This window comes from Ictidomys tridecemlineatus, chromosome 3, assembly GCF_052094955.1.
Source record: "Ictidomys tridecemlineatus isolate mIctTri1 chromosome 3, mIctTri1.hap1, whole genome shotgun sequence".
In the NCBI taxonomy this organism is placed as follows: domain Eukaryota; kingdom Metazoa; phylum Chordata; class Mammalia; order Rodentia; family Sciuridae; genus Ictidomys; species Ictidomys tridecemlineatus.
The window spans coordinates 25,166,416-25,290,023 of NC_135479.1; the positions used below are offsets into that span (position 1 = coordinate 25,166,416).

The following is a 123,608-nucleotide window of genomic DNA, read 5'->3' on the forward strand; positions in this document are numbered from 1 at the left end:
GTTCTCACACCCCATTGCGCCAGACACAGCCCCAGACAGCCCCACCGCCGCAGGCCTGCCAATAACCGGGGCAGGAGGACAAAGAGGGGATGTCTCAAACAGGTTCCACTCCCTGAGCCAAAGCACCCGTGGTCAGAGGCCTGAGCAAGCCGCTGGGAGGGGTGCTTAGCCCCTCCTCTCCCAGCATGTTTCCTCCCCACTCTGTCCCTATGAATTCATCGCTGCCATCCCCCTGTCCCCAGCCCTCAACCACCTCTGCAGCCTCCTCTGTCTAGACAGAGTCCTCCCTTGCTTCTGGTTCACATATTCATTTGGTTTACAAAAACAAGACACAGGTTTTGCCCTCAAAGGTGCCAGGATCTGGAAGTTCTTTTTATTGTCTGACCTTGCGCCTATCTATTCTGACTCCGGCACTGTAGTCCATCTCTATGGCAGATACTGACTGCCACCCTCTGGCCAGTGGTCCTCACCTCAGATCTCCAATTGCCCTCAGCCTCCCAGCAGAGAAACAGGAAGTGGGTCCAGGAGGAGTAGGAGCAGGATAAATGGCCTGGCAAGGCCTGGAGGCAGCAGGGTGCAGTGGCGAAGCCTGGGCGACCAGCATAGTTCCCCACCCACGAGTCACACGAGTCACAGGAGTCACAGTTACCCTGGACGGGTAACTGAGTTACTGCCTCCTGTTTGAAAGGTTCAGTGGGCGCAGACGCTACAGCATGCGATACCGGGAGGGGGAGGAAGGGAAGACCTGCTCTACCAGGGCTGCTGGTGACAGTAATAGGTGCCATCATGCTCCGGGTAGTGACGTCAGCGCCATCGTGAACTCACGCTGCAGTTGGCGAGGCAGGAGTTGGACACACAAGCACATCAGCAGACAAAACTGTCCCTGATGTGACAAGTGACAGAGGAAGTCAAGAGGAGGCTGGGGGAGGAGGCAGCGCTGGTGGCTCCAGTGTCCAGAGAGCAGCCGCTGTTTAGTGAGCTCTGCGCCTGCGTCCTGGGGCACGTTGGGAGGCAGATTTAAAGGTGAATGGAAAGACACCAAGAGAGGCGAAGAACCCAAAGCCACAGGAGCACAGCAGGAGTCCTGCAGCCCCCAGTGGGTGACGGAGAGGAAGGACAGGGCTGTTGAGAGAAGGTTCCAGGGTGGCTCTGGGCGGCCAGATGAGAAAGGCCCAAGAATGCCAAGCGAGGGGCAGTGGGGAGCCATGGGAGACTTGGGGCCACGTGAGGGGGCAGTTCCCATGTGGGTTGGGGAGCTTGGCTTTGGCTTCTGTAAGAAGGGAATGGAATGGCTGGGTCTCCAGGGGCAGGGAGCCCAGGGAAGGTCAAGTTCATGTTTAAGAGGAAAATCAGTAGCTTCTGGGGCCTGATGGGACCTGCAGCGGGGAAAAACACTGGCTTCTCCCTGGCAGCTGGCCTGTGGCTCCCTGTCCATGCTGCGCATTTCAGTGCCCAGCCAGCCCAGGCCAGGCCTTGAGCTGGGTTCAGACAGTGGGGACCAGAGAAGCGGTCTTGCAGAGATCCTAGCCCCCCGGGACAGGCAGACAGTAAACTCACCGCAATGGGAGGGCTATGAATTATTAAAGGAGAGGGGGCCAGGGGCTGCCTGCTTTCAACCTGGAGCCCCGAGGGCAGGGGCCCTGCCTCCTCCTTCGCATTGGGCTGCCTGAGGTCAGACAGAGTACCAGGCTCTCGAGGACAGAGGACTCCCCAGAGAGGTCTGTTTCCTGCCAGTGCGGGGACTGTGGTCTGGCGGCCAGACTTTGCCCATTCCCCAACCTCCTGAGGGGCCAGGACCAAAGGGAGGGGGTCATGTCATCCTGAAACACTCACCAGACGCCCTCCATTTCCTGAACCCAGCTCACTGCTCTGGGGCAGCAGGTCGCCACTTTATCTCGGAAGCTTCTCTCCGGGGTGTGAGCAGGTCAGGCAGGAGGTCCAGGGGGTCCCCACCAGGGCTCAGCCCTCGCCCCACGGCCCTCCCCAGCCCCAGCTGTGGCTGCTTGTGGGGTACACGGTCCCAGCCCTAAGCTCACCCCGCTGCCAATGCCAGGGAGACTGCTGAGGGGCTCAAGAGGCACTGGACAGAGGCCTGAAGTTCACTCTCACCTTTAGGAGGGGTCCTGGGGCAGAGACTGGGGAATGCTGCAGAACGTGCCCAGGAACAAGCAAGGGCTGGGGGGCCTCTGCCCTCGATTCCTGTGGGCTTTTTCTGTCCATTCAGCTGGCCTGAATTTACCCATGAGGTGATGACCCTGGAATGGTCATGGAGACCTCTCCAGGCCCTCACATTGTTCGACGGGGACAATACACTTTGGAAAAACTAAGGGTTGGGAGTTACCCCAGATAAGAGTCTCCTGAAACCACAGAGAAGAAATGCCACAACACAGGAGATTTAAGGATGACACTCAGAAGGACTTCCTGGGAGAAAGGGATATGAACCTGTGAACAGGCCCTGTGTTGGGGAATTCCAGGGCTCATCTGGCTGGACGGCAGGAAGGACTGTGGCCATGGCAGCACAGCAGGGTTTTATCCTGGGCAGGCTGGCTCTCCAGAGATTCAGATGGGGTTTTCCTTCCTGGTCCTCATGAGGTTTGACCCTTGACCTTCTATTAAGCATGAAGCAAGGCCGTTTATCTGTCCATTCACCCCAGACCATTGGCACTGTGCCGATCCCGGCCTTGATGGGGCCACGGCAGACACACCCACCTGCAGGAGAGCCGGAGAATGGGGCTCTTAGCTGGAGGGGAACACAGTTCCTGCCTTCAGGGCTCTTAGCTGAAGGGAGGAGTCACAGCCTCTGCATCAGGGAAAGTGGATCGCGAGCTGTGGGGAGCAGAGACGGCTCAAGCACAGTGTGTTCGGGGAGCCCACGGAGGCCGGGAAGCCATGCACCCCTGGCCAGCCTGTGGGGAGACATGTGCCTGGGAGTAAAGGAAGAAAGGCCCCCTGAGGCCTGAGCTCTTGGAGGGAGGTATTCCAGGAGCTGCGCTGGGGGCGCCAGGGTCGGGTCCTGGGTGCTGGTGCTCTGTGCGCTTGGCCTGCGGGGTGTGAGGCACAGGCGTGGTATGCACTGCGCATGCGGCACATATGCAGCAGGCACCCTGCCTGGCAGAGGGACAAGCCTAGAGTTGGGAGCCTAGGCATAGTCCTGGTCCTGTGACTCCACGCTGGGCCACCTAGAGTCCCCTGCAGGCAGGGAGGAGGTCAAGGGATACCAGCTTCTCCGCTTCTGTGACTTGGGCGCCAGTGAATCCCAGGAGGCCCTGCATGCCCATCCCCAGGCCTTCCGTCTGCCCTTGATCCCTCCTCACCCTGGCGCCCCAGCAACTGGGCTTGGCTGGTGAATGAAGGCCGGGCCAGCTGTCACTGTGACATCCATTCTCCGTGGTGGGGTCTGGGAGCTCCCACCCAGCTCCTGCCCCTCCTCCTCTACCCCTACCACAGCTGGGAACTAGGCTCGGTGGCAGCTGAAAGTCTCCCATGGGGTCTCATGGTAGCTGTGGAGTCTTGTGAGGTTTTGAGCCTTAATCCACAAGCTGGAAGGAACCAAGGTGACGGGGAGCTCCAGTCCCCACTTTCCACTCCCCCTTCCCCCCAGGGCTCCAGGAGGATTCCTGGGCCCCAGCACAGGCCAGGAAAGAGAAATCTGCTCATTTGCATATTGCTTTTATCTGATTTGCATCCGCTTCCTGGTTGGCCATTTCTAAGCAACCACGGAATTCCAGTTTCACAGAGTGCCCAAGCTTTTCCGACACCTTTTTCTGGGGGCTTGCTTCTCTCCATAGCCCCTTGACCAAGATGCCTAGTAAGAATCAGTACTCCCACCCTCCCTCTCTCTCTCTCTCTCTCTCTCTCTCTCTCTCTCTCTCTCTCTCTCACTCACTCACACACACACACACACACACACAGATGCTTAGAGTCCTGTTCCTACATACACCTATATTTACTGAGTTCATGTACAAGAGTATATACACAGCTCTGTGCATATGCAAAAAGGAACCCCAGACCCCATGGTGACAGACACTGATGCACATATGTATATACATATATGTGGCTGCACAGACGCCCATAGTTATCTATTTTCACGCACATGCTCAAAATTCACACTCCTTTGTCCACACTCGTATCCACACACTCCCAGAGCCTCTAGTGCATTTTACACGATGCACAAGCACCTACAACTCAGCCTCACACAGAGCCTGGGGTCTGTACGTGACCCATGTGCTTGGCCTGCCTGCCAGTGAGGTGCTCCAAGTGGCAGATCCCTCCCAGACCCCGACCTGGGCAGGTCCGGCAGTAGCTGTCCTGTGTGAGTGACTGATCAAGTAGCTACTTCAGAGATTTTACCACCAGTGGGTCCCTGGAATTCCAGTCAGAGTGGCAGTTCTCTGGTCAGAGCTCTGTCTCTAGCCTGCTGTTCCCATCTCATCTCCACTGTTATTCCTCTTCCTCAAGTTTCCTGCTCTCACTCCCTAAATGCAGCTTCCTTGGGTGATATATAAGCTTTTTTTTTTCCTTCCCCAGTACTGGGGATCGAATCAAAGGGTTTTCTACCACTAAGCTACACCCCCAGCCATTTTATTTTTTTTTTTTATTTTGAGATAAGTCCTTGCTAAGTTGTTCAGATTGATCTCAAACTTGTGATCCTCCTGTCTCAACCTCCCAAGTTGCTGGGATTACAGGTGTGTGCCATTGAGCCCGCTCTTAGTTGTATTTTGTTGCTATAACATAATGCCTGAGACAGCTTAACTCAAAAAGAAAAGAGGTTTATTTGGCTTAGTTTTGTAGGTTCAAGGGTATGACACACACCTCAGCTCACTTCTGGTGAGGACCCTCTCAGCTATTACATCAAGTGGGGAAAGCAATGCTAGGAAGGTTTAGGGTCTTTCTTGCCAAGGGCTAGAGTAAGCAAGTATTAGAATCCAGATTTGAACCTGGCAAGATCTTAACCACTTTGCCTTCCTGTCAGCCAAACATGGGGACAGCTCTGGGCATGGGCAAATGTCCATTCAAATATTTTCTGATATGGCCTCTTTGTACATATCCACGATTTTCACTGTGTCTCCGTAGCAGACAGGCCTGTGCTCTACCTGGAATCAGCAACTGATGGGAGTGAGGGTCATCCTGAGAAGCAGCTTCCATAGGCCCAGTTCCCATGACCAACAGGGGTTCACAGTATCACCCTGAGAACAGGACTGCACAAGGGGAGGGCCAGCCGGGCCAAGGTGGCGGGAGGCAGAACTCTTGTCCACACTGGTCCAGGGTGCTGGTCGCTCAGCCCCCTCCAGCACATCCATTCAGCATCTCAGGCCAGAGGGTCCTGCTATAGATACTTTCCACTCCACAAGCCACACTGAGTGCCAGGCATCCCTCCCAGGAGGCTGGCCTGGAGTGTGCTTCTCAGCAGCCCAGTGGCCCAAGTTCACTCCCACCAAGAACTTGGACCACATTGGGCCAAAAACCTAATGTGGTCCCTCCATCCTACTAAGGAGAGCCGTGGGGGAAGTGAGGGTCTAGAGCCCTTACTCCAAGGACACGTGGATTTCCCCTTGGAATCTGGACAATGAAGCCAGTTTGTGGCTCCTCCAACTCACAGTCGGGGCCATGTCAGAGGGAGTTTCCTTTCCCTGATCCTCCAGGGGGCTTGGCCATCAGGTGGCTAGCGTCCCAGAATGTTCTATGAGGACCTAGTCCCATGCTGTGCGCCTAGTCCACTCCAAGGAGGGTAGCCCAGATGACCAGAATTCCAAGAAGGACAAACTGGGTGACTAAGAGGCTGTGGAGCTTCCTCTGTTCTTTGGACATCCCAGAGCCTGCCAGGCCTGGGATGGCACAGTCAGTAAAGCATGAGACTGAGAAGGAGGAAGCAAGAGACAAGACTGAGAGGCTTGCAGGTTGGAGCTGATCCTGCCCCGGGATGTCCCCACTGGAGCCCAGCCAGCCCTGGAAGGAGTTGGAGTGGGTGACTTGGGACAGGGAGACTTGGGAAAGCCTTGCTAGGGGACGCTGTTGCACAAGGAAGGCTGTCCAGGGATGGTCTAGCCTTGGGCAGAGGAGGTGAGTCCTGAGCATGCACCAGGAAGCTGGCCACCCTCTTAGGCTTGGGCAGGGGAAGCCTCCAGGATGCTGAGGACAGAGGCTGACCGCACTCCCACCACCCCCCACACCCCCTCTGGGGACTTCAACATCAACTTCCCTATCTCTGAAAACAGCCCTTGAGGTTTTCAGCTGTCATGAGAGAGAGTCGGGGCATCAGAAGTGCAGACATGCCCTGTGAGAAGAGCAGTCCCACACTCTTCCGCAGCAGGGACTTCCCTGAGAAACCTCCTGGAGGCAGGGGCATGGAAGGAATGACTTCTGGCTCCCGATCCAGCCTTATGTCTTCGACCCAGGCTTGGAGAACCCGACACCCGAGTCCTGTGGACACTCGCGCGGCCAGGGCGGTACCGAGAGGGACCCCCATGAAGCCCGGAGGCAGTGGAAACTTGGGGCGCAGTTCGTGCTTTAGCAGCCTCAACCAACCAGCCTGAACCACGCTGACCTCCCGGCGGCGGCGCCACAGCGCCCTCTGTTGGTCAGAGGCGGAAGCCTCCTGTTCGGGGCCTCTGTAAGGGGCTGCGGGAAACCTGGCTTCTGCAGGATCCTGGCGTTCCCAGGGACCCCAGGAACCAGCTTCCACTGAAGTGGATAGCAGAGCTGGGGAATATTGGGGACTCCTGTGTTAACCCCTATATTATTACGGGGAAAACTGATGCTAAGATGGGAAATGCTGGGGCCAGGGACTAGACTGGGCTGTCCAAATTTCAGCGAGGGTCAGCGGATCTTAGCCACCCCTACCAGCCATGCTCCCTACCACCACCCCAGAAAAACCCACATGGAGCCGGCTGCACAAATACAGCTTCTAGGTCCCCCAGTCCCCACCTGTGCCTCCCGCCCTGCTGCTTCTACTACAGTCTCTTAACTATTCTGGGACCTCAAGTCTCCCCACTGATCCCTTAAGGTCTCCACCATCTCCACCTCCAATCCCCAGCCTCAGAGACCACCTGCCTCCCTGGCACACCAACCAAATTCTCTCTTGAAGCCTTCTGCGTCCCTCTTATTCTTGTCCTGGGGAAATGAAAACTTTAATTTCTTTCTTTCTTTTTTTTTTTATTAACTTTATTGGATTTTCTTTTTAATTATAAACCGTAGTACTACATGTTCTTTGTAACCCATTAAACAAACCAGAGGTATCCAAAGACAAAATTGATAATCTCCTCTCTCCCTTCCCAGCCCCCTCTCCCCATTCCCCGGGGCCAGGAGCACTGAGAAGCACTTTTCTGCCTCTCCTGGGGCCACTGCTCAACAGCAAACAAGTCAACAGCAAGGTGGCCACCGCCCTGCCCTCATGGGCTTAGAATCTGGGGCGAGGCGAGGGGGGGGTACATTAAACAGAGATGAATTCTCTGGGGGAAACCAGATGGGTGGCAGTGATGTGGCCTGAGGGAGGGACCAGGCTGCTTTAGGTAAGGTTACCTGGGGAGGGCTCTCCGCACAGCGACACTGAGTGGAGCCTCGATAGAGGGCGCTGTGAGCCATCATAAGGATTCTCAAGGTTAGTCTAAGGACACAGGAAAGCCATATGGGCAAGGAGGGGATCTCTAATGCATGTGTTGCCTAAGGACATTCAGGTGTCCACTGGGTAGAGAACGGATAGAGAATGGAGCAGTAGCAGCTGCCAGGAGACCAATTAGATAGTTGGATGGATAGATAAATAGGTAGATTCCTTCTTTTTAAATAAAAATGGGCTTAGACAGCACAAATTGCTCTGCTTTTGTTCTTTGTTCTTCCAGAACTTTCAGGTCAGAACATGCAGCTCCAACCCCAACGTGGCAGCTGTTTACCCTCTGGGCTGCAGCCCTGCTTTGGAATAGATCTTTTCCTTTTTCCAATCTGAAGGGTAAAAAACACCTCATAACGAGGTAAACACCAAAAACGAAGTAACTTTGGGTTATAGAACCCGAAGTGGAATATAAATATCCATGAGTTCATGCTGATATGCCTACATAATTGAATAAATTAATAGGTGAGGGAGAAGAGATGAATCTGTGCAGAATTCCAAATATATAGATACTTTACTGTAAAGAAGGGGGACATAACTCCACGCTCCTTAACAGTGGGCCGCTCAATAATGACTTCCTTCTAGAGAGTATCCTGTGGAAAAGGAGGGTACTGTGCTAAAGCAGAGGAATCTGACAAAGTTCAAAGTCAACATCAAGAATTGTAAGTCACTCTAACAGCATGGACCCTTGATATAACGCTTGACAGTGGCACTCTACCTATCCCCAAAATCCATAGCCCCAGCCTATGAGGAAAATATCACACAAATTTCAATAGAGCAGCATCCTACAATATGCTTGACCAATACTCTTCCAACTGTCAAGGTCGTCAAAAACAATGAAGTCTGAGAAAGGGTCACACACAAGGGGGAGACTCAGGAAGAATGATGACTATATGTCATGGGGTATCCTGTAATGGATCTTAGAACAGGAAAAGGACACTAGGTAAAAATTAAAAAAATTTGAAAAACTATGAACTTTAATTAATCATAATATATCAATATTGACTCATTAATTGTGGCAAATGTTCCACACTGATATATGTTGTTAATAACAGGGGAAGCTGGGGGTGGGTGGTGGATGGGAACTCTCTGTACTATCTACTCAGATTTTTTTTTTCTGTAATTGTAGAACTGCTCTCGAAAATAACGTCCATTAATTTTTTAAAATACACAACTCATTGTTGTTTTAAATTGCATTTCCCTGACTCCCAGTGAGGCAGAATCTCTTTTCACATATATCTTCTGTAACCACTTGTTTATGCCATAACCTATTTGTTATTTTTTTGTCTTATTGGTTCATAGTTTATTTTTTATAGAAGGGATAGTAATTCTTTGTTACATATTGCAAATATTTTTTCAGTCTACTGTTTATTTTTTATTTTATTTATGGAACCTGTTGTCACACAAATAATTTTTCATAACCAAATCCATCTCTCTTTTATGACTTCTCAGTTCCCTGTCTTAAGAAAAGTTTCCTCATCCCCATGTTAAAGAGTTAGTCTTCTAAATTATCTTCTAATATTTTTAGTTTCTGTTAATATAATTAAGTTGGTTTTTTTTTTAATCCATCTGGGATCTATTTTGTAGGTGGTGTCAGAAGCCAGGGGAGGATTTACCTTTATTTTCTTCCAGATGGATCACTGATAAAACAGCATCATTTACTAAGTAAATTGACACTTCCCCTTGGACAGATGATTCCCTCAAAGATCTCTGACTGTTTCCAGGTGACCATCATCCCTGGTTCTCTATGCTACCTCAACATCCAGTTCAAAAGCCCACATCTACCTTCTCAAAAGCTGTCGCCATCTGTCTCCTGTCCACCCATCTGGAACCAACCTTTCCCTCACCTGGCTTCTCACTGAACTTATTAATTGCACATGTAAATATTGAGCCCCTCCTGGGCGTCAGGTGCTGAATCAAAGCAGACAATCCTAGACTTCCCAGAGTTCACAGTCTGGGTGAACTCCTAGAAGTGGTGAGAGGAGAGAGGAGAACAAAGTATGATATAGTTTAGGGAGCCAGGTGGGGGTGCACACCTGTGATCCCAACAACTTGGGAGGCCAAGTTTGAGGCCAGCCTGATCAACTTAGCAAGACCTGTCTCAAAAATAAAAGAAAATAAAAAAGTACAAGGGCTGGGAGTGTAGCTCAGTGGTAGAGCACCCTAGATTCAATCACTAGTACCCCCCCAAAAAAAATTGTGTGTGTATGTGTGTGTGTGTATAAGCTTAAGGGCAGGTGACTTGAGGTACAATGGTGGGAGGGTTTTCCATTCCATTTTAGAAAAACCTCGGGAGGAAGTGATGCCTGAGCTGGGTTAAGCCTCCAATGGTGAGAAAACCAAGAGGCAGGAAGAGGAGTTCGGGCCGAGGGAACAGCATGTCCAAAGGCACAGAAGGCCGGAGGGGGCTGCAAATGACTCAGAGGCCAAATAGGGGGTGAGGAAAGAAAACGAGAGGGCCTTAGGGTGAGCAGGGCCAGAGCACCTATAAATGTGCTAGAGTTTAGTGTCTCGTGAGAAGCAGCACACTGCCATCAACAGGCCACCACCCCACTCCCACATGCACACCCCACCGTGCCATCAGGTACTTAGTACTTTTCTTTCAATTACTATTGCCCCCAAATAAATTTACTTTAAAGGGACACTTCGTGTCATAAATGGAAAATCAGCATCCCTTGCCATAAATAAAATAGAAGAAAAGTCTTAAAAAGAAACATGTTTCTATTAAAATTTAAAATTTCCATCTGTATTATTTAAAAAGGACTCTTCTAGCCAAGTCACACATACCTCACTTCAGGAAACACAGGCTTGGCAGATCCAGGGCTCTAGGGACCCGGCTGCCTGGGTTCCAGTCCCGGCTCTGGGGAGTTCTAGCTGTGAGTCCTTGGGAATGTCTCTTATCTTTCTAAGCCTCAGTTCTCTTCTGTAAATGTGGCAATAATAGAACCAGCCTCATTGGGCTGTGCAGTTAAATGACAGAATTTGAGCACTGTTTAGTGAACCTGCTCTGGCAACCTTGGGGCTGCAGAAAGACTTAAAAGCAACTGAATCAGGGGAGAGACACCATCTAGTTTGCATTCGAGAACCCCATCTCCTGCTGGCTCTCAGGGTGGATCTTAAAGGGCCCAGAGAGACTAATCCAAATACTGCTGTGGTCCCCATAAGCAATACAGAATCCTGCAGCTTGCCCTGGGGAGGAGAGGGTGCAGTTGATATTGGGGAGGAGGTGGGGTGAGAACAGAGACAAAGCTGGAGAGGAGATTCTCATGAGGGGCAGGTGGGGCCCTCCCTGGGGTGGAACACAGGGGTCTACAGATTTGTAAGAATGAATATGACAAGTATAACTTGGCTTATCTTGAGTTAGGACTGTGTCTGGAGGCTGCAGACTTCAGACCTGGCTTTCAGGAATGAAAAGTTTGTACCCTGGCTGAAGTCAGGCCTCCCATGAGCCTGTAAGTCCCTGAAGCAGGCAAGGCTGAGTTTGCATGAGTAGGTGTGGGCAGCCACACTCCCACAGTGGCCCAGGGTGAGCCAGAGGCAGAAAAGCATTATCCAAGTGGCATCCTTCCTGCTGCCTCTCCCTCTTCTAGGCTCTTTGTGGCAGCTGACCGCACCAAGGAGCAGCCCAGGCTAGGGCTGATTTCAGGCTGCGGCCACACCCAGAATCCTTCCCCTCTCCCCCATTTAAGAACTCTGGGGATTGGGGCACCAAAGAGGATCAATCAGGACCTCAAATAATTCAGAGGGAGAAAACAGGAGAGCCTTCCCTCTGAACCCCCTGTTGTTCTACCACCGCAGCCCTGTCTCTTCCTCAAAGCTCCTAGATTCTATCCCGTCTCTGATGGCATTTTAAGTTCCTGGATTCCATTTCCCCGCTAGAAGCCCAGGTCAGTGCTGCTATGGGGAGTCCTTCTACGCCCACCGTGCTTGATGGGGTTCCTGGTAAGCAGGAAGCCTGTGGAGCGCAGGTCGCTGTTCTCCTGTGGGCCGCCAGGCGTCACTACTAGCCTGGAAATAGGGAGCGCCGCGAGGCTCGTCCGGACGCCCCGGGGACAGTCTGCCCTGCGAGCAGCTGCAGAGCCTGGGTAGGCCTGGTAGGTGGCCCCAGACGCTCTGGAGACAGCTGCCAGTTGGCGTTATGGGCTCAATGTCTATCGGGAAAAGAAGGACAAGTGCGACCTGAATTCGGGCTAGTGTGGCTGCCCCTCTTGAGGCAAAGCCGGTGGCCACCGGTCAGGAGAGCGTGCGAACACCAGGGGCGCCCTTCCTCTCGGCCCACCTTGCGCCCCCTTTGGGTGTCTTCCGTGCACCGGAAACGGGAACTTCTGGCTGAAGATGGTTGTCGTGACCTTTTTCACAAATGAACAACCGGAGGCTCAGGGAGCCAAGTTGCATGAACCCCTGTCCCCCTCCCGCCAAACCTGTTTCCACTGACAGCTGCCTCCCTAGGTGTGCCAGGGCAGGAAGGCGACACTAGGAAATCTGAATTAGTACATGAATATAACAATAGCCAACGCAGCGGTTACCATTATTACCAACATGGGGGCACACAGAAGTTAAGTGATTTTGCCTACGACACCCTGGCAAATCTACGACGGGGAGGAGGTAATCTGGCTCCAGAGCTCAAGTGCACAACAAGGCCTCCGAGTCTCTGAGTAGGACGCATCTTTTTTTTTTTTTTTTTTTTAATTTTTAGATCGGGTCTTGCTAAGTTGTTTTGAGCCTCCCCAATTTGCTGAGATCCCCTTGCCTCAGCTCCCGGAGTCGCTAGGCTTACAGACGTGCGCCACCGCGCCCGGATACACCCTTCACTCTTGAAGAATACTTGTGAAGCCCCACTGTGCGCCCGGCAAGGGCAAGCAGGAAGGGCTTGAGCCCCACCACGCTCCTCCGCCGGGTAAAGGAGCGCGCAGCCTCGCCTTCTCTCTCAGGTGCCCGGCAGGTGGCGCACTGACCCCATTTCCCTCCGCCCACCACACCCGCACCGTCTCTCCGTCGCCCCTGCACAGCTGCTGTTGACCACAGCGACTTGGATCCAGCCGACAGGTGGCCAAGGGGGCAGCCACTGACCTGGTGCCAGGTGTTGGCTCCCTGCCAGGTGCCCTGTTGTCTAGCGACTTCGCTCAGGCCCTGTTTTCTCCCTCGTGTGCTTCTCATCTCCCAAGATGCTGAAATGTAACAGGAAGGAACGGGCATGACTCCTTTTGTTCCGAGCTTTGCTGTTTACAAATCGCTTTCCACCAGTTACATCCAGACAAAAGTCCAGGGAGTGGGGTGTGCCCAGGAGAGTGCCGACTCTCTTACCTTTCCCACATCCTCACCCCCATGAAATGGGCAGGATGATCCCCCTTTGCAGATGGAGAAGCTGAGGCCCAAGAAGAGGAGAGACTGCCCCAAATCACTGGAGTGGATCTCAGAGCCAGACCCCTAATGCAGGGCTGCAGGACTCCACTTCTAGGAGAAGGTCCCCCCTCTGGCTGGTGAGGTCCTGTGCAGACAGGAGGATAGAAAAATGACCTCTCAGGACTGAGGTGTGTGCAATTTGGGATGTTAACAGCTTCCCTTCGGGCCTTCCAAGCCAGGAATTCCCTGCTGCCCCTCTGGTTCCCTTGTCCCCCACTGGGGTGTCTCCCCTCCCCTTCCCTCTGGTGGCTCTGGTGGCCTACTGCACACTCCCTGCTGGGCTGGCTTTTGCTTGCTCTTCCCACTTCACCCTGCAGGACTCTCCAGGCTTCCACACTGGCCAGTCTTGTCCCTCCAGGCTGAACTCCACTCTGCACCTGCTATTCACTGCACCTGAGCACCCTGAGCACCTTACAGGCCACCTGTTCAGGATGGGGCTACACATTCTCCCCCACACCTGTGTTCCCTGGGCCAGAGAGCTGGGGGCCAGCTTTGACCCTTCAACTCTCATGTCCTGTGTTTCCACCCGGTAGACATCTTTCAGGGCCATCCTTTCCTGTCTCCTCTGCTCCCTGCCACCCCTGCTGTCTCTGTCCTAATTCAGACTGCCATCAACCTCCCAGCCTCCAGTTTCACCTCTCAGCTTCACCCTTTCCACTGTTGCCAGAACCATCTTTCTGGTGATCCCTCTATAAAGGAAACATCTGATCCTGTTTGCAACTCACAATCACAACCAAAACAGATGCCTTTAATCACAGAATGAAACCCCAAACCCATACCCCCACCCATAAAGCCCTGGGTTCTCAAGCCCCTGCCACCCCCTCCCCCCCGCCCCGTGGCCTTATGTCCTCTCTCTGTCTTCACCATGCTCACCTTCTTTCAGCTCCTCCAAAGTACTAAGCACTCCCTGGGGTCAGGGTCTCCACCAGGTCGTTCCCTCTGCTGCAAGGCGCCACTCTGCTCTCTGGCTGACTCAGGCCTCCTCATCCTTTAGGCCTGAGTCAGTGAGGACCCCTCTTCCTTTCTCTCCTGGAACTTGCCTTTCTTCTTCCTTTGTACCACTTGCCCATCTCAGAGCTCATGTTTTCATGTGCTTTGCTATTTCATCTCTGTCTCCTTCACAGCCCAAAGTCTCCATGCAAATAAGGACTGCAGAACAGTAGAGACCGTTGGCAGCTGCACCCCACACCCAGCCCAGGACCGGACATAAAAGTAGACACTTGATAACTATTTGTGGAACAAATGAGTCTTTCATCCCATCCACCTCAGAACCCCACTCCCAGGCTTGCTTTTATCTCTGGCCTTTGCATGAGCTGCTTCCTCTGCCTGGAAGGTTCTTTCCTTCCCCTCCCACCTGAGCTGATCCATACATCATTTCAGACTAATCTCTCTGGGATCTGAGCTTGGCCTTTCATTTGAATTAGGGTTTCCCTCTAGGCCTCCCTAATACCTATACACAGCGCTCTATCCTAACACTTTAAAATTGCAAATTGCCAGCTAAACATGAGAGATTATCAACAATAATGATCTCCTTTCACCCGCCCCTCTCCCCAGACCTCTCCTCTCCGGCTGGCTCAATGGCATCTACTCTCTGCCTTTCAAACCATCGGGAACCCCATTTCCCATTCATTGGCTAAGCACTGAACAGGTGCCCACTGTGTTGTGTTCATTTCAGGAGCACTGGGGAGGCAGGGAGGAGGGAAGCCATATAGGCAGGATTCTTCCAGCCATGAGAGAAGCAGGGGAAGGCATCAGAGATGCTAAGCAAATGCCCCAGCCAACCCTAGTGGATACAGGGTGAGACTGGTGCATTCATTCCTCCCTCTTTAGATGAGCTCCTACTATGTGAACTGCATGGTGGGGGAGGGGCTTGGGGGACAGAGGATCGTGAGCCTGAAAGGCAGGCACACCCTGGGTATCACCGGCAGAGCTGTGTGATCCTGCTTGGTACACAGCGCACTGTGTCTGCAGTCTTTCTACCTGCCCTGGGAGCAGCTGGAGGGACCAAGGTTGGGTTGAAGTGGCTGAAGGAATCTCAACTACACCCGGTGGGTGGTCACTTTTCTGTCTCTCCCTTGCTGGGTCTCTCTGCTCCTTTGTGCCAAGGCTCACTCCTGACACTCCCTACACTGGGGTTTTACCACAATGAGGTAAGGTCCAGAGGCCACTTCCATCCATATCCCACATCCCCTGGGTGGGGCAGGGGCTATAAAAACACAAAGTCCTAGGTCCCCACCTCCATGGAGGTGGCACCTTAGATTTTGCATGGCATTCACCCTGCACTGTGCCTGCTCTGCTGGGCACACTCATGCCAGCCTGAGACCCTCCTGGAGTTCCTGGATCGACCCCACCTGCCTTCCTTGCCCCTGGACACCCACTTCTCCTGGGATCCTTTGGTGGTTCTCTTCCTCTGCCCATCTCTTAAATGCCAGCACACCCAGGGCACCTCCATCCAGGCCTGCTGCTCCTCTGGCATCTTCCATACTCCAGGCTCAGCTTTCTCCTGCCCTTGAATGGCCCAAAGCACCCAGAATTGGCATGATCAAAGCTGACTCCTTCACCCCCTCCCCAGGTCCCACCCTCCTCCTTCCCCTGTGGTGCCCCCTCATTGATCATCCAGCCTGTCACCCAAGCCACAGAAGTGGGCAGCAGGCTTCACTCCCTCTCTCCCCTCCCCCACCTCAGCATCAACCCAGTCTGATCTCTTTGCCTCCAAAAGATGTCTTCCACCTCCCCACCTGCCCCAGACCAGTGCATGCATCTCCTGATTGAGTCTCTCCCCTTCTCTCTTTCTCTAGCCTCTCCTCTTTCTAATGAACACTCAAAAAAAAAAAAAAAACCTTTCTAAAATGCGAATCTGGTATCATCACCAGCCTACTTAAACATTTTCAAAGGTGCCCCATGGACCAGGGTCCCAACCCCTTGACCTGACACGTAAGCTCCTCATCATCTGACCTGCCTCCCCTCCTCCCTCGGGGCTCTAGGAACAGCAAGCAGGCTGCTTCCAGGTCTCGCCTCCAGACCTGTGATCACTCAGTGCCCCCTGCCAGGGATAGCCCTTGCCTGGCCAAGAAACCTCCCCACAATCTCATGACACCTTCTCCAGAAAGTTGCCCCTGACCTTCCTGCCCCATCCCTCCCTTCCTTAGGGATCCGTATAATGCCCTGTGCGAGGATCTGGTATTCCATTCACCACAGTGGGTTATACCTATTAATTTTCATGTCTCTATTCCACACCAGTCAATGAGATCCTTGAGGGCAGGGATGGTGTCCCATTCATCTCTGTATCCCAGCCCCTGGCCTGGTGCCTGGCACTGAGGACAGGCTGCGCCGGTGGTTGATGGATGAATGCAGAGCAGAAACTTGAAGGAAGTGAGAGCCAGAAATGACCAAGAGGGGAGCGAGGGCAAGCCTAGCAGGAGAAGCAGCCCAAGCACATGTGTGGGAAGTAGAAAAGCGAGAACTTCCATTTATTGCACTCCTACGACTACCCGCCAGCCAACGCGCCTGCACTTTGTTTGCACATTTCATCTCATTTTGTTCTTGCAACAACAGATCAGGAAACTGGCATCAGAGAACCAAAGTAACCTACCCAAGGTCACACAGCAGGTCCTGGTCTGGAGTGGAATTTAGAACTGTCTGGCCTGAAAACGGAGCTCTTTCTGCTCAGCCACACTGCTCTCCTGGGGGGACAGGACCTTCTGAACTGGACAAGGAGTGGGCTCAGCTATGCCTCTGCCTAGCTGAGCACCGGAACTAGCTGCCCACGCTCAGCCTGACAGCTTCTTCCTTTCAGCCGGACTAGAGGCTGAGAGGCCAGACATGGATTTACCTGTTCCCTCCTCCCCTGGCTTTGGGGGTCTTTGGCTAGATGTACACAGGCCCCCAACACCGCCAGGAAGAGCTGCTGCCTAAGAACCTAGGGTGCCTGGAAACACAGGGGGCTCTGTGATGCTGTCTTGGTTCTGCAGAGTCTGTCTCCCTCTTCAAACTTGGCCCAGGCTGGTATTAAGATTCATCTGCATTCCCCGTGCACCCGTCTGGCAGATGGTGGGGGAGGAGGCTGGGTGTGTGCTGGGGGCTGCAGCCAGGGACCAAGCTGGACCTCAGAGGACCACAGGGAAGAGTGCATGCCCCCAAAACCCAGCCCAGGCTGGAACCACTCCAAATGCTGGGTACCTCCTCACCCTCACAGCCTCCAAGAGGTACCAGGGCTTGACCTTTTATTTTTTTAAAGACTAAAGAAGCCCTAAATGTCAAGCAGTGGGGTGATGGAGGATAGGCCCCTGCCTTTGGGAATCTAATATGAGGGTCTTGTTCTTCCTTCTTATCCTTCTGCAAACCTTTGCAGAGACCAGAGATCCAACTAGAGCCTCGGGAATCCCTCTCAACTTGGTGACCCTTCTGTGTCACAGAGAGGGTAAGTAGTGAACAACAGAGGGACAGCCTCCCGGGAGGCCTTGCCCACCTCATTCCCCTCCTTCTCAGGAGGCCTTGCCCCCTGTCCCAGAATCCAACCTAGTGCCTAGTGATTAGGACCCCAGACAAACGCTCCTCAGTTATTACTACGGTCTAGTGATACTCCCAGGTCCTCTAAGAAGAAACGGAATGCACCGTGATAACAAAAGGAGTGAAGGCTAGACACTTAAAAGACTACAATAGGAAGATGTCCTCTTAGAATGGGTTTGGAAAAAATTATCTTTCCAAATTCCAGGACTCAGGGTTGGGGGTAGGGCAGCAGATTTCTGATGCCTGCTTCGGGAAAACAGGATCCTGACAGAGGGGTTGAAAAGGTAGCGCCCTTATGCCTTGCTATCACCCTCTCTGTTCCTTTCCCAATTACTCCGCCCCACATCCTGCCCCCTTCGCTGGAGAGCCAGCGTCCTCAGTCCCCGAGCTGTGGGCCGGCAGGGGAGGAGTTAACTCCGGAGGTACCGACTGGGCTCACCGTACCTGCCGCCGCCGCCGCCGCCAGTGGGAGGGACGAGGAAGCCGGAGCCGCCTGGGCGCCAGGAGCGCTCCAGTCTGGCGGGGCGCAGCGCGGAGAGCGGGCGGCCGAGGCTCAGCGCAGCCCGGGGCGTCCGCCAGGGGGCGCGCTGCGACGGGGCGGGAGGGGCCGTCTGGTCTGGGGAATTAGCAACGGGGACGGGCGCGCGCGCTGGTCCCCAGCACATCTGGGCGAGAGCCGAGCCGCTGGAACCGAGAGGGGCGCGGAGCGCATATTTAGAGCCGCGGAGCCGCTGGAGCCCTTCGAGGCGCTCGGGGCACACATCTGGGACCTCGAGCGGGGACGCGCCGGGCACAGCTGGACTCGGTGTGGGGGGGCGGCGGCTGTACAGCTGGACCGAAGGGGGCGGGGTCGGTCCTGGGAGACTGGCTGAGGGGAGGGCCGCCAGCCGCCAAGGACTGGAGCATGGGACGGCGCGCCTAAAGGAGCAGGAAGGGGAGAAAGGGGCCTGGGACCCCGAAAGGAAAAAGAGAGGAAGGCGGACAAGAGCAGAAGAGGACGATGCAACTGACTCGCTGCTGCTTCGTGTTCCTAGTGCAGGGCAGCCTCTATCTGGTGAGTGGTCCGCGGGGAGCTGTGCGGAGGGGCGGGGGCCGGAGGATCGGGGGAGAGCGCGGGAAGCTTCTGAGCCCTGAAAGTTTCTCCCTTCCCCCGGTATCCCAGGGATGGAGGGGAAGACTGGAGGCTGGGGGAGAGGGCGGGTCCGAGGCCGGAGACTGGATAGATAGGGTTAATAGGGGCGGGGAGAGGGTGCTTGACTGGCCCACCCACTCCGCGGCTGGTGGCCGGAGGTGCGACTAGCACTAGGGAAAAGGCCTGGAGCCGGGTCGCCAAGGGTTATCCGACCCCTTCCCGGCACCCTGAGACGCGCGGAACGAGGATGGAGGGGTAGGTGTGGAGCCCGTGACCTGCCAGGTCAGGGGACACGGGTTTCTCCCCTGACCTCTGGGACCTAGAGAGCCCTGGGCTCTGGGTGCTCCAGCGCGCGGAGACGGTCCAGGCAGGGGGCGGCCCCCGCGTCCCTCCCTGCCGCCTTCCCTCCCGCTCCCTCCCTCCTCGCCTGTTGTTTTCCTCTCCTCTCCTGGCTGCGCGCAGCCGGAGCCCCACAGGACCTGGGCAGGCGGCTCCCGCCCCGGGCGCTCGCGGTAGATGAGTGGAGCGCCCTGAACCCGCTCCCCGGGCGCTGTCTCGCGGCTTCCCGGCGGCCCAGGACGCAGAGAACCCCACCCCCGACCCCAACCCAGGGCTTAACTCCCCTGCTACTCCTAGCCCGACGCCCCCCGCCCCACCCCGCCCCAAATCCATCCTGGAGAAGCCTCAGCTGCACATCTGGATCTGCCTCTTCTCTCAAAACAATAATCCCCTCTGCCCAGCACCCTCGTTCCACTGTTGGAAGAGCCCTTCCCTGCTTAGTCCTTACCTGCGGCCCTTTCAGCTGTGACCCCCAGGGATGAGTACATACAGGTGAGCAGCCCTGAACCAAGCCCCTGGAGTCTCCCTTCCCGGATGTTCCTGAACCCCACCAGGGGGCCTTCCAGGCAGGCCAGCCTTGGCCTTGGGGCAGAGATGGGCTTGGCCACAGCACAGTGGCAGGCCCTTCCAAGGCCAGAACAAGGGGTTCGAAACCCCCAAACTCCTTTGGCTATCCACATCCAGCAGCCCCATCCCATTATCACCATCAGACCCACACACTGCCGGCTGAATTGGTGTCCCTGGGGCTGGTGGCAGGCAAATGGGTGAGAACTCTCAAAAACTAAACAAATACACAAGCAGGCCACTGCCCTCAGGAAATCTTCTAACCTCCCTGAGTGAGGCCCTGCAGAGCTGCCAAGGACCTGGGTCAGGCCCGCTCTGCTGGCTCTCATCACTCCTCCAGGAAGCCTCCCTGGGTGCTGCCTGACACCTAACTGAGCCCGCAGAGGCAATTCCAGGCCTGGCAGAGTTTTACAGGACATTTGGGCTGGGAATGGAGCTTGGATAAAATTCTTTTTTAAAAGACATCTGGTCTGTGAGGCTGGGAATACATGGCGTAATCGGAAGGCTGACCCTATGTGACCTTAGCCTTGTTTGCTCTGATGTAACCTCTGAGCCCTGATGTCCTCTGTGAAATGGGAATAATCAGAACTCCTACTCATAATGCAAGTAACATCTTGGCATGTCATCATCAATGTTCCCCAGAGAAGTGTTTGGCTTTCCATACCCTAGGCCATCCTGGGTGTGGCACTCCCTTCCCGTCTCCCCCTAGTCCTCCTGCCAAAACCTACGCTGCATTTATTTGTACTTGACAGAGAATTTCACTGGATTCTGTGATCTTATTTCACTGACTGTTGGCTCTTTTTGCATTGAAGAGTAGCAGTTATCCTAGGTTAGGGACGGTGTCTTACCCAACAGGCTAGGAAAGTCCCCAAAGGCAGGAACTGTTCTCCTGTCTACTAGAAGACCCTAGGTTAGTAAGGGGCTCCCCTAGCCGACTCGGGGCTCTTTGAGGGCAGAGAATGTGCCTCTGGGACCAGCCTGGGTGTTTCACAGAGGCCGGCAGGCATTGTACCTCTTCCATCAGACTAGGGGATTTCGCCATCAGATGGGACTTTTCCAAGATCAGCAGCTGAGTCTCCCCCATCAAAGTGGGACTGCCTAGGACAGGGCCTTGGGTCTCTGGTGCCATAATCCACTAGAAAGAATTTCTGACAATCCTTCCAGATTTGAAGGCAGGACAGTGGGGAGAGGTTGTGGGAATGATTTAAGTGTCCAAACAAGAGAGGGGACCATCCTTCAAGCCACAGTCATGCTGACCCCAGCATAAGTGGGCACCTTGCAGGAGCCCCTCAGCCTGAGTCAGAGTCGAAGGAAAAGACAGGGACAGAGATGACACTGCGGTGGGGAGTGGCAGACCAGAACTCCTGGGTCCTTCGGGTACAGAGCTCTCACTCTCTTTCCAACTCCCTTCCATAGGTCATCTGTGGCCAGGATGATGGTCCCCCTGGCTCAGAGGACTCTGAGCATGATGACCATGAGGGCCAGCCCCGGCCCCGGGTGCCTCGGAAGCGGGGCCACATCTCACCTAAGTCCCGCCCCATGGCCAACTCCACTCTCCTAGGGCTGCTGGTTCCACCTGGGGAGGCTTGGGGGGTCCTTGGGCAGCACCCCAACCGCCCAAACCACACGCCACCACCCTCAGCCAAGGTGAAGAAAATATTTGGCTGGGGTGACTTCTATTCCAACATCAAGACAGTGGCCCTGAACCTGCTCGTCACGGGGAAGATAGTGGACCACGGCAACGGGACCTTCAGCGTCCACTTCCGCCACAATGCCACGGGTCAGGGCAACATCTCCATCAGCCTTGTGCCCCCCAGCAAAGCTGTGGAGTTCCACCAGGAACAGCAAATCTTCATCGAAGCCAAGGCATCCAAAATCTTCAACTGCCGGATGGAGTGGGAGAAGGTAGAGCGGGGCCGCCGGACCTCCCTCTGCACCCACGACCCAGCCAAAACCTGTTCCCGAGACCACGCGCAGAGCTCAGCCACCTGGAGCTGCTCCCAGCCCTTCAAAGTCGTCTGCGTCTACATTGCCTTCTACAGCACAGACTACCGACTGGTCCAGAAGGTGTGCCCTGATTACAACTACCACAGCGACACCCCCTACTACCCCTCTGGGTGACCCTGGGCAGGCCACAGAGGCCAGGCCAGGGCTGGAAGGACAGGCCTGCCGGTGCAGGAGGCCATCTGTCTGGACGCTGGGCAGGGAAAGGGATGGGCCTCAAGGCAGGGAGGGGGGTGGAGAGAAGGAGATGCCAGGTGGGGCCAGGACCAAGTCTCTAGTGGAGGGGAAGGGTCCCCAGTGCTGGCCCCAACCCGAGGTTGTGGAGCTGCTGGAACCCAGGAGCGCTGGAGGAGGAGTGGGCTCTGGGCACCCTACAGGGCTTCCCATTGAGCCAAGGCAGATGCCAGGCCCTGAGTAGGCAGACCAGGATGGCCCCAGATCAAGTCACGAAGAAGACCCTGGCTCCCTCCTGGCCATCCTGAGAGAAGACAGCATCAGGCAGGGGGGTTTCATCAGTGGATGCACCAAGTAATAGCTCGGGCTGGCTGGCTGAGGCAAGGCTTCCTTGGAGCCCATGGTAGGCAGCTCTAGCCCCTTTCCTGCACAGAGAACAGCGGGAGACTCAAGTGGTCACCTGGAGGGCTTTGAGGTTTGGACAAATAGACCATCGGCCTCCAGCCAGCCACCCCTTTCCACAGTGCCCTCTCCTGCCAGCACTCTGCTCTCTCACCCACCCTCTTGCTGATAGTACACCATTCTCAAACTGAGACAGGACAGTGGTGGTCCTCCTAGCACTAAGGCCATGGGTGGAAGACCACCTGTGTGTTGTGTCCCTCCTGCACTGCACCCCCTTCTGAGAGTGGTCCCTCAATAGTCAGCCCCACCTGTCAGACTGCACCTCTTCTGATAGGGACGAGCCTGGGGTAGGACGGAGGGCATGCTGGGTCTGTTCCCTAGTGTCTGTCTGTGGGCGGGGGGGAGGGGTGGGAAGTCTCGTGAAATCACCTGATTGTCAACTTCCGTGTGCAGAGTCTTGTTCTTGGAACAGGGAATAAAGCTTTCCCCCAGGACACTGCATTCTGAGTTGTCCAGGGAGGGGTCCCCGAGAGTCCCTGGTCTGGTCAGCATTTCTCAAGGGCAGGACACTGCTGGGCAGCAGAGCCGCGAGGCTCCATCAGCTGCTGGAGCTGGTGTTCGCTGAGGCTCCAGGGCTGCCCTCTCCAGGCCCCTTTCCAGGCCATCAGATCCAGCACCGGAACCAGAGTGACTACCCCATGCTTGGTGCTCCTGGGGCTGGGGGTGGCCTCTGCAAGAGCAGCTCAAGGAGGAAGAGCTGGCGGGTGGGATGGGCCAAATCAGGTACACCTTGTCCTCCCTGAATTGCCACCCAGGCCAGCCCTAGTGTCAGAGGACCAGTAGGTCCTAGCCCTGTCATTACTTTTCTGTGTGGCCTTGTTCATTGTCCTCTCTGGTCTCTTTCAGTTTTAACAGGAGAGGTCTGCCCAGGCCAGGGGTTCTTAAATGTGAGTGGGCATCCGGATTACCTAGAAGGTTGTGACCACACAGATTGCTCGGTCCTAAGGTTGGGGTGGAGTGAAGGACAAAGGGGACTGAAAGCAGCCATTCCCTTCTCCCAGCTGGCAAGCCTCAGAATGGATGGTTGCCCATGACTCCCTACCAGGAAATTGGTTGGCCCTTTAGGGGATCAGTGAGGGGAAGGCTAGAGCCTCACCCCACTTCACCCCGTCCCCTGTCCCTCTGGAGGTCATTCTGGGTCTGCTGTCTTGGGAGGTCAGTGCTCAGGTTCCCTGGATCCCTTTTGGCAGCATCATCACAGTGGGGAAAGACTTGTACAAGGACGCATGGACCCACCACCTCTGGCCTTTGCTCCTGCCCAGTAGCACCTAGCTGCCGCACACTGTAGCACAGAGCCATGTGGGCTTAAGAGCCACCTTGGTGCAAACCCACCTTGTGTGAAGTGACCCAGAAAGAAGTGGCTTGAGCTCATGTTACCATTCCAGCATTCCCCTGCCCCCTGCTTCCTGGGGCCGCCTCTCCTGAGCCAACTTGAGACACACAAGCCCCTCCAAGCCTCTTTCTCCCTCTCTACCCTGTGGCCAGGTGCTGAGAGTTCAGAGAGGCTCAGTGCTGCTGGAATCTGGAGGTACTTCCATCTACGGATGCCCTCCAGACACCAAGGAGGACCTTGCATCATGCTGTGGGGTCTGGAGGAAGACAGGAAGGAGCGGTGGGGCTGTCCCCAGCTCCCAGTCCTGTGTGGCGGCTGAACTCTCAGCAGGACCTGGGGGCGCTCTGACCCACCTCCTCCTGCTCTTCTGCTCCCGCAGAGAGCCAGATGCTGCCGACAGCTGGAGGGCTCGGCCTTCCTGGCACACAGTTCTGCCTGCACAGGGGGTGGGTTCATTTTAATAACTTCATTTCACCCTCATGCACACTGCTGCCTCATTCCTCCTTTCCTGCCTTCCCCGGCAACCACACTGTTCTTCTAGCTTGAATTTTGCTAACAGACTTCCTTCCCAATCTTAATTCTTTGGAACAGGCCTCTGGTCGCTACTATTCTTGCCAGACATATCCTGAGTCCTCGTATATTCACAAGAGTAACAGGTCCACTCAACTTCCCAGGTCTAAGAAGGCAGCTACCTCTGTCCTTGCAGGCAAAGTCTATGGCTTCCCCCACCCAGATGGACCCCAGCTGGAGTTCAGAAAGGCTCAGGGACATGTGCCAGGTCATAGGAGGGGCCCATGAAGTGGTGTGACCTCCCACCCTAGCCATTCCCACATTTATGGGAATGTTGGTTCCTCTTGAAGGAGCTCATCTTCTCCCCATTGAAAGAGTCCAGGGCCGACCTTCACCCCAACCCTGTGGCTTCTCCACATCCCCCCACCCCACCTGATGCCCTTCAGGGCCATCTGAACTCTCCTTGGACTCTTCCATTCTGCTGGTCCTGTCCTGTTCCCACATCCATTCAGTCTCGCCCATCAGAATGGAGCCCCTGAGCAAGCCTACCAGACGCGGGGCTCTTTTTTGAAGATATGACTGCATCCCTCACCCCATCAAATTGGGGAGCACCTAGAGCCAGGGGCTGGGCTGCCTTCATTAGATTGAAATTCCTGAGGCCAGCATCTGTGCCTCCCTCATCAGACTGAGTGCTCCCTGAGGGCAGGGACCCTTCCTACTGAGGGTCCCGGGTGGAGGCCAAGCCTCCCTCATCATGCTGGAGTCCCCCCTTCAATGCCCAGAACCTCACTATGGAGGAAGGGAGAACCTCTCGCTCTTTTCTAAGCAACAGGACACCTGGAGGCTGCCTCTGCCCTTCAGCTCTGCACAGAGGCACGGCCTGGGCCTCGCTGTTCCTGTCTCCAGGGTGCACCTTCTCAGCAGTCTGCAGAGCCAGCAAGAGGGAACGAACACGTGTCAGGTCAACTGGCAGTGATGCTGAGTCCTCCTCTTGACGGAGCTTAAGGCAAAAGTGAATGGGTGTCTGGTCCCTCCATTCTCCTTCCCTGAGATGAGCAAGCAGGAACTGAGTCACCCCCTCCCCATCCTTGGCAGGAAAGCTGATGACCTTGCATGTGGCAGACTCCTGCAGAGAGGCCCATTGCTCAGAGGCACAGAGGTGGGTGGGTGGTTGGGGAAGCTGGGGGAAGGGACTATGGGGGTGGAGTTAACTGAAGGTCATAGGATGACCAAGGATGGGATCACCCAGTGTAGGGAGATGAGGGAGACACAATGAACCAGTTGCTCTGCTCTGTGGGACGTGATCCAATGTCATGGTTGGGAGTGGGAGAGAGAAATGTTACTTCCAAAGACTCTGAGTCCTGCGGTGCTGCCAGGAGAATTGGAGGCTGGGGTGACAGGCGACAAGAGGCACCATCAGCCCCACCAGGCAGAGGCAAGATGGGGTGGGGGTGGTACCTGCTGATTATGCCAAAGTCCTGGAGTGGCAGCTGACACCATCCCCAAGGCACAAATACCAGAGGAGACCTGGGGGCTGGTCCTTGTTCTACAGGGGATCTTGTTTCCTGTTGGCCTGCTGAGCTCAAAGGTTGGTCCAATAAGTCCCACCAAGGATGCCTAGTTTAAGGGCTCTTCCTGGCTAGGTGGTTCCTGCAGGGCCACCTGGCTAGGTGGTTCCAAGGGACAAGACAGCTCCTCCTGAATCAATGAAAAAGTATCATGGGTGTACAGGAGGTCCAGGAAGGTCCTTGTCCTGGGCCTGTAATTTATTAGCTGGGCAGTCTTGGACAAAAGACACAATCTCCTGTAGCCCCCTTTCTATGAAAACTAAGGTTCTACTCCTTGGAGACCTGTTGGGAAAATAAAATAAAATGCTCCTTGAATGCTATTTCCTCTCTTTGCAGTTGGAGATAAAGTTGTGTTGATTTCAGTTCCTGGAAAAATAAGTGAAAGGAACCAGGTGCAGTGGCATACGCCTGTAATCCCAGTGGCTCAGGAGGCTAAGGCAAGGATCGCCAGTCCAAAGCCAGCCTCAGCAAAAGCAAGGTGCTAAGCAACTCAGTGAGACCCTGTCTCTAAATAAAATACAAAATAGGCCTGGGGATGTGGCTCAGTGGTCGAGTGCCCCTGAGTTCAACCTCTCCCCACCAAAAATAAGTGAAAGGGCCCCAGGCTGGAGGTAGGAGACCCGGGTTCCTGTCCTGGTGCTGCCCTGTGGTACACATAGCAGAGAGAGCCCATCGTCCCCCAGTATCTATTTCCCCTTTCTCCACAGTAATGAGATCCTCAGTTGTTAGCTGGGCACGTGACTGAATACTTCCCTATACCTAGCTGTGGTCATGTGACTTAAGATGTGGCTAATGACATTTAGGCCAAGTGGTTATATGTCAAGTTCCAGAAATCTTAAGGCAGTCGGTGTATACTCTTGGCTCCTTCTTTATTCCATCTTCCACCCTGTTGCCTGGAATTCTGTGACTGCTAATTCTAGCTGCCATCTTAGACTATGGGGACACAAGCTGTACCTTAGACATGGCACAGTGGTGAGCTGGGAGAAGTCTTGGTCCCCGAAAATTTGTTTAATAGAAATGCCAGGGCTGGGGATGTGGCTCAAGCGGTAGCGCGCTCGCCTGGCATGCGTGCGACCCGGGTTCGATCCTCAGCACCACATACCAACAAAGATGTTGTGTCCGCCGAGAACTAAAAAATAAATATTAAAAATTCTCTCTCTCTCTCTCTCCTCTCTCACACTCTCTTTAAAAAAAAAAAAAAAAAAAGAAATGCCAAAGCAGCCCCACACGGCCTACCTTCAGCCTTTGGGGTAAGAGAAAAATCAAAGTTCTTCTTTATTTGGCAGAACTGAAGATCAAACCCAGTGGTTCCTTATCAGTGAGCTACATCCTCAACCCATTTATTTTTTGAGGCAGGGTCTTTCTAAGTTGCCCAGACTGATCTCAAACTTGAGGTCCTCTTCCTCAGCTCCCTGAATAGCTGGGATTACCAGCCACAGTGTCTAACTGAGAAAAATTTAAACAATCTACATTTATTTAAGCCACTGTGTTTTGGGTCTCTACCTCCACGGGATTCACTGGTGTTACTGCACCTTGTTCCTATGGACCTCAGTTTCGTCCTCTGTAGAACTGAGATGATGCCCACATCTTACCACACGCCAGACAGGTCTGGAGACTCACAGGCAAACATGAACTTGGGAAATTTCTGGTCTTCCTTGGCCCCAATGCCAGCTAGGGCACATGGCCTCCATTTCTGGAGGTAGAATAAGCTGCTGCAGTGCTGGGAGCCTGGGAGGGGCTCAGAGGATCCTCTACCCCTGTCTGAAGGGCCTCTAGTTCCCCAATTCAGCCCCCACATGTCTAAGTCCCCATCCACATTCTGATGTTGGTGACACACAATCCTCGTTAAGGGCCTGACGGATCCCAGCCAGATGGGATCCTAATTTAATTAAAACCCTTTAATTACCTGCAACAACACAGCTCTGGAAGTCCAAGGCAGGAGGGGGCCTGTGATGGAAGGGGAACTGTCGAAGGGGCAGAGTGGCAGCTGCCCTTTTAGCACTCAGGGAGTCCAGGCTTGCGAGGAGTTTCGCCCACCCCAGTGGCCTCAAACCATATGGAGCAGCCAGTGTGTCTGGCCTCCAGGGTACAGCTAAGCACTGGGAGGAGTAAACCAGCCCCTGGGAAGAGAGCACCAGGCTGCTGGATCTAAAGCTGTCAGTCTTTGTTTTGAGCTGGGGCAAGACCAACCAACCTGTTTAAGGTCAGGTGTGAGGGCGCCTGAGACCCTGGCACTCCCTGACCAGGGCACTCTGGCTAAGAGCAGCTGTGACTCTGACTTCTCTTCAGTGACCTGGCTCAAGGAACAGGGGCACCTCTGTACCCACTAAAGAAAAGCCCTGCCTCTCTCCTCAAGGGGTCAGGATTCTAGGGAGAGAGGGAAAGGGGGTGACAGATGGGTCATGTGGGTTTTGGGGGACTAGTAAGGTCCCCTGTGATGCAGGGCCTCAACTACCTCCTCCCTGTGCAGGCAGAAGGAGCCCCGCCTGGCCAGAGCCTGCCAAGCCCTGGCAAGGACAGACTCAGAAATCCAGACTCGTGAGCTGGGCTATTTTTAGGCCTTGTGGACATCATCCGTTAATACCCCTTCTGTTCTCCCTTAGTACTTATTCACTCAACAAATATTGTTTAATGAAACCTCTGAAAGTTCCAGCTGGTCTCCACTGGGCCAGTAGTCCAGGGAGAAAGGTATTGGTTCACACTGGAGCCGTCCGTCACCTTACAGAGAATGTACTACTGCGGGGTCCATGTGACATCTTGGGCTGGAACTGAAGCAAGAGACCCAAGAGAAGGGAGAAGTTTGAGGTGGGTGGGAACCACCAGGCCCAGCCCTTCCCCACCTCCAGTTTCCCTTCCAAAGCTACTGCTCCGGAGCTTCTGAATGTTATGGAATGAGCCCTCCAAACCTAGGCCTTTGTGTACCTGCCTTCCTGCCCCTTCCTCTCTGCTGTCACCCTCATGGTCCCCAGCCTCTAAAGAGCTGCTCCTACTCCAAAGTCTGGTTGCATCTACAGTGCTGTGCACTAGCCCCCTGAGGGACTCTCAGAACAGGAAATGGGGTTGTCCCCTCTAGACTAACCAGAGACGGGAACAGGAGCTGTCCTCCCCATCAGCCTGGAGGCTCCTGGCGGGAGGGGCCGTGTGGCCTGTCTGGTGGGGCTAGACGGCACTTCCTCTGGGGTGTAGTCAACCAGCTCCCTGAAAGCAGGTGCCCTGGCACATCCAAGTCTGCACAGGAGGCCTTCCCTGCTATGCCTCATTGGATAATCACTCTGCCACATGATCACAGCCTTCACGCCACCAGTGGGAGAGGAAGTGGCAACAGGAAGATGAGCTGCCGCACCCTTAACACTCCCGCATTCCCAGGCCCTCCAGGAAGGGTGCAGGCAGAAGAGGAGGGGCGGCATGTCAGTGCTGGCACACGCTCCTCCGCCAGTGGATGTCGTCTTCTCTGGAAAGATCTTCAGAGATCTTGGTGAGCTCCTGGAGCACAGTGCAAGGCAAGGTCTCGCCCAGGACCACTGATTGGAAGAAAAACCCACAGCCTCTTGGCCCCTAATCTAGTAACTTCTCTTCCCATTAAGCCAGGAATCTTCACCCCAGATCCCTTCATGGTTTGGGGAAGAATGACCTACCGGGTCTTATGGAGCCTGGACTCCCCTCACACAAGGGCCAGAACAAGGCCAGGATGTTTGAAGAGATCTGGGTTTGAATCTTCCTTACTTAATTCAGTCCTCTTTCCTCTCTGGACCCTGAGTGACAATTCTTGCCCCACCTGCCCACATGGTTCCTGAGAGGGACAGACTGGTGCTGTCCATGGTATCATGTCAGTGCCGGGTTATTGCCACCTGGCTCCCCCAGCCCCTGGGATCCTATTGGCAGTCCAGGGAGGGTCAGACAGTGCTGGTTTCTCTTTCCTCTTAGAACAGAAGTTGAGAGAATGGAGGCCTCAATTCAAATCCTTGCCAGGCCACTTCCTAATTATAGACCTTGGGCAAGTGACCAAACAACTTTGTGCCCCAACTTTTTCATCTGTAAAATGGAAATGTTCTCTACCTCTCAGAGGCTTGCCATGAGTTGGTATAAGTAAGACAGCTGGCACTGTGTTGGGCATAAAGGAAGTGCTCCAAGACCAGCTGCTTGGATCACGGCCCCACACCACACCCCCGACCCTGGCCACACCTGCAAGGGAGGGAGGGAGAGCAGTGGCCGTGTGCTCCATCATTCCTTGTTACAGGGAGAATGTGTGAGGGGTGGGAAGGGGGAACCTAGGGAAGGCCAGAAGTCTGTCATGTTTACAAAATATGTCAAATAAAAAGGAATCTATGCCAGGCATAGTGGTGCACACCTGTAATCCCAATGGCTCGGGAGGCTGAGGCAGGAGGATGGAAAGTTCAAAGCCAGCCTCAGCAATGGCAAGGTGCTAAGCAGCTCAGTGAGACCCTGTCTCTAAATGCAAAATAGAGCTGGGGGTGTGGCTCAATAGTCAAGTTCAATCTCCAGTAAAAAGGGAAAAAAAAAAAAAAAGAAGTCTACTGTGGCCTTTCTTATTCTGGATAAGGAATCAGACATCTGTTAAATTCCTAAGGCTTTTGGGCCCAGAATCCCCTTCTGCAGGCCTTCCAGAAGCCCTCCAGTGCACCCAGAGGTTTCCTCTGTCTACTGCCCACGGACCTTTACCCATAAACACACACGAGCTCCAGAAGCACTGAGCTCAACCCCCATAGAGCAGTCAGCCAAGCCAGTGTCCAGGCCTGGGGCATCCTCCTACCCCAGCAGCCACCCTCCATTCACATCCAGCTCCGTCCTTTCCTCGCCCATCATCACCACCTCCATCCATCCACTGATGAGTTTCTCATCAGCCTGGATGGCTCCAGAGCCCCTTGCTGGTTCCTCTGTGAGTGGGTGTGTGAAATGTGCCCCTGTCTTGGGCTGCACCCTTGATGGTGAGAGTCATGTCCATTTGCCACTCAGTGAGTTCCCTGAGGACAGGCCTTGTGTGCCGTGTTTCTTTTATATCCTGAGAAGGGCTATGTGCATGAGGAACATACTCAGGGGCCCATCAGTGAGCCTTGACCCAGAAGCTCAGTCGCTATGCACAAGAGAGACAGGGAGACCCAGCTGGGGAGGCAGCCACATTCCCACGCTGCTTCTGCAGTACCCGAGAGCGATTTGGCTTGGGGGAACCCCAGGTCGGGGGTAGGAGGGGGTCCATAAGTGTGGAAAGGCATGTCACTGTCCCATTCACCAGTCCTGGCAGCTCCCTGGCTGGGATGGGGGCTGCTGCCGCTCAGCCAGGCTCTGCCATCTGCCACATCTCTGAGGAGATGAGAACGGGAGGGCTTTTTTTTTTTTTTTTTTTTTTTTAATGCGGCAGGATCAGGCTCAAGATGTCACTCTAGTGAGCGAGAGTGGAGATGGAGAGAGAAATGTCTAGGAAAACAGGGAAGAAATAAATGAAAGCTTCTATGCTCCAGAGGAGGGAGGAACAGCAGGCAGAAAAGAAAGGAGAAAAGAAGAAAGCCCTGTGGGGGAGAAAGGCTTGATCCAGCAGACGGTCCCCCCTTTCCCAGCCGAGCACCAAAGCCCAAGAACCAGGCTCCGTGCCATCGCGTCCTCTCCCAACCTATTCTACACCTAGAAGGCAAAGCGCTTCTGGCCTGCCTCCTCTCAACCTCTGGAGAGGATCACAGTGTTGACAGTGAGGATCAAAAATGAAGAATGGAAGAGGGACTTCCAGATGCCTGAAAGACTTGGCGTGGGCTTTTTCTAGGACCTCAGTGGGCCCAGCCTCCTCTATGCAGTGGGAGCAGGAGCCTGGCAGGACATCAGACCAGCCGGTCTCCTCAGGATGCTTTTCCTGAGCACATTCTGCGCAAAAGATCCCCATGGGCCCCCTGGTGCCCATTTCAGTGCCTCATCAAAGACTTACCTTTCAATCCAAGAAATCCCCAAAGGAAATGGACTCCAAAGGCCATGTAAGGCTTAGGTTAGAAACAGAAATAATGACATAGCAATTCCAGTTTACCCTTATGGAGCCTATATCCAGTGACCACATTAAGGACATGGCATATACTTTCTCATTAACTCCCCACAAGGACCCCTGTGCAATATGCCCATTTTACAGATAAGAAAGCAAAGGCTCACTCAGGCCAGTACTAGCCAGGGTTGTAAGTGGCCACAGGAGGTGAGAGCCAAGTTACCAGACTCCAGATGCTGTACATCCTGAACACTAACTGGCTGGCCTCTCAGCACCGCCTCCCCCAAGTTTGCTGCAGACCCTACCCTTTCCCAGAATCCTCTCCATTGACCTCATTTTTACTCAACACTGAGAAACATCCAAGCCACCAGGTGCAAACTCACTCACCTTCCCATTGTGAGACAAGCCTGCTTGTTTCTGTAGGGCTATGTGCATGAGGAACATACTCAGGGGCCCATCAGTGAGAGAAGTTGGGCTGCCTCCTTGCCTGAGTCTCTCCCCCTTCTCCCAGCAGTACTGGGAGAAGGGGGAGAGGCTCACAGTACTGACTGTCCTCTCTTCTGGACCTTGGGGCTTCAATGGCTTCCTCTCTGTTGGGCACTTCCCACCAGTTTTAAACATGTTCATGTCTCTTTTATCCTGTAGACAAACAACACCATCCTCCCCTTGATTCATTTGCCTCCTCCAGTGGCTGTCCTTTGTCCTTCCCTGAACTGCCAGACTTGGAAGACTTGCCTCTACTGTCTCCGGTTCCTCACCTTCTATCCACTCCTCACCTCACCCCAATTGGGGCCCTGTTATGGTTTGGATCTGAAATGTCCCTCAAAGTCTCATGTGTTGACATTTTATTCCCCCCCCCCTTGGTTCTCTTGATTTTATTTTTTAAAATATTTTTTTTAGTTGTAGATGGACACACAATATCTTTATTTTTTATGTGGTGCTGAGGCTTGAACCCAGTGCCTCACATCTGCAAGGCAAGCGCTCTACCATGGAGCCACATCCCAGCCCTCTCTTGACTTTATATTTCCTTCCCATAGCTTTCTGGCCACCACTTCTTTACTAACCTGTGTGTGTGTGTGTGTGTGTTGCTGGGAATCAAACTCAAAGCCTTTATATGCTAAGCACATGCTCTACCACTGAGCTACATCCCAGCTCCTAGGAGCCTTATAAGAATTCCTGAAGTTTTAGTCCTGGGCCACCTTCTCTCCTCACTCTCCTCCTTGGTTATCTAACACACCCCAGGACTTTGATGGCACCTGTAAGCCAGCATTGTTCAGATCATCTCTCCAATCCCAACCTTTCCTCTGAGCTCTAGTCTCATAAATTCAACAATCCATGGTGGTACCTCCATTTGTTCTCAAGGAATCTCATAATCAAGTAAAATAAAATTAATGATCTGACTTCCCTCAAGCCTGTCTTCCTTCCCATTGCTCTCTCTTCTGGTGAATCCATCTAATCACACATGCCAGAGACCTTTTTATTCTTACTCTATCCAAACCATCAAGTTGTGCTGAATTTGCCCCTAAACATTCTTAATTCCATCTACTCTTCTCCAGCTCTGCCACCTCCCTTTCTTTCAGTTCCAGTATTTCCTGTCTTCTTCCTCCCCAAGTCCAACATTAGCTTTCCTTAGACACCAGCCAGAAAACTTATTAAAATGCCAATCTTGTCATCCTCTCCTACCTAAAACTCCTCAGTGGGTTTCCCACTGCTCTTAGTACCAGAATCCTAAATGTGACCTAGGAAGGACCTGTACACCTTGCTTCTAACTTGCTCTCCATACTCTAGGCTCCCAGCCTCCTCTTGTCTCCTAGAACACAGCCTTGGGATTTTGTGTGTGCACTTTCCTCTGTGTGAAATAGGCCTCCCCCAGCTTTACCAAGCTGGCAGCTTCTCATCTGTCAGCACCTGAATCCAAAGCTGCTTTCCTAGGAAAACCTTTCCGGATACCCCAGACCCAGGCTCACAGGGCCCCCTCCTCTTGTTTCCTTCAGGGAACTTGCCACCGTTTTATAGCATATATCTGTAGATTATCAAGGACTCTCTCCTTTGGATTGTAACCTCCCATGAGGGCAGTGGCAGTCACTGTTTCTAACTGCATTTACCTAGAATCCAGCACAGTTTTTGGCACACTGTGTACTAAATGTATAAATAAAAAATTAGTGAAGAAAACATAAATGCTGTAAAAATTCATTCTCAAGGGGCCAACTCAAGGCAGAGTTCTTCACCTTTGGTGGAATAGAGCAGACTGGGGATGATTACCCATTGGCAATGGTCCTTACTTTCTTTTCTAAAAATCTTGCTTAGAGACAATGGGGCCATGAAGGATGCACTAGAGACCACAGCCCTGGACTCAGATTATGTTGGCTAATTGTCAGTGGTGAGGTCTATTTTTCATTAGTGGTCCAATAAAACACACACACTATCAAGAGGGAGAAGTAAAAATGTGTTAATTTACAGAGATTAAAATGTGTAATATGACAATTGGTTCATGAGTTAATGTAAATGCAGATGAATACAAAGGCAGTATTTCATTTTGCCATTATAACTACATAACTGCATTTTAAAGTGTTGTGGGGGGCTGTGGCTGTGGCTCAATGGTAGAGTGCTTGCCTAGCATGAATGAGGCGCTGGGTTCGATCCTCAGCACCATATTAAAAAAATAAATTAAATAAAGGTATTGTGTCCAACCAACTACAACTAAAAATAGATATATATATTTTAAAAAGTGTTGTGGGATAATAGGAAATAAGGAGGCACAAAAACATCAGAGGACAATTTGAAACCATGGCCGTGGTGTGTTAGAACTGGTTCCCTGATTCTCTACAGCCAACTACTAAATTTTCAGGAATTCTGTAAGCTGCTTGTAAAGCAGCCATTATTAAGAATTAAGTTATAAGGACTGAGGCTGTAGCTCAGTGGTGAAGTGCTTGCCTCATATGTGTGAGGCACTGGGTTCAATCCTCAGCACCACATAAAAATAAATAAAGATACTTTGTGTTCACCTATAACTAAATAAACATTTAAAAATTATATTACCATATGACTAATAAAGGTAATAGATATTCAAAATTAATCTCTTCCTAATTTTACATTTTACTATTATCTCTGCTCATGAGGTCATTTGCATCCACTGCATCTGTGTGCTTGATATACTAGATAATGGTGCACTGTACAGATCTCCCAATGTCTGATAAGGTCACCTTGATGATTTGAAATCATCCATGATGGGAGTATTTACACCACGGGAACTGGCAAAGCTACCAATCAGGGATTCCATGTTGGGGAACCAAATGGTACACTTCTAGTAGCATATCACTGAACCAGACCCCTGGTCCATGAAAACATCTTAGTGTGAAGTAAACTTTTACAAGATGGATAGATCAGGCCAGGGGCAGTGGCACACGCTTGTAATCCCAGCAGTTTGGGAGGCAGAGGCAGGAGGATAGAGAGTCAAGCAACTCGCAGTTGCCAGCCTCAGCAACTGCGAGTTGCTAAGCAACTCAACGAGACCCTGTCTCTAAATAAAATACAAAATAGGGCTGGGGATGTGGCTCAGTGGTTGAGTGTTCCTGAGTTCAACCCCCATTACCCACCCCCTCCAAAAAAACAAAAAGTAGATAGATAGGTTAAAGAAGGACAGAAATGTGTCTTTACAAAACCATTCTCAAAATAGTGTAAGGGCTGGGGGGCTGGGATGGTGGATTAGTGGTAGAGTGCTTGCTTTTTAGAATGTTTGAGGCACTGGGTTCAATTCTCAGCACCACACATAAATAAAAATCCATTGACAACTACAAGAAAAACATTAAAAAAATAGTGTAAGGGTTGAAGTTGATTTTTCTTAATATTTATTTTTTTTAGTTATAGGTGGACACAATATATTTTATTTTCATGTGGTGCTGAGGATTGAACCCAATGCCTCACACACATGCTAGGTGAGCGCTTTACCTCTGAGCCACAACCCCAGCCCCTGATTGTTTTCTTTCTCATGATTATAGTCATGCTTATGTAATTATTCCATAAACTGAGTTTGTAGTCTCACTACATGTATCAGTTATTAAAAGTGTCCATAATTTATGGAATAATCTGTACACCATTATTGTTAGACAATAACAAATGTATTGACTGACTAGATATATAAATTCTTAAAAATTGGAGAGGTTCCCTTCCTCACTCCCTGCCAAATTTCTAAGCTTTTACTCAATTTGTTTGCTTTCCTCCACATTCTTGTATTCTCCCCCTATCATTTGATCGATACTACTCTAAAATAACCAATGACTGAGTACCGCTAAGTTCAACAGCTTCTTCCCAGCTGTCAGTTCTGTGGCTTTTCTGGTTTATTTCTGCCATCTCCATTAGTTAGTAGAACAGAAATCCTATCCTCTGTCCTAGGCTCAATCTTGCACAATGTCTGGGTTTTCTAAGTGCTCCGCAATTGCTCAGTCAGTGGCCTGAGTTTAATCTGTGACCTTGAGTATGTCACCCCACTTCCCTGTATGTCTGTTTACATGAACAGGAAGTGAACAAGATGAGGCTCCTCCTTCTCCTTGTTTGTGAAGAGCTCACCTTTAAAGGTTTTGAGAGGTTAAAACTCTCCCCATTTCAACTGAGCATTACTAGTAGACCCGTCCAGGTCAATGCCAGGAAAGCTCTTGGATTTTCACCTTCTTTTTGCTCCCCGGGCCTACAATTCCTTTGCCTTCTGTTATTTCTTGGCTCTGGGCCAGGCTGAATGACCTTGAGGAAGTCACAGTACCACCTCCCCAAGCCACACAAATGGAATGAAGGGGAGCTGTATGAGACAAGTCCTCAAGTGTTCAGAATGCCTGTGACATCTGTCAACTGCAGGTACTGGTGCTACATCCCAAAGTCACATGAAGATACTATATCTTCATAATATTTTTTCCCTAGAGTTGATCTACTTCAACTCCTTAATCATTTCTCTTGCTTGTTTTGAATTCCCTCAAGTCTAATTTTTTTTTTTTTCCCTCAGAGCTGCAGAAATCAGCACCAAACAGCATTCCAGATGTCACTTTCTACTCTAGCATTACAGGATTTACAGAGGGGGCGCAATCATCTTGCTAATGGCTTGGTGGCGTAGAGATCCCATCAGTCAACAACATTCAAGTTTCTGTTCTTGTTTGGAGGTCAGAGCTTCTGGTTCTCCCAGCTCATTATCCCAGAGACTGATCATCCTACATCTGCTTTCTTGCTTACTGTCTCCACAAGGTGTCCACCTATTGGGTCAAAGGATCTACAGTGGCACAGTCACCTCCGAAATTAAAAGGGAAAAGCACATCTACCTTGCATGCACACGTACATAAAGAGCAGCCCAATGCTACTCACCTGAATGTTAGATTAGTCAGCAAGCCATCAGAAATGAATCCAAATGATGGAGGGCAGAGTTCAGCGAAAAGTCATGAGACAAAGGATACACACAGGGTCCAGGCTGATTAAAAAGATAATTAGTTGTGGAAAATAAGGTTGGGCTCTAGCCAAGAATTTGTCTTTTACAAAGATAAACCAAAGGATCCAATGCAGCCATGTTGGGGGAATTCAGTTGTTCCTTTTATAGGAGTTGAAGGGCCAGAACAAAGCAACAGTCAGTTTCAAAGTGCAGTTCCACTCCCCCTCTGTTTGTTGTTCTGCTCATAAACATACAAGCTGTTTCCTTTCATTTGCACAGGCTCATACAATATGGAGATCTCACAACAGGTTTAAGTTATATTTTAAAGGGAAAGCATGGAGTGGACAAGCCAGAGATTTAGTCTAAGAAGAGCTTCATGTCCTTGGCTGGAAAAAACAAAATGCAGCAGCAACAGCAGTTCTTCAAAAGCTAAAAGACCAGCAGCCTTACAGTGAAAAGGAAAAGGGGGGCATCTCTTACCCAAACTGTCAAAACCTATACAGGCACCCGAGCCACCTAATCACAACACAGAAAGGTTTAATATCTACACAGGGAATGGGAAAAGTTTTGCCATGGGTGGCCACATATAGGGGGACTGATAATAGGGGAGGAGGGGAGACGGCAATGATGCCAGATACTCTATTTGGACCCAAAAATGCAACTCCAAAGGTTCTGTGAAACTACTTGCCTGAAATACTGTTTTGATAAATAAGCCATATCCTTGTGGAATTGAAATCTCCAACTGTTCCACTGGCACGGACATCTCTGCAGTGACAGCACATGCCCCAGATTGTGGAGTTAACTTGAATTAAATTTCAGATGTGGGGGAGCTAAGGGAAGGGGTGGTGGCAGTGGGAGGTTTATGAACAGTATGCTGGGACTCTGATGTTGTCATAACCAGATGGCTTCAACTGTATCATTTAAAACAAAAACAAACATGTCCAGAAATAATATCATGGGAGAAGCACTACACAGTTTCACCTGGCCTGAAATACTCATAGCTTTATACTAATAGTAGAGTCCACACTGGAAATTCCATAAATATTCAAGATCCCAGAAGAAAACTTCATCCTACCAGAAGCTAGGTGCTAGGACTGTTACCCCCCGGAGGATACCTTCCCCAAACCCAACAGTCCCCCACCAAGAGCTTTCTGTGAATGAAGAGAAAGAAATCTGGTTTGACCTCTTGGAACCTCTGAAGAACAGGCCAGTAGAGGCACCTTTCCAAAGCTTTGTTCTTGCTATTCCCAGAGGAAGCAAGCCTTACTTCCAATTTTGTACCTAACATTCCAGAAATGGAACTTCCTGCAGTTCATTACGTAATCTTCAGGATGTGACATTAGAAGATCTGGCACTCAATAGTGGCGTGACCTTAGGCATATTCCTTCCCTGGGTTTCACCTTCTTCCAGCTATAGAATGGAAGAGGCGATCTATCACCTGCCCAACAAAACTCATCAAGTGGTTGGGAAGTTCAAATGAGATACTGTAGATGAAGGTTTACTGAGAACTGAGAAATGCAGAGAGCAAGTGCAGTTATCTGAGATAACATAGGTGGAGGAGACTGCAACTGCCCTGATCTCAGGGTCTGAGTGCTGATCTGGAAAGCAGGGCTGAGCCGGCACAGGACAACAGTTAGCACACAGAGAACTTGGCACTTCCTTACACAGGTTGTTACCTAGGAAGTAACCTTGGAAGTGCAATGCATGTTTTGTCTTTTTAATATTTTTTTTATTGTAGATGGACACAATACCTTTATTTTATTATTTTTTATGTGGTGCTGAGGATCAAACTCAGTGCCTCACATGTGCCAGGCAAGAACTCTACCATTGAGCCTAACCCTAGCCCCAATGCAGTGCTTTCTAATAAACAAATTCTGCCCTTGATTATATTGATAATAGATCATATCTATTCATTTTGGGGTTGGTGAGACAAATAAAAAGTAGAAAATTAAATTTGTAAAGGCTAAAGTTCACCAAAAGGAAATGGAAAATTAAATAGGTTGAAGCTCCATTGAAACTAAAAAAAAAACCTTGGCAGAACAGCCAATTCATTTTCCCGTGTATCCTGCTTGTCCTAACAGTGCTATGAAGCAGGCTAACAGGGAACCCTAGAATATCTTGTGAGCTCACTGGAGTTAAGACAATTTTTCTGGAAACACATCAAGTCAATGACAGGACCAGTCAGAGACAATAATTTCCCTTTATTTGATCTCCACATATGTGTCTCCTGGATCTTTTAATATTTAGTTAGGAGAAAAGAGATTGGGGATTAAGTCTTAAAGCATACAGGATGCAAAAAAGCCCAGTACAATCACTTGCCTTGGCAGAGGTAGGGGCCTGGTCCTTCATTAGGATATGGACTCTCAATACTCAAGAACAAAAGATTGGCAGATGCTGATAGCTCACAAAGGAAACCTGAGATTATGAAAAATAAATAAATCCCTTCTGCTTATTAGACATTTCAAACATAATCCCTGCAAGATGAATGATCAAACTAGGCCTTCAAAATCCCTTAAGCAAGGAACTCAGACTCGAGAGACAAGCCAGGTGAGTGAAAACAAAAGACCAGAGATACCACACAGTACAAAATAGTAATTATTTATATTTTCAAAAAGAAAAAATTAACATTTGGAAGTTCTCCCCTGTAGGAAGAGGGCTAAGAAGGAGGAACAGGACTGGCTCCTATGCAGGTGGCAAGTCAGGTACAAACAGCTGAGCAATCTGTGCTGGGACTTTTTTCACACAGCATTAATAATAAAATTTCCTTTTTTCTTCTCTTCTTTTTGTTGTTTTTGTTTTGTGTGTTTTCAGATTTCTTGTGTTTTTTTTTTTTTGTTTTTGTTTTTTAGAAAAAAGGGAGGGGGGAGGGAAGAGAAATAAAATCAGAGAAAAATGCCAAAAAACATTTTCCACAATATCTAAAAACAGAGAACCATAGTTCTTGTCAAGACAGCATGAATTCTGGATGATTTTTTTTTTCCAGTTTTCAACACCAATAAAGATTTTTGCAAAAGCCACTATCATCAGAACACTTATCTTCCAGATCAAATAACCTCTTCCCCTTTTGCCTTCGCTTGTCACTTTCATAAGAGGATAAAAGGATGTATTCTGTTCTTGCAAACAATAAGTGCTAACGAGAGAGCTCTTCTGATATTTGTGTGGTGGTGAGGAGTTTTCACAAACATCCAAGCTTCAGCACAGTTGGAAGGACTAAAATTTGCTTCTCTCAACATAAATACTATTAGAATTCACAAACTGATTTTTGAAAAATTCTGCAAAAACTCTTCTTTCCTTTTCCCTTCTCTTAAAACTAAATGTCCTTTTTTTTTTCTTTCCTCTTTTTCCTTTTTGCTCCAGGCACCTGACAATTTGTTCTGCTCAGTCAGATGCAGGCAGGTTTCTCCGAAGTACCACGACTGGGATGTGCTCAGGGCCAGCACCTAAACTGAATCCCAGAGTCAGACTTGGTCAAGCCAAAGGGAACACGGTGACGCAGCAACAGGGTTTTCATTAGGTTGAGTAGCCCCGAGTCCTGGGCCTTTCCCTCCCCCCGGCTTCCCCAAGTTATTTAGTGCTGTTTCAAAAGTCTGGGGCCACGATGCAGTCTCTTCCCCACAACAGAGTAAAGCTCCACAGATTGCGCTGTCTACCTGGTGGTCAGTGGCAGCAACAGGGGCTGCTGCTTCTGGAAAATCCGGAGTCTTGCAAAAGGCAGGATCTTAGGATTGCTTCAGGCGTTTTCGGGGGGGTCCCAGGAAAGGGCACTGTGCTGAAGCCAGAGAGCGATATGCTTCAGCCACCAAGTGGGGATGTGACACCACCATTGACTTCCATCCAGAGGTCTCCAAGACATCTGAAGCATGACTAAGAGAAATGCAGAGAGAGAGGGATTATCAAAGGAAGTGAGCACAAGACAGATGAACAGCCACCTAAAGAGCCTAATTTTCCAAGGTTTGGTGTAAAGGGTATTAATGAAAGACTTCATATACACAAGACTTTGCTTGGTAGACAGTAGCAGACTGGTGACCAGACTGTGGCTATTGTGATTCTGAATACCAAGACTTTGAGCCACTATACTATCAAAAAAAAAAAAAAAAAAAGTGGAATTTAGCTCTTCTTAACTTTGTCAATGTTCTTTACATTCACTAATGACGTTAATAAGAAGAGAAGCAAGGGCTGCCTCAGACAGACAGCTCTGAGCATCCACCTGGCTGCTCTGTAACCTCAGGGTAGATCATAGTTTGGAGCCTACCTATTTGTCAAAAAAGAAAGAATAATAAACCACTTTTCATTCAATGGTTGAATTAATTTATAAAAAAACACCTAGTACATAGTGAATCTAGAACATAGTGAACACTCAATAGTACTAACATTTATTGGTTTCCTCCCTCCCACTTAGAAATAATCTTATGCTGGGTATGGTGGCACACGCCTGTAATTCCAGCAGCTTGAGAGGATGAGGCAGGAGGATCACGAGTTTAAAACTAGCCTCAGCCACTGTGAGACCCTAAGCAACTCAGTAAGACTCTGTCTTTAAATAAAATACAAAAAAGGGCTGGGGATGTGGTTCAGTGGTTAAGTGCCCCTGGGTTGAATCCCCAGCACACACACAAAAACTACATCTAGAGGACCTTACTTCCTTTCTTTGGACATTTTTTTATTTTAAATATTGTTTGTTCATCTACCTGGAATGTCTCTGACCTGTCCCACCCCAGAGCTACTGTTATGAGGGCCTCCCCACCCTAACTTTGCTTCCCATCAGGCAAGGGAACAGAATTTTCCTCTCTGAGAAGATGGGCTGCAGTCACTACTTCTTGTGGCCCCTTTGAAGTTTTTCAAAAGCACTATGGCCAGGTCACCTGTCACTTAGAATAAAAAAACACATCTAGTTGAATGTTTCTCCAAACAGAATATTTACGTCTCAGCTACCGATCATCCCTTCTCTTTTTCTCATTCCACAATAGATACATTTTACTAAATCATTAAAAAATATGCTTCTATTCTCCCAGAAATCTATGTCTTTTATTAAGTCAGTGAAGGTGAAGTAAAGATACTATCATCTGTGGGCACACAGCTTTTCAGGAAGCAGGTGATCATTTTCATCAATTCCATTCAGTATTTGGAAGTAAAACACTTAACTTACCAATAGGATTCAATCCATGAAAGCAAACTATTTTTCCACATTATAAAGCTGAAGGAAAAGATGAGAATTCTATACTTACTACCAAAAAGGTTAATGAAGCTACTTGCCTATTTTACTCACTAATTCAAAGTCTTTCTCATTTCTTTAGCTATCCCAATTATTCTGAAAGAGGAACTTTGAAGATGCCAACTCACTAGTTGATGAAATCCACTGCCTGAGTTTTCAACTGATCTGCGCTGTGGAGGTCAGCCAGGATGAGAATTTCTGCGGCATTCTCCACGGAGAGGTTACTGCAGAGGGCATCCTCACACATGACCTTCAAACGCTCCAGGGCATACTGTAAAACACAAGCACTACTGTCTTCAGAGCAATAATGGCTCTGGGCTGACTGCTACTGAAGTTGTTTTCTTCAGCAGTACTGCTGTATAACCAGAGACCTGAACAGAATTACACAGAGCATGAAAAGCTACAACAGCAATTATAAAACATAACCATACTCTAAAGGTTAGTTGTTTAAACTTGAAATGAAGACAGCTAAAATAACTTGAGAAGCTGCCATTCAAATTCTAAAGTCTACCTGTTAGGAAAAAATAGGCAATGACAGAATCCTGAAGTTATACTGTATCTGCTGACTATGTTTAAAGTCTTTCTTCAACCATTGCCACCTAGCTTACAAAGGGCATTAATGCTGCAAGCCAACAGGAACATTAAGCTTCCTGCAATCCTTTTATTTAGAGCTGACTAGGGTGAAGCACAGTCCCTTCTACTTAAGCATTGTCACTACCTTGCCCCGCAGGATCTCCCAACTGACCCATCAGGCAGTGAAAAGGAGCCCCATGGTGACTTTCACCAGCATCTCAGCCACTAGTTGATCTTGAATGAGGGTCATCCAAGGGCCTCCTTTTCAATAGGAAAGGATGAATGAAGTTCCATTTTATTGAGGTTGAGGTTAAGATTCTCAGGGTAAAAGAACAAAGAAGCAGAGACCCTGGATCCACTTTCAGTTCAAAAACTTCTGTCTTCTAAGCAAAGGACATAAATGTTCTGGAAATGGAAGGTCTAGGTTAATGCTGGGGCACATTTGATCTAGCTGATTGGGTTTGATGCAACTCTACTACTTACTCTCTAATATGAGATTATGAACTTACTAAGGAACTTCAGGGAAACGAAAGAGAAAAGAAATAAAAGGCGTCACAAAATAAAATGTCATTAATCAGTTCACAGGAGAATGGTTTTGCTTTGAGGCTATCCAGTCTCCTTACAGGTCCCATCTTGAGGGCCTTAGAACTCAATGACATGATGCCCCTCCAGGCTGAATCCTGGCAATCAAATCAGCATTGTTATGAATTCTGGGTAAGGAGGCATATCTGCTGGCACTCTGATCTCCTGCAGCAAGAAGAGTTTTATTGGTTTTGGTGCAACTTTAATTTTTTACATTTGAGTAACTGAAAAAGTTTCCATGGAAAATGGGAATGACAGTAGACAAGCAAGAAATGAGGCTGCTGTTTTTGTTTTAAAAGGCTGGAAAAGGTTGAGTAAACATTCAGTCTTTATACAGTGCTGCAGGGACTATTCCTCTTATCCTTTCTAATACATTCTTTTAAAAGGACTTTCACTGTGAATAGCTCTGATCCCTACTGCATAATTAGACAAAAGTAGCCATTCTTGTCCCTTGGGGGACAAAGTTTTTTTTTTCTTAATTATGCTTCTGAAAAACCTGCCTAATGGCAGTACTTACCCGGGAGATTGAAATTGTGTCTCCCAGGCCTGGCCAACGTGTTTTGTTTTGTTTTTGGTCTAATTACACATGTCCCCAGGAGACTGAAAAAGCTCAGAAGAAGCTGTTTCAGCCTCTTGGGTAAATTCTAGATGTTTAGATCCTTCCATGAAAGATTTCTTACCTCTGGTTTCCTAAAACTCATAGGGATGTGTAAAGGTAAAAATACTTTCAAGTAGGATCAGAGTGAAGGCCATCTTAATGGGAAATTCTGAATGGAATTTGAAAATACACCCTTCAGTTATTTCTCATTCACACATTTGTGATTCAACTGCTTTTTCTTTTAAAAAATATGTTTTCTTGGAAATATCATCCTTTGCTGGGAAGTTCAGACTGATCTCCCTGCTCTAGGTGTTTAGAGTAAACAGACAGTAGGGTTTATGGCTGAGGAATAAGAACCAAAACTTGAGGGACACAGAAGTTTAACCTTGGCTCTAAAGGATGTACAACTGTGAGCCTCTGTGTTTCTGTTTAAAAAGTGGGGCTTGTGGGCTAGGGTTGTGGCTCAGCGGTAGAGTGCTTGCCTCGCATGGACGAGGCACTGGGTTTGATCCCCAGTACATGGAAAAAAAAAAAAAAAAACCTAAAAAGCGGGCCTTGCAATACTACTCATCCTTAACAGGATATTGAAGATGAGGTGAAAAAATACTTGATATATATAAGCACAAGTGACTACTTTACTGAAAACCACATAACAGCTGAGGTAGATCCATACAAACTTTATGAAAAGCAGATATTGGGCTGTGTCTTCTACCTTTCCAGAACTGGCAGTGAATATAATTTTGCTGTCTCCATTAAAAGCAAGTTTTCCCTGGTCAGAACTGAGGTACACTTGAAGAGTTTGTAATTTTCACATTGCTAATTATACTAATAAAATCTTCAGAGGTGATAAGAAGAATACAGTTGTTATTATTCCAATCTCTTATCAGGAGCATTGACTGGATCCACATGCCTCACCCTCTATAAACATTTCAAAAAAGCTGATCAATAAAGAGAAAACTTCCACTGAAAACCCAGGCACCTTCCTTTGTCCTCAGGTTTAAAGGAACATTATCTCCCTGAATGAATCTCGGGAAAGCTCTTGGACTCTTCACCTGAAGCCCACTTCCCCCTCAGACGGGTGTTGTAGACTCACAGCAGGAAGAGGGGCACTCCAGACAGAACACCCTCTTTCTCTGTTGGGGTCAGAAGCCCTTTTAGCTCAGTCACATCAACCACTTCTACTCTTTACACAAGAGAAGCTTCCACAGGGCAAATATTGATCCTTCTGCTTTGCCCTATAGGTGGCATTTCCATAGTATCCAGAACCTGGGTGGGCCGGCCAGCCACTGAGCTCCATCTGATGTACACACCCAGTGAAAATCAGCTTCTTGGTATGTTTCAGGGACCACTAATCCTCGGAGGTGACACTTGAGACAGGGCTAACTAAACTAGAGAAATGCTGTCTATCATACTCTTTTTCAGAAAATTTGTAGTGTATACTAACACGTCACAGGTTCTGAGAATTCCTAAAGCAAAATGGAAACAATCTGATTTAGATAAGTTCAGTATCTCTTTTGTCCCAAAAAGCTATTAACTGTCTTATAATTTTGAAGGTATACTTCAATATACCTTCAATATAATAGCTACTTAACTAAGCTGAAAATGCTCAACAGTGAAAGACTATTTTCTCATTGACAAAGTTTAAATAACAATGAATTGTAAAAACATCTTGTAAATTATAAAGCACAGTTCAAATGTTAGTATGAAACATTACTCTCAATGTGGTTGAATTTGAAGTAGGGAAAAGAAGAGAGGTAAATCTTGTACTTATCCTTCTTTTCTGTAGGATGAGATGACCCTATAGTTCACCATTCAAGGCAGTATGCTTTTGAGAACAAATTATTAATTGCCTTGAAGAAACACATATAAACCAGATTGTTCTGGCCAAGCTAGGATAGATGTCTATTTTACCCACAATGCAACACAGAAGCCTATTTACAGAACTCAACAGGTCACAATAATTTCTAAGTCCTATGGTCATTTTTCTATTCTTATCTCACCTTGTCAGCAGCTGCCAGCAGATCATCAGCCATTTTGTCGAGATTTGGAGCCTTCCCCGTGTAAATGAAGCACATCATCTCCTTAAAAACTTCAGGCTCCACATCATTGATTTCAACCCGATTCTATGTCAGAAAAATAGAAAATGAGAAACACTCCAACAGAAAAAATTTCCTAGACTATTTTCATGATTTTAAACTTTACTGAGGAGAGACTCTTGTATCATTTTAAACCTAGCATGAACAGAAAATGTCTCCCTGTCCTACAGACTGTAATAGTTTTTCTCCCATCCTGTGTACCACCTTTTCTTTCTCAAATACAGTAGTAAAACAACTGTATCTTTGACTTTCCACCTTGATTTTCCTGAGTACTATGAGTAGAAACACACCTCACCCAAAACTGTTTACATGATCTGCCTGGGGATTAAATGAGTCCACTTTACCTGGAATACTAACAGACCACCTCACTCTGCTCTCAGAAGGTGTCTGTTCAGGGAGTTGTGTTCCATTTTAATAAAATAGCAAGAAAAAATGTATATAGGAAAATAAATCACCTGGATAACGTACTTTTCCGTCCTATTAACATACCTTTTTGCTCTCCTCCATTTCATGTTCAAACATCGCACTAAAAACTGGAGAACGTGCTACAAAGTGAAAGGGGAACAAATATAAGTTATCCCATGAAAATTTCTTGGTTCTCCCCAGTTATGACAAGAGATTTTCCTTCTGGTTCATTACTATAGAAAAGGGACTCAGCCTCAAATTATACCAGAATTATAAAATACCTTTCTTCATAATTATAAAATTTCTTTCTTAATATTTCAAACATCCATATTTTAAGGAAATTATTCCACAGTTACTTTTGTTGGATGACAATGCTATGTCCTTTGTACAGATCTGGAGGGTACAAATGGAAGGTCCCTCATGGCCCAACAGGCAGTCCCACACCTAGGTTTTAGACTAGAACAATGACACTGTACTTTTCTCTACCTCTAGGGACCACACAGCAAGAAAGTCAAGAGCTGGGCTCAGTAGCATGCACCAACCAGATAAAGTACATGTTCATTTATGTCTTCTTCCAAGCTATGCATTCTTAACAGAGATATCCCCTCCTCAAAAGAAGTTTAAAAAAAAAAAAAAAGCTTCATATAGCACAGTGGTTCATGGCCCTTCAAAAGCTCATTCTACCTGATAAAATGACCTTTTTTCTTTCATATTTAATTTCTCTCATTAGGGAGAATTTAAATTTAGTTTTTCTCTTTAGGAGTAGGGTTAATGAAAGAGGTTGAAAACCAATTCTCTACCCCATGCACATTCTAGTTTAATGAACAGCATGAAAAATAAATTTAATTTCAATGATAAAATGGCTAAGAACTCAAAATTTTCATGTTTCCAAATCAACTGGGGGTATGGGTCAAAGTTGAGACTACCAATCACTACTTAAGAGTGAAAGAACAGATGGCACATGTAGGAGGCCTTTGAGCTAGCAGGGAACGGGAACTTTTGGTCTACAGTTTTTGTCAGGAAGAACTAATTTTAGCTTTCACCATTTTCTTTCTTTCTTTTTTTTTTTTTTTCTTACTTTTGGCCTCAAAACATTTCTGATCATTTTCTTATGTATTTATTTTTGCATTACAATTCTTAATACATCAGTATACCATAATTTATCATATCTCTGATTATATATAAGGTATGTTGACACCAAATTCACATCTTCATACATGTATCTTGTATAATGATGAGGGTCTCCTTTCACCATCCTTGCTATTCCCCTACTCCCTTCCTTTCCCTCCCACCTCTATTCCCTATCTAGAGGTAATCTTCCTCCTTGCTCTCCCTCCCAACCCCATTTTGAGTCACCCCCCTTATATCAGAGAAGACATTCGGCATTTGTTTTTTTGGGATTGGCTAACTTCACTTAGCATAATCTTCTCTAATGCCATCCATTTCCCTGCAAATGCCATGATCTTATTCTTTTTTATTGTTAAGTAATATTCCATTGTGTATAAATGCCACATTTTTTAATCCATTCATCCACTGAAGGACATCTAGGTTGGTCCCACAGTTTAGCTATTATGAATCGTGCTGCTATAAACATTGATGTGGCTGTGTACCTGTAATACACTATTTTTAGGTCCTTTGGGTATAGTCTGAGAAGAGGAATAGCTGGGTCAAATGGTGGTTCCATTCCCAGTTTTCCAAGGAATCTCCATACTGCTTTCCAAATTGGCTGTACCTATTTGCAGTCCTATCAGCAGTGTATGAGTGTACCCTTTTCCCCACATCCTCACCAGCACTGTTGTTGTTGTTTGTCTTCATAATGGCTGCCACTCTTATTGGAATGAGATGGTATCTTGGAGTAGTTTTAATTTGCATTTCTCTGATTGCTAGAGATGATGAGCATTTTTTTGTATATTTGTTGATTGACTGTATATCCTCTTCTGAGAAGTGTCTGTTCAGATCCTTGGCCCATTTATTGATTGGATTATCATTTTTGGGGGAGTGCTTATCTTGTTGAGCTCTTTATATACCTTAAAGATTAGAGCTCTATCTGATGTGTGAGGGGTAAAAATTTGTTCCCAGGATGTATAGCCTTCACCATTTTCTAGGGAAATCACTTAATGCTCTGAACCTCAATATTTTAATCTATACCAAAAACACAGCAATTCTCACTGTTCTTATATCAGAAGACTTATAGACTACAGGTACTAATAAACATTACAGTTGAAGATTACAGAACTAATGATTTTAAAAAACAGAGAAGGGTCCATAGCAGTAGCTATGTCTTAGAGTAGGCAGACAGCAGTTCAAGCGATGGGAATACATAAAATCATCCAAGGAGAGTCAAGTAAAAACTAACTGAAGCACACCCTTAAACCTCACCAATATTTGATGGAATGGTTGAAAAAGAGGGAGGCCACACATTAGAAGCAGCTAGAAAACCAAAGAAAGGAATCATGTAATATATGAACTGAAGAGTCTCTCAAATTTAGGAACAAGCAGGTCATACATATAACTTTGGAAAACTGCTTTCATAGCCTGGAGGTGAATTGAGGATAAGCGGGAAGAATGAAGTAGAGAATGAATGTGCTAACTCAAGAAATTCAGCTTTGGGGTAGGGGGAGAGAATGAGGATGAATATATATGAATAACTGCTAGAGTAAGGTTTCTGGGAAGGCAAAATAGGATCTGAACAGAGAAGAAGTAGAAAGAAACAGTCTGCTCTCCACCTGAAGAGGAACTCCTCTGCCCCTGAGAATATAGGCGAGAGGCAAGAGTCAAGGGTGTTCCTGTAAAAGGGTTTCGATATTCTCTTAGAAGAAGTAGGCAAGGACATCTTACAGGAGCTGGAGGCTAAAGGAGAGTGGCTAAAATATCTATTGGTGAAAGAAATAAAGGGAACAAATTCTGCATCTATAGAAAGACATTTTGGCAGTGTTGAGGGCCTTGCTAAGCATGCAGATATGTTACTAACCTAAGAGTTAACAACATCTTTTAATGTTAGTAGATATCGAGTAGAAACAGGGAATGGGAAGATGTTAGACTAGGTAGATTATGCTTTGCCAGGTTTGTACTTTAGCACGAGGAAGCTGAGTATCCTAAGAAGCATTTTGCCTTAAAATTCATGTTATCTCCTCACAGATCTTATGGTCTGAAGAGAAATGTGTGTGGCTGTCTGCTACTCTTTCTTGTGTGGTGAAATCAGTCCTCTCTGGTCAGTTCCTCTTTTGGGTCAGTGTTTCTTGTCTTACAGGCAAAAGATCTATTAGATGGAGACTTGACCCTCCTTGTCAGGGACAATCACATCACTCTCATATATTTATATCAAAGTGAGGGCTAGGCCCTCTAGGATTGGGACTCAGCCAGATGGTACTTATCCTGAATACAGAATCCTCTCTTTTATATCTGAACCCTATCTAGGAGCTGATACCAGCTCCTAACAAGTATCCTGACACTACTCTTGGTGCGAATGCATTCAAAACCTTTGCACATCATTTTTTACTCCTTGAAAATGGTGGCCTAAGTCCACTACAGAGAGGAAAAACAGAAATGCCATTTCTTTATGGATATCAGTCTTTTGGTTATGAGAGCTAATGTCATAATATAAAAGAGTATTTATCTGCAGGTCTTTTTGTAGCTCAGTTTAAAAAGTTGAAGTTGTTCAAAAGGAGATTACGCAGTCACTGTTTATTTCACCAAAACTATAAAACAACCCATAAATAAATACCTACCTGCTAAGATAGCTTTGTGAGCCTGGAACTCTTGGCCAGCAACACACAGGCAGCAGTCTGTGAACCGGGAATTCTCCCACAGCCCTCCTAACTCATCTGCCAACCGGCATTCAGGAACCTTCACCATATTCATGGTATTCTGGCCAGAAATGTTTACGGAATCTTGAACCACACTCACCTGTGAAATACAAGAAAACACAATCCAAGGTTTTTGTTACCAGGTATTTTCTTTCCAGTAGTAGAGACAGGTTTTGACCTCATTGCCATGGAACATTCAGTCATAGTCTCTTGAAACCACCTGCACAAAGCAAGGCTTTATCCTCTGGATCAAGTAATTTTCTATTTATCACAATCATACTTATTTTAAACCATCTCAGGGCAATAGCAAGAGAGCCCCACAAATCTCCTTCTCCAATTTCTAATATGCTCCACCTCCCCTGCACTCAAACCTGGGTAAAGCCTCCGGGGGGGAAAAACTGACAGAAATAAATGTTAAGCTTCAAGTATTTATTTAATCTTGTCATAGACAAAACATTAAATACAAGGAATTAATATAGAAACTACCACTTAAAACACTATAGAGAAAAAATCCTAGTAACTTTTTTAAAAAAATATTTTAGTTATTGATGGACCTTTATTTTATTTATTTATAATTCAAACCCAGTGCCTCACACATGCTAGGCAAGAGCTCAATCACTAAGCTACAATCCCAGCCCAAGAATCTAGTAACTTAAATCTAAAGGTACTTCATTTGTTTTTGTTAGGTCTGGAACATGAAAATAAAGTGCAGCTTCTTTTCTGGGGCTGCTGGGAATTGAACCCAGGGGTGCTTTTACCGTTGAGCTACAATCCCAGTCCTTTTTATTTTTTTATATTTTATTTTATTGAGACAAGGTCTACGTTATTGAGAGTCTTGCTAAGTGCTGGCCTTGAACTTGTGACTCCTCCTACCTTAGCCTCCTTAGTTTCTGGAATTATAGGCATGTACCATTACACCCAGCTGAAGTGCAGTTTCTAAAGGGCCTAGTGATTAACTGGTACTTCCTCAAAAATCATAGTTTAATCAACATTGCTGACCCACTACCAGTAAGGACAGGTTTTAGAAGATCTTTCTGGTAGGAATAAATGGGTGCATATCCCACATTTTAACATCTCTATATTCAGTCATTTGAGACAATGACTACAGGATGGCTGGCCATAGCTATACATGCACTTATAGCTTTGGAATAGAATGACAACCCCACTTTCACAGAGGGATCCAACTTCCCACCATGACTTCAGTGGTAGCAGTTTTAACCAGCTGAATTAACTGTTCAGGCCTAGGTAGAAACCAAGCCAACTTCTAGTTCAATCAGTGAAATTCAGAAAAATCTGTGGGGGTACCAAGTTAAGGAGTTAATAAATCACATAACATTATAAAATAAATGTCAGTTACCAACGAAAAGAAAAGATGCTGCACAGCAGTCATCTACCTAACAATGATTGTCATGCTCTGTCTCCTACATCACATTAGGGTAAAAAAGTTAAATCTAAACAGAACTTGCAAACCTTGAGAATTAGCTCAACTACTGCTATTTCTAATGGTCAGATGAGAAAGATAGCTGAGGAACATCCTTAATGACCCAGATTTTTTTTTTTAACCTTCAAGATGCAAGTCATCCCTTAGTCACAGTCATAAACATGGAGGCAAAGTTAATGCCCCATCCAAATGACCTTAGTCCCTTCTATATTAAGTGAGATATTAAAGTGCATTGACGATATACTGATGAGCATAGATGCCTTCCCAGAGTGAGATATTTACTATCAAGTCGAGAAAGTTATTATTCATTTGTTTAAAACTAGATATTATGGTCTTGAGCAATGAAATGGTCAAATTAATCAGTTATGAATGTGTTTAGCATTAGTATCACATTTATCAGAGGTAGATTATAACATTATTTTAACAGTCTGGGATCTAGCACAAATCACCCCACAGAGATTCTCTCTTGTCCTATGTAAGATTTCTTTCTTTCTTTCTTTTTGTTTTAGAGAGAGTGAGAGAATTGTAATATTTATTTTTTAGCTTTTGGCAGACACAACATCTTTGTTTGTATGTGGCGCTGAGGATCGAACCCGAGCCGCACGCATGCCAGGCGAGCGCGCTACCGCTTGAGCCACATCCCCAGCCCCAAATGTAAGATTTCTTAGTTCAGCTATTTTATCATATTATTAACACCAAAAGTAGAAGTTGCCTATTCCCAGTCATGGATCTAAAATACTGATTCAAAACAAAACAAAACAAAACAAAAAAAAAAAAAAAAAAAAAGGAAAAGGAAAAGGAAAGACAAATTAAATCCAACTTCCTTAGAGGGAAAGGCAGGAATCTCTGGGGATGGCCAATGAAGGGAATGGAGAATGCTTTTGGCACTGTGTTCCTAGCTTGAATTAAACCAGGCTGACAGGAGCCCAAAGTCATTAACACTTGATGGCAATTTAGTAGACTGGGTAAAATGAATTGGCAAAAGCTAGGCTGAATTTCTCATCAACTATGGTTGGATGTTCTTGGTTAGATATATGTTTGGTAATGAGTGGGGCCCAAAGACTGTGACACCTCTCACTGGAACAATTCCTTTCTCTGGACACAGAAGGAAAAAAAAAAAAAAACCAGCAGGAAGGAGAATGTACCTGTACTGTCTGGGCTAGGCTTGTTCTGTAGATATATAGATGCTTGGAGTCTCCAGAGCTCTGAATGTCTGGCACCTCTTACCGACATTAAATACGCTTAATTAAAAATAAATTTTAAATGGCACTCACAAATGAGTCGTCAGAGCCCAAACTTTTAACTTAGAAAGGAATTGTTTTTCTCTGCAAATATGATGATGCTAAAATGAGACCATTTTGAGAAAAACTAAAGATTTTTTTTAATGCCTATAAAGTTGACTATAGAGACTCATTCAGAATTGCAGCTGTGAAGATGACGTGACTGTGACATTTATGTCGTCTTATAAATGAATGCATGAAAATGTCTCAGGAAGACTGTATGATCCCCTAAATTTCAAGTTGTAAAAGGGTCTCACTTTTAAAGTCAGTTCCTTTTCTTAAAAGAGAAAATTTCATAAAAGACTAAAGATGTGCCAATTCTTATACACTTCATCTATACATAAAGTCAAAGTAAAACCCATGGAAATAGGTTTTTTAAATTCTATACAATTAAAAGAATTGGAAAAATAAACAGATACTGCATACAAAATGTTTATATAGTAGCAATATTTCTCACAGCAAAAGACTAGCAACAACTTAAATATGATCAATAAGAGGATGAATAAATATAGTATGACATCATTTTTATAAAGATCAAAATAAGCCAAACCTAAACAATATATTATTCATGAATACAAATAATAAACAAGGGAATGATTATCATAAAATTCAAAATAGCTGTTTCTCATTCTGAGTAGGGAGTTCAATCTCAGGGAGAGGTTGGGTGGTAGGGTTTACTACATCATCATGTATTATAAACTATAATGATTTTACATATTAAATCAACATTTCTTAGGTCAAGAACAATCATGGAATGAATGGGATTTTTAAAAATTAAAAAAAATATATTGTAATAGGCTTTTGCTATGTTGCCCAATCTGGCTTAGAATTTGAGATCCTCCTGCCTCAGACTGGAGTAGCTGGGATTGTAGGTGTGTGCCACCAAGCTCAGCTGCTAGATGGGATGTTTTGAAAGAGTTAACCAGTATCTGGATATTTGGTACTTCATATTTCAAATGGTGTTTCCTTTTCATTTTTAATTGCAACATCACAAAGAGGCACTAGAATCTTCTGTTTGTCAAAGGCATGTACAATTAAGGAGGAATATGCTGCATCTTTATTGCAAACAGCCATTTGTTTTCAACATAAATAGCTAGACAGAGAACTGAAAAATTTCATGAAGATTTTCTGTGGTCCAAATTATTAAAGAGAAAATTAAAGTGTAATTTAAGCATGCTTTCATGTCTTTCTTTCATTACCAAAAGTAAATACTCTCTGTCAAGAAAACTTGGGAGCGCCCATGCTTCCAGAGGTAAATGAAGTTCAGCTCCACTTAGCCGTAGTGCAGCCGACTAGAGATGGGAACTGCAGAGCTGACGTGGCCCTGACATTAATTTGTTGCACATGTTAGGAAAAATTACCTGACCTCTTGAGACACTGCTTCTCCCCTTATAAACGAAATGAAGAAAACAGAATTTGACTCAGCTCAAAGGATTGCAATAAGGGGACAATTCAAATAATGCTTTTAGGGCTGGGGATGTGGCTCAAGTGGTAGCGCGCTTGCCTGGTATGCGAGCGGCCCGGGTTCGATCCTCAGCACCACATACAAACAAAGATGTTGTGTCTGCCGAAAACTAAAAAAATAAATATTAAGATTCTCTCTCTCTCTCTTTCTAAAAAAAATTAAAAAAACAAAACAAAACAAATAATGCTTTTAAATAAGTTAATTAAGAAAAATCAACTTGGAAGAATTGCCACATTTCCTAATAGTCAGACAAAGCATCACTGAAAACTGGAAGTGAACCTAATGTGGCACATTACAAACAAGACCACTCATTTGGCATTTTATAATTATAATCTAATTTAATTTAAACATTCAGTAACAATAAATACTAAAATAATGGCCAAGTACACAAAAGTGTGACCCTCAGTCTTCACCTTAGGATTCCTTCTTTGGGCCTCTGGGAGCAGCAAAAAGTCCTTGAAACAACTGCACTTCCTTCATCAGGACAGCACAGGAGGGTCAGGGGCCAAGGTCAGGGGCCAAGGCCATAGTGGGCACTTAAAATCTAATTTCCATGCAGCTATCACCTTCATAAAGGTCTCTACATAGTAAGAAAATATTAATTAGGCCTAAAGTAAATGACAGGTCAAAGGGATAAAACTTGCACCAAAAATGATTGAGCTATGAAAAATGCTAAGAACTTAGATGAGTCGCAGACATTTTTAAAACCCACACATCCAATATACACGCCCACGCAACCGTCTTGCAATGCTGAATGCTACTAAGTCCACAGAGAGCCTTGGAACAGAAACAAGTCTCACTAGGCACAAGCCCAAGTATGAGAAGCAACACTCAGCACCTGTGGCCAACAGAGAAGTGTGAGAGGAACAGATGGCACACCTGGTTCGATGGTAAGAAACCGATGGCATCAGCAGAACCCAGCAGACGCTTCCCTGTTCAACATCTCCTCGTTTCCAAAGTGTCATCTCACTTCCCTTCTAAGTCAGTAAGGCAAATCTAAACTTAACCACAGGATTTCTCCTAAGAGAATTTCATATGGAGATGTGAAGAGAGTGAGTGCTGGAACACAGCCTCAGAGTTAACCATAGGATGAGAGATTGCCAAGTGAGGGCAGGCCAATGGGTTTTCAAATCAAGAATGTCAATACAGGGGTTGGAGCAGCTGGAATGGACTGGGGAAAGCGGAGGAAGCAATGTGAGAAAAGGCTGGATCTGGATCCACTGTGGACTTGGAAATGCTGCAATAAAGGTGATGGCTCTGCCTTAAATGACAGATGCAATATGTAGAGATTTTCTTCAGAGAATGGTTTGAAGATTGGCTTTTGGTTCCAACAAAATTAGACTTCTTCACTATTTTAAAGTTTTCTTGAAATACAAGACTCTAAGATAGGTAAAGATTAAAACTGATGCTCTGTATAGATAACATCTAACCTCACACCTAATTGTTCTCATTTCTTCACTCAGACAACTGAGTAGGATCTGTGACCAATAGGACCTTATATGGAATTCAAATTTCAAGTTCAGTCATAAAACAACTGCCACATTTTACATATTTATATAGATGCTATCACTCTAATATTTATTTTACTTAGCAATTAAAATGGAGTTGAAGCAGCTATTATGCAAATTCTATTTTACGTATTCAGTGTAGTATTTTAATAAACCATGCCTGCAAAGTTTTTTAATCATTAGTAACCATTCTGTTGAAATACAGAAGCCTGCTATTGCTGGCCAGACTTCTCTGGCAAAAGGGCAAGATTCCTAAGGGATAACTTTTCCTGACACATGGTGGTGATATGCCTTTGGAACTGTCATTAACTCATGGTATGAGCCCCTTATTTGACAGATGGATTTGGCAGTTGGGAGTTTGCCTGCACCTTCCCCCATGAAGGTATAGTGGTGGTTCTTATCAAGTGGTGCTGCTCAGGAAGTGGTTTCCAGACCATATGATACCCAGGAATGTTAATATCCTAGTTGAACTGGAGTTCAATGAGTTTGTGAGCATTTCTGAATATATGGAAAACAACTTGAAATGACTAATTAGAATAAACAATACTCATTAAAGAAACCAGCTTCTCTTGGTTGGGGAATTTTACTTCACAGGTTCCTCTATAAATCTGAAAAGGTTCTTAGGTTCTTGGTGAGAAAAAGTTACCTGACTACAGGTAGCTCTCTCTGAATAAGCAAGCTTTACCCTGGGAAAAGTAGCTTCCACTTTTCTATTTCACAGTGACTCCAGCAAGACAAACCATAGGCATACAACCCAATGGGAGTCATCTAATTCAAAGAGCAAAAAGGGAAAGTAATGCACTGTCAAATATACAGGGACTTCCCACTCAAGGAGGAGCCAGGAAGTTAAAGGAACAGACACATACTTTTAATTGCTGGTCACCCCCCTCAGCTTGAAATGATAGCCCTTCCAAATGCTATCTTAAAAATCCACAGTGGGAAAAAAAAAAAAAATCCACAGTGAAAAAGCCAGAATCTTGACCCAAGCAACTTAATGTTGATGTATACTAAGACAGCACACCATGTTTGTTCTTATGAACAAAGCTGAGATGTCAACTACCTTGAAATCATGAGGCAGTTCAGTCCAGTCACATAAATAACATTTGTACAGTACTACTCCACTTGGGAATTTTTCTCATTCCACATTCTTGATACAATACAAGTCACAAATGCCCAAGAAGTCTGGGAACGGACAGTCTCAAGCAGGGTAAAAGGACTCACCTCACAAAAGAGGGTAAGCTTGTCATCAGGGAGAAGCCCGTTAGCCTCATCCAAAAGAAAATCTCTACGGATGAATTTTTTGAATCCCCAGTCCTTGCCTTGCACAAACCTATAAGCTCGTTGACTCTCTAGGATGGGAAAAAAAAAAGTCATATTTAGGGTTATCAAAAACCAGTGTATGAAGATACTGGATGTGAGAATTGAACAAAAAGAACATTTACCCATAGCTTTGGTTTCTTCTCCCTTAGCATTCAGGATGGAGAATTTGAATTTTGCCCGAACTTCACTCTTTGGACAGCTGACCAGTAACAGGTAAAGTGACAGGTAATCTTTGCTTTCTTCATCTAGCCCTTTTGGGTTTACTCGCAAACACCTTGCCAAAACAGGGAAAAAAAAAAAAAGTATCAAAAGTATCCTTAAATGCTTGTGAAGTAACAGAATAGAACATCAGAATCAAGAGGGAGATATTTAAAGAAAAGTCTAGGCCTCATATCAGATTATGATTCAGTAGAATTACTACTTGGGAACCACCTTTCTAGAGCAATTTGGGTCACCTTTTAAAAGTAAACAACAAAAATAAAGGGGCTTTCTTGAACCCCTTTCTTGAAGGGGAGTGAACCTGTTTAAAAGTAAACAACAAAAATAAAGGGGCTTTCATCTTGTTCACCCTAAAACATTTTAAAATTCAGCCTAGTCTTGCTATATTCCAATCCTCAATCTCAGGAACAGCAGCCCTTAATTTTGTTAAGACAACAGAGAAACAAAAAAACAAAACAAAACCCAGTGAACCCTTTAATATCACTGTGGAAGAGAAAAAGTATTCTAGAGAAATATGCAAATGGTACCTAATCTTTTACAGATTATTTTATCAATCTGGCAATAATATTCTGAAAATAAAGAAGGAAGTATGGAAGAAGCACAGACAAAAGTAAATCCCCATTATACACGGTAGGGTTGCAAACTAGGCTTTTAAAATAGTTAGAGACACCAATCTGTTATGGATGGATCAAAATAAAATTTAAGCAGAACTGAATAGGTTCAAGTGAGTTAAGTTGTAAATGTCATTAGCTGAACTGCATGTGGTTCAGACACTGCTTCTATCACATAGAATACATAGGCCATATGTATCCTCAGGCCTTGCCAGTATTATGACACCTCTCTTAAACAGGTGGCCCAATCCAGTGCCTCTCTAGGGAGTACAGATGCCACATACATCACTATACAATATGCTACAGATATGAATTTAAATACAATGCCTAAGAATAAACAGCTCTCTCAATACCTAGTGGTTCACTGCTTAATGTACACAGCTAAAATAAATGAATAAACAACTCTTCAGTTGGTTGTCAAAGAGTTCCAAACTGGTTCCAAATTTGGTCTTTGTAATGGGCATATGGGTATATCCTTAAGTGCCTGCTCCTCTTCTTTAAGATGACACATGATTTTGATTTTTCAAATGCTATTTGAAAAATCCATAGTGAAAAAGCCAGAATTTTGACCTAAGCAATGTTGATGTATACTAAGACAGCACACCATCTTTGTTCTTATGAACAGTAACAAGGGTAAAGCTGAGATGCCAACAACCTTGAAAAATCAGTTCAGTCCAGTTATATAAATAACATCGTACAGTTGATGATGACTGATCCCCACTCCCAAATCACGTTGCCCTTGCCATAGGGATTAGTTTAGAGAACTCAGACCTCATCCATTCAATGCTACTGTGACATATTCTTGGCACATAGTGGGTTATGTCCATTGCTACTACTAGTCAGCCTTTAAGCACAAGGAAAGCTAGCATGGAGAGCAGGCTGAGAAGAGAAAGATGAGTCCTTACTCTAACCACTAGCTTGCTGGCTAAATTCCACCCTACAACCTGGTCAGTCCAGTCCATAGGCAAATAACCTCCCCCCTTTTACTGCTTAAAAATAAGCAATTAAAAAGTCAAAAATTTTTGTTTTAAGCTAGATTTTTAGCTTTTCTTGGAAACCAGAAAATCTGGTGATAGTCAGCCCTTATTCAGATAGCTATGGTTGGCTGAGTTGAGTAGCCTCTGCTCCTTTTAGAAGGATACCTACTTGATTGCCAAGTAGTTACCACTCATACCATGTATGGATATCATTTTTAACATTGGTCCTCTTTATTCATCTGTATTACCCTACAGCTTGAGTTTGCTGATCTCTAATAAATTCAGTGAATTAATCAAATTTTTGTGATCACCTATTGTTTGCTAGGCACTGTTCTAAGCACTGGGGACATAGTAAAAAACAAAACAAAGTCCCTGCTTTCAAGAACTTTACATTCTCGGGCTGGGATTGTAGCTCAGCGAAAGAGCACTCACCTAGCATATGTGAGGCCCTGTGTTTGAGCCTCAGAACCACATAAAAATGAATAAGTAAACTAAAGGTATTGTGTCCAACTACAACTAACAAATATTAAAAAAAAAAAAAAGAACTTACATTCTAATCAGTGTCCCATAAAACCAAGCAAAACAGGCAACTTAGGGAAAAAAATTTTACAGGTAGAGGTATTCTTCCTCACCATTTCAGTTTATCATTGGCTCCTGATGAAAAGGTTGAACTTTTAATGACTTCACCCATTTCTTCCCGGCAAAAGCTAAAGTTATTAATGGTCCACATGTAGGAGAATTTCACTACCTTGATCTGTTGATAGAAAATCAGGAAAGCAATTAAATAGGAAGTGGAAAAAAAAAAAGGCTGAAGATCAGATAAACATTTTCCCTCCTCCCTCTTTCTACGTGATGCCCGCCCGCTAGGAAGACAGCATGGCTGGGCTAGCAAGGAGGTTCAGTGTTTTCTTGCTTTAGTTCTCTCATTTTTAAAAAATCTCACACTGACCAATTGTTTTTCATAACTTTTTGAGTTTCTGAGAAACACTGGATGGAAAGTGAAAAAACATGGAGCAGAGGGACCAGTATCAAACCAGGGCTGGGAAAGCAGATGATAATACCAGACCTAAAATGAGTCTCCAATTGAGATGTTGAGAACACTGCCTGGGGTTGCAAATCTCAGACATGGATCCTCCAGAAGGGGAGCCTTAGTGCATATTTCCATCAAGGGGATATAAACAAATCTAGTTTTTAAGATTCCCCCTTTCAACCACCATCGAAAAACACTAGTCTTGGAGATTCAGAGTCCATGTGAAAAACCAAGAAAAGAATGCAAGGTTGACAAGCACTTTAAATGTTCCAGAGAAAGCAGGAAACACAACATAGAAAAGCAAAAAGAATATTTGTTCATCAAATCCTCCCAAGATGCAAGATTTACAGGGTGAATCAAGAAATTACCTGAGTGTAGCACCAGCTCTCAGCTACAGGGCCACTCGACATTTCTGCCGGAGGTGGAGGACTTGGAACCCTTGACATCGCCAGTTTGAAGGTTAAACAAGGTTTCCAAAGTCAGGGAACAAAGATTTCTGTTCTTTCTTCACTCTGGTTGAATCCAACAAACAATATTTATTAGATTGGTTTACTATTCTTTGATCTTCTAGAGACTGGAAATTTTGTGGTTTGTCTGGAAAGCTTTATCCTGACCATTCACATGGCTCCTTACCACTTAGGTCTCAAATTTAATATTTACCTCAGAGAAGACCACCTAAAGTAGTCTCCTACTCAGTTATAGCAGCCTATCTTAACCCTTGCACAGTCCTCAATATTATCTTACCAAATGATCTTATTCAAAGCATAGATAAAAAACATCTATGAAAAGGCTGCCTGCAAAGGAGCCAGCAAGATTATCAGATGCAACTTCATACTTCCCAACTTGCCACTGGCTCCTTCCCTAAGGGCACAAATGTTCCTCTCCTAACACAAAATGACCTTGTTACCCCTCTACCCCACCCCACAAGGCCTAGTACATGCCAGGCAAGCACTTTACCAACTAAGCTACATCCCCAGCAATATTGCTCTAACTTTGCGTCATCTCTTATACTTGCTGCTAAAGTAGTAGAAATCTTTTACTCCTCAAACCTTTGCTAGCTGCATTCTTTTTTATTTTATTTTATTTTTTAGTTGTAGTTGGACACAATACCTTTTATTTTATTTATTTTTATGTGGTCCTGAGGATTAAACCCAGGGCCTCTTGCATGCTAGGGGAGTGCTCTACCACTGATCCACAATCCCAGCCTGCTAGCTGCATTCTTAAAGGCAACATTTTTACACCTTTCTTAAATGTGCTCCTTTCTCCAAGGGGCATTAGAGAATATCTCCTCACAATTTGTTACCATCTGATTTTCTAGATCCTTCTGTTGCTGATCATTCCTCAAATCTCTTGGATTTTCTTCCTGTATTGTTGCTTCCCATGGTTTAATCCTTGATCATTTTCTCAATCTACATTATCTTTATGGCAATTTTATCCATCTTAACAGTGTCAATTTATTGGCCTTACACAAATGTTTCCCAAATCTCTCTAAGTTTTACCTCTCTCATAAACCCCAGTCTATTTTTTTTTTTAAGTTGTAGATGGACACAATACCTCCATTGTATTTATTTACTTTTATGTGGTGCTGAGGACCCAACGCAGTCCCTTACACATGCTAGGCAAGCACTCTGCCACTGAGCCCCAGCCCCAGGCCCAGCCTATCTTCAAATAACTGCTATACATCTCAGTGGGATAGTATTCCAGCTGTAAAGCAAATCCAACTTAAACTTCTCTATAAGGCCTTTCTAAATACAAAGGACATTAAAAAAAAGAATTGGTGAATTTTAGGCAGGAAGGAATAAGGAAATATAGGTCAAAGGGTACAAAGTTGCACATAGGTAGGCTAAGTCTAAAGATCTAACAACATAAAGACTACAGTTAATTGTAATATATTCTGTATTGTATTCTATACTGGAAATTTGCTAAGAGGTTAGTCTTCGTGTGCTTTTTTCACATGTACACATGTGGGCAATAAGTTAATTGGCTTGACTGAAGTAATCATTTCACTATGCATATACATATCAAAATACTAGGTTGCATACCTTAAATACATATGATTTTAAAACTGGTGAATTTTTTGGGGGAGGCGTGCCAGAGATTGAACTCAGGGGGCACCTGACTACTGAGCCACATCCCCAGCCCTATTTTGTATTTTATTTAGAGACAGGGTCTCACTGAATTACTTAGCACCTTGCTTTTGCTGAGGCTGGCTTTGAACTCATGATCCTCCTGCTTTAGCCTCTCGAGCTGCTGGGATTACATGCCTGTACCACTGTGCCCAGCTTGGCAACAATTTTTAAGTAACATAAACAAAGTCAAGACAGAAGGAAAGGAAAAAAATCTTGTAATGCATTTATTAATAATTTTATTAATATATAAAAATTAATTATAAATTGTTCATACAAAAGTCAATAAGAAAAAGGACAACTATCCTGTACAAGTTATCACTAACAATAAAAGAAAAAAGAAAATATCTCTTAAACATTTTATATCTCCTAGACCAGCAAGGAAAAAATATTTAACCATAGTATGAATGAGAAAATAGGAACTTTCATAAACTATTGGTAAGGCTGTAAAGCAGTAACTATACTACATATGGGAATCTGGCCATGTCCAGCAAAATATAAAGAATATGTACCCTAAGCCTTAATAATCTCATTCTTAGCTGTGTATGCATTAGAGAACTGGTTCTCAAGTTTGGAGCTCTTCAGAATCACCTCTGAAACAGATTGCTGGCCCCACCCCCAAAGTTTCTGATTCAGAGGTTTGGGCTGGGCACAAGATCCCAGGTGATCCTGATGTGCTTCTTCTGGAGCCACATTTGAGAACCATTGCCCTAGAAAACTCTATGCTTAGGCACAAGAAAACATAGATAGGAGTGTTCAAAATGACACTCTAACAGTGAAAAACTAGACACAAACTAAAAATCCATTAGTAGGGAAACAGATAGTTAAATTAGATTATTTCCACATAATGGGAAACTATTATTTCATGATTTGTAATTAATAAACTAGATCTATAGCACCATGGACATCACAGAACTAATGAAAAAAGAAAGTTCTGGAATTACATGTGCCGTGCAGTATATTATTTATGCAAATTTAAGATTTAAATACTATTACAGATATATGCATGAAGTAGAAGCAAAAAAAAAAAAAAGGAAAGAAAAAACAACACTGACAAGTTATAAGTTTTATGGTCACAGGAGAGAAAGAATAAGATTGAGAAGAGAATATAAGATACTTCAACTGTGTTATGTTTGTTTTAAAATAAGGATGACATGAGGCAAATATGAGATACAAATATTTGTTAGGGATGACAGGTACTTGGGTATTGTACAACAGTTTAACGATATTGTCTGATTTATAATAACCAAGGGATAATTTTCTTTCTTTCTTTTTTTTTTAAAGAGAGAGAGAGAGAGGGAGAGAGAGAGAGAATTTTAATATTTATTATTTATTGGCAGACACAACATCTTTGTTTGTATGTGGTGCTGAGAATCGAACCCGGGCTGCACACATGCCAGGCGAGTGCGCTACCGCTTGAGCCACATCCCCAGCCCAGGGGATAATTTTCTTTCCTGAACACCTGGTTAGTTTTCAACTATGGACAAACAATTTAAATATTAATACTGATCATGTTGCCCTCTTTACTGGGCCAGTAGGAAGCCCTAAGACAAATCTGTGACTTATATTTTAGAACTACAGATTCATATGCCTGTTTAATTATTTTACATCTTACATATGATCATATACTCACTCTGTAACAACTCTAATAGCTTAATTATTCCCTTTTCTCTCAACTGTTGTCTTTTACATGTTGTTGGGGATGTGGCTCAGCAGTTAAGCACCCCTGAGTTCAATCTCCCATAAAAAACAAAACAAAACACCAAATACTGTTGTGATCACCTTCAAAGTAAGCCTGCATTTGAAAGAAAACATTCTCACAGAACTACTTATTTGTTCAGTAACAAGCAAATATACCTTATGCAGTTTTACACATCCCAGTTACCATTACTGGTCAGAATGAAATTTCAAAAGTCCCACTTTTAGGTAAGGTGGCAATGAGATGTGAATTTTACATAGTAGTTAGCATAAAATTTGGCTCTGGAGGTGCATGCTTCACACTCTCTCTCTACACTAAGCCATCATAAAAATTCTAATTTGAAGTTTTTTCTTAAAAAAGTAAACTTCAAATTTATCTGATAATTAATCATCTAGAAATTCTCAAGCACAAGAAAAGGACAAAATTTAAAAACCAGATTACTTTAATTATTGCTACAAAATCTTGGCCTATTACTACAACCAAGAAAAAAAATATTAGTTTGGTCTTAGTTATTTTTCTCCATCTTCTCTGCTGCAGCCAAGTCATATGTGTATCACCACCCATCTTCCAATTTTTAAAAATGTACAACCCAGCAGTTAGTAGAACTGAAGACTCAGTCTTAGACTCTCAGGAGCTCTAACCATACAACCTGCTGGGAGGGAAATTGACTAGGATAGCACAAGTCTAATTAATTTCACTTATAGCAAGCACCATGGGCAAAGTTTTCATCAGCAAAGTAGCCTGGTGCTACATGAACTCTCTAGCACTTCATGCCAATTGCTGCAGATGCCCAGCAGAAAAACAATTTTAGAAAAGAGAGATCTATTTGAGGGTCATAGGTTGAGAATCTTTGCAGGAGACAACTAGAGCCAAAATATGTTTGTTCATAGCTTCAAACAAGTTAAGACAAGACCGTCCGAGTTCTCTTAATGCCAAGCTTCTAGTATGCTGACAACTCTGAGACTGAACATATCTGTTATATACCATCACTTATTTTCCTGCTTACCAATCTTGACTTGTGAAGAAAGACCTCTTCTGATTACATCAAGAAATATACTTCAAATTATCTTTGTCAATCTTTGTAATATCACTTAAATTATTACCAGTTAACAACTAATAGCTCTCTCAGACAGAATGCTTCCTAGCAGGCATTTTGAGACCATGAGGTCATTAACTATTTTTTTTCTTTTTAAATATATTAACTTTATTTACTTTTATGTGGTGCTGAGGATTGAATCCAGTGCCTCACACGTGCAAGGCAAGCACTCTACCACTGAGCGATAACCCCAGCCCCTCATTAACCATTTTTGACAAGAGATTTAAGTCAATCAACATAATATGATTTCAACCTAGAAGGTTAAATTCCGGAGGACAGATAAATATAAAAAATAAAATGTACTGATGCTGTTATAACACACAAATAATGCTTTGAACAGAAATTACACTGTTTCTGAACAAACAGACACTTCACAGAAGAAATACAATTGATCAACAAATATATGAAAAAGTGTTCAACATCTCTAGCAATTAGAGAAACGCAAATCAAAACTATTCTAAGATCTCATCTCCTGTCAGAATGGCAATCATTAAGAATACAGGCAACAATAAATGTTGGCGAGAGTGTGGTGAAAAAGATACACTAATATGTTGCTGGTGGGACTGCAAATTGGTGCAACCACTATGGGAACACTATGGAGATTCCTCAGAATATTGGGAATGGAACCACCTTTTGACCCAGCTATCCCACTCCTTGGTTTATACCCAAAGGACTTAAAATTAGCAAACTACAGTGATGCAGCCACATCAATTTTTTTTAACACAATATCTTTATTTTATATTTATGTGGTGCTGAGGATTGAACCCATTGCCTCGTGCATGCTAGGGGAGCACTCTACCACTGAGCCACAACCCCAGCCCCACACATCAATGTTTATAGCAGCTCAATTCACAATAGCTAGACTATGGAACCAACCTAGGTGTCCCTCAATAAATGAATGGATAAAGAAAATATGGTATATATACTCAATGGAATATTACTCAACTTTAAAGCAAAATAAAACTATGGCCAGTAAATGGTTGGAGTTGGAGAATATGATGCTAAGCTAAATAAGCCAATCCCACAAAACCAAAGGCCAAATGTTTTCTCTAATATGCAGATACTAATTTACAATAAGGTGTGTGTGGGGGGGTACTAGGGAAGAATAGCATTACCTTAGATTAGGTAAAGGAAAGTGATGGGAGGGGAGAGGAGGGAATGTGGAGACAGAAAAGACAATAGAATGAAACAGACATTACTACCATATGAATATATATATAACTGCATGACCAATATGATTCTGCAACATGTACACAGAAAAATGAGAAATTATATCCACTTATGTATAATATATCAAAGTGCATAAATGCCTTCTACTGTCATGTATAACTAATTAAAACAAATTAAAAAAAGAAAAAAAGAAATTACACTGTTCAATTTCCAACCAAACCTATATTTTCCTGCCTTCTTTTATACTTTCGAAAATTCTGCTGCCTCCAGCAGACTTTAAGCTACTAAGAATATACAGCTGTGTTCCTTGTATCCATCACCTTACTACCTGGCATAGCTTGCCTTTAACCAAAGATATTCACTCAGTATTTATCCAGTTGCATTTTAAGTTCTTTATATTTTCTAATTTGTTGCTTCTTCACAGCCCTTTCAACAATGTTTAGTGTATCAAATTTGCAGTGTAATAAGGATCACTGATTTATTTATTTATTGAATTTAGTACCACACACACAAATTCTAAAAGTGGAATTATTATTTTTATTTTTAGTTGTAGATGAACACATACCTTTATTTTATTTATTTTTATGTGGTGCTGAGGATTGAACCCAGTACCTCTCACATGCTAGGCAAGTGCTCTACCACTGAGCCACAACCCCAGATCACATTAATTTATTCTTTTGGAAAAATTACAAAGCCCCAAACTCTCAACCTGGCACATCAATCTCAATTCTCATAAAAGTGAGCCCCCCAGTATTATCTTCATTCTACAAGAAGAGAAAGACTGGTTATAATTGTCTTTATTCTTGAACTAATTTGGGCTAAACTCCTATATTATCAGAATTCTTTCAAGATATATAAATTCCTTGTACAAAAAGGGAAATGTCCCAATAGTTTATCCTATAGAGAATACAGACTAGGCTAGAATATTCTCTGGAAAGTGTTACATACTGTGCAGTCATCTGTTTGTCTTTGATTCCTCCATGACCATTCCTCTCATCAATCTAATCTACTTATCCAAATTAAAAAAAAAAAATCAACCAATTAACACATGTAGACACGTATCTCATATATGAGTTCTATGAATTAGCTTTATGTCCATTTATTTTAAAATGATAGGAATAAGACTGTGAAATTATTAGATTGAACCATGAAACTATTGTTTTGTGTGCCAAAAAAAATAGTTGAATATAGGCAATTTCATGTGGTACAACATAATACACAATATGCACAAGCTGGGAATGTAGTTTCTTGCCAGAGAATGGTTTGTTAGGGACTTTAAAAAACCTATCCCTCTCTCTCTTTTTCAATCTTTTGGTTTAAAGCCTTGTACAGTTTCCAAGTAAAGAAAAATCCAATGTCGTATCTATTTTAAACCTGAGAGACATTTGCATTTTCCAAATCAGAGATGCCAAAAAAGATCACTGATTAAAAAAAAAAACAACACCAAAAAAAAAAAAAAAAAAAACACCAAAACCAACAACTATAAAAGACTTGGATATACTCATTTTTGAGAAACTAATGTAACCTAAGAGGAGCATTTCCTTTTTGTTTCTGTTACAGTGTACTCAATCATATACAGCCCAGGAGGTAATAATTTCTTTCTCATTACCTCAAGGACAGTTATTACAGGTCATACTGACTTTCCTTTGTTGCAAGGTTTGAATGACTTTTGAATATCTATTATGAGTAAATCTTCTGGAGTTCAATTTAACAAAATACTAAATGTGTGTATGTATGTTTGTTTTCTAATTAGAGACACTTCTTAAAATGAACCTAGGGGTAATGAAGAGTGAGTGTCTTCAATCACCAAAGGAAGAACTAAGGTTTCCTTATTTATTTTTTAATCAGTTTCATGCTTTGTAAAATTATATGATTAAAGATGACTGGTCTTTCATTTCATTTTTAAAAATTCTTAAACACTGAACCTATAGAAGGATTTAACAATATTAAATGAATCTAGAGATTAAGAAGAAAAAAGCCAATAGCCTAATAGAAAAATGGGGGGAAAATGGTTTACAGAAATGGCAGTATCAATGTTTCTAAATATATGGAAAGATATTCAACTTTCATTCTTACTAAGATAATTGCAACTTGAATTAAACATTGATTCAACCACTGAATTGGCAAAGATCAAAATGTTTGATAACGTTTGCCCAGGGTAGGGAGAACAGATAAATCTGGTTGTAGTACAAATCATTACAATCTCTGTGAAAGGCAATATCTATTAAGAAATGCACATGCCCTTTGATCCAGCAATTCCACTTCTAAAAATTATCCTTATTAATTTATTTAAAGTGACAAATATAAAAGGTTTTTCAATATTGCACTAATTGTAAACTCACACAAAAAATGGAAGTAATCTGAAAGTCCATCAATATTGAATAGATTAAATAATTATGACAGATATGATATAGTAAACATCTGTAAAAATCAATTTTTAATAAAAATGTTTTTGTTTAAAAATATATAGAATATCACTGAAAAGCTACACAACAATCTAGGGACACTGCTTACTTCCTCAGATGGAAACTGGGTACCCCGATGGGAAAAACAATTTCCACTGTATTCCTTTTGGTCTTTTCCAGTTTTGAGCCATGTAAATATATTTATTACCTATTAAAATAGTAAATTTAAAAAATTTTAAGATCATTGTAGCAGCCTTTACAATGAATCTTTCCAAGTTATAAGAAAGCTTTTAAATCAGACCCATGAGAGACAAAACAGGAATTTTTCAGTGGTTTCCACTACTATCTAAATAAAATCAAACTTCTTGTCCTGATTTGACACACCTCCGTTCTCAATCACTATGCCGCAGTCCTCAGGACTTGAATTCTATTCTATGAACACACAGCTTTTCCCTCAATCTTGAAAGTTCTTTTTTCCCTTAGGTCTTTTCATAGCCAGATCTTCATATCATTTAGGTCTCCTATAAAATGTAATATCCTCAGAGAGATCTTTCCCTGACCACTGATCTGAAGTAGCTTCCATTTCTGCCCTGCTCCTTTCTCCATATTACCTTATTTTATTGTCATCTTTATTACCATTATCTCAAATTATCTTTTTATTTTCTCTCTTGTCTACTGTCTTCCCCAGTAGAATTTACACTCAATGGAGAACAGAATTTCCCTGTGCCTAGAATGACAGGTATCAAGGTACTCAATTAATATTTGTTACAAGAAATTTATGTTGAATAACTAGACTTTTCCACATTAGGATATATTTTTCCTTAGTGAATTTTAGTTAAGTTAAAAGTTTAGGAGTTGCTGAATAAATGCAGCTATAGAAACCCAGGCATACTTTTGTAACAATAAAACATTTTAAAAATAAAATCATCAGTTCATCTCATTCCCATTATAAAGAACTTAAGAGTTCATTCCAAAATTATTTATACTCTTATTTAATTTAAAAAAATTAATTCCAGAAAACTTGAGGAGAAAAGGGAAACTTGAAGAGACATGGGGAAGGGGCTTCCTGAATCCACAAGACAAAACTGAGAGAAGCACATTTCTCAGAATAATTCCGAGTACAGAAGGTACTATTTACAGCAGCTGTCAGGAACACAGCCTAAATCTCAGGTTATTTCAAGTTAAATTCTACATAATAAAATTCCAAAGTATTGATCAAATTAAGGCAGATCATTGGCATTTCCTTAGATCTGACCTATAATTTTAATATCTGATGCTGGGTTTGATTCCCTTAAAAATGACATGTGGAGAAAGATAACTAACATTAAATACACAAATGTGTAAACATGTATCTATGAAGACATGTTTTAAAAATATGTTTAGGCACATAACTCAAGTTTTTTTTAGGCCAGGTTAAGAAGTAGGACCACATTTCTGGCACAGACTTCTCTAATTAAGGGTTAAAGCCAGCATGATAATGGTGTGTGCACCTGGGAGGTTGAGGCAGGAAAACCACTTGAGTTCAAGAGTTTGAGGCTGGCCTGGGCAACAAAGCAAAAACCTGATCTCAAAAAAAAAAAAAAAAAAAAAAAAAAAAAAAAAGAACTGAACTGTTCTTGCTACTGTTATAAAAGTCTAGTATTAAGTGTGCAAGTCAATACATTTAAGATGTTCCCAGTTTGCAGATATTTCTTAGGCAAGTATAGATTGTGAAATGGTTTTGAGGTTTAGATATGCTTTTGTACATTTAAAAATAGCCTTTTTTCCTTCTTCTCAACCCAAGCATTATACCATAGTGTTTTACAGAAATAGCCTCACTAGAAGGTTCATCCTGAAGATGACAAGGAGGTACATGATTCTCAAGTCACTGAATGCAGTAGGACAGCAGTGGAATGCTTCCACTGAATCCCCCATTCTTAGTGGCTGTTTACAGCACTGCTGTCCTTACAGATTCTAAATAACTACAAACTGTCCTTGTCCCCAAGGAGATCTTAGCTGCCAGCTCAAAGGTTAGAACATGGAATAATTCTCACTTTTCCAGTAGCAATGTAACTTCTTCAGTTAGCAAAATAATCAGAGCAGAAAAATTTATTGCTGATTTAAGTTAATGACCAGGGAATCATTCCTTCCCCTTAAAAACTATCCATTATGTAAGAGTTATTGATATAGACATATCAGCACAATTCTCTAACCTAAAATATGTCAAGGGGGAATGCAATGCATCTTTGTTCCAAATGCAGAGAGGCTTGTCCTGGAAAGGGACAGATGCCACTCATACATCCTGTGGGACTGAGATGTTAACAAGACTTCTGGAGTTTATGTTTTGCTTTTTAATTTAGGCACAAATGACTAGTAAGAGAAATACAACCACGTAACAACATAAGAGGAAAAAAATTACTGTCTCTGCTTGGATGGAGGATCCAGCAAATAACCATGGCTGCAACAAGCACAAATTTCACAAAGTCTGAGTTAATACCATCAGGTGATGTGTTGCTGCTGTTAATTACAGAACCCCTATAGGGAAGAAAAACTCAACCAGCCTATAAAAGAAAGAAAAAAAAGAGAGAAAGAAAGGAAAGAAAAAAGAAGGGAGGGAGGAAAAGAAAAGGCAAAAAAAGGGAACTCACAAGATTAAGCTTCTCCACATATTACTTTGAAAATCCATCACTTAGGAGATGTTTAAAATGAAATGACATGGGGGCTGGGGATGTGGCTCAAGCGGTAGCGTGCTTGCCTGGCGTGCGTGCGGCCCAGGTTCGATCCTCAGCACCACATACCAACAAAGATGTTGTGTCCGCCGAGAACTAAAAAATAAATGTTGGAAATTCTCTCTCTCTCTCCTCTCTCCTCTCACTTTCTCTTTAAAAAAAAAAAAAAAAAAATGAAATGACATGAATTCAAACCAAGAAACAAACCTGATTATGCAGGGGCTATTTCACTTCAAAGTGGGTCTCAGTTCCAAAAGAATACATCTTTAGAAATAAGGTTAGGTAAAACCAACCTATCAGCTTTGGCTCCATTTTCACAAATCAGAATCATTTGTCAATTTCAATGAATGACTTGGGCAAAATTCTCTAGGGTCATAAAAGGTGAACTTGGGAAAGATGAAGATTTTTAACACATCCCACATGTGGTCAAAGATTTTTTAGGTTGAAAAAACCACTTAAACAACAGCTAGAAAAGAATAAAAATAAATAAATAAAAATGAGGAGTAGAAGGAAAGGCGGGGTAAGGAAAACCCCCTATGGTTAAGAAGATTCTATTTATTAAATACTTATATTCCCAAAGCTGTTTTGAGATTTGAGAGGTTAAGGTCTCTTCTTCAACTATGACTAGAAAGAACCTTATAAAATCTAAACAGTGTTGGCTCTAATACTATTTAAGTATGTCCAGTCTGCAAAGAATTAAAAAAAGAGTCATTTCATAAAATAAGCAGAGGTTGCACAACCCCTCATGGTCCTCTGGTCTTACAAAACCCAAATTCAACAGGTGTTTTTCTCTTTGGTCATTTATTAATCTATTTTTTAAAAATATTTTTAAATTGTAGTTGGACACAATATATTTATTCTTACGTGGTGCTGAGGATCGAATCCAGTGCCTAATATGTGCAGGGCGGGCGCTCTACCCCTGAGCTATAGCCCCAGCCCTCTCTTTGGCCATTTAAACTTTAATCATACCATTTAAAAATATTTCTTGTTAACATTATTTGGCTACAGAAGGGGTCCAAGAAATCTGTTTCAAGGATAAAAGTCTAAATTAGTCTTAAGGTATACAATCCGGAATAAGTACATTAACTTGGAAACTAAAAAGGCTCACATGCTCCAGAGAATTTAGTATATTACAAGGGAAACCAATTATGTTGGGCATTATCTACTACTACCTAACAATACAGAATTCACTATTCTGTGGAGACAAATACAAAATACACCTAGACCTTCTTCCAACTATAAGGGTGGGAGTGTTTCATCTTCTTCTTTATGTTCTTAACAGAAGATACCTGACTACCGTTTATGTGGACCATTGTGCCTTACCTGGAAATTATCTGAAGAAAATAAATTCCCTTCTAAAGTTATTAAAAATAAGCCGAATTGTATGCTAAAGTTCTAAGTAGACTAAACTAAATGGAACAAAGGATGGGCAAGAAGTTCTCAGTTTGAAGTGTTCATTCCAAAATTCATTACTCCAGGAAAAAGTAAAACCACACAGGCAGACAAAACAGGGGAAAGTAAGACAGAATGTCTATCCTAACAGAATTTCCTGGCTCCTGATGAACAGTGTCAGAATTTAAGATTAAAATGCATTAACACCTATTTCATCCAACAAGACTATAAAAACATACATAAGTATTTGAGGCAAAATTCTCATACCATGCTGGGCACTATGGTACACACGTGTAATTCTGAGTACTCAGAAGGCAGAAGCAGAAGGATCTAAAGTTTGTGGCCAGACTCAGCAACTCAAAGAGACCCTTAGCAACTTAGCAAGACCCTGTCTCAAAATAAAAATAAAAAAGGGATGGAGGTGTAGCTCAGTGTAGACTGTTCCTGGACTGAAGCCCCAGTACTGTCACTCTCCACACCAATCTCATACCACAAGTAAAAGTCTCACATTGCAAAGTAAAAATTTTAAGGTGGTAGTCATCTTCATGGGAAGATTTTTTTTTTTTTTAAAGATTAAGGTACAATACCCAAAGGCAGTCTATTAAAAAAAATCAAACTCATTTTATATAGTAAAATGAAGCCTATAACATTGCTTCAAGATATCTTTTTAAAAAATAAATTATCATTATAATTTTTAAAAAATAAATTATCATTCTAACTTCCTTAAAGATCTCTTCTAAAGAGAAAAATAATCTTATTCTAAGGCCTCTGTATCATGTATTACCAATCATTAATTAAAATTTTAAATCCAAACATCTTTGTTTCCTTCTACCATCAATGCACAGCCTTATCCCAGTATATAGTAGCCACCAGAAAAGATCTGAATAAGTAATTCTGGTTTATTCCAGGTAGGGATATTTATAATAAAACTTTTTTGAAGTCAGTGATAAAAAAATGTTTAATGCTGTAAATCTTCATTATTATTAAAAAAAATCATACATGCCTACCTTATGACTTCAACTATACTTACCATTTGCACTGAAATGAAACAGCAGATTACACTCAAGATATACATTTTTTAGCAATGGTAAATATTTCTATGTATCTCATTCTGCTTTTCCCCCACAACTATGTTTGAAATTAAACTACATTTTAAAAATTCACTCAGTCAAAAGTCAGTAGAAAAACTCTAATTTGTCTAACAGGAAATCTTGTTGGAAACAAAGATAATGAATCAGAGTTAACCACCTTCTGAATCATAAGTCTTTACTTGGGCTATCCTTTAAAGGGAAAAGCTCACAAAAATCAAGTGATTTATCTTCAAAGAAATTACTGGTAAAAAGGATTTACTAAACAAAATTACCATTCTTATATCTCATCACTAGTTCTAAATGCTCTATTTTTTAGTCATCTATCAAAAAAATTATGGGGCTGGGGTTGTGGCTCAGCGGTAGAGCACTTGTCTAGAACGTGTAAGACCCTGGGGGTTCGATCCTCAGAACCACATAAAAATAAATAAATAAAATAAAGGTACTGTGTCCAACTACAACGAAAAAATAAAAATATTAAGTTAGTTCTTCCAATGAACTGGCCTATGAGAGCAGCAAAAATAAAACAAATGACTTACCCTCTGTCAATATTCACAAGAGAGGAGTGGTCATTTTTGCCAGTTCCCTAACAAAATGCTGAAAGAATTACTATTGAGTTTTTATGTAAAATTCCCCTTTAAAAAAGTGCTATATGGGGCTGAGGCTGCAGCTTAGCCATAGCGCACTTGCCTGGCACATGTGAGGCACTGGGTTTGATTCTCAGCATTGCATACAAATAAATAAATAATAAAGTTCTATCAACAACTAAAAAATATATTTTTAAAATTGCTATATGGTTAAATTACTCCAAAACAAGACATATTTACCCTATGGTTTTAACAAGCAGCTGCCACATTAAGATGGGGTGTGGGCAGGATTTCACTGAAGATTGGGCTATATTAAAACCTTGTGCTGGGTACAGTGGTGCATGCCATTAATCCCAGCAGCTTGGGAGGCTGAGGCAGGAGGATCCTAGGTTCAAAGCCAGCCTCAGCAACAGCAAGGTGCTAAGCAACCAGTGAGCAGAGAGACCCTGTCTCTAAATAAAATACAAAATAGGGCAGGGATGTGGCTCAGTGGTTCAGTGCCCCTGAGTTCAATCTCCAGTAACCCCCACACCCCAAAAAAGACCTTGTATACTGATTATACAAGGGAAAGAAAAATTCCTTCTGAAGACTAGTGAGATATCTTGGTTAAACAACACCACTACTCTAATAATCTGCCATATCCTAGTAGGTGACTCAAAACAGAAACAAATAAAAGTGGTTGCAAGGCTTCTAGGAGCTTAACCTAGGCAGAAAATTCTGACACTGTCTTCCCTTTTGTGGGAAAACAAAGTACCGCATTAATCATTGGTAAGTTGTTCTTAAAAAAATAATATCTCCTGAACCAACTTTAACCAGTATGTTGGTACAATTAAGTTTCTTATAGAATATAATAGATTTTGGTAAACCAGTAATGGAATAAGCCATCACCCAAAACTATACTGTTGCCAAAACAGGGCAGTCTTGATCAGACACCATAAAACAAAGCCTACAAATGTGTCAAGTAGTTCAGTTAAAAGTAGCAAGAATCGCCAGGTGTAGTGGTGAGCACTCCTGTATTCACAGCAGATTAGCCTCCAAAGCCAGGAAGATTATGAGTTCAAAGCCAGCTTCAGCAACTTAGACCCTGAGAAATTTAGGAAGACCCTGTCTCTAGATAAAAAGACAAAAAGGTCGAGCAGGGATGTGGCTCAGTGGGAAAGCACCTCTGAATTCAATCCCTGGTACCAAAAACAAACAAAAACATGTAGCAGGAATCAGGTGGAATTCATTCAACAAGTATTTGCTGAGCACCAACAATGCAAGGTATTTTGGGGGACAGTGGTGAAAGAGACAGGCAAGATGCCTGACCTTCTGCCTTTAAGATCATATAAGACATTGCTCCTACAGAGAAAATAACCAACTCTGTAAAAATGCTCTGAATATCTACGATTCTTAAAGCAGAAACCCATAACTTTAGTTCTTTCCTCTCTTTTATTTAAGCTTAAAGTTTTGGTTTCTAGTTAACTTGCCAGAGTTAACATTTTCAGGTTCAATGAACTGGCCAACGTTAAAAGAGTCTGAGACTGTAGTTGAGTGGTTCGGCATTTATCAGGCATCTGTGAGGCTTTGGGTTTGATCTCCAGCCACCCCCCCACACACATACACAGACACAAGGACTAGGAGAAATAAGGCCACTCTGATTGTGCTGACAGAACAAACTGGTGCTACTCCTTTGGAAAACAGTTTATTATTTTTTTCAATTTTTAATTAACACACAATAATTACACGTATTTGTGGAACACTGATATTTCAATACACATTTAGTGTGTAATGATTATTATATCACAGTAATTGACACATCCATCACCTCAAATATTTATCATTTTTCCTGCTGAGTACAAAACAATTTAATATTATATTATGTTATAATATAATATAATAACATTAAAGATCCAACAATTCCATTCCCAAATGGCCTAGAGAAACTTCTGTACAATAATACGAAACTACTAGCACATGTTAGCAAGAATGTTCATAACAGCCTCTTTCATAACAGCTAATTAGAAATAATTCACATGTCCATTAACGGAATGGATAAGTTACAGTATATTCACATTGTAGAATGCTATATAGCAATAAGACATTGCTCCTAGAGAGAAAATAGCCAACTCTATAAAGTAAAAATGCACCATAGTTCTACATAACCATATATTGTTAGGTTTTGAAAGAAGACACCAAAAAAAAAAAAAAAAAGGAAAAAAATCACATTTAAAAGAAATTAAAAGCCAGGTACAGTGATGAATGCCTGTAATCCCAGCAACTTGGGCGGAAGGGTGGGTGGACGTGGGTGGGTGCTGAAGCTGGAGGATCACAAATTCAAACACAGCCTCAGCAACTTAGTGAGGCCCTAAGCAACTCAGCAAGACCCTGTCTCTAATAAAATATGAAAAGGGGCTGAGGATGTGGCTCAGTAGTTAAGTGCCCCTGGGTTAAATCCCTGATACCAGAAAAAAAGAAGAAGGAATGCTTTATTTAAAAAGCCAAAGAGCAATTATGACAAATACCATGAACTCAAGTCCTCTTTATTCACTGTTTCCCACCCTTATTCCACAGAGAAATCTTATTGCAATGAATTTTATGTATCCTTCCAGAGCAGTGTATGTGAATCTGTGTATAAAAATGTATTGTTTCATGTGTTTAATTTTTACATAATGAATTATGTGAGTATATATACATGTGTATATGTATATATATGTAGACATTTTATAGCAGTCATTTTGTTTTCATTTATTCTTGTTTTCTAAAATCTATGTGGGTATGCTAGGTTTCCCCATTTAACTTCACAGAATCAATATTTCAGCACTTCTACAACTTCTTAGATGAATGTTTGAACTGTTTTCACTTCTTTATTTTTTAATGTAGTTGCCGATACATTTATTTATTTATTTATTTATTTATTTATTTATTTATTTATTTATTTATTTATTTATTGGGTGCTGAGGATCGAACCTAGGGCCTCACATGTGCAAGGCGAGCACTCTACTGTTGAGCCACAACCCCAGCCCCTACAATAGCTGTTTTTTATAAACTTCAGTTTTCTTTCCCCTTTTCCTAAGTTTTAATTTACTAATTTTTTTTGGGGGGGGGTTTGGGGTTGAACCCAGGGCTTTGTATATATGAGGCAAGCACTCTACCAACTGAGCTATATCTCCAGCCCCTCATTTACTACTTTTTAACTCCTATAATATTTTAACCCACTAACTGTGAAACTATTTAGTGATCTGTAGAATCCAGTTCATGTGATTTTTTGTGTCACCTTAACATGATTCAGACACAGCTATTTAGCAGTTTCTTAGAGCATTCTAAGCCAAAGGAAGCATTTTAAAAGATAGGCCTTACATTGTTATTGTGTTAGAATTATTACATATAAATTTTGTTCAAATTTTATGACAGTTACCAGAAAAGAAAACAAAACTCCATGGTGTTAATGTTCCAAGAAGAACATATTCTTCTAAATAAAAATTTAAGATAGGAACATATCCTCAAAGGATTATATGTTTCAGTGACCAATGATTTAAAAAAAAAATTTCATAGGTGTCTTTAATCCATGTACTTTATTCATTATTGTGAGGTTGAGTATATTTTTTACTTTTATACTGCATGTCTTTACTCCTTTAAACCTGGATCCCATTCAGAGTTTCCAGTACTTGGAATCCTGAAGTGTTACAAATGAAAACTGTTACTCTTCTCTAATAACACACTCTGCCTGTGCAAGTGTTTGAGGAGGACTTCCTTTCTTAACAACTAGTTTGGGCAGCCACCTGTCTCATGAATATATGAACTATCTTTAAGAATTTGAAGGGAATTTATATGCTGAGTATTTTTTTTTAAACAACCAGTAGGAGCTTAAAATGGAAATCAGAGTAATAAATATAACTAGAATTTTAGATGCCTGTGTATTTCTTCTCAGATCTGTTCTTAAAATATGGCTCAGGTCATAAGTATTTTGGTTAGAAAGTTCCTTTGGATCTAGGCTTACTCTGATTTTAACGTGGACGAAATATTCCATCAAGGGTACGAGTGCTATCTGTATACTCAGACATACCTGTCATGTTACCCAGTAGGCAGTTCTGCTTACTGAATGATCCTTCTTTATGACACTGTAATCACTGAATGGAGTTTGTTGTCTGCTCTTTGTCATATCATCCCCACATTTTATGCAGCAGAAAAAAATGTTCCTATCTTAAATCTTTATTTAGAATAATATCATATTCTTATTAAAACACTAACACCATGGAGTTTTGTTTTCCCTTCTACTCTGAACTCTGCTGTAAATTTTTTTAGTTCTTAAGTCAAAAATAATTTTTTTCGAACCATAGTTGCCCTCTTGGGATATTTCATCTGCATACATAACAAGTTTTTATTGTTTCTGTAGGAGTCAGAATAAAATATAAAGAACTTTCTTCTTGAAGTTATATTTTGCTTGCATGATTCTTCAAACAAATATTTTTTCTGACTATAAAAATAAAATGTGCTAATTTTTTACAAACTTAAAAAAAATAGCAAGAAGTATAAAGGAAGCATGCACTCAATCTTAATGTTATATATTGTCAAGTGGTTCTCGTAACAGTTATGCCAGTTTACAACACACCAGAAATATATGAGTGTTCTTGTCTCTTTTTGCCCTCAATAATATTGTTGTTATTAAAATAGGTGTTGCACATTTGTTAGGGGAAATATATAATTATGTTTGTATTATCTTTTTAGAAGTCTTCTTTTTTTTCTTCTGGTACCAGGGATTAAGCCCAGGAATGCCTAACTACTAAGCCACATCCCCAGCCCTTTTTATTTTTTATTTTGAGACAGGGTCTCTTTAAGTTACCCATGGCCTTGCTAAATTCTGAGGCTGGCTCTGAACTTGTAATCCTTCTGCCTCAGCCTTCCAAGCCACTGGGATTATAGGCATGTACCACCACACTGGACTTAATAAAACATTTCAAATCAATGAATTCAGGGAAATGGTAAAGTAGAAGAGCTTTAAAAACAACACAAAAGCAGGGAATGGTGATGCATGCCTGAATCCCAAGCTGAGGCAGGAGGATCCCAGTTCATGGCCAGCCCAGACAATTTACTAAGACCGTCTCAAAATGAAAAATAAAAGGGCTAGGGATGTGACTGAATAAAAGAGCATCCTTGAGTTCAATTCCTAATACCAGGAAAAAAAAATGTAAGTCAAAAACAAACAAAACTCAGAACATCAGAACTGTTTTTGTTTTTTGTTTTGTTTTGTTTTGTTTTTTTGAGATGGGTTTTGCTATTGTGCAGGTTGGCCTCAAGAACTCAAGAGATCCTCCTGGGCAAGCACAATGGGGCAGGAGGATCTTAAGTTCAAGGCATGTCTCTGCATCTTAGAGGAGCCCTAATAAACTTAGCGAGGCCCTGCCCAAAATAAAAAATATAGTGAAACACTGAACAACTTAGTGAGTCTCTATAAATAAAATACAAAATAGGGCTGAAGATGTGGCTCAGTGGTCAAGTGTCCTGAGTTCAATTCCCAGTATCAAAATAAACAAATATCTACATATTTATATTTGCATCTATATATCTCAGTGGTAAAGTGCCCCTAGGGTTAAATCCTCAGTACCTCCCACTGCCCCCCCAAAAGAGATCTTCCTTCCTCAGACTCTCCAGCAACTGGGACTATAGGTGTGTGCCACAATGCCCAGCCAGAGTAATATTTTATTTTATGGAATACTTTTTTTTTGGTACTGGGATTGAATCCAGTACTACTGTACCACTGAGCTACACTCCAGCGCCCCCCCCCCGCCCGCCTTTTTGAGACAGAGTCTTACTAAGTAGCTTAGGACCTGGATAAATTACTGAGGCTGCCCTCAAACTTGCCATCCTCCTACCTCAGTCTTCCAATTCACTGACTGGAATTACAGGCATGTGCCACTGTGCCCAGTGAGAGCAATATTTTAAACAGTCAATACTGTAGTCTAAATCAAAATTTTAAAAAAGCAATGAATTGTCCAAATTATCTTATTAGTGAAAATCCTATGTTGGTAAAATATTTTTCCTATAGTTGATGGGAATTATATAGCACTGAGGTTACTTAGGCAAAGGGAATAAAGAGACTTCATATACTTTAGTAAGAAAGCACTTCTTAAATAAAAATAATGCTCAGAAGCAATCCAACAGATCTTTGGAGAGACTGTAAATCCTTATAAGGAAACTGTTACCACAGAGCATCTTCTCTTTCCTCTCCACCATTCTAACTTCCTAAAGTAATTTGTCCTCCCTTTCCTCAATTTTATTTAATTATCTGTAAGGACCAATTCCTCCTCCTTTAATCAACTCAAATTTTAGTATCTGTAAACTCAAAGACAGATTTAAGAAAGAACACTTGAGACTTTTTTGTCCTTTGCTTTCTTGAAATAATTTAAGTCTTTTCTTTCAAATATGTTTTGTCCTCTCTCTTCCTTTTACATATCCTGTTCCAAACTATTTTTTTTCCTCTTCCCTTCTCTCAATGACCAACTGTTTTAAACTGCCAGCATGCCTCTGGCATATTTATACTTTTCACTTAAAGGAAAAGATATTCCCAGATAAACCAAATAACATCCCACTCCACAGCCAGAAGGTAAAATAAAGCAGCAAAAAAGTTAAAAAGTAAAAAACACTACCCCTCCTTTTCTTGCTGCTTTTCATTTTAGCATTATGTCTAGAAATAAATTTCTGACTATCAAATAAGGAAGTAAAATCACACTTGTACATTTTATTTTTATAGCATTTAAATTTATTCAGGGTCATCTGTTTCACAAATCCCTTTGACTAAGAATTATAAAGCCATTTAGAATACGTCTATATAGTTGAGTACTACAGTCTAATGGAAACCACAACCTCAAAATTCACAGGAGACTTACAACCTGTGCACTCCCACCCCCAACCTCCTGGTCTCCTCTAAGGCCTTCCAAAGACCTTTTGCATTAAATGCTGCACCTGTGTAACACACCCCTCAAAAGTAGCACTGTTTTCAAAGCTTCATGGTCTTCAGAGTTCTCTCACATTCATGATCTTATTTGGGATTTTCAACAGTTCTGTGAGGCATGCAGAGCAAGTATTTTTACAAATAAGGAAACAAAGATTTCTATTTGTTATGGTCACATGCATATTAAGGGACTTGGGTTAGAATGCAAATCTTTTTAACTACTAATCCAGTACTTTTTAATTCTATGATTTGCTGATTCTTAGATCAAGTATAGTCTTTTATTCAACATGCAGAAATTGGAAAAATATGAGAAGACACATTGATATAATATAGCTTTCAATTCTGGTTTTAATTTTCAAGTGACAACTCTACAAATGCTTTTTAGTTCTAATGAATACTAAACACCCTTATTAATGGAGACCTCAGAAAATCATTGATGAGTTTTTGCCTACTTCCAAGACTGAATCTTAGAAACAAACCCTATATCCTCTCCCCCAACCTCATCCTGCAGTACTGAGAAATTGAACTCAGGGACACTCCTCCACTGTCTTGCACCCCCAGACCTTTCTTTTATTTTTGAGATAGGGTTTCGCTCAGTTGCTGAGGCTGGCTTCAAACTTGGGATTCTCCTCCTCAGCCTCCTGAGTTGCTGGGATTACAGGTGAGCACCACCATGCCCAGCTACGCCCTAATTCTTTTACAATGGCTTTTAATGCATTAGCACCTCATCATCTTTAATTTAAAAAATAAAACATCTAAACAAGCACAGTGGAGCCCCACCTATAATCCCAGCAACTCAGAAGGCTAAGGCAAAAGGATCCCAAGTTCTAGACCAGCCCTGCAACTTAGCATGACCCTGTCTAAAAAAAAAAAATTAAGAAGGCCTGGGGAGGTAGCTCAGTGGTAGAGTGCCCCTGGGTTCAATCTCTACTACAAAAGATTAATTAATTAAAAAGTACTCTAACATGCTGGAATAATTTTCTAGTCTGAGTTTCTAAGAAGCCAATGTCTTTCCACCCTAGAGATTTCTATCACTTTTTTGCCATAAGCCTATAGAATTAAAAAGCACAATTTCTACAATTCCTTAATTATATTCATTTGAGGTGTCTAAAATGACTAAAATTCTAACTGGCACTATCTTCAACCAAGATGCTCAAGCCAAGAACCCTATCTTTTTATATTCTATCAATCAGCAAGACTTGTAAGCTGTGCTGCTTCTCAATTACCCATTTCTGTTCAAGCCACAGTTTTCTCTCACCTGACCAGATTTTACTAGTTCCTAACTGATCTCCCAGCTTCTTTTGCACCAATCTGTTCTCCACATAGCAGGCATAGGAAGCTTTTAAAATGTTAATCAAACTATGTACCTCCTCCATTTAACCACATTTAGAATAAAATTCAATGTCTTTAACTCTATAGGGTCCTCATAAAAGAGCTGTCCCATGATACTAAATTTATCACCTACCCCTGCCTCTTACTACTCACCTGACCAAACACACTACTGGCCTTCTTTCTAAACAAGCAAAGCTTGTTTCCATCTCAGGGACTTTACACACTCTTTCCTTCAGCCTGGAAGACTCTTCTAGATCTTCTCATTGCTGCCACTTGTTATTCAGGCTTCAGTTCAAAAGTCACATCTTTGACCATAATCAAAATTAGTAGAACTACCCTGCTCCTCTATGAATTTATTTCATATGAATTTTTCTCACTACACCATCTACAGTCTAGCCTGATAATCTTCTGGGTGCACTTAAAATAATGACTTCTATTCCTGCCGACTTGAGAACTAGAGCCTGTACAGCGGGGCTCTGTTAAAATAATGCCCATATATCAAGTCAGAAGCAGCTCCCTGGTCTTGTCTTTTTAGCACCCAACAGAATCTCTATCAAAATTTCTTTTTCCTTTGAGTATAAAGTTTTTAAACAAAGTCATACTCTAATATCTGAAAATTCTCCAATAATATTATTCAGGCCTTTCTTTTTGAACACTGTAAAATCACATCTCTAGACTCTGCCTTTACTTTTTATTTGCCTTAAAAATCACTAGTTTAGGGCTGGGAGTATAGTCCAGTGATAGAGAACCTGTCTAGTATGTACAAGACCCTGGGTTCAAACCCCAGAACTTTAAAAAAGAAAAAAAAAAATCACTAGTTTTTCTGACTACTAAATCTTATTCTATTCAGTTCTAAACGCTGCAAAAAAAAAAAAATCACTATTTTTTGCTAAGTCTTATTCTGTAGGATATAGTTTGTTTTCTTTTAATTAAACAAAAAACCTGATCATAATGGAACCAGAGAGCTGGGGTTATTTTCCAGAATGGAAACTGGCTTACAAATAGAAAAGGGTAGAGACATGACTTTTTTTTTTTTTTTTTTTTTCTGGTGAGGTGTTTTTGTTGTTGTTGTTGTTGTTGTTGCACTGGGAATTGAACCCAGGAACACTAAACCATTGAACTACATCCCCAGCCCTTTTTTTATGTTTCATTTAGAGACAGGGTGTTGCTGAGTTGCTTAGTGCCTCATGAAGTTGTGAGGCTGCTTTGAACTCACAATCCTCCTGCCTCAGTTTCTTAACCCCCCGGGATTATAGGCATTCTCCACTGTGCCCAGCAAGACATGAGTATTTTTAGAGATGAAAATATAAACAATACCATTTTAAATAAATATTTTATAGGGTTATAGTAAAAAAATCAAGAAAACTGTTAATACTACATGATTTTCCAGAAGTAAAAGACAAAGCTGATTTGAATAAAGTAAAAAAATGAACTGAGGATGTGGTTTAATAGTAGAGAGCAGGCAAGTACAAGGCCTTAGGCTTAATCCCCACGCAGCACCACCAAAAAATGTGTATTGTGAATAAAATAAGTTTTTTCAATTGGACTACTCTTCAAGGACAAGGACTATACCAGAGCATCTTGTATTATGCCTGGCACACAGAAGGTGCTTCATAAATGTTTGATGAATAAAGGAATTAATAAAACAAATCTAGAATTATATTTTGTTTTAGAGATCAGGAAACTGAACCCCAAACCAGAATAGTGGCTTGCCCAATGATGTATTTATTTCATGCAGAAGAGCAAAGACCAGAAGTCAGACTATCATTCCCCACAGTTTTGCTATAAAAAGGAGATGTTGGGCTCAAGAATTTCTTTCTTTTTTAAAAAAAAAAATCTTTATTTTGTTTGTTTTTATGTGGTGCTGAGGACTGAACTCAGTGCCTCACATGCGCAAGGCGAGTGCTCTGCCACTGAGCCACAACCCCAGCCTCAAGGAATCAAGAATTTCAAAGTGAATAAAATGAAAAATAATACATTAGTGAGATACAATCAGGCTATAATTAAGGATGTCAGACTCAATGACAGATAAACTGAAATAATTCAAGAAAGACATAGGTGAGGCACTATGTAGAATCAAGGAACCAACCAAATTTTCTGCATTACCAGAAAAGATACTAGAAACCAAAAAATACATGCAACATTAATACCCCCAACCTAGCTTTCCAGTTTTATCTAATGTGACCAAATTAAGTTATCTGTTCATATTAAGCCACCCAATTCCACTGCTCAGTCTACATCCATGACAAAATTAATTAAAGTGGGGCTGGGATTGTGGCTCAGAAGTAGAGTACTTGTCTAGCATGCATGAAGCACTGGGTTCGATACTCAGCACCACGTAAAAATAAAGATATTGTGTCCACCTACAACCAAAAGTTAAATGTTTAAAAAAATTAAAGTGGCTATACAAACTGGATTCCTTCTTAAGAATACAGAGTTACAAAGATAAATTTGCAAATCTATTTGTTCTTGGCTCCTACAACCTTTTCTCCTTCTCAACTCAACCAAACCTTTACTAATTAAAACGGCACAGAAAAATTAATTTGACTCTGATGTTCAATATGTGAAAGGTTTCTTTACTTCCTGAAAATTCTTTGCTTCAAAGCAGATTCTTTATGTCAGCCTAGTCAAATTATTATCAAATATTTAGAGTATTTTGAGATGACTATGTATCAATTAAATTTTGGAAAAGTATGTTTTCTCCACCTATGCTAGTAGAAGAGTCACAAGTAGATTTTTAATTTCAAATCTAACAACTGATCTTAACATTAATAAATGGGTTTCTACTGCTTGAGCCCTAAACTCGATTAATCATAAAAAATATTCATTGAATGTAGTCTGAATGTCCAGTTCCATACTTATTTATTTATTTTTATGTGGTGCTAGGATCAAACCCAGAGCCTCGCACTTGCTAGGCGAGTGCTCTACCACTGAGCCACAACCCCAGCCCAAAACATGAGGTTTACTTTTTTTTTTTTTTTTTTTTTAAATGGTGCTGGGGATTGAACCCAGGACCTTGTGCATGCTAGGTCCTGAGCTATATCCCCAATAGTTCCATACTTAACTGTCAATCTTACCATAACCAATGTATTTATTTATCTTTGGGGGTACCAGGGATTGAACTCAGGGGCACTCACCCACTGAGCCACATCCACAGCCAGTTTTTGTATTTTCTTTAGGGACAGGGTCTCACTGAGTTGCTTAGCAACTTGGTTTTGCTAAGGCTGGCTTTGAACTTTGGGATCCTTCTGTCTTAGCCTCCCAAGCCTGGCCCCATGACCAACTTCTTTGGATGGTTTGAATGCAAAAATGTTTCTAGTCTTGAAGAGTTAAAAGAACTTTTATATGTTCAAGAACTGAGAGCTTCTCCTCAATACATAAAATTTCCTTCTTCAAGCAATTTCCCACCATCTCTTTTATTTTTTTATTTTTTAGTTATAGTTGGACATAATACCTTTATTTTATTTATTTTTGTGTTGTGCTAAGGATTGAATCCAGTGCCTCACATGTGCTAGGCAAGTGCTCTACCACTGAGCCACAACTCCAGCCCCTTTCCACCATCTCTTACAGATAATTTTGCCTTTAAATAGCAAGCCATTTAGATACCACAAGACTTTCTTAGTCTCACCCCTAGATACTGATGGAAAAAAAAACACAATAAAAATCAATTTTAAAAATACAGAATAGTCAGCTAGATATTTAAATCAAACAAGGAATCTCCAGACTCTAGATACAAATTCATTCAAATAAATACTTTAAAGTTTTATACATAAATTCATTTTTAAGGTATTGAGTACTTCAATGTTCTAAAAATGTGGGAAGAGTTAACATTTTATCATTACTGCCAGAGGTTGTTACTCTAAGAATTGTCTTACAAAGGTCAACTTTTTATTGGTCTTCCAAAATCAATTCTTCACCATGAGAAATGGACATCAGTTAAATAAACTTAGAATAAGAACAAAACAAGTCAATACATACATAAGCTACTGCTATCCTTGGGACCTGAATTCTAGTGCAATCTTCGAAGATACTTAGCTAAATCTAATCTAATCTAATCTATCTATCTATCTTTCTCTCTCTCTCTCTTTCTTTTTTGAAAGTATTTTTCCCTTAGTTGTTGATAGATCTTTATTTATTTACAGTGGTGCTGAGAATACAACCCAGGGCCTCACCCATGCAAGGCAAGTATTCTACTGCTGAGCCACAGTCCCATCCCTAAATCTAAATTTTCTCATCTGTAAATTAAAGGTACAACTGTATAAGAATGTCTAAAGTCATAACCAGTGCTAAAGTTCTAATGCTTTGGAAAGACTGTTAAAATTTTATCTCTCTTCGTATGTTCTTTTAAAAAACTAAAACCAGCACACATACAACATAATTCAAAAATTACAGGAAGCTTTAATTGAAAAATAAGTTTCCTCCTAGACTCCTGAGTCCCTCCAAAGCCTAAAACAACCACTGTTTGTTTTGTATCCTCAAAAAAATAAAAATTAAAAAAATAAAAATAAAATAAAAATAAAATAAACAAAAAAGGCATGTACCAGCAAATTCCCTGTAGGCCATACATATACTTATTCTTTCTAAAGGTTGTAAAGAATTCTACTGCACCATGCTGTGTGGTTTCCAGATTGTTTTTTTTTGGGGGGGGCTGGGGGGAGTGTTAGGGTGGAGGGGTAGTTATTGGGGATTGAACTCTGGGGCACTCAACCACTGGGCCATATCCCTAGCTATATTTTGTATTTTATTTAGAGACAGGGTCTCACTGAGTTACTTAGCTCCTGGCTTTTTTGCTGAGACTGGCTTCCTGATCCTCCTGCCTCAGTCTCCACAGCTGCCGGGATTTCAGGCCTGCACCACCACACCTGGTGGTTTCAGATTTTTCTCACAAACTATGTGGCAAACAAGTGTACCTGTGCATGAAATACAAGTGGTTGTTGAAGCACTAGACAGGAAAGCCTGGTATCAGGAACTCCCAGCAGTAACCCTGCTGGTTTGAGAAGACCTGTTTCACATGGCTTCCTGCCTAGTTTTATCTTAAGCTCTAGCACAGCACTTGAGATGGGCATGACCTACTAAGAGCCAAACAGCCTGTTTACCCCCCCCCCCACCTATATCCTATTTTCTGTGAAAAAGCAAGCACCTAGAGAAGACTCCTCCCACACTGAAACTTTATATCTACCCTTGATATATACCGCTATAAATAAGGCAAGTGCACCAAAACCCATATCCCCCTCTGATTGGCTTAACCTAGCACTGCCCCTGTTCTGTAAAACATATTTCTGGTCTTTTGTGGCTGTATCTTGGTTCTACTTTCATAGCTTTTATTTCATAGTCAGCCCAGTCCTCCAATGGGAACCTGTTCCCTCACCCATGCAAGACATGAGTGAGATACCTGAACAAAAAAAGTACAAGGAGGCCCAAGAGCCTTGCACACTTTATTTTGATAGATACTTCTAATTGCCCTCCAAAGTTATCAATATATGCTTCTAATGTGATTCCCCACTGAGCATCTACCTCTTAGAGCTTCACTATCCATTCAGGATAGACAGAGAGAATTAAAAAAAAAAAAAAAAAAGAATGGGTACAAACATGCAAAAAAAAGAATGGGTACAAACAAGAAATAGCGAGATTTAGACTTAAACAAAAAACAGCTACATCTTTTATTGACAAACTCCAACCAAAAATATAGCAAACATAATATATGGTACTTGCCTGCTGGTTGCTTACAAGATTTAAGTGTTGATATTTCCTTGTGGTGCTTGTAAAAAAAGATATTGACAGAAAATAAATTTCTATTCACAGAATAGGCAAACAATTTATATTGTAAATTCTATGAAACTCCACAAAAAGTCCAGTTCTGTCTTAGATCAGAATGTGGATTTAATAAGGTGTATTGCAGGCTGGGGTTGTAGCTCAGCCAGTGGTAGAAGGCATGCACAGCAGGCTTGAGACCCTGGGTTTAATCCACAACATTGCAAACAAGCAGTGGCTAAATTCCTCCACATATAATCTGTCGCTTTCAGAGAATGTTATCAGCACACATAAACGTAAACTTAGTTCCTTGTCTTTGTCATTGACAAGATTCCCATTAAGTCAACTGTTTATCCCCAAATTAAAAAGGATAGTGCATGATATCAGACCTGATAAATGTGTTAATGAAACACACAGGAAGCAGCTCTTAGAATGATTTTACATTTTTAAATTAAACAAGTGGTACAACATCTATAATGTAGTAGATACCCAGTAAACGACTTTTAAATTAATTCATAGTATCCACTTTGGAAATTATCATCTTAATTTTACAGAAAGTATTTGCAAAGGACCATGTAAACAACAGGCAACTCTAAGAGTGTGGGTGTGGGTGGGTTCCCATGATCTCCTAAAATCAAAATAAATATACACACAGTTCCCATTTTACTTTCCTGTAACTATTACATTTATTACAACTTCAACTGTATCATGCAAAATTTAAAAATATTTTGTCCTTATATTGAAATGTGAAAAAATGCATATTACAGAATCAGAGCCAGGAAGTGGTACAAGCTGGAATCCCAGCAGCTCGAGAAGCTAAAGCAGGAGGATCACAGGTTCAAAGCCAGCCTCCGCAACTTATTGAGGCGCTACACATCTCAGCGATATCCTGTCTCTAAATAAAAATATAAAAAAGGACTGGGAATGTGACTTAGTAGTTACGCTCCCACTGGTTCAATCCCAGTACCTGCTTCCCCACTCCAAAAATAAACAAACAACAACAACAACAACAAAAAAAAAACAGAGCTGTGTGCAATGGTGCACGCCTATAATTCCGCGGGCTCAGGAGGTTGAGGCAGGAGGATGGTGAGTTCAGCAATGGTGAGGCACTAAGTAACTCAGTGAGACCCTGTCTCTAAATAAATACAAAACAGGGCTGGGATGTGGCTCAGTGGTTGATTGCCCTGAGTTCAAGCTTCAGTTACTCGCACCTCAAAAAAAACAAAACAAAACAAAACAAAACAAAAACAGAATCAGGGAAACATGTAATACATCCAATTTGTATGTTTTCAGCAGACATTCCTTTAAATTTATAAGTGAAAAAATAAAATTTATGAACTCATAAGACTTCCCACCATATTCTTTCCTAACTCACATAAACCAGATACATCCAATATTAAATCTCTTGAGAAAACTAAGCTCCCAGTGATCACTAAAGCACAAGCCCTATGATTTTAGGCATTAACAGGAAGCACTCAGAATCAAGGCCAACCTTAAAAACCTACATATAAAACTAGCCAATCAGGATCGTAGGCCAGAAATATCTTTCAAAAAGAAGGTTTGTCTTCTAGCTCTTATTATAACTATGCCACAAATTATTGTCGGGGCTCAGCTGAAGATATTGGGCTCACAGCTAATAGTTCTAGGCATCCAATAGGATATCAATAGAAAAGGAGAGGAAGTGACATTAATAGGATGAAAAGTCAAATAAGGGTTATTTGGTAAGGGTCCTACCCATGATATAAATAAGTCCTTACCTGCAGGTATATGGGTAGGCCCTTTAAGACTGATTGTATCTGAAAAATTATGAAAGTCTTCTAGATGCTAACAAATTCTACTTACCAGAGTTCAATGTCCAGTTTATCAGACTGAACTACACAGGTAAGTGGATAACATTTTTAAGAATTTTCAAGTGAAAATTTTACACCAAAGAAAAAAATCTCAATCATACAAAAAAGAGGTAAGCCTCAAACAACACTATCCACTCTTTCCAAGATACATAAGAATGTGTTTCTTGGATTAGAGATTAGTATAACGTGGCAATGGACCAATGACTACTTGAAACTAGTCCAAAAGTCAAATCCAAAGACACTCAATTTAACACACAGCTTGCCAATTACACTGTCAAGAACAAACTGAAGCAATGTTTGGTTGGGTTGCTATGTTAAATGCAAACTATTATGACATAAAAGAGAACCATTAATAGGTCATTATTGGTTGCAGACATGTAACCAAAGTGCACACTTATTGGTTATAGACATTGCAACCAGAATATTTTATCCAATCAGATCATGTGATGCAAATAACTTTCAAATTCAGCTTCAAAATTGATGTCCAACATTCTTGAGACTTTCATATTACTTGTAATTAACCCAATCACTTCTATAGATAATTTACGTCTATAAACTTTGACTTTTAAAATTGATGTTCATTTAGCTAATTCACAATGTCTTTATATTGTAGTTGGCAAAAGATGATACTTTTATTCTTTACTCTGGAATGAAACTATGATCTTTATTTCAGTTCCTGCCATAGCTAATGTTAAAAATCTTATTCAAGAAGAAATTTCCAAAAAAAAAAAAATTAAAACAAAACTCAGATTTGTATGGTGAAGTCATTCACAATTTGTTTGGAAAAAGAGTAGAATTAGTACTGTGCCTTTCAGTCTGAGGACTCTTCAGGTCCTTTCTTGCTTAAGTACTGATGACCAAGTAAAAGAAAAACTGACAAAATAAAACTCAACACTTACTTATTTGCAAACATGGTCACAGTACTGTTGGAAAAGCCTAGATAATTTTGTTAAAATGAGGTTTTTGCCAGGCATTGTGATGTGCACTTATAATCCAAGAGACTGGGGAGGCTGAAGCAGGAGGATCACAAGTTGGGAGGCAAGCCTCAGGAAATTAGTAAGGTCCTAATAAGCAACTTAGTGACATTCTGTCTCAAAATAAAAAATGAAAAGAACTGGGAATGTGGTTCAGTGGCTAAGCAACCCTGGATTCAATGCCCAGTACCAAAAAAATAAAATTAAATAAATAAAATAAAATGAGGTTTTTGCATTACAAAAAGACCTACCCATATATTGTTAAGAGTGCAAAGAGTAGATCATCCACAGAATTCTGGGATAAAAACTCTAGATGCATTTTTTACTTTTTTTCGGGGGGGGGGGGGGGCGGTGCTGGGAATTGAACCTAGGGCCTTGTGCATGGGAGGCAAGCACTCTACCAACTGAGCTATATCCTTGTTTATTTAAAATTTTACCTACAGTAAAATTATACTTTCTGGTGTACAGTTCTGTGAATTAAAAAGAAAAGATTTCTACCAAGTCAAAAGCAGGCAAAACAAAATCTAAAAGGTTAAGCAAGGATTTACTGAAAAGAAATAATGATCCTTTTCTTTTGATCCTGTCTTCTAGCCACTCTTCAATTATCATTTCATTGATTTCTATGCCTGCTTATCTCTTCTGTACCTCTTCTGTACCATAAACCAACTTTCTACTACTAAACATCTCAACATGGTTATCCCATAAACATATGAAACTCAACAAGTCCAAAATGATAGCCCTACTTCTTCCCACAACCTGATTATTTTTCCAATGATTCTATCATTCATTCAAGTGTTCAAACTAGAAACCTAGGAGTCAGCCTCAATTCCCCACCCCCTCCCTATACACTCTTCTACTTCCCATCCCACACTGCAGTCATCACATCTTACCAATTTTACCTCAGAAATACATCCCAAACCCATATTTCTCTTCATCCCACAACCACAAGCAGTCAAGTCCCTGACATTAGCACACTGCAGTATTACTTTAATTGCTATATTTTATTTTTCTATTCCTACAAACAGAATGAACTATTTTTTGCTGACATGTTTTGAGTATGTTTTTTCTCCCCAGAATGCCTCTCCCTCATCTTTGTAAACTCTGATCTCTCCAAATAGAATTAAATACTTCCTTCTCAATCTCCGTGTGTAGATTTCTTGCTGTTGTAATTATTTTTCTTTCCCACTAGACTGAGAGTCCCTGGAGTGCACTTGCTATGTTATATTAACCAAGGTAAGCCAGGTGTCTAGGAAGTGTCTTGCAAATAATAAATGCTTGAAAAAAGAATGAGTGATTTTATTTCTCTTAGATAAGATTCCATGCTTACCAATAAACTTTCCCCCACCCCCGCCCCACTCTGCCTCACCATGCTGGGGACTAAACCCAGGATCTCTGTGCATGGCAGGCACGCACTCAACCACTGAACTATATCCCCAGCCCCACCAAGTGATCTGTTCATTTGTATGGTACAGTATGTTTCCTAGCTGTAAAATCTCAGGAACATTACTTAAGAACCTTTCTATGCCACAGACTCCTTATCTATAAAATACAGATGAGATTATCTTCCTCTTCCTCTTTAAGGTTATTCTAAAGATTAAATGAGTTCAACACAGGTAAATGCCTGACACATGGTAACTTGCTCAGTAAATATTAGATATTCTTCCTTTTAAAGTAGTATCTTCACTCTAGAAAGGGAATGGACAGTAATGACATATTTTCTAGGCCATGGAAAAGACTACCTCTCAAAACATATTAATAAGGGCTGGGGTTGTGGCTCAGCAGTAGAGCGCTCGCCTAGCACGTGCGAGGCACTGGGTTCAATCCTCAGCACCACATAAAAATAAATAAATAAAATAAAGGTATTGTGTCAACTACAACTAAAAAAAATTTTTTAAATACATTAAAAAAATGACATTCTGTCAGCTCCTGTGAATAAGCTATTTTACCTGACACCAATCAATTCTAGTGACACTGAAGCAACTGAAGTTACCAACAAAATTGAAGAATGAAGCCTGAATCTTAAAGATCTCACCAAGTTAATGGCATCCTGAGACAGCCTGTCAGAAGAGCTAGTTGGTTACCTTGTGACACCTTACCTCAGTTCTCTTTAAAATGTACTATTTTGGTCAAAAGTAGTAAAATTTATTGAAAAGAATGTTACATTAGGAGAGAAATACACAAAGCATGCCATTAACTAGCTTTGATTATGTACTTTACAGAGCAAGTCCTTGAATTTAAGAAAGTACTAGTCAGTTCTCAATTATTCGTATTAAGGGAGGTAAAAAGTGATATGAATAATTCAAAACATATAGTAAAAAGAAATCCTTAACACATTTTACTTTTGAATACACTGTCATTTCTTCTAAAGATTTACATCCAAATTATCTTTTGTCTGAACTTATAATAATTATTTACATAGTCTGGACATACATTAAAGATATCATGAGACTGAATTGAACATAAAATAGGAAGCCAACCTGAGAAAATTTTGAGGGATAATTTACATGAGGATAATGTTAAAACTAACTATTATGTAATAATCCCTCTTGACCTCACAGCATGCTCTTGTGGCTCTTAGCCATAACATTCTTTCAACTGAATAACTGTCATTCAGAAATAAAAGATGAGAACTGAATTTCCAAAGGTGAATCAATCTAAATCTGCAAGGCCATTACAGAATCATTCAGTTGAGGATTTTGCTTCCACAGATATGGGGTTATATTTTACCTACAGAGCTACAAGTGGGTACCAACCTGATCACAGGCCAACTTAATTCATAAAATCAAGATATTATTCTTCAACAGTTATGTAATAATCTCAGTGTCAGAAAAGGACTTCAGAGACTACCTTGCTTAAACTCTTTGATTTTATAGAAGACACTAAGATCCACAAAGTTGCAACATGTCTACTGAATTACATGGTAAAATAAATACATATTATTGGAAAGTTTGTTATTTGAATAATTTACACATAAATAAATGACCCTTCAGGGGCTGGGGTTGTGGCTTAGCAGTAGAGCACTGCCCTAGCATGTGTGAGGCACTGGGTTTGATCCTCAGCACCACGTAAAAATAAATAAATAAATAAATAAGTGTATGAAAATAAATAAATACATAAATAAGTGACCCTTCTCCTACATTTCTTGTAAAAAGTTACTTTAATATATGTAGTTTGCTTAAAATGAGGCCATATCTACACATCTGCTTTATCTTATAGTTCCATACTGCACAACTTAAGATGTTGTAAAAATAAAAGCAGTCAGGCACACCTGTAATCACAGAAGCTCAGGAGGCTGAAGCAGGACAATCAAAAGATTGAGGCCAGCCTCAGCAACTTAACGAGGCCCTAAGCAACTTAGTGAGACACTGTCTCAAAGTTAAAAAAAAAAAAAAAAAAAAAGAAAAGAAAAATCAAAAGGGCTGGGGATGTGACTCAGCGGTAAAGCCCCTCCTGGGTTCAATCCCCAGTACAAAAAAATAGATAAATAAAATATTAAAAAAATAAAATAAAAATAAAAAGCAATCATCTGGGATCTAACTTCACTCCCATACATGCTTTTCCACTACATCATAACATAAACTCTCCTCTCCACAATTAGCTAACTCTAACTTGTTGGTCAGCTCATTCCTATTACTATATCCCTTTCTCATTTATTCATACCCTCTGAAAGCCAAGAAGATCCTCCTATCTCTTATCTGAATACTATATTTCCAGATTCAGATCAAGCTCTACCCTGCCACCCCAGTACACTCTGAATTCCAATCATACTTACTGTCACCTTCTTAGCAATTAATATTATTACTTAGAACCCATGAGCTGACAATGAACATAGGATGCTCAGATTTATAATCCTTGGGTATATGTCTTTCTTTTTTTTTTTTTTTTTGCAGAGGGGAAAGGATGCAGGGGAGTACTGGGATTTAACCCAGGGGCACTCTACCACTTACCCATATCCCCAACCCTTTTTATTTTCTATTTTGAGACAGGGTCTCACTAAATTGTGGAGTCACTAAATTGGCTTGAGTCATTGAGATTACAGGCATATGCCATAGCAGCTGGCCTTAAATTCTCTTGATGGATCTAATGAGACATAGGAATAAGTACTTTGAAAAAACACAATTTGTCAGATGGTAAGAACAGTTACTATAAGAATGTAACTTTTCCTTTATTAAAAAGTTCTTTCTTGGGGCTGGGGATGTGGCTCAAGCGGTAGCGCGCTCACCTGGCATGCGTGCGGCCCGGGTTCGATCCTCAGCACCACATACCAACAAAGATGTTGTGTCCACCAAGAACTAAAAAAAAAAAAAAAAAAGTTCTTTCTGGGGCTTCTATAGCTAGTTGATAGAGTGCTTGTCCTGCATGCACAAGCCCTGGGTTCAATTCCTAGCACCACACACACACACAAAAAGTCCTTTACTTTAAAAAAAAAAAAAAAAATTTAAAAAGTCCTTTACTGATGATAAATCTTTTCAACTATAAAAATATCTAAGGAGTGGGCTGGGATTGTGGCTCAGCAGTAGAGCGCTTGCCTCACACGTGTGAGACCCTGGGTTCAATCCTCAGCACCACATAAAAATAAACAAAATAAAGATACTGTGTCAATGTATAACTTAAAAATAAATAAATAAATAAATAAATAAATAAATAATATCTAAGGAGTGAAGGCCTTAGGTGGACTGGAGTGACTTGTACTTCACAGTTGCTGGGGCTACTGGGCTGGCCCACCTCTTCACTGTTTGAACAGAAGCAGATGAGGCACTAAAGCTACTTGAAGAACCTAACCCAAACTTCAATATTAAGCCAAATCATAAATTTATATCAACAATATGAATGACAAAATTAAGAAGAACTGAAGAGATCTCTATATGAGAGGGCAGGGCTCTATTTAAGGAACTGAGCTCATTTACAAATGCTTTGAGACAGTTACAAGGATTTCTATTTTATGGTAAACCAATGTGAATCCAGTATGCAAAAACAGATTCTGATACGATATTTAAAATATGAGGCACTTTTTGCTGACAAAGAAAAGAAAAAAGCCAAAACTGGAACAGACTGCAACAACTGCAAACAAAAAGCCTGATTGGGAAATTCCAAATTCAGCTAACACCCAAGGAAATTCAACACCAAATCCTCAGATTCCTGATTACCCTCAAAACTATATTTATTCCTTAATAATTTACCAGAAGAGAAGATGATGATGTTATCCATGCTGTTTAATCTGTTCCCTGGTTTTAAGGAAATACAGTCTGATACTTGGAAGGTATGACACTGCTTTTGTCAATTTTGAAAATGACAAGCAGGCTGGAGATGCCAGGGGTAGTTTAAGATCACCCTATCCCATGCTATGATCAACTATGCCAAGAAATAACACTTGGGATAGTCATTTTTAATGGACTTGATGGTATCCACAGTGTTTGCTTTGATAACATTTAGTCAAGTCGTTTTAATGGTTCAAGGTGGAGGATAAGTGAAAGTGAAATTTTTGCGAAGGACTTAAAAAAATTCATCCACTCTTTCTTTAACCTTAGTGAACAATGAAATACAAAGGCCTTAATTTTGTACAATAAACTTTTTTTATACAAAAAAAAAAAATCTAAGGAATGATTGAGAAAAAAATGTAACGTTGCACACTCTTTAACACAGTAGTGCCACTTCAGCAGTTAAGTCTAAGGAATCAATTTGACCAGCGTATATAGATTTATGTACAAGCCTATTCGTGACAGCATAATTTATCTAAACAAAAACTACAGAAGTTCCACATATGCACTTGGACAAATAAAATATGATGTCTCCATACAACAGATTCTATGTAGTCACTTTAAGAAATTTTTCTTTTTTTACTGGCATGAAAAAATACACTGATAAACAACACATGCAAATATACATTTAGAGAAATACCCAATAATATTCAGAAAAATGTTAACTATAATAAATTGTCTGGGATTGGGGTTGTAGCTCAGTGGTAGAGTACTTGCCTATGTGAGGCACTGGGTTTGATCCTCAGCACTACGTAAAAATAAAGATATTGTGTCCATCTATAACTAAAAAAATATTTTAAAAAAGAAACTGCCTGGTTGTATTTGGGGCAATTTTTTTTTAAACTTTTTTTCATTATATGTTTCTATTTTTTCCATGAATTATTTTATAATCAGAAAATGAAAACTTTTATTATGAAAAAATACAGTGTAAGTTTTTAAATTACATGCAGTTCTTTTTAAAGATCTGTATACAGTGTATTACTCCCATTTACTACAATCATCACCACTCAGAGTGCAAAATTCGCTTATTAAGAGTTATAACCCCACTGGGCATGGTGGCACAGGCCTGTAATTCCAGTCGTTTAGGAGCCTGAGGCAGGAGGATCATGAGTTCAAAGTCAGAGCCTCAGCAAAAGCGAAGTGCTAAGCAACTCGGTAAGACCCTGTCTCCAATACAAAATAGGGCTGGGGATGTGGCTCAGTGATTTGAGTGCCTGAGTTTAATCCCCAGTACCAAAATAAAAAAAAGTTATAACTACTAAAAAATATGTCAAAACTGATATGTAACTAAATTCCCCGTTGTCATTATATTGTTTCTTCAAGCCAGAAATTTCTGAAATAATTTATGATAACTTTCCCTGAAGGAAGTTTCTACTTTATGGAGAAGATATTTCCCTAAGTGGTAAACATGATAGATGGCAATGAGTCAAGTCATCACCAAGTCAAATTATATTCCAAATGTCAACCATCACCACCACCACATCATCACAGATGACCAAGGTTCAGGGAACCACCACTGCTTTGGTACCTCTAGTGAACAGTATTGGGGTGCCCAATACTTGGTGTCTTTGGGTTTGGATTTCAATTTAATAAGTTTCCAGAGCCATTCCATTTCGGATGCTCATCCATACTCCAATTCCTCAGCAAGGATCTCTTGGACTTCCTCCACTTCCCAGATACTAATTTCTGGATTATGTCTGCATTTCTATCCCCCTACCAAGAGGAAGGGAAGAGTCAATATGAGAAAACAAAAAGTGTAAAAGGCCCAAGAGAAGACTTGAATGGATATACTAGAATAAAAAGGCAGTTAGCTTATACATGGCAACCAAAGGGAAACACTATTATGCAAGAAAAAGGCAAGGACCATACAATAGAAGGCCTAAGAAGTCATAATGAAGAGTGGATGTTGTCATTTTCATAAATCTTGCTGTTCCCATGGTGCATCAATTGTACATAAAAGTTTCATTTTCAGCGTATGAAAATGAATTTCTAGAGCTGTTTCAAACCTCACCTCCTTTTCCCAAAATTCAGTATGAAAGATCCAACTGCTTGCCTGCTGGAGGGGATCTCTGTCCTAAAGGGCAACACATCCAAAACCAAGTGCACTTTTTTCTCCACAGCAGCTCATTCTGACTGGTTTATATCTTTTAACAGACCCATCAATTCATCCAAGCTTGACATCTTGATGTTATCTTTATTTCCTTGCCTACTGCCCACCCCCACTGAATACAGGTTCCACAGGTCCTTAAAATCCCCAACCTACTCCTTCATTTCCAGTTCCACTGACATTATCCTAGTTTATGCTAGCACCAATTCTTCTTCTGATTACTGGAATAGGCTAGCTAGTTTCCACACCTCCACTTCTTTCTCCATCAAATTTAGCCCATATGATGTCATTAAGACAATTTAAAGACCATCAATAAGCATATGATATACAATTTATTACCTCAAGCTCTGCTTTCACTTAAAGCTCCACTCATAGATCTGCCTACTCAACATATTTATACTTAGCTTTATTCGTATCTAAAATTGAACTCCTGATTTCTGATCTTCCCTCCAAATCCCACACCTACTTTTCCCATTCCTCTTTATCTCCCACCCCCATCTCAGTAAGTGACACCTCTACCCATCCAGTTGTTTGAGCCAGAAACCTGGGAGTCATTCTTGACACTTTTCTTTTCCTCAATCCCCACATTCAATCTATAATTAATTCTTTAACATACTTCTCAAATATATCTACTTCTCTCCATCTCTTACCTCCTGAGTCCCACCAGCAGTTTCTAGTTTAAGTGGTATGAGTGCAGCCCAGGTATGAGTTTTTAAGCTCCACAGGTGATTCTAACACTACAGGATTTGGACTTCACTGTTATATAGGAGTCAACTTCTTTGACTTAATATCTACTACTTTCCCCTTGTTCACTTAACTCTAGCTATACTGGACTTGCTGGTTCCTTGAACAGGCCAGGCTTATACATGCCTCATGGCTTTTGCCCTCACTGAGGCCTCTACCTAGAGTGCTAGTTCACTCCTCCTCTTTCTACAGACCTTTACTCAAACATTACCTTTGTAGTGATTTTGAAAGGCCTTCCTTCACTATTCTACCTAACAATGCAACTCCTACTCCCACCTAATATTTCCTATCAATTTCTCTTCTTGGGACTTGTGATCACATTTTAACATACCACATACTTTATTGAATCCTATTTGCTGCCTGAATATGAGCTCCATGAGAGAGGGATTTTGTCTGCTTTGTTTTTTAACTATATTCCCAGGACCCAGAACAGCATCTGGTACCTAGTAGGAACTCAATATTTAATTTCTCACCAAGCTTTCTCTGGCTCCTCAAATTAAATTTAATCTCCCCCCATTATCCTATTAGTAATTTATCCCATTCCTTCATACCATTTATAATTTATAGTTGTGTTTATTTGCTGAAACTCCTCTCCTAAATTGCAAATTCTGAGTAGAAATTTTCTGTTTAGGTGGCCATTATATATACCTTGGCTCAAGCTTACATGGTACAGAATAACTATTCAAAAACTAGTCAATAATTAATAAATAAATGAAGTAAAAAAATTTTCTGAAAGTACACTGCTATCATGAACCCAGGGGAGCTTTACCACTAAGCTATACCTCCAGACCTTTTAATTTTGAGACAGGGTCTTGCTAAATTTCTAGGCTGGCCTCCAACTTGAGATCCTCCTGCTTCAGCCTCCCAAGTCCCTGGGATTACACGCATATACCACCATGCCCGACTCAAAAATTTCCAATGTCCCCCATGGTTTACCACATTAAACCCAAGTGCCTGGCAATAGTAGAAAACCTTCCATGTTCTCAGACAATTTACTTTTCAGTCTTATCTCTCATAATCCCATATATCTTTTGCCTCAGCTACATTACACTCATGATTTCCAGTACAAACCCTCTACTAACAAACACAGAAATTCCCTACCTCCACATTTTTGCGTATGACATACCTTCTTCCTGAATTCCCTTCTCCATCTCTGCCAATCAAAATTCCAATCTTCAAAATACCTGTTGTTCAAAACCCAGGACAAATTAACCTTCACAGAGACTTTCCTCTCACCCCAGCTTTCTAAATTCAGTGATTTCTTCTTCTAAACACCAAATACATAATGCTGGTTTAATGCTCCGCTGTTTCAGAACATACCTTCTTTAACACCTTTTGCCTAGTCACTAAAAGATATTCACTGAAATGAAGTCAGTTAACAACACTACTCCCTTATCTGTGACAAAACATACTTAAATAGTTGGAAGGAAGTGGGGGCTGTTTCTCTTTAGCAAGACCCTTTAATGACCAAAAGGTATAATAAAGCTGGTATGGTGGACTCCCAGCCTTTTCTTTCAGGACTTTTCTTCTTTTATGTGTTTTCTGAAAAGGTATTACTTTCCTAAACACAATTTTTAGAGAAATTTTTCTCAAATGCAATTTAAAAAAATATACTTAAGGGGTTGGGGTTGTGGCTCAGCGGTAGAGTGCTTGACTAGCAAGTAGAGGGCTCTGGGTTCAATCCTCAGCACCACATAAAAATAAAATAAATAAAGGTATTATGTTCAACTACAACTAAAAAATAAATATTAATATATATATAAAATTGTCAGGTGTGGTGGCAATGTTCCTCTATGTCCCAGCTACTTGGAAAGCTGAGATAGGAGGATCGTGTGAGCTCGGAGTTCAAGAGCAACCTGGGCAACATAATAAGACCCTGTCAGAGAGAAAGGGGTGGGAGGGGGAAGGAAGGAAGAAAGAGGCAGATAGGAAAATGTTAAACTCTATGCACTACTACATAACACAAATTTTATATTTATTAAGACAGTTTATTCTAATATTATTATAGACTTGAAAGACTACCTGGTTGAAAATCTTAAAACTCTGGTGTTTGAAAACATTAATTCCTAGGGATGCATTTCTATTCAATTTGACATTTCAAGATTTTTATGCTCTTTTAAAATATTCCATTCATTTTGACATATTAAGTGTGCTAAGTGATTTCACTAGCAAGTCAGTAAAATTACATTATGAGGGACTGGGGTTGTGGCTCAACGGTAGACCACTCGCCTAGCACATGCAAGGACCTGGGTTCCATCCTCAGCACCACATAAAAATAATAAATAAATAAAATACAGGTATTGTGTCCAACTACAACTAAAAAATAAATATATTTTTTAAAAAATTACATTATGAAATGCTTGTTATATCTAAGTACAGACCTTTTCTCCCCACCACATCCTCTCCTAAGGCTATAAGTTCTTAGAATATGCCCCAAAGATCCCTGAAATTCCCTTTTAAAAGGTCTTTTAAGTCAAAAATATTTTATAATAATACTAAAAAATCTTGCCTTTTTTTGATTGTTCAAACTGCACTAGAATCACCACCATGCATAGGTGATGAGGGGTGGGGAGCCAATTGTGCTAACACTTTCTTTTTGTTTTGTTTTTCCTACCACAGATTGAAATCAGAGGCACTTAACCACTGAGCCACATCCCCAGGCATTTTTATTTTCCATTTTGAGATGGGATCTCATGGAGTTGCTAAAACTGGCTTCGAATTTGCAATCCTCCTGCCTCAGCCTTCCAAGCCACTGGGATTACAGGCATGCACCACAGCACCCAGCTAGGACTTTCTTGATGGAAGTAATAAAAATTATTTTATCAAATCTGAACCTTTGAATATAGGTCTTTTAAATATTCTGTGTAATGAAAGAAAGCACTTCACAGGATACTCAAGCACAATAATTTCAAAAAAGCACTTAAGACTGGGTTGTCAGCTCAATTGGTCACTTTTTCTATGGAACACTACTTTTTCTTGGAACAAAGAACAAACTGGTTATTCAGACAAGAATATTTAGCAGACATTTTCTTGAAAATGGAGTCTGCCACATAAAGGAAAACAACTGACAGTATTTGTTGCCAATGATAAAACCCGAGCCTTAATGAAAAAATTTACAATTTTAGAAAACTTACAGTTGCCTGACATTTTCCCAATACTAGCAAACTTTTCTCATGAAATGGAATGGTAATATTAACTAATGTGAGCTTTTAAAATACTGCATTGTGGGGCTGGGGCTGTAGCTCAGTGGCAGAACACTTGTCTACCATGTGTGAGGCACTGGGTTCGATCCTTAGCACCATATAAAAGTAAATAAAATTAAATAACACAAATAAATAAATAATATTGCATTGTGAAATGTTTAAACATATGGAAGATCTGCTTAACTCCTAAATTTCCTAAATGATCAATGCCTACTATTATAAAATCATGTATGGGTAAAAGATCCATTTAGCCATGCACTTGTAATCCTAGCTACTCAAGAGGCTGAGGCAGGAGGTTTACTTGAGCTCAGCAGTTTGGGGCTGGCCTGGGCAACATAGTGAGATCCCATTCCTGAAAAAAATAAATAAATAATGCATTCAAACACAACACAAGACTAATGAATTTGAATTTAACAATAACATGATACAATTTCAGATTCCACAATATAACTTAACTTATAAGAAACACTTGTCAAGTTTTGGTATGGTATCAGAGAATGTACACAACTGTCTGAAAATGCTAACAAAAAAACAAACAAACAAAAAAACTTCTCCCTTTTTCAACTATACTTTGAGGCCATATTTTCTTCATATACTTTTTACATATCCTTTGAAGTCATATTTCTTTAAATACCTCAATCAAAACCACCTATCACATCAAATTCAATCTAAAAGCAGATATGAGAATCGAGTGGTATTCCATTAAGCTGGATATTTAAGAGATTTGCAAAAATGAAAAAGTGCCACCACCCTTTTCACTCATTTTTTTGAAGTTATTTTTCATAAGAATATTACATTAATGAGATGGTTTATTGTTATTTTTAAATAATAAATATTCTGTAAATGTTTTCCATCTCAATTTCTACTTTGATAAAAATCAACAGATATAACCCAAACAAAAGCTCTTATTTTTTGATACTTGGGGTTGAACTGAAGGGCATGTTACCACTGAGCTACAACCCCAGTCCTTTTTATTTTTAGACAGGGGCTGGTCTTGTGGTCTTGAACTTATAATCCTCCTGTCTTCGCACCCAAAGTTACTAGGATTACAGGCATATGCTGCCATACCCAGCTTAGTGTACTCAATTTTTAAGAGTGTAAACAGTCCTATGACCAATAATGTTTGAGATCCCTGCTTCAAGAAAATCTGTCTCTGAGTCTAGCCAACCCCCAAATTGCTGTATGTACCAAATCTACCTCTCCCCTTCCACAACTGGGGTGAACCTGGAGGAAATCAAGTCTTAGTTTGACCAAATTAGATCTCCCTCAAGAATCTGAATAAAGTCTCATAGAAACTAAAGTTTATTTATAGCAGAGAACAAGACTCCATCAGCTCTTATGGCTGAAGTCTATGGAACTGTTTTCGTTCCAGCTCTTTTGAAAATCTGGTTGGTCAACTTTGCCTTGCATTCTACAATTATTATTTCCTTTTGATAAATCTTTTTATATGAGCTAGTTTAAATAGGTTCCATTTTCTTAGATCAAGAAAAGCTTTAACATCATAAACCTCAATACCAAACTGTTTTATTTGGTATCTTCCATTTGAAGAATCATATTCCTAAATAAAAATGAAAATCACTCCAACAAAATTAAAAATTGAGTGGAAACTGTAGGCTCATTCAGAATAATCAGTTGCTAATTAGATAAGGCAAGCCTATTTTTTTATGTGAATATATTTAGATAGCAAATGGCTTCATTAAAATGTACCAATCTGACAAAGGTTTTTAGGGAGCTTGATAAACAGAAAAACAAAAGGTACTAAGTTTTGCTCTACCAAATAAGAACAATTATTATAAAATTCTGATAATTAAGGCAGCACCCAGCACAATAAAGCAAACAGACTAATGGTACAGAATAGAGGCAAAACACATGCAAGCGCTTTTATGTATGGAAACATATAAGTGGCATTACAAAGTAGAACGAAGCAGATGGACTACCGGATACATGATGCTGGGTCACTGGATTATCCTTATGAAAAATAAAAAGAAAAGAAATTTAGAACCATACTTCAGGGTTAACATTAGAGGGGGAAAAAAAAGTTTTGATTCCTACTTCACACTGAACATCAAAATTAATTTCAGGGGGCTGGGGTTGTGGCTCTGTGATACAGTGCTTGCCTAGCATGTGGGAGGCACTGGGTTCAATTCTCAGCACTGCACTTAAATAAATAAAATAAAGGTTCATTGATAACTAAAAAGTCTTTTTAAAAATTAATTAATTAATTCCAGGTAAATTAGGGGTTAAAATGTGAAAAGCAAAACTAATTTTTTTTATTTTTTTGGTAGTGCTGGGGATTGAACCCTGCCAGGGCCTTGTGCATGCAAGGCAAGCACTCTACCAACTGGGCTATATCCTGAGCCCCTCGGAGTTTCCTTTAAAAATTACAAATAAGGGCTGGGGATGTGGCTCAAGTGGTAGTGCGCTCACCTAGCATGCATGAGGCACTGGGTTCGATTCTCAGCACCACATAAAAATAAAATATTGTGTCCACCTAAAACTAATATTTAAAAAAAAAATTACAAATAAGCCAGTGCCACGTGCCTGTGATCCCAGCAATTTGGGAGTCTGAGACAAGAGGATTGCAAGTTTGAGGTCAGCCTCAGCAATGTTAGGCCCTAAGCAACTTAGTGAGACCCTGTCTCAAAATTAAAAAATAAATAAAAGGGCTGGGGATGTAGCTCAGTGATAAAACACCTCTGGGTTCAACTCCAGGTACCAAAAAGTTAAAATTAAAAATAGAATCATCATATATTCTAGAAATTTTAAGACTGAGTATATACTCAAAAGAATTAAAAGGAGGGTCTTGAGGAGATATTGTAAATCCATGTTCACAGTAGCATTACTCACAATAGCCAAAAGCTGGAAATAACCAAATGTTTACCAACTGATGAATGAATAAACAATATATGGTATACAAATACAATGGGATATCCATTAGTCTTTTTTTTTTTTAAAGAGAGAGTAAGATCGAGAGAGAGAGAGAGAGAGAGAGAGAGAATTTTAATATTTTATTTTTTAGTTTTCAGCGGACACAACATCTTTGTTTGTATGTGGTGCTGAGGATGGAACCCGGGCTGTACGCATTCCAGGCGAGCGCGCTACTTCCAGGCGAGTGCGCTACCGTTTGAGTTACCTCCCCAGCCCCTCGATTAGTTTTTGAAAGAAAGGTAATTTTGATACATACTACAATACAGATGAATTTTTTAAATTTTTTTTTTAGTTGTATTTGGACACAATACCTTTACTATGTTTTATTTTTATGTGGTGCAGGGAGGATTGAACCCAGTGCCTCACACATGCTAGACAAGAGCTCTACCACTGAGCCACAACCCTGTCCCAACACAGGTGAATTTTGAGAATATTATGTTAAGTGAAAAAAGTCACCAAAAAGACAAATACTGTATGATCCCACTTACTGTGGCACCTAGAGTGGTCAAATTCCTAAAGATAGAAAGTAGAGGGGTGGATATTGTTTAGCATTTCAGCATTACAAGATGAAAAAGTTCTAGACACTGTTGAATAACATTGTGAATGTACTTCAACTACAGAATTGTACACTTTAAAGTAGTTATGTTGGAAATATAATAAAAATGTATATTATTGTGCATAATAACAAAAAATTAGAAATATCTTAAAATGTTTACTACCAGGAAATGGATAAATGGTTAACACAATACATTCATACAGTAAAATACCATACAGCAATTAAAATGAACTCCAGTTATACATAAACCAAGTAAATCTCAAAAACCATATTAAACACAAATATTAAAGAATGATATACAGAATTATAGGGTGCACACTGAATTGTAGCAAAGCTAGAATTTGATAAAAACCAAATTCAGAAAAGTGTTAAGTCTTTTTTAATATTTAATACATATTTTTTCTATTCCTTCACAGCACTTTAATTAATTTTTAAAATATTTTTTTAATATGGTGCTGAGGATCGAACCTAGGGCCTCACACGTGCTAGGCGAGAGCTCTACCGCTGAGCCACAACCCCCAGCCCTAATTAATTTATTTTTCCCACATTTTTTATTTGTGAATTATGGTTGTACATCATGATGGGATTTGTTGTTACATATTCATACATGCACACAATATAACAATATAATTTGGACACTGTCACTCCCCAGCACATCATGCCTCAGGATGTGTTACTTTTTTTTGGTAGGGGAAGGTACTAGGGATTGAACTCAGGGGCACTGGACCACTGAGCCACATTCTAAGCCCTTTTCTGTATTTTATTTAGAGACAGGGTCTCACTGAGTTGCTTAGCAACTTGGTTTTGCTAAGGCTGGCTTTGAACTCGAGATCCTCCTGCCTCAGCCTCTGGAGTCATTGGGATTACAGGCATGTGCCACTGTTTAACACATTTTATATTTTAAAAATTAAGACAGCACAAATGATGTTCTGCACTAAAAAGATCATTTCTATTTACAGCAAACTTTATGTGGCTTACCTATTTCTAGATATCAAGTAAAGGATTATATAAATCTCAATTTAAGGAGAAAATGATTACACACATTTTTCCCCTTACAAATAAATAAACAGGCAGACAGGAGAAACCAGAGGCTTTAGAAAACTACTCCAGGCCCTTCTCTGATATAAATGGCACCACAGCATGAAGATTTATGCCAACAGCTTCGTAGCAAGAAACATCCAAGAGCAAAGGTCTTCCTAGCCAAACAAGAGTTATTGTTTGAATATTTAATTCCCACTCTATTTTTTTTTATTGGTTGCTCAAAACATTACAATGATCTTGACATATCATATTTCATACATTTGATTCAAGTGGGGTATGAATTCTTATTTTTACCACGTGTACAGATTGCAGGATCACATTGGTTATACCCACTCTAAGGTCTGTACCCAGGTCTCCCAAAGCTGCCTTGACCAGCTCTGCCATACAGAGCACTTGGGCAACTCCTTGCCAATCCTGACAGTAATTTTATGAATGACAGCCTCTACATTCCCTAAAGAGTCTATAAGGATTTTTTTTTTCTGATATGGAGGGATTAAAAAAACAAAAGTAAAAAAAGGGCTGAAAATGTGGCTTAGTGATACAGTATTTGCCTTTCATGCACGAGGCCCTGGATTCAATTCCTGGCACTGAGTGAGGGTGGGGGGAAAGAAGCTACTAGATCTTACTATTAAATGTGTCAGCATAGCCATGCCTTATAAATACAAATACAAGAAACAGGTGTGCTTCTCTGAATACACAACCAGAATTAATATGGAGCCAGTAATGTTATGAAACCAGGTTGAAGATAAATAATCTTGTAAATATGACAAGAGGGTAAAAAAGAAATTGAGAAATGAATTTCAGATAAGTATCAGAATACTGTTATTATCTGACTTTGAGTAACTTGAAATCAGTAAGACAAAACTCAAAATACCACTATACATGGGAAAAATTTAATGACTCTTTTTTTTTTTTTTTTTTTACTAAGGCAGGAATTAGTCTAGCCCCTGAAACCAGCTTTAGAATGCAGTTCTGTTCTTTCATTTGTATTAACCTTCATTAGCATGGTGAATTTCAGAAAACACTGCAGATGCACTGACATTTCTCCTGAGTCTACAGTACACAAAAGAAATTCACAGGATTCAGCATTGTTCCAGACCCCAAGTTAGGACAATTGGATATCAGGGTTCACGACCCAGCTGAAGTTATTCCCTAATTAAGAACAATTTGTCTTACTCCTTTTTTATGATGAAAATCTAATGATAATGGAAAAAAATGTGTTATTACAGCATAATCTTACATAATACTCCAACCATGTAAGAAATGCATGTAAATGAAGAAAACAGAAGAAAAACATATGCATGCATATACATACGAAGATGTTTTTATACAACAATGAAAATGCCACACCCCCAACAAAACTTATAAATACAAATTTCAGTCTCTTTCATTCTGTGTACTTTTCATCTCAGAAAAAAGCAGGGTTTCTCATGAGGAAAAAAAAAAAAAAATCCCCATGTCCTTTCTAGCTAAACTTTTAGGTGGGGCGGAAAGCACCACTATCTTCAGAGACACTACCTGTCTTTTACAAAGAATATTTAAGAGAGCAGAGCCTGGTGGCACATGTTTCTAATCCCTGCTACTTGAAAGGCTAAGGCAAGAAAATCACAAGTTCCAGACTAGCCTCAGAAACTCAGAACCTGTCTCAAAATAAAAAAGTAAAAATAAAAAGGCTGGAGATGTAGTTCAATGGTAGAATGGCTCTGGGTTCAATCTCCAGTACCGGGGGTGGAAAAGAATATTCAATATTTAAGACAAAGAAATTGTGAGTTCTAAAATCTAGAATCCAGCAATGCCAGTGGCACAGAAGTAAAACACTAAGTCCACCGGGTTAAATAAAGGCACCTTCAGTTTTGAGAATTTGGTTCCAGAAGCTCCATAAGGGAGATGAAAAACCTAATTTATTGAAAGGGAAGATATATAAAGGTAGAGGGTTTCACATCTGGGACAGGAAAAATAACAAAGTGAGCTAGGAACAACTTATGCCAGAAAGCAAGGAAGCACTCACACACTGAGCTGAAAGGGCTCCCACAGGCCAAATATGGAACATCTTGTGCATCACAAAGATTGTAATTGTTGGTAGAACATAATAAATTAAAAGCCATGAGTTCATGATGATACTAAAAGAGAGAAAAGGAAAATTCATTTACTACCATTAAAGCTGACCATCTCCCTTCTTAGAAAAGCGTTGAAAGAATTAAGAAATCCTCTATTTAGTAGAAATTATAATTTATTCCAAAGTGATGAGAAAAATCTTCATTGAAGATGAAAACCGGGCTGGGGATGTGGCTCAAGAGGTAGCGCGCTCGACTGGCATGCATGCGGCCCGGGTTCGATCCTCAGCACCACATACAAACAAAGATGTTGTGTCCGCCAAAAACTGAAAAATAAATATTAAAAATTCTCTCTGTCTCTCTCTCTCTCCTCTCTCCTCTGTCACTCTCTCTTTAAAAAAAAAAAAAAAGAAGAAGATGAAAACCAATCTAAAACCAATGTAAAAAGGTCTAGTACAATTAGATATCACCATTTTGTAACAACCAGTGAATTAACTGATTCAGGCAAGGACCATCTTTTTAAAGGATGCAGGAGAAGTATTAACAGTATGGTGCCAGAGGGGCACTTCTCTACAGATTACTTGCTAATTACAAAGTGAAAAACATCTTTACCATGAAGAGATCTGTTATTTATCACCTGAAACACAAATGATCAAACTTAACATTATTCATTACAGGGCTATGACATTAATGTTTTTCCTAATATAATGCCATGAGAAACAGAACAACATCTGAGAAGTATTTTTTTACCAAAAATGTTTAATGATAATATAATCAAGCCTTTAGACTTAATACTAGTTTATAGGTAATACAGGGATAAAGAAATTAAATAGTTAGGAAACAACTGGAAAATTCCAGAAGTGGTATATGCTATAACATAAATGATCTTGTTTCTTAAAGACAACAACAACAAAAAAACATGTTGTGTGGTTTCTAAACTTTTCTGTATTTTTAAGACTAGAGAGACATGTTTGAAAGAAAATAAATAAACAGCTAAAAAAAAAAGTGTCATGTTCAAGGCAACTGGGAAAATCTGAAAGAAACTGAATATCAGCATTACTATTAACTGCCTGAACTGTAACAAGTACTGTAAGGACAATTAAATAGAACAATGTATTTCAAGGAGATACATCTAAAGTATTTAAGGGTAAAGTGTCATGATATCTGCAGTACAAAAATGTACATATTATGTATCTAAACACATATGTATACATATAGATAGATAAAGCAAGTATAGCAGAAATGTGAACAACAGCTAAATCAAAGTGATGGGCATAAAGATGTTATCTATACTATTCTTTCCATTTTTCTGTATATTTAATTTTTACTTAAACAGTTGTTTACAAAAGAAAAAAGGGTAAAAAGGTTCAAAATGCACTTCTTCCAAGAAGTCCTCCTGAGCAAATTCTCCTATACCTTTGATCACTTCCTTGCAAGATTGTTTCAGCACAAAGTCCAATATAATCCTATTCACATCTATTTTCTAACTGTCCTCTTATATTTCGTATATTCAGTAGATCTGGTTTCCTAGTAAGACTATAAGTTCCAAACACAGACATCTTTTCATTCTTTTCTATTTCTTCATGGCTTATACTGAAGTAATCTGTAATCAGCAGACTTTTAAAAGTGCAAATACCAACAGTAGGCACTCAGTAAAGCACCTTAACTAACTGGTTCTTCAAGAGAACAGCAATTCATTTGGATAATCAATCTCACATCACAGCTATCAAAAGGATATCACAAAACATCACTTACAGGTTTAAGAGTTTCACATAAAGAAACTAGCATCTATATACAACTAGACATATGATAAATTGTGCTCTATATGTGTAATATGAATTGTAATGCATTGTGCTATCACATATAACAAATTAGAATTAAAAATAATAAAAAAAAGAAACTAGCATCTAAGAGTTAAGAGAAGAAATTAGAATATAGGTCTTATATGCCTCCCTAGCACTGTCAAGGATGTAGCAGTTATCCAGATATATGGCTTCATTCTCATGGCATTATTTTTCAGTTGCACAATTTCTTCTACCATCCTTGATCTTTACAACAGTGACTGTGGGCTGGTGTGGTAGCTCAGTGGTATAGCACTTGCCTTGCACACATGAGGCCCTGGGTTTGATCCTCAGCACCACATAAAATAAATAACCAAACAAACAAATAAATAAAAATATTGTGTCCATCTACAACTAAAAAAATTTAAAAAAAGAAAAAAACAGTGACTGTATTTGTTCACAACTCCTTTGTGTAATGAAGCATAACAAACTACATAATTAACTTTAAAATCATAAAGAATGCACAAAAGATTAAAAATTTTGATAAAACAGTACTGGTGAGGAAACAGGCAGACTTGCACTGTTACACATACAACCTCTATAGAAAGCAAAAAAAATGCACACACACATTGATCTATCACTTCTCTAGGAATTTAATCAGATATCCAAGTACACATAAAGAATTAATTGTAGCTCTAGAAACAAATGTCCAATAGTAAGAATTGGCTGAAATACCTCTATAAAAATGCAATACCTGCCATCTTTCAAAAACAAGGAGATACTGCATATACTGTATGAAATGATCACCAAGACAAAACTAAGTGAAAAGGAAAATTTCAGAATAACAGGTACAGTATCTATCATTGTGTAAAACAAAAACCAACCAACCAACCAACCAAAGTACAGGCATATGTACTTGTAAACTGCATAGACTCTCTCTGGAAGGATAAACAAGATACTGACTTTGGGGAGGGTCACTAGATGGACAGGAGGATGGCGCTAAAAAGCTTTTCATTCTTTTTGTGTACTTTCTGAATTTTATTTCATATGTATGTACATGTATTACCCATTTTGTTTTAAAGAGTGATTTTTTTAAAACAAGGCTCTACACCAATACAAATTATTTAACAATACTTATCTTAATCCTAAAAGCATTTCATGTCTTTGTACCATCAAAAATTTAAACAAAGCTTCAATGAATTCCACTAGATAAAACGTTTCCAGATAAGAACAAAGCATCCCAGATGACAGAAGCCTACTGAGAAGACAGAATTTATTACCTCACTTCTAGATTTTGCCAAAACCTTGATCCAAGTCTGGATCATGGGTGACATTAAGTATTTCCAACTACAAAACTAGTCACTATACAGATTGCTCCAAAAGGAGAAATCATCAAAGTACCAAATGGATACCAACTACTCGGATCCTAAGTGTGGGGCTGTCACAATAACATATACTTCTCAGCATGAGGGGAAAAAAGGTGAGTCTCTAGCTCTTTCCCAGCACATAGAATGATATATGTACCCCAAATCCCTGTAGTTTCTCTTATTTCATCTCTTGGCTCCAACAGTATTATGGCAACAGGAAATAACCCAAAAGACAGCTGAACCACATAAGACCAGGGTTAAATGGGGAAGTGGAAAAAAAAAAAACACACACACACACATACATTACATACTTATACACACATACATACTTTAAGGCCTTAAAACATGAGATCCTAGATTTAAGAATGGGGAGACTTTGAGAAAAGAATATTAAAGGAAAAGACTAGAAAGGCTTACTTTCCATTTCCATTTATCCACTTAGGAGACAAGTTTGGCAGGATAACTGAAAAACAGAAAATGTCTCTTCCTTCCCCTTTGTGCTCCCCCCACAATTTAGCTATTCAACACTCTTCAGCAAAGTCTTCTGCTAAGAAAGAGTTTATCTTTTCTTTCTGATGGCAGAGGTAAGATGCAGCCAACTATCCAAGAAAGTCATAACACAGGAGCAAATTAAAGGACCAAATATAACAAGCCAACTGAAACCCAGGTCCTAGTTCACTGGAACATTATTGTACCTTAAAATTCTTTATATTAAATTGTTTTTGTGATTTTCCAATGAGAAAGAAAACACCTTACTCATTATTTAAAATTAAAACCTTCACTGGACAAATTATTGTTCATCAAGTGTTTCAGACTGCCTTTGTTTTCATGTGATGGTCACAGGGCATTAATAATGTACAGCTAAAACAAAAGCTCTAAGGAAGATCTTTGATTAAAAAAAAAAAAAGAGGCAAACAGGTCACACAAAGTATGAGCCCTGGTAACTTAGAATCCTTAAGTCTTGATTTACTTTTTGTGACCTAAGCTTTTGTGCGTGCTCTTCAGCCCTTCCTTACCTAATTCTGTGAGGGTAATTAAGAATTTTACTAAAAGGAATTCCCCCTTCATTTCTTTTAGCAAAGCTATCAAAATCCCCCACCAGAATAAATGGGTTGGGACATCTACTCCTAAATTTAGGGAAAGTTTACACTAAAGATACAACGTGAGTAGAGGAAAAGTAATCTTAGAACCAGAAGTTGCAGTGGTAGTTTCAAAGGAAGGGTCAGCATGGGACATATTGGCTGTGGGCGGCGTGGTAGTCTGGGAGTCTCTAGGGCAACACCAGATGCGAATAGTGCTTTGTCCTTAAGCCACTCACATAATTTAAATTCTCCCTCTCAGATAGTAGCAACAGGCTCACTATTGGGCAGCAAGTCTAGCCCATTGCCTGGGAAGGCGGCGGGCGCGTGGTGAAGGGGCTCTTTATCCCGTAGGTCCCTGCAACACAGTGATGCGCATGCGCCCCAAGGGCAGCGAACAGGCACCCCGAGCTCGTTCACACTCGCGCATGCGCAATCACCCATCTCGCCGCAGGCGACAGCTCACTATTTGGCAAGGGGGATGGGGCTGGGAAATGATGGGGGGGCTGAAGGCAGGGGGCGCGTTTGTGTCTTCTGAATGCTTGGGATAGGGAGAAGAGACGGTTGACTAGGTTCTGGTATTCATAGGCCAAGTAACCAAGGAGTAGGAAATGGGGCAGAGAATATGTGTGTGGGGGAGTAATGGGGTTAGTCACGTCTTAAGGGAGGCGCCCCCCCACCCGGCAGGATAACCCCCACCCTCGACACTCCTCCCCCCACTCACCTGAAAGCGGCGGCGACAGCTGCTGGTCCCCGTCCCCCTGCGCTCGCCTCATACTGTCCGCAACATCCGGGACCTCCGGGACCGCCGATACACAAATACACACACTCCGAGCGCGCACACTCACACACACACACACACACCACACACACACACCACACACACCACACTCACACACACACACACACACACACACCGACACACACCGGCCGGAGCGTCCTGGCGTCAGCACGTCGACGCAGCGAGCGCGTACCCGCCGGGCCCCACCCCGCGCGGCCTCCTCCCCTCTGTTCCCCTCCCCTCTTCTTCCTCCTCTCCCTCTCCTCCCTCCCCTCCCTGGGCTCTCCTGCCCCTCCTCTCTCTTCCTCAAGACTCCGCCTACCTTCCCTGGTGCGCATGCGTCCCGGGGCCTCGCCAGGGCCCGGGAATTTAAGGAGAAGGTGGGGCCTGAGTAGAAAGAGGCGGGAACTTGGAGGGGGTCGTGTGTAAGGTGCAGGAGGCCGCGCGGAGGTGCGAGGACCCGATGGAAGAGTACCAAGTCGAGGGACGGGGTGGGCGATATAGTATTAAAGGCATTTCACAATGAAAACCTATGTTTGACGGGGCTGGGGATGTGGCTCAAGCGGTAGCGCGCTCGCCTGGCATGCGTGCGGCCCGGGTTCGATCCTCAGCACCACATACCAACAAAGATGTTGTGTCCGCCGAGAAGTAAAAAATAAATATTAAAAATTCTCTCTCTCTCTCTCTCTCTCTCTCTCTCTCTCTCTCTCTCTCTCCTCTCTCACTCTCTCTTTAAAAAAAAAAAAAACCTATGTTTGAAAGCAGTTTATGGACTACCAATGACATATGTATTCACTCATTTTTTTTAAAACCAACTCAGTAAAATATTTTTTGGACTTTATCTCAATGACAGAGACTTTTAAAAATATCTTTTAAAATTTAGCATTTCGAAACAAAACCAAGAAGGACCATTCTTTCTGGGGAAGGCAGGGTATGTAGGTGGCCTAACTAACTGAAAGGAAGTTGATTCAGTTGACATTTGTGGTCTTGGACACCTGGATCCCCAGATTGCCTCACATTTTAGCTCCCAAGGACCATCACTAATTCCTGGGTTAAGTAAAAGAAAGTCTCGCAGCATCTTGGCCCTGCAAGGGGGAAAAATAATCTCTGTATGGGAGTAATAATGTCAGTAATGGGATATGTTTTATTGCTATGATTCTTTTCCTTAGCTTAAATCTTAAAAAAATTATTCTTACTGAATCAAACCAAATAATCCTGCATTGCCTCTTCTGTACTGAGATAGTATCATAACACACACACACACATACACACACACACACACACACTCCCAGAGCATAGGATGAAAGAGATCAACCTGTGTGTCATTGGGTAACAGTGTGGGCCCTGTCTGGGGAACAACTTCTGGGAGTCCTGCTGCCTCTCAGGCCTATGGGAGAGTCTCCAGGAGACAGTGCTTGCTGTCTCCTGCCACATGTTGCTGGCATCAGTTGGCTGGTGAGCCTGTTCAGCAGGGAAGGCTGGCAGCCCAGGAGCAAAGCCACAGGGGTTTGGAGAGAAACCTCTAATAGTGTCAGGCTGTCTTTTACTTTTAGCTGCAAAAGTAGACCCAGTAATCCCCCATCTTAAAACTTCCTAGGAATCATGGACAAAATACTCCAAACTCCTAGAGCTTACACAAACCTTATTTCAGCCAAAATGATCCAAAAGATGGAGATCTCAAATTCTACAATGATGTGGTTAGTGTGCTGCTCCACTTCAAAACAAAGAGAGCTTTTGTTTATGTGTATTAGGCTGACACTTGAAACTTTTCAATTAGATTACACTAATATCTTATTAGTTTTTTTAAGATTTCATTTATCATTATCAACAAACATTCATTCATTCCTCTAGCTAAAGCCAGAAAAGTTTTTGGTCCCTGTGAAAATTCAGAAAGGCCCAGAGGTAACTCAGTAATAACCAGTTACAATTGGCTTCTCATGTCCCTGAGACTGTTCAGTTACCTATACTCTTAACCAGAGATCACAGGGAGGCAGGGAAGAAAGAAAAGGGTAGTCCTTGGAGAAAGGAGCTTGGTGGTGGGTATCAATGCAGAAAGAGGTAAAATTAAAACACTGACAACCTGCTTTAGCTTTCTCACATTGAAACTAATCCCTGCAGCCTAGTCAGGCTCTGCCCAGGATCTGGGAGGAGCTCCTCAGGACAAGTGAGTTCATGCCAGCAGCTTATCCAGACTGGGCCTGAATCCCCAGTGATATGGAAGAACACTATTCACATCTATAGCTCCTATCCCCATCTGGAAGAGGTCCTTATCCCCATCTGTAGCTCCATGCCATGAGGCTCCTATTCTACTGAAGGGACTGTACCGCCCACCTGAGATATGATCCTACCAGCCTCTGTACAAAGGACTTTGATTTGGTGTGGAGCTGATTAAACGATTGTAGATGTCCTTGGAAGCACTATGTGGAAGAATTTTAAACAGCTTCTCCTTTTTAATATGCACTTCCTCTTCGGTTTTAATTATTTTGTTCCTACATTTTCCCTTTCAATTTACTAAAATCTAGAAATGTAATTAGAGCAGAGGCCGGGCTCAGAGAAAGCTGCCAGGATTTCTACAGCATGATTAAATATACCAGGCATCCCTTTAGTGTGGGCTGAAAAAATAGGATTCTCATTATTATCTTTTCCTTATCCAGGAAAGAATCGGCACCACGTACAGATACGGATTTATTGAAAATGCAGCACTAATTAAAAACTCACCCAGTCTCTTGAGGAGGGTAAAAAAAAAGTGCAGTTATTTAATTATTTCCTCAATTTAATGTTTTGTTGTTGTAACCACAATAAGCAAGAAGCCCTCCTTGCTCCTCTTTCCTCAAAATAAAATTCTTTTCTCCTCTTGAGGGACTTAATGAGGTTTTTATCTATGCAACAACAATCAAGCTTACAATGGCACCAATTCAATTCGTTGCTTCTTGTGATGGTAGGAAACATGTAGAACTCATTTTCTTAATCCAAAACACAAACAACGAAGTGTTCATTGGCCTGTCGTGAGCCAGGTCTGGGCAAGGGATCTGTCCCCAAAGACCCTGAAATGTCTGGTATTTATTCTGCCAACAAGGATCTTTTGCTCCATTTTACAGTCTAGTAAGTTAAGGCATGGTTCTTCTGGGAGCTATAGGGGAGGAAGAGGCAAACAGAATGGCACAGAAGATAAGTACAAACTCCGATTTTGGTTGTAAGCTCTTTAGGAAGATAAGTCTTTCTGTCTGTACTGTTCTTCCTTGACCAGTCAAGGGCCAACTTTCAATTGGTGCCTGCTCCAGTGACTGCTATGGTAGACTTTGGAGTTGGATATACAGGAAGGAAGACCTCAGTAGGGATATAGTCCAGACACCGGGCCTAAAGGAAAAAAGTCAAATGACACACCCAGGGACAGATATAAGACCACACAAAAAGAAAGAACAAGAATACACCGATGAAGCTGTGTGAGGGCCACAGTGAGGTTAATAGAAAATTGGCAGTGGATAAGTTCTTATTGATTGATTAAATTTCATAGTGGAGCTGTGGATTAATTAATGAACAGTTTTCTTCTCTGGAGAGTCAAGTTCATCCCAGCACTACCACTGTAATGTAAACTTGGACAAACTTCTTCGGGACTTAGTTTTTCCACTGAAACAATGGAAACAATTCCCACCTTATCACCTTGGCGTGAGGATGAACTAAAATAATATTTGAAAACAGCATGGTCCCTGGCATAGAGGAGACCCACTTATTTATGGATGTATCATTGTATGTGGATTTTAGGGGTAAATGTTCATAAACTTACTGGTATTCAATTCCTACTGTATACCATGCTAATTCCTTGTCTCTGTGCTATTTTTTAAGAATTTTTTTCACAATACCTTTTTTCTTTTTTCTATTTATTTATTTATTTATTTTTATATGGTGGTAAGGATCCAACCCAGGGCCTTGCACGTGCTACTGCTGAGCTGCAGCCCCAGCCCTCTCTGTGCTTTCTTTAGAATTCTCCAGGGAAGCTGGAGTCAAAGAAAACAGAAGATTTCTCAGTCAGAATACTTTCTCTTGCTATGATTCCTGAATGAGCAAGCTCTTCAACCTTGGAGCCAATTTCCTCATGCATCAGTCAGGGATCCTGATTGCAAGAACTGCACCAACTCTGGTAATATCAACCAGAACTGGAATTTACCAAAGAAATACTGTACTGGTGACTCCCAAGATTGACAGGAGTTAAAGGAACAGGCTTGGAAGTTCAGCTGTGAGCAAAGGGTTTGTAGAGGAAGAAAAACAACCTTTTCTTAGCTGGACAGGAGAGGTCCAACTGTTGGGCACTGCCACAAAGTGCCACCATCAGACACATCACCACTGCTTCAAAGGATATCTACTCTTTTCTCCATCTTTGTGCCTCATATGCAGCAGCACCCTGTTGGCTAATCCTGGATTCTGTCCATTTCAGGGAAAGGTTCACTTCTATGGTATCCATGGTGGTGTCCACAGTGTGATATTCAGCCTTCCTTCTCATTGATGCTATCTACAGCAGGGGATTCGTCCCAAACAGAAAGTGGGTCAGATTCTGGACCACCAATCCCCTTATCTAATCAGTAAAATGGGCCATTTATCATCAGGCAGTAAACAGCATTTAATGACACATTTATTCAAAAGAACCTGGCATATAAAAAGCATTCTGTCATTTTATTTTTCTCTTTAATAAAACAAAAGGTTTGAAATGTACTTAACCAAAGATTTGATCAATGTGCTTACAGACATTGATGTTCTGATTTTTTGACCTGGGGAAATGCTGGGAAACACCATCGCTGAAGGATGGAGCTGCAGGCAAAGCAGCAGAGCAGGAGAGCACAAGAAATGGCAAGTTTAAATCCTAGCTTTTGATTGTTGTCTTGGACTGGCAATGCAACTCCATCTCCATCTCATTCACCTTTAAAACTGGTCTAAAAATTATCTGAAGTCATACTTCAAAATAAGTTTTAGAAGGTTAATATTTGTTTTCAAAAAAGAATATCTTATCAAGAAGAGATTGTATTCACTGTTGTGAATTATTTTCAGTAGTTGTTTTTGGAATGGGATTGATTCCCCACCTATTGGCATTTGCCCTCAAATAACATTTACCTAATTGTAGATAATTAGTTTAGCAAAAAAGAAAATTTTTTTTCTGCCTCCACTCAAATAGGAATTACCTTGGATTTTACAATTTTAGATTTTCTTTGCCGTGATTCTACTCTATCAGGGTGAATTGATTTCAATTGAAAGTTTACTCTATGTTAGAATCCTATTTTTAAAAAGGAATTTAATCTAAAATTCAATTATGGAAGATGTCTGCCAAAGTGAAAAGTCAACTAGCACTTACTGAATGCTCCCTGGGTATAGAGCTCCATCAGGATACTACAGGATGAGTCAAAAGAAATAGAACTATTGTCCCTATTCACAGACTTCTCAGTTCAGAATAAAAGAATTTTAGGACTAGAAGGGACGTTAGAGATTCTCCAACCCACTGACTTTCAAATGAGGCTGGTATCTCAAACTCTGAGCTTCTGAAGAGTTTCTCAGAGGTTCCAAGGAAGTGGGGGTCTAATAGGGATGGGGTAGGCCAAGTGGAGCAAACCTGACTCTCTTTCCATTCATTAAAAAATCTTAAGTTCATTAAGTTCAATCCCAATATCAAAAAAAGTATCTTTTGAATCTAGCCACTTCTTTCCATCTTTCTTGTCCCATTCAAATTTAGCTGCTCATAGAAAAAGGTTCCTAACTAGTCTCCCTAATCCTTTTTGTATACTTTAATCCATCCTTCACTTAGTAACCAGGACAGTCTGACTAAAACTGAAGTCAGATCACGCTGCTGCCCGTCTAAAATCTGGGGTTGTAGCTCAGAGGTAGAGTGCTTACCTAATGTGGGTGAGGCACTGGGTTCCATCCTCAGCACCACATAAAATAAATAAATAAATAAAATTAAGATATTGTGTCCATCTACAACTAAAAAATATTTTTAAAAAATCCGACATCATTCCTGATTTCTCTATTACTCTAGTGCCTCACATCTAATCCACCAGGAATTCCTATAAATTTTAGTTTCAAAGTATCTCTTGAGCCAGGCGTGATGGCACACACCTGTAATCCCAGCAGCTCCGGAGGCTGAGGCAGGAGGACTGCAAGTTCAAATCCAGCCTCAGCAACTTATTAAGGCCTTAAGTGACTCAGCAAGACCTCTGTCTCTAAATAAAATATTAAAAAGGGCTGGGGTTGTGGCTCAGTGGTTAAGAGCCCCTGAGTTCAATCCCAATACCAAAAAAAAAAGTATCTTTTGAATCTAGCCACTTCTTTCCATCTTTCTTGACCCATTCAAATTCTAGCTCCCTAATCCTTTTTGTATACTTTAATCCAACCTTCACTTAGTAACCAGGACAATCTGACTAAACTAAAGTCAGATCACGCTGCTGCCCATCTAAAATCTTTTGAATGTCCATTGTACCAAGAATAAAATCCAAACTTTGTATCACTAACTACAGGAGCTTGGCCTCATGTTCAATCATATCATGTTGCTTTGTTTTTTGTCCTTGCTCCAGCCATGCTGGCTATCTGTCTGTTCCTAGAACCCACCAAGCCCTTTGCCTCCACAGGCATTTGCTATTACTGTTCCTTCTGCCCTTATTCTCCTCCATCTTCATGTGGCTGCTTCTGCCTCTTCTTTCGGGTGTCAGCTTAATTGTTACATCCTCAGAGAGCCTTCTCTAACCACCCCTCCTACTCTAAAATAAAGACCTGTTATTTTCTATCATGGAACTCTGTTTACTTCCTTTATAACACAAACAACAATCTATAATTGTTTTGTGTATTCCTTGTTTATAACTAGTTTCCCCTACAAAATTGTCAGCTCCATGGGGGCAGGGACATGTCTGTTTTGCTCTGCATTATGTCCTGGCACCCAGCACAAAGCAGCTGACACATAGGCAGAAGGTTCTCCACACATTCTTACTGAATGAATATGTAACAGAACTTTGCTTGGAATGGCAGAGAAGACTTGGGCAAAGGTTAGAGGCATGGATGGAAGGTTAGTAGACAAAAGGGATGGAGAAGGCGAATGGGAAAGAAAAAACAGTTCAGAAAATGATCCTAAGGCCAGAGAGGGCATGGCATTTTTGAGAAATTATATGAAAATTAGTTGAGACTGGAGTGTGGAGAGCAAGTGGGAGGGCCATCTGAGATGGGTTAGCAGCACTGGGCAAAGCCACACAGTATTTCTCTCCTGGGAGCCAAACCACAGTACTGAGAACAGAGAGGACAGAATTTCCCAAAGGGAAGTCAAGGTGTTCCTGGTGAAAGAAGGACAGTCCCTGTCTTCAGAACAGTCTTCTTCCTGCCCTCATCCCACCTCTCCCCTGTAATAGTTTGCTGATCTTTTAGGTTTCAATTCCTCCTGCTATTCCTTTAGGAAGCTGTCAGATGTCCCAAAACCCTGAGCTAGTTCTTGCCTTGCTTCTCCTCCCTGCATCTCACCTGCACTGCAGTTGCTCTAGTCCCACCCTCTGTTCCTCAAATAGCAGTAAGCTCCTTGGGAGCAGGGATCTCCTTTTTCTCTATCATGATTCCAGCACCAAATAGCATTCCTAGCACATAAAGGTATTCAGATAAATGCATGTGGAATGAATAAATGAATCAGTGAAATAAACATTCCTTTCAAGAACTTTGTTCCTGGAATTTCAGCCACAAAAGCCTCCATTTAGCTTCCTCTTTCTGCATCCATCCATTGTTTGGCCAGCCACAGGCTGGTCAGCAGCTTGTAAGAGCCCCGAACACTCCTCCAAAAGGCTTCTTGACTCAGACCCTCTGCTGGGAGCCAGTCTTCCCTTAAAAGGCCACCTTATCGGAAGTGCCTCTGATGGCATTTATGAGCTCTATTTTTATCTACATTGGAAAGCCTCAAAGTTAATTCCCAAGCCAACAACATTAAACTCAGGAACGTGGATGAGCAAGGAAACATCTTGATGATGGCTTTGAGTCACAGCTTTGTTTTCTGTGGTAAGGGCCTCGGATCCTCCCCATCATTGACCCTTGTTTTTAAGGACTGGCTAACTCTAAAATGCCTTTGATCCTCCATTCATTAAAACTAGATCCTGTAGCTCTTAATAGTCTATGCAATGGTGTCATCTTCCCTAAGATTCACCTAACTCTGGTAAGGCCCTCAGAGCAGAGCAGAGCAGACTGCCAAACAGCTTCCAGTTTATTCAAACTGGTTTCCCACTCCCACCCTCTAATGGAAATTAGTTCTGGATCATCACAGGAGGCTGTTGTGGCCAGAGGGGAAGGCTCCCAAAGAGGCCAGAGAAATAATTGGAAGAATCTACAGAAATAAGGAGAGATATCCAGCGGGGCTGGTGAGCAGTTGAGGGCCTGTGCCAAGGAAAGGATTCACTGTCAGAACCACAGAAATGGAGAGCAAGAAAGTGTGGAGAGAGGGGAAAGAAGAGAAGGACCAGAGGAAAGGAGGGCTGTGAAAGGGAATGAAGGAAACAGCAGGAATGGAAGGGGATCATAGGTAGCTTGTGCAGAGGGAAAGGAGAAAGAGGGAGTGTGCCTTTTCCCTTTAATCCAAGTGAGGCAAATTGGGAAGAAAGGGGCTTAGAATCAGGTGGAAACCCCAGGGAGATGCTTTACTAGAAATTCTAATATGTGGATTAGAAAAGAGCCAGGAAGGTATTAAGGAATCTTCTCACTTCCAGATTCAAGACACTGGGTCAGCATTCCTGCCTCTGGAAATTTAGGAAAAATAGGTATTGTCCAAATGACTCAATTCACTTTTGATTCTGTCCTTTCTCTGAGCAAAAGCCTAAACAATTCAGGATCCTTGCCCTACTGTCTCTGCCCTCCCTTCCCTTATTCCCTTTTCCCCAAGACCACACACAGCTCGGGACCACAGTCCCCTGGGTGCTCCTGTCTCAGTTGGTCACTCTGGGACAGAAACCTGATCTAGAGCTTGGAGTCTGGACCAAGTTAGCACTGCCTGCAGGAGGGATTGCTTCCTGGGAAGTCCTATTTCAAGCTTCTGGCTGGCCTAATGCTGAGTAGGGAGCATAGGAAATGTGGATACCAGGGTGGTTTTGGCTTTCAAGGTACCTCTCTTCAGAGAGAGAAACATGGGACAGAAATTTCCATAGACCAATCTAGAAAGTGACTCCAACCCACTGAGATGGCCCCAATACCCTCTGTTCTGTCCCATTCAGAAAATTGCCACTTCCAAGCCTCCCAGGTGATTTTGGGGCCAAGATGGAAGTTCTGATTCTTGAATGATCTAGTTACTTCTCAGAGAAAATATACCTTCTGAAGCTCATGTGTCTACTTTTCAAAGATATGTCCTTATTCACTGGGAGGGGGAGAACGCATATGGGTTGCTCCATGTGGGCGTGAGGCAGCATCCTTGCTGGATAAAAAGGACAGCATATCTTTCATGGAAAGTAGCAGACTACTCAGGGGTCAAGTGCCTGCTTTGCTTCTGGGGGCTACAAC

At 42.0% G+C, this 123,608-nt stretch overlaps 2 protein-coding genes, 2 long non-coding RNA genes and 1 pseudogene across 8 annotated transcripts in view; 3 read left to right on the forward strand and 2 right to left on the reverse strand.

Annotated features, from left to right (window-relative positions):
• Nucleotides 1-6,959: 6,959 nt before the first annotated feature.
• LOC120884113 (uncharacterized) lies at nucleotides 6,960-14,810 on the reverse strand. The gene is made up of 3 exons (XR_005726357.2): nucleotides 13,880-14,810; nucleotides 12,908-13,091; nucleotides 6,960-12,771 (listed from the first exon to the last, which is right to left on the reverse strand). It is a non-coding gene; the product is annotated as an uncharacterized LOC120884113 (long non-coding RNA).
• A 3,252-nt stretch (nucleotides 14,811-18,062) lies between these two features.
• Nucleotides 18,063-22,526, forward strand: Nxph3 (neurexophilin 3). The gene is made up of 2 exons (XM_005321692.5): nucleotides 18,063-18,569; nucleotides 20,967-22,526. Exons 1-2 carry the CDS (start codon nucleotides 18,516-18,518, stop codon nucleotides 21,669-21,671), a joined length of 759 nt encoding a protein of 252 aa, XP_005321749.1. The 5' UTR covers nucleotides 18,063-18,515; the 3' UTR covers nucleotides 21,672-22,526.
• Nucleotides 22,527-39,570: 17,044 nt separating this feature from the next.
• On the reverse strand, nucleotides 39,571-114,299 carry Spop (speckle type BTB/POZ protein). Of its 5 annotated transcripts, none has more exons than XM_040268902.2 (12): nucleotides 114,060-114,299; nucleotides 95,440-95,509; nucleotides 88,355-88,400; nucleotides 60,477-60,620; nucleotides 59,711-59,832; nucleotides 57,394-57,545; nucleotides 57,173-57,300; nucleotides 50,180-50,357; nucleotides 46,536-46,591; nucleotides 45,951-46,073; nucleotides 42,326-42,468; nucleotides 39,571-40,852 (listed from the first exon to the last, which is right to left on the reverse strand). In XM_040268902.2, exons 4-12 carry the CDS (start codon nucleotides 60,552-60,554, stop codon nucleotides 40,708-40,710), a joined length of 1,125 nt encoding a protein of 374 aa, XP_040124836.2. In that variant the 5' UTR covers nucleotides 60,555-60,620; nucleotides 88,355-88,400; nucleotides 95,440-95,509; nucleotides 114,060-114,299; the 3' UTR covers nucleotides 39,571-40,707. The 5 variants fall into 5 exon arrangements, with proteins under 5 accessions (XP_040124836.2, XP_040124835.2, XP_040124834.2 ...); XM_040268901.2 differs by lacking the exon at nucleotides 95,440-95,509 and adding an exon at nucleotides 100,453-100,510; XM_040268900.2 differs by lacking the exon at nucleotides 95,440-95,509.
• On the forward strand, nucleotides 96,083-96,585 carry LOC101966106 (U2 small nuclear ribonucleoprotein B'' pseudogene; annotated as a pseudogene).
• Nucleotides 114,300-122,596: 8,297 nt separating the features above from the next.
• The window catches only part of LOC144376066 (uncharacterized), a 1,578-nt gene continuing 566 nt past the window's right edge, over nucleotides 122,597-123,608 (forward strand). The window contains exon 1 of the long non-coding RNA XR_013436108.1: nucleotides 122,597-122,875. This is a non-coding gene — a long non-coding RNA (uncharacterized LOC144376066). The remainder of the gene's footprint in view (nucleotides 122,876-123,608) is intronic.

Bases quoted from the DNA above. Each gene is read 5' to 3' on its own strand.
- Nxph3 (XM_005321692.5), top strand. From the start codon at position 18,516: ATGCAACTGACTCGCTGCTGCTTCGTGTTCCTAGTGCAGGGCAGCCTC. The intron at 18,570-20,966 runs GTGAGTGGTCCG...TCCCTTCCATAG, and splicing joins TGCAGGGCAGCCTCTATCTG to GTCATCTGTGGCCAGGATGA.
- Spop (XM_005321691.4), bottom strand. From the start codon at position 60,554: ATGTCAAGGGTTCCAAGTCCTCCACCTCCGGCAGAAATGTCGAGTGGC. The intron at 59,833-60,476 runs GTAATTTCTTGA...TTCTATCAACAG, and splicing joins AGAGCTGGTGCTACACTCAG to ATCAAGGTAGTGAAATTCTC. The intron at 46,592-50,179 runs GTAGGTATTTAT...TTCACTTTGTAG, and splicing joins TCACAAAGCTATCTTAGCAG to CACGTTCTCCAGTTTTTAGT.